The sequence below is a fragment of the Caenorhabditis remanei genome, chromosome IV (genome assembly GCF_010183535.1).
Source record: "Caenorhabditis remanei strain PX506 chromosome IV, whole genome shotgun sequence".
Classification (NCBI taxonomy): Eukaryota; Metazoa; Nematoda; class Chromadorea; order Rhabditida; family Rhabditidae; genus Caenorhabditis; species Caenorhabditis remanei.
The window spans coordinates 17,993,405-18,106,432 of record NC_071331.1 but is presented as its reverse complement, the minus strand read 5'-3'; the positions used below and the strand labels follow the sequence as shown (position 1 = coordinate 18,106,432).

Below are 113,028 nucleotides of genomic sequence, written 5' to 3'. Positions count from 1 at the left end.
TAGGGGCTGTCCCCGGGACCTCTTTTCCTAATGTGAGCATGTTATGTGAAGTAGGCAAAAATAGGGAAGAAGAAGAAGAAGAAGGAGGAGGAGAGGAGCAAGAAGAAGAAGAAGCTGAGGTTGTGGACCACGCCCACTTTGACCTTGTTTTGACATGATGTAAGAATAGGAGACAAGAGGAATGGAGGAGAAACGAACGGCTGGAGTTTCGGAATTTGATAGAATTGGGGATAAGTGGTGATGGGAAGGTAGCTCATATTCATGTTTCAGCTAGTGGTCTGAATTCACATCGGGAATTTTCGGTGCTAGATTTTTAAGCTGAGGCAAATAGATCAGGAAAAAAAGCAAAAAAATCAAGCCACCTAGGGGACTCGAACCCCTGACCTTAAGATTAAAAGTCTCACGCTCTACCAACTGAGCTAAGGAGGCCCTGCGATTCGGAAGAGACTTTAGGATTCTTAGAAGAATTTAATCTTGAGGAACTGTTCTTTGGAAAAGAATTTATTCATTCAAAACCAAGTTTCAGAATTTTCCGGTTAACGCAAGTCTGAAAAATCTTTGGAAATTTTGGAAATTTTGGTAACTACGAATTCCCACTCTCATGGTTTGACGAAAACGGAAGAGCGTCTCACATCAGGACCATGTTATCGTCGTTAAAATCATTGAAAAACTGCAATTTTTGGAATAAATAAGAAAAAGAACTGCGTGTTTAAACTTTTCTATTCTACTTTTAGAAACTTTTTATCAGAATTTCTTTTCCTGAATGCGTCACTTCCAACCACCGCTAGTCATTTCAACCTTCTCCGCTTGAGCGGTGAAAAAAGAGAACCTCATTTCTTTTTTGCTATTTTCCCTCAATTGTTTGTTTCCGATTTTGATTGGTTTTGCTCTCTTTTCCTCATTTTCGAACAACAAAAGGAATGTAGTCGTGATGAGAAAAGAAGAAGAAGTGACGAAGAAGGAGACGTCTTGGATCATTACTGATCCTGTCGTAAACAAGAAAAATAAAAAAGGAGGTGTTGTGTTCTATTTGTGACTCTTTTCTATTCATGAATTGAGCAAGAAAACTTACGGATTTCAGATTATACACATGTTTTCCATAAACAAAAACTTCTTTTTCTCTTTTTCTAACTTCGAAAAAGAAGACCGCCTCCGTCCTACAACGAGAATGTGTATGTCTTGCAAACCATCTGCCGCAGGGCCTCCTTAGCTCAGTTGGTAGAGCGTGAGACTTTTAATCTTAAGGTCAGGGGTTCGAGTCCCCTAGGTGGCTTGACTTTTTTGCTTTTTTCTTGATGTATTCTCAAGTTTACACTAACATTCTGTCTGACAAATTCTCATTACTATGAGAAAGAGAAATTCGATCGGAAATGGAGCAGCCGGGCGGGAAGAAAGATTAGTGTGTTTTTTTCTGTTGGGGGAACGGCGTAACGTCGTCTCCAGATGCTCGAGTACTTAAGTGAGGTGATAGACGTGGAGGGGTAAGCCGACTAAAGAGAACATATGCACTAGTCATTAGGCAACCAGAAGGGGGAGGGAATAAGACGTAACATTTGGCAACATTAAGATGGAAATAGAAAACTGAATGGTAGTAACACATCAACAGATTTTGTTGGTTTTTTGCATCTTCTTGAATACGAAAAATAAAAATCTACATATTTACAAACCCCCAGTCCCTTAATTCTCCCTCTCAAACCAGTTACAGTAATCCGGAGATTAGAAAAAAGAAGATTTGAAGAATAGATGAGAAGTGAGGGGAGGGATTGAAATAGAGACAAAAAAGAGGGATATAAAGAGAGTATAATGGAATGAGTAGAGGGAATGGTTAGCGGTAAAAAGGGGCGAATTGTTGAAAGAGAAGATGAAGAACAGTGTCATATCGAATTAAAAGGGGGGACACAGAGGAGGGGTGGAGAGCAGTCAGGCAATAACAGTGACTCTGGATGAACTTTGGAATGGTTGTAGAGAGTTGAAAGGGAGGGAGGAGTCTAATGGGAGGGGCTAGGGGAAATGTGAAATAGGGAGATTGTTATCAGAGATGATGATATGCAGCACCAACATGTATCGGAACAAATCTGGAGCTGCTTAGCAAAACTGAAGGTTCTAGGCTTACTGTAATGTCACAAAAACGAATCGCAGCATTATCTAAGCAGCTCTAGAAAGTTCGGTACCTCTACTGATAGATTTAACTGCTCCGAGACAATTTGAAACTAGCAATTGTGGTACAAGGAGAAGTGTATGATGGGATAACGTAAATGATCCGAATACCGGAATTAGAAATACCTCAAATAAACGAAAAACCCCAAGTTCCAGAACCCATACGTATCTAGAATTCTGAAAGAATAAATTGGCTACTTGAAGTCATTTTTACCATAAAATGTGAACTTAAAACCGATTCCAAGATTGAGAAATCCAAGAATTAAAAAAAAGATTGCAAAAAAATGGGCATTAAGTTTTCATGTTCTGGTATTCTGGAAGCACGCACTGTTACGACATTCATTTTTTAATCGACGCATTTTCAAATTGTTCTAACTCAAAACGACCTACCATTCCAGAATATTCTACCCCTCTTCTTCTAATCCACCCCCGTCCAAGTTTACTTTGGCATTCTAAAAGCCAACTGCCCTCGTCCCCCAACCTGTAATTAAAACCGCTACTCATCTTTCCTTCTATCCATATTATACATTAACGGATCCCCCCTCCGCACTGTCTCCTTTCATCTCTTTATTAGATGTAATGGAATCGGCTAGTCCGGTAAAGTGACCGCACACACTGGAATCAGCTGTCTCTATTTCTCTTTCTTTTGCTTCTGTATCAAAATAGAAGGTATTCGGAAACGAAAAGGGAAGGGGGCAGATGCAGAATTTGTCACGGTCAATTAGGGAAGACGGTGTGCGGAAAAGGGGAGAAGGAAATGAGGAGAAATAGGAAAAAAAAAGATGATTTGAATTATTATGGGAAGAACGATGAAAGGAAGGACGGCTGGAAAAAGGGAACGTGTGCAAACAGAATGAATCGCTTTGATATTTTTATTGGTGCCGACAGGAAGGGTCTACTATCATAACACACTTCGTACAATTGCGCTCAATCGAAACTTTGGGGAAACAGCGTGAAATTTTCAAATCACTAAATCATATCCTCATTAAACCGTACGGCTCAGAGAACAATAAAAGGTAGATTGGAAAGTTCAGTGACGGAGCAAAGACCAGCACAGATCGTAATAGTTAATGAGCTGGGGATGTTAATGGGTTTTGGAAGTGGACAAAAGCGATTAGAATTCAAAAAAAACGGAACATTCCAAAATGGAAAGTTTTGAAGGATCCAATTATTGGGAAGCCAAAAACTACAGCTAATGGAGACCAGCATCCATCCATTTTTGCTCAAAAAGTGTCATTTCCAGGAGATTCATGAAAAAAAGAGCAAAAGAACAAATTATTGTAATATTTAGCGCCCGGTCTGCTAAGTATCATAAGCAGCTCCCCCTATTCTTGAAAGCTGGGCGCTGCTAAGCAACACTGAGTTGGCTTAGCACCGCCGAGAGTCTAAGATTCCAACTGTCCAGAGGTATAGGCGCTGCTTAGCAACACCCACTAAATGTTCCGAATGTCCATTTCCACGTCATAAATTTATGACCCAGAAGGAAACAAAAAACGAAGAAAGGCGTTGAAACTTTTCACTTTGTTTTTTTTCTTAGCCTTGTCCATTTCATTCCTCATCCTTTTTTCTCCATTTCCATTTCTCCACCGATTTGTCAGAAAATGGCCGGTGGTCGGTTCCCCGGGGGATCCTGGGAAGATGCCTTAGAACAATTCAATGTTAGAAAAAAAAGAGAAGAAAAAAGGGAAAAACTCTCTATCTTTTTGGGGATGGAGATGGAGGACAATGAAATATGTGTTAGGAGAAGAGCAAAAGGAGGGCGAGATGAATTTTTAAGTGCTTCCACGCAGAGGCCCTTCATGTGTTAAATGGAAACTTTCTAGAGATTTGTACTAAAAAGGTCAGAAATGGGTCAAGAGACTTGTTTTGTTGGTATGCAGCTCCACCTTTAAAAACCCAACAAACAGACCGTGACCCATAATCATTGACAAACAGTTCAAAAATAGAAAAAAGAGGATGACATATTCTTACATAAATACTAAATCCTGAAAATGGGGGAGACTCAAAAAAGGGGGAATATATCAGAAATGCATGAAGCTGTGAAAGGGGGGATAGGGACCAGATGTTTCTTTGGGCGGGGCGGTGTTTGACTGTTTGATGATGAGAAGAGAAGGAAATAGGCAATAATTATTGGTTCAAATGGATACAAAACATGGGGAAGAAGATAGATGGGCGGTCTTTAATTAAATCTTCAAGATGAAAAAAAGGTGTCAAATAGGGGGAAGAGGAGAAGCTGGTTGGGATGCTAATCAGCTCCCAGGATGGTCAGAAGCTGCCAAAAAAGTCCAGGAGCTGCTTGCCAACGAGAAAACATTTAGAGTAGTTAAGCAGCGCTTATACAGTATCGGAGCTGCATAAAGTCGCTAGGCAACTCAACTAGTTTGAGAAATTGGAGCTTCTTGATAGAAAAGTTGACTCTGAGAATTTACTCTGGAATTATAAGCAGCTCCCGAAGTTCCACGGAGCTGCTTAACTATCAAAGAACTACTAAGCCGCTCCCTGATATTCACCAAAAGGAATCGAAAATGAAGAGTAAAGTGACAGAGAGAAATGAGAAATAGAAGCGAAATCATTGAAATCCGAGACCGCCTCTCCTTCCCCTTCATCATCTTCTTCTTCTCGCCGTTAAAGGAGATCTCTATGTTTTTGTCGCTTATTCAATTAACATTGAATCTCTTCTCATTCATTTCGAATCGAAATGTAATTCCAAAAAGACACAAAGCCAAAGAGAATACTGTTTATTTTAGGACCTTGTACAACCTGACGATGCTATTTGCTTTTCTGTATTCTTCTTTCCCCCTTCTTTCGACGATTAATTGGAATTTCGATGTCCATTTTATCCTTTACTTCTTTAGAAGGACACACACTTTCCGATTGCTTCAAATTTCGAATTGAAGATGCTCAATAAGGAAAAGATTAATGAAGATGGGTTGGATTGGGCGGGTTGATGCAAGATTTTTGAACGAGATTCGACCCAAATTGAGGGTTTTCGTCCGGGAAGGTTTAGAAAAGGCCTTGTGAAAATTGAGCCATAAGAGAAGACTTTTCAGATTCTGGTTAGGATGAGCTGTTGACAATGCCTGTAGGTCCAGTCGAAGACCAGGACACAGTCATAACCCAGGGAGACCCCCTGTATGCGCCGTATGAGACCCGGTTCCGCAGAACCTTCGGATAAGCTATGCAGACGACAAAACAGTACACATTTTCTCAATGACCCGTTTATTAAGAGAAAGATAGGGACAAGAGAAAGGGAAAAATCCGTTGACAGGAGTTGTGGAGCAAAATGCGTAGGAGTAAAACCTCGCTCCCAAGTGGGATGCGAGGAAACCTTTCGGTTCTCCTTCCTGTCAGGTAAAACCTGTTACGTAGAGTTTTCGTAGAGTTTTGTAGAGGTTTTGTAGATGGTTTATAGGGGAAAAACGAGGGGAAGGAGAACAGATAAAAGGGGATAAAATAAGGGAAAAAATGGGGGAAAAACCCGTCACCAACGGACCGCAACGTGGCGTAAAAAGTAGTAAAAAAGTGCGGTGGCGAGGCGAGTCGGCAGGCGGCGGGCGTTGGCCTAAAAAGGCTGGGCGCCGCCTGCACATCTAACTCCCGCGACGAACGGGATACTGTAGACAAAAGCGCGCGCCGTTTAAATAATGAGGCGCGGCAATAAATTAGTAGAATTAGGTAGAGTTGATCGTTTTGAGTAGAACAAAAAGGGAATATAAAGTAGAGGAACAGAGATAAATGACTAGAAGAGTTGGAACTATAATTTCGGGGGTTTTTGCGGGGAAAATCGGTGTGACCCGGAATTATGGGGCCGTTAAGTTGGCAGTTTGAATTCTAGAGGTGTCAAACTGACAACACTCCGGGGGCCCAGAGAAAGACAGATGATGAGTAGCCACATGATGCACGTAATTTACGTATGGGGCTTTAGCCTTCCGTGGAAGGTACTCTCGAGTTCGATATGGGTGCAGGATCGGTTGTTGAATGATATCAAGTCTGTGGGCTAGGGAAGCGTTTGGATCTTGATAACTGATCACTGAATCATCGTCTTCTTGTTCCAGATCTTGTAGATCGTAGTCAATTTCTTCCTCGTCTACGACTTTTTCACCAATAATTGGCAATTCAGCAGTGTGTGGGACTGCGTCTGGGTGGGATGCGTCATTGCTGTTTGTAAAGTAACTGGGTGAGTATCGTGCATTGGGAATGTCGAAAATTGCGGGTGATGGAGGTATTGGTTTTGATTTATACCGTGGGTCTGCCTCCGTATCTTTTTGATCTTTTGGGCAATTTTCGTTGTCAAGTGTCTCGATCTCGAGTGGGATCAATTGACAGACAGCACGTTTGTAAAGTTTTCCTTTACATTTCACGATAACAGATCTGATTTCTCCAGATTTACTTTCACAGATTTTGACTATGAGACCAAGTGGCCATTTCTGGCGACGGACAAGATTCGTGTTGATGATCACCACCTGACCAACTTTTGGTTGTATACTGGAGCACCTCTTGTTTTTATGTTTGGATTCTCTCAAATGGAGTAGATATCCGAGTGACCAACCTTTCCACAGTCTCTCCAATACATTTTCGTATTGATCGAGGTGGGCTCGAGTTCTCTGCTCAGTTTTAGACTGAGTGGGGTCGAACGGTTTAGTATTGAAGGGGAGGTCTATGAGGGCTGCCGGTAACTGGAAGTCAATGGGGCGTAGCGCCACCATATCATTCGGTCTTTTCGGATGTGGTGTCAGTGGGCGGCTATTGATCATCGCCTCTACACCTGCCAATACTCGCCGTAAGCCTTGGAAGTCCAGATTCAAGTCTCCAATCTCTTTCATCAATTGATGTTTCACCAATTTGACGATGCGTTCATAGACGCCCCCTTGCCATGGGGCAAGGGGTGTGATGTAGATGAAGTCGATCTCCTGATTTGCTAGAAAGCTCGTCAAGGATTCTGAGGCTTCATCTCCCGCGATATCTTCGTTGATAATCTTTTCACCAAGTTGGAATGTCTTGGCGTTATCAGAATAGATGGTTTTCGGGACACCCGAACGCGAGAATACGATGGACATTGCTTCGAGATATCTTTCGACTGTTCCGTCAGGGATAATCTCTAAGCGGGCTCCACGGGTAACTAGACATGTGTAGATAAGAATGAATGCTTTGCTCAAAGAGCCGTCGTCTCGAGTGTACATGATTGGTCCGAGATAATCGATTCCAGAATGTTCGAACGGTGTGGATGGTTCCGTTCGGAATTGTGGGAGTGCTTGAGAGTGTGGGTATGCAAATGGTAACCCATTTACTTTTTTACACTGGACACAATTTGCGATAACTTTACCCGCAACCTGACGGTCGTGTAGGACCCAGTATTTGGTGCGGGCTGCGCTGATAGTGTACGATTCTGGGAGATGACCATTTATTTCATGAGTCTCTCGGATTATCAGTTCGGCTAGTGGATGTTTGGAATGAATGAGAATTGGTTCTCGAGCTTCCAGTGGGAGTACGTTCGATCTGACTTGTCTTTTATAGCGGTATAGTCCGTCTTGGTCATGGTATTCGTTAAGGTCTCGTGGAAACGAGTATCCCAGACTTTTGCATTCCAGATAGTGTTGCTGAATCACGAATGTTCGAGCTAGATTTCGTCTAGCTGTAGATGGTACTCCTGTGCAGCGGACGTACTCTTTCATGATGTGACTTTGCCATTCACGATGTGGGTTGATCCGTACAAGAAATTTCATGACAGAGTGCATGGATGAGACAAGTTTTCGCATCGAGTTGGTCTTAGTATACGGTACAATCGACTGGAACTTGTCATCGTGGGATGCCGTCATAATAGTCTCAGTTTCAGAAGGTATAGTAGGAGTGGGAATAGGGAGCATGCTCTTTTTCTTCCTTTTAGTAGTTGGATCTACTACTTCTGAGAATACGAGATCTTGAAATTCTTTGATGTTTTGGCTGACGCCTTCAATCTTGGTTGGCCATTCACTTCTGTCTGTTTTCAAAAACGCTGGTCCATGGAACCATAGTGGGCTGCTCTGTAGTTCTGAAGTGCTCATTCCTCGTGTGGCGAGGTCTGCTGGATTATCTTTAGTGGGACAATGCCGTATGTTGACCTCCTCGATATTCTGTTTAGTCAGTATATCTTTATTCGTGTGAATTGCTTCAACGCGATTGGCTACGAATGGTCTCGTGAGCTTTTTAGTCAGAATCCAGAACAGAGCACAGGCAGAGTCAGTAAAGAAACAGACTTCTGTGATTGGTAGACGAATTTCATTGACGGTGGCTACGGCAAGATTTGTAGCGATTTCGATTGCCATGAGTTCCAACTTGGGAATGGTCCATTTCTCGTTCTTGGATGGTCGGATTTTGTTTTTGCTGCAGATGAGGGAGACAGTGGGATGCTTGTCTTCGAAAGTGTATAAAGCATATACTGAAGCGGCCATCATGTCTTTCGATGCGTCAGAGAATACCATCAGGCGTACACTGCTGTAGTTGTAAGCAGACGTTAGTTCTCGTGGGACTACTATCTCTTCATCTTTAAACTGTTCTTGGACTTTGCGCCATTCGGACAGTAGCTGTGGCGGTAGTGGCTCGTTCCACTTGACTCCGTCTAGCCAGCAATTTTGCATTAGTTTTTTGAACGCTACGAGAATGGGGGTTACCAGACCAAGAGGGTCGAATGTTTCCGCTAAGCGGGATGCTACTTGTCTCTTTGTGGGGTGGGATTCTTCAAGTTTAGCAATTTTGATAGTCCAGGTATCTTCCTTGGAACTCCAAAGGTATCCGAGGACTTTTACCGAGAGGGATGCCGCTCTATCTTTTTCTGGAATTTTCATCATTTCCATAGCCTCATTGACAATGAATTCTCTCAAATTCATGTCCATGTCATTGAAAATCTGTTTGGCAGCTTTGACTATTTCAGGGATTTCTCCCTTGTCGTTGGTATAGTACAGACAATTGTCGACATAGAGATTTTCTTTAGTCATTTCATTCAACTTGTTTGGATTTTTGTTCAAAAAGTGATGAATAACCGCTGCCAAGAGGAATGGGCTGCATGCAAGTCCGAATGGGATTTTATTGAAATGGTATGTTTCAATATTATCCGGAGTTGCGGGATTCTCGATGTTTTTTAGCCAGAGAAAGCGCGTTAGGCTCCGGAATTCTGGTTGCATCTGTACTTGGTGAAAAGCCTTCTCAATGTCGGCGATCACCAGATACTTGTACATACGAGCTCGGATGAGGATGCCAAAAATGGACTGGAGGATAGAGGGACCAGGGAAAACGCAGTCATTTAATGACAGCTGATCTCTTTTGTGGCTTGAAGCATCGTAGACAATACGGAGTTTCGTGGTCATTGATGATAGTTTTACAACTCCTCTGTGAGGGATGTTGTAGACCACTTGGCCTCGCTTTCTTTCCTCCTCCATCATTTGTGGGGTTACTTTGGAAATGATGCCTTTCACTAGTTGCTCTTGAATGATATCATTATATTGCTTTAGAAGATTGGTGCCCTTTTTGAGAGTCACAATTAGATGGATGAGCCGCTTGATGGCGATCTCATAGTTATTGGCTAGTCTGGCTTCGTTGCCGTTTAGTGGGAGTGCAACTTCAAACTCTCCTTTCTCGTTATATTTCGCGTTTCTATTGAATTCATCCATCAGATCACGCTGTTCCTTTTTGAATGTCTCATCTAGCTCTGGAGATTTTGCTCCAAGGTTTTGGATGTTCCACATTTGACACACTTCCGCAATTAATCTCGACAATGGATCTTCAGGATCTGAGTAATCCATGAGAGTCATAATGTAATTCTCATCGTCTTGATCAATATAGGTGTTGTTGAGTTTGTGGGTTGCTTGAATTAGCAGACCCAAGTCTGGAGTGGGGTGCACGATGAACCCGAACGGAGATGTTTCCATCAGCCTTCCAGAAGGTAGAATGTGTCTGGTTGTGGTAGTTAGAGAGTTGAACCAGGCGATGACGTCATTGCCTAAAATTAGGTCAATACGTTTGCCTGTTTGATTGCGGGCTGCGTTGAGTTCTGATTTTGGGATGTTGAGTTCTTGGATGTATTGCAGATCTTTTTGCTCAAGTGAGGAGCGCGAAAACGAGTAGGTGGGAGTTGAGGGGAGCCAGCGATTTTGATTGTTATGGGTGTAGATGAATATTTATCTTTGAGAGGGACTTTATAGGCATTAGAGGGGATGGTAACAGTAGAGTCGAAACCGGTGACAGTGATGTTTGTCGTTCCAAGAATTTCAAATCCCAGTCTATCTGCCGCAGTATGATCGATCATTGAGAGGGTTGCTCCAGTATCGACAAGAGCTCTGATGGGCTTGCCTTCGTGACTGTGTAAGCACAGAAATGGTAGTTTATAGTCTCTATCGGATTCGTCATATTTTGCTGTGGCAACATGATTGACATGATGAGTGGTTTGGGATAGAAAGTCGAGAAACTCTTGGTTTTCACACGGGGTCGGCTCAGTAGATATGAATGTTTTTGATGAAACAACAGTGGGATGAGTAGAAGCAGTAACATTAGACACAGGGTTGAGGGTAGAGTCGGAAAGTTGATTGGTATTAGTAGAACAGTGGTGTGGGTTAGTATAACAGGAGTCTGGTGGCAAGGCAGATTGTGGCACGCGAAGCAATGACTTCGCTTCCGCGCCTGCCCTGGAAAGAGAGTTATTGAGATGTGGTTCGTGGGTTGACACGAAAGAATTTCTTTCTCTGAGTCTCCTCTCTGACTATGGGTCCAGCCCCGGATGGGAAGTTGGCCAAATTTCTGTAGAATTCTTTCTGTGGGCATGCTCCCATGTGGTGGCATCCGCGGCAGTAGCCGCACATGAATCTTGAGTTGCAAGTTTCAATATTGTGGGACTTGCCGGTACATAACTCACACAGTCCTTTGGTTTTCAACATTTTCCTGAACTCTGTACTCGGCAGTGGGCACCGAATCGGGTGGTGTGGCATGTTGCACACGTTGCATTGAGATTGTTTTTCTGGCTTGTCGAATGGGAATGAGTATCTGATAATACTCAGATTCGGGCCAGAATACCCTGGCTTGTAGTATTCTTCCAGAGTTTCACCTGAGGTGTCTGTGAAGTTATTTGGTGATGGTCTTGGCTCTGGGTTTCTCGAATTGTTGTTGCTTTGGGAGTAGTTGTTTTGGTAGCTCCCGTTTGTGGGTTGCCGAGAATATCCTCTGTGAGCACTACCGCCCTGGTGGCCACCGTGTTGAGTGTTTCTGTTGAACTGCTGTGTGTTGTTGTTTCTGTAGAAATTTCCCGTGGGATGCGACTGATGGGCATCCGCCGCGTGGATAGCTGCTGGAATTTCATTGGCTCTTCTTTGCTCAGGCTCTACCTCTTCAAAGAAAGTCTCTCGGATTTGCAGTTGATCGATCTCGTCTTCTACTGCGTCATGTACCATCTCGAAAGTCAGATTATCTTTGTGAGCTGATACAAGTGGGACCAGTTTAGCTTTGATGTGTCTTGGGAGTTTGGTGCAGAACGATTTGATGATCATTTCGTCATCGACGTTCATTCCTCTCTCTTTCATCTCACTCAATAGCTTTCTGTGCGCACGTAGATCATCAGCCATCCGATTGAAATCGGTGGCATGGAATGGGAGTCGTGCGATTCTGTAATGCAGTGTCATTTTGTCGCATTTTTGTCCGTATTTCTTCTCAAGTTCTTTGAACGTGAGACGAACGGATTCTTCTGGATCTTCCAGGTGGTAGAGACACTGAAGTGCTGGTCCTTTCAGCTGACTTTCTAATAACACGAGCTTATGCTCTTTGGAGAAGTGTGGATTGTTGATAACATAATCGTAGAATGTAGTTCGGAAGAGGTAGAAGCTGGCTGTGCCGTTAAATGTGATAAGGTTCGACTTGATATTGTCAAAGGTGACGTTCTTCAGATGAGCGGGGACTGTTTTAGGCCGAGGAGTAGAGTGTGGGATGCGATGATTCGTGTGTGAATCGTCGTTTTGTGAGTCTCCCATTTCCATATATCTCCTGGCGTACTCATCCTCGTCTTCTGATGGCATAATTTCGCCATCGTGTTGACGTGTGTCCTTTGCTCTCTGATTAGCATTGTGCATGACCGTGAACATTCTTTCAACACTAGAAGCCAAAGAGGCGACCTGATCATTGTGATACTTTTGATCTCTCTCTCTTTGGCGTTCAAGTCTCTCAATGTGTTGAAGGATCAAGAGTTGGGTTTGGTCAGAAGCTAACGATACGTCGGGATGAGTTGATTTTTCTCTGTTGTTGTTATTTTGAGAGGGTTGAGATGATATGTTCGTCTCGGGAATGGTGGGATGCGTGTGAGTCGTGCTATGAGGAGTAGTTTCAATCGATTGGTTCTCGTTGATAGACACGTTGGGTGTTGGCGCTGCGACTCCTCTGTTCGCAAGCTGTCCATCAACCGCGGCAATCTTATCTCGGAGCCTCTGCTCTTCGGCAGCCTTGGCTTGGCGTTCTAACTCAACTTTCTCCGTATCGGTTTCCGAATCTATCAGCTTTCCTTCTGAGTTAGAGTCCGCCAGCAAGTCTACCGTCTCCTCATTTGGTTTATGCTGTTGCTCTATCTCGGTTCTTGCGAGTGGCGTCGGATGTTCAACATAATCCTTCTCATATTCACGAGCATCCTCCATATGTTTCTCGAGTAATTTCTCTTTCATCTCAAGCTCTCTAGTGAGCTGCTCAATGGCTCCCTCACCATCAGTGGGATGCTCGGGGTCAAACTCAACCAGCTCGCCGGTTGTTGGGTCAATGATAAGTTGTTCCATGCATTCGACTGCCGAGTTGGCGTCGTGAATGCTTTCGTCAAATTGGCTACACGTCTGACCGTGTTCGGACAGTACGTTCTCGAGTTGCTTGATCAATTCCTCGCCTGTGGCGATGGATGTCAAGTACTGCGAGATGTTGAGGTAATCATCTAATTCCTTATGGAATTTTTCTTTGTTAGCCGATTCGCTAACGAGCTGATGAGCCTTTTTTCCCGCAACGTATGTTGGGAGAGCTTTGAGGTTGGCAACTTGCTTGTGGGTTTCCATAAGCATACTATCGAGCTTTTTCAACTGATCCGTAGACGGAGTGATGTTGGAGCTATTGAGATTCGTGAGGAATCTTTTGCAAGTAGTTGCATGCTTATTAGCTGCGTAGACAGTGTTGTCGATGTTACGTTTCGCTGGTCCGGTGACAGTTCGGCCGAGCGAGGTGCCTGTCGTAGCGGTATTCTGTGGGATGCCAGTAGATTTTTCGGTCATGGTTGGAATAGTGGGGAGTTGTTCGATTGAACGATGATAACAGTACCCTAGAAAAATTTTAATTGAAACAAAATTGGGACATTATCTGAATGAAAGAAGTAAGGAAGTGTGGGACGTTCTGGGATGTTGCCCAAGTTGCACAGGAAAGGTTGAGTCGGGACTATGCCCTGATCTTGGGGTGTTGGATGTTGTGGATAACGTAGATGTTCTTTGTAGATATTATATGTGATGAATACTGTAGATGCATTTTGTAGTATAGCTGTGACTGATGGACAGCATAAATTTATAACTCCAGTGGTTCGATCTCATGATCTCGTACTAGTACTAGACCTGTCTTGCCACCGTGTTACACATGAGTAATATCGGATCCTTTTAGATCACTGAGCTCTCCCATCTCCCGCACAGGCCTGCATTTGCGCGATGTCAGGACCGTGTGGTACTTATAGCTCTGCCGCTCCGATAAACAACATGCTGACTTCGCGGATACTTTTAGGTCACTGGCCTTTTAGGACGGTGTCTAGCCATGGCCAGGATAGGTTGTACAATATTTCCTATCGGGTAGCTAGCCCCCTGTAACCTCTGACGCCGTCGGCCTGCCGCTCCGTCTGTCTGTGTAGATGTTTGTGGATGGACTACCACTATCTCTTTGAGACTGTTTGATGTGAGTTTGATATCTTTAGTCGATGAGCATCAGATGAAACTGCTAAATTCCATCTGACCCTTTCTTCGACGTCATGAAGATAGGTTTGCTCCTACCGTAGAGAACTCGCTTTTCTGGTCCGAACATGTCATCCGGCTCATGTCGTCCGGTTCTCAGACTCCAACATCTTTCTACACGAAGATGTGGTCGAATCTGGTATCTCGTTGACTATGCCACGTAGATCTCGTGGATACTGATTCACAGAAAAGAAGGACTAGTGATCGCGCTAAAAACGCTCACATCTTTCATCTTCTCGCAGAGGAGTGTCGAAAACTAATTCTTTCGGAGAGACTCTGAAACGATTTGTAAGAGTACATATAGTCATGTCTCTTTGAATGTAGATTTTGTCCAGTTCAACAACGTGTGTCAACATGAATTGTAGAAGTTGTTATCACATCGAACCGTCTCTTCAACGATGGAATTGTCAAATTGAATCAACGTTTGAAACTTTTCAGTATTACTATATTTGATTGTAGATGGGACTGCCTTCAGCTCTTTACTTCGCGGGTTGCACTATTGATTGAAATATGGTTGAAAACAACGAAACTGTACACATTTCAGTGATTCAGACATATTTAGATGTCATAGTAGTGCCAAGGAATTACAGGTGTTGATGTTAGTGGGCTGCCTGACATACTGCCACTATAATAGGTCAGCCTGGTGTAATCCTCTTTTAGTGTCTGTAACTGGCCGGAAACAGACACCCTCCGGTCCTTAGTAAGATACCGAAATTCGTAGAATCTAGTCTCGTAGATAGAATACGTCAAGTATCGCAGTCTTTTCAATTTTCATACTGACTCTTGTATGATTCAACACTATTGTGTTCTTCAAGTGAGGGCTTCCCTGCCCATAAGGGTTACCCGACTCTTCTACCGAGCCGTGGTTGGCGGATTTATTCCCTGCCTTATCTGTAGATGTTAAATAGAATTCCTCTAATGAATGTAGAATTTTTTACTCGTAGGTTTTTGTTTCTTTCCAGTCATCTTGGTCAACATTCCGGGGGGGCACAGTCGTACAAGAGTAGCAACAAAAAAGAGATCAAATATAAATTGAGTGTAATAACTCGTGAATGATCAATAAGTAGATAACAGTTGGATATATCCAGGATTTTACTTTATTTTCTGAGTACTGAATAGTGTGCAATAATGACAAAGGAGCCACAGTAGGAATACGTGGGATGCCGCAGATAACAAGAGAGAGCTTCTTCTTGAATTCCAGTAATTGCTTCCTGACATCTGCAACACATTGTGATTGTCTTCTTTCCAAATCATACTACTTTGGCTCTTTTATATGATGTTCTAACCCGAGGAGCCTATTGACTTTATTTACCTTGGCTTGTTATTCAAGGGACCGGAGTCAACAGTGCTGAAACTCCGTATGTTGCTCGAGGCGGACTGGCCTTTGATAGGTGGCACAAATAGCTGAGCCTGTGTATCTATTAGTCAATAGGTTTATTCAGTGGGTTGCCATGGGTCAACAATGATCATAACAATAACAAAAAATTAACAAGAGAAGGGTGAAGTGGGCTGCCGACCAAAGTGTGAGTTATGTCACGAGAGCGTTCGGAGGATGACGCCTTCGATAGGGATCCTTTGCCTGATGACACGACGACACCTGCATGAAGGATGCGGGTTGCGGCTTTATGTGTCCATAGTTGTGTGGATGCACTTGCGAAGTTCACCGATTTCTTCTGGAAGAAGAGACTTGTTATTTTAAGTTGATAGTTATTTTTTAGTTAAACTCACTGGCTTTCCCCAGGAATGCGAAGGGAGCAAGTGTCCTCATCTTTGAGTGGGGTTTCCCTCACTACAATCTTGTTTTGTGATCGACTTGGATCATTGGCCAGAGTGGGGCTGCTCTCTCCTTCTTTCCTTCTGGACTGTCTCCTTGTGGGATGCTCTCTCCTTTATTCTCTTTCTCTTCCTCTTCAGTTCTCCGCCTTCTTTGGCGAGTTGCTCGATGGTGGGATGTTGGGATGTCGAGGACATTCTGGAACAATCAGTAATGTTTGAGTGTTTTCGGAGAGATAAGAGTTTTTAGAGAGCGCATATGAATATACGGGGACAATTTCAGGGAATTATTAGAACATCAAGGCAAGAAGTGATATGAATTTAAAAAAGTACAATTTCAAGCCAAAATTCTGAATTCCGTGCTTCTAAAAAATCGTAAGCAATCGGATTTCTATTGCCGTTGTGGTCAATAGAAGGCTTTGGTCATCGGAAATTCTTTTTGGAATAACTAGATTGACAGGTTTTTATCGAAATTGTTAAATTCTGATCAATTACTCCGGTGTTTTTTCTTCGGAAGACTATTGGGTCTATTGGATTTGGTTTAGACTCACTTTGGAGTCATAACAGGCAAATCAGAATAACCTTTGGCTTATTACCAGTTGGCATGTTTCCAAAATTTCACAAATCTCAGTGAAAATTTCTTGAATTCAGATAAAGGTGGGCTGCGAGTGACCTTATGAAGGCTCTGATACTTCCTTAAGTAGGAAAGTACGATGTAGATCAGAAGCTCCACAAAAAATTTTCATCCGAATTTTTCAGATTGGAAAATTTTCTAAGTTTTCAGAAAAATGAAAATTTGGGCAGCACTTCCCCTAGCAAAACAGCTTTTTATTTTCATGCCTTTTTGGCTATGAATAGTGTTTGTGGGGTGCTATGAAAATATTTAAGTCGGATGTTATCAACTTTTTGGAATTTTTCCAGTATTTTCCACCAAATTTTCTACCAATCAACCGAATTTTTTCAGATTGGATGTTTTTCCTGAGTTTCCAGAAAAATGAAAATTTGGGCAGCACTTACCCTAGCAAAAATGCTTTTTGGCGTGCCTTGTTGGCTATGCTTAGTGTTTGTGGGGGTGCTATGAAAATATTCAAACCGAGTTTTATCGATTTTTGGAAAATTTCCAATATTTTCAGAAAAATATTTCCGACTTTCTGATGTGTGGGCTGCAAATCTTACTAGATTTTGCTTCGTCGGCCGCGGCATTCACTTTTTTATTGATTGCTGGGCTTTTGGATCTTCGGGATTACTCGCGCCAGAGATTTTTATCGATTTTAGAAAATTTTCAACTGACTTTTCAGTGAAATCTGGCTGATCTGTCACGAAATCGATCAGAATTTGGCCTAACTTTGGCGAATTGCTTAGGGAATCCATTATTTCAATGAATCAGAATCATTAGAGTTTTAAAAATATTCGAAAATTATTTTTAAAGACTTTCGAAATTTTTCGAAATTAATCTCTCAAGGAAATTTTGGATTCTGGCAGAAATCGGGCATAGGTTCCCCTCTAAAAGTGGGTTGCGCCAATTTATATAATTGAAATAATAAGTAAGAATCATTCTCAAATCGATTTTTCATCGGTTTGGATTTTTATTGATTTTCGAATTTTTTCGAAATCGTATTCCCATGGAAAATTTTCTGATTTTTGTCGAAATTCGGGCATAAATTCCCTTGAACAGTGGGCTGCTCCGTTGTATCCATTATTAAGTGGATTGAAATCAGTTTGAATCGATTTGTATCGATTTTTGAATTTTCGAAGTTTTTCGAAAATAATTTTCAGTGGGGATTTTATGATTCTTAGAATTTTGGGCAGCAATTCGCCTAGTAAAATCGATAATTTACTGTTCTGGGTATTCTCTTTTTAAGAATGCTCAGAATTTTTGGCATTTTTCAGCTCAAGTACATCAGAATAGTAAATTTCTAGCCATTTTTGGCTTTTAGTGGGCTGCTCCCTGGCTTTTCGGAAGTTTTTCCGGCCACGCGTTCACCTGGGAGGCATTTCTACGCCGATCGGTCCGATTTGCGGTACCAATGGGAATTTTTCAGCAAAAATGTCCGATTTTGGTCATTTTTTGCGATTTTTCGTATAAATTTTTGAATTTGAAACTTACGATGGTTCAGTTGATATTTTTAAGTAGAAGGGTGGGTTGCCACTCCGATTTGTAGATGTTTTCGCTGGAATTCGCGAATTTTCGCCATTTAGTGGCGATTTTTGCCGATTTTCGGCATCTCGTGGGCTATTATAAATTCACAACACTGTGCCGCATGGCTTTAAAGGCGCATCCCATTTATTAGAAATTTCGCGGAATGGTCTCGTAGTTGAAAAAGATCAAATACCCTATTTTCGAGCTTTGCAGGTCTAAAAATAAATGCAAATAATGTTTTTCGCTTCGAGACCATTTTGAACAAATTAGAGGCGCCAAAAGCCATGCGGCGTAGTGTCGTGAATTTATAATACTTGTAGACTTTTTTGCCTCCTCGGTGTGTGACAACTGGAATTGTGTAGAATGCGCCTGTTTGGCGACTTTATTTTCAGAAAATCCGTCGATTGGTGGGCTGCCGCTTCGAATTGTCGATTTTTTCGTGTAGAGTACGCATTTTATGCGATTTTCGTCGAATTTGGAGTATTTTTCAACTCAAACCTACCTTTTCCTGTATGGGATGCAACTTTCCATTCGATTTTCATCGAATTGTGTGGGGAAAAGGGAGAAAATCGATAAAACACGTGAATTTTTCGGAAAAATTTCGGAAATTTTTTAGAGTGAGCAAGAGTGCGTGCGGAGTGTATGGCATACACCTCGCGCACAATACGCTCATTTTTGAGCGTCGGCGCACACTTATCGTGGTGAGTACTGTACACAACCGAGTGCGCATTGTACGCAATCGGTGTCTGCGTACATTGACTCGCGCATTGTCGACCGTATACCTCCGAAAAAGAATTTGAATTAAATTCAAATAATTTCGATGTTTTTACATCGATTTTCGGGTAAACTGGACCGAATTTTTTCGAAAAAATGACAACCGAAGGCCGAAAGAGCCTGGGAACACCTGATTTCAGATTTTTTCAGGATTTTTTGTAGAGTTCGACCGGATTTGGTACTGATTTCGTCGCGAGGACAATTTATATCGATTTTTCGAATTTTCTCGATGGATTGTGGCAGTTTCTGGCGAAAATAGTAGAATTTCAGCGGGAATCAAAACTTTTCGTGTGTATTAAGTTATTTCATCACGATTTGAAGCTGTTTTATGTAGAATTATCGATATTTATGGGAGATTTATCGATTTTTTGTGGATTTTCTCGCCGATGATGCAATTTTCGCAAATAATTTGTAGAATATCGCCTCTGCGGGCTGCCAGATGTTGTCGATCGAGTATATTTTCGTGGAAATCGTAGAATTTCGTCGTTTTTCGTCGAGTTCGCGGTCGTGGAGTGCTCAGACGCCAGGGAGGCTAGCGGGTTCGACTTGGGTTCGAATTGTAACTTGTAGAGGGGAGAACTCGAAGTTCTACTACCTTAAACAGACCGTCCGTCGATGCACCATGTTGACAATGCCTGTAGGTCCAGTCGAAGACCAGGACACAGTCATAACCCAGGGAGACCCCCTGTATGCGCCGTATGAGACCCGGTTCCGCAGAACCTTCGGATAAGCTATGCAGACGACAAAACAGTACACATTTTCTCAATGACCCGTTTATTAAGAGAAAGATAGGGACAAGAGAAAGGGAAAAATCCGTTGACAGGAGTTGTGGAGCAAAATGCGTAGGAGTAAAACCTCGCTCCCAAGTGGGATGCGAGGAAACCTTTCGGTTCTCCTTCCTGTCAGGTAAAACCTGTTACGTAGAGTTTTCGTAGAGTTTTGTAGAGGTTTTGTAGATGGTTTATAGGGGAAAAACGAGGGGAAGGAGAACAGATAAAAGGGGATAAAATAAGGGAAAGAATGGGGGAAAAACCCGTCACCAACGGACCGCAACGTGGCATAAAAAGTAGTAAAAAAGTGCGGTGGCGAGGCGAGTCGGCAGGCGGCGGGCGTTGGCCTAAAAAGGCTGGGCGCCGCCTGCACATCTAACTCCCGCGACGAACGGGATACTGTAGACAAAAGCGCGCGCCGTTTAAATAATGAGGCGCGGCAATAAATTAGTAGAATTAGGTAGAGTTGATCGTTTTGAGTAGAACAAAAAGGGAATATAAAGTAGAGGAACAGAGATAAATGACTAGAAGAGTTGGAACTATAATTTCGGGGGATTTTGCGGGGAAAATCGGTGTGACCCGGAATTATGGGGCCGTTAAGTTGGCAGTTTGAATTCTAGAGGTGTCAAACTGACAACATGAGCTGTTTGGGTTTCAGAAACTGAACGATTGAATCCTGTTTCCCAGTTAATAATAGGCAAATCCTTTAAAAAATCCCTTTAAAAAATCCTGTCTATTTTAGAAATCCTAATTTCTCACCATTTTACCCGATAGAGCTGCGCAACACCTACGCAATCGGGAACTGTCGAGAGTGACAACCTGGGAACGTATTCCTCTAACTTTTTATAATTATATTCAATTTTTACATTATTAGGTGAGGTCTACGGTAATGAGCTCTCAGTTCTGAACATTTCATTATTGATAAGCGAAAATGTCGAAAAAAAGGCACACCATAGATTTGAAAGGTCGTAGATCAAAAAGAAAGCTAAAGACGCGAAGATTCGGATTCTTTTCAACAGGATCACTACAATGAGAGCCACGGTATCATATACTTAGCAGGATTCCAAATTTTGTGTAAAGTACGTATGCCAATGTTTGTAGTTCACAACTTTTTTTGTGTTGTGAAAACGGATTCTGACATTCTGTGTTTTGAGTTCAAGTTGAAGAAATTTCAAATTTCAAACGATAATGTTCAAAACAGCTGCTCCAAAAAAGGTCATCTGAATCTCCTAACCGGGTGGCTGCATCCCCTGCTTATCCTTTCAATCATATCACGTATCTCCTCACTGGATTAACAAACCGTTCAACTCCCCAAACAAACCCTCCCTCCTTCCCTTATTGTATTTCCAAATGAGGCACATGCTGCATGACGAAAAACAATACAGTAATTATAAGAAGATTAGCTAGGTCTCACCTGCTGCCCTTCTCGAAGAAAGTGTCCGAATGTTTTCTTTTGATTAGTACTAAATGGCAGTAATCCTCTTCTCTCCCCATTTCCTAATACCTTTCTCTTGCCATTTATGGAATAGCGAAAAAATGAATAAATCTCGAGGAGAGATGGAGGCAAAAGAAGAATTGTGTGCAAAAAAGTGAAGAGGAGAAGTCGAAACATGACGGATTTATGGGTTTTGAAAAGGAGAAGAAAAAAGAGAAAAGGAGAGGTTTTCTCGTTTTCAATCCCAACTCGATTAGTGAGATGAGAAGGGGGCGGGATGAAAAAGAAGTAGTACGATTTACAGGGATCACGGAGACGAAAAATATATAGATGAGGGGGATTATATTGGGGAAGAGATGAGGCTCAGAGCTCCTCAAGATTGACTGTTCATATTTAGGAGAGATCCCTTTCTAAGCAAATGGAGACGGTTTAAAGCTATAAGTACCAGGTTTCTTTCTACTCATAATGGGGATTTTACAGATCTAGTCCATGGTAGTAGAGACTTGTCCTTACGAGTTACAGAACAAAGCATGTGAAACTACAGTACACCCCAGTTTTTAATTTTAATTAATGTAGCTCTTAGAATCAACTAAAAGATGTGGAAGAGTACTCGAGAATAACCTTGTTTTGCAGATCACTTTAAAGCAATTCAAATCGTAGCGCTAAGATCTTTTTGAATAAAAGTTATCAGAGCTTCAAGTTTAGAGGTACAACTCTGACTCCCAGAATTCATGTCCTCGCTGATAGAATAAGACGGTCCGAAATAGGGTAGTAACCATTCCGACGACTGAAATTACGGTCAAATTGGGAAGCTCCGAATTCCAAAAAGGTGCTAATTACTTCCTACACAACAAAAGAAGAAAATTGAAATACAAAGCATAAAAAAAGAAAAAAGGTTTCGACGAAATCCACCTCTCCTTTCAATCCGTCATTTTCGTCACAATTCCAAGGACACTCATTCCACCAAAAAACGCGCGAAAAGTTCTCTCTAAAAAAGAAAACAAAAGAAAATGTTGCATGAAAAAGGGTAAATCCCGGAAGAAGACGAGATGAAAACAAGCGATAAAAAAGAGACTTCGAGTGACGAGGACCCAAAAATATGGGGTTTTTTGATGGTGGATAATGATTGTGGATGAAGAAGACTGCTCGCGGGACGTCTTTTCACAACAAACGAATATGTACTACAACTCCAAAAATCTCAGAAAACTTGAAAAATTCCAAAAGAAGGAAATGTTGCACTACAACTACTTCACTCAGTCTATTATGTCGAGCCGAGAAAGAGAAAAGTGGGCGGAGTTTCCCTTTTGAACAATGCTTCAAAAAGGGCAAACGTGTGTCCCTCCTCTCTGCTCTCCCATTAAAATGGACCCCTTATAGAGATGAAGAGGGGACACCAAAGTGCACAACTATACCGTCATGGGTGAGAATGTGTGAAGAGAGTGTCTCCACATTACTTTTTCGAAGAAAGTTTTGAAGGTTGAGAGTGACCACAGGTTAGAAGAAGAAGAATGGAGAAGTTCGAAAACAATAGAATCTGAGAATAGTTGAAAAGAAACCGAAAAAGTTTGACCACTGAGCGGATCGAACGCCCAACCTTTCGATCTGGAGTCGAACGATACGCCAAGCAGTCACGAAAACCAATAGTCTCGTATTGCTACCAAGAAACCGTTTTCAAATAGAAAAACTCGACGAATTGTTGCGTTTCCACCTCACCTGTGCACATTTGTCACAAATCTCTGCCGCCTCTTCGTCTTCTGCACTCTCTTCTCATTATGAAAGCGAAGGCTCATGAATTAGAAATCAGTGGGGTTACGTGAAAAGGTTGTAAGGGTGGTCTGTCAGAGAGAGAAAGAGAAGGGAGCTCATTTGCACCTACTTGTGCATAATTATAGAGGTAGAGAAGGAAAGAAAAGGTTTGAAAAGGACAATTTTATTTACGAATTCAAATATAATGATAACAATTATGTCAAATGCAATGGAACCCTGTAATCAGTACTTTTGTTCAATCTGGTCCATAAACCACGGGCGGTTTTGATCTCTCTTGTTAAAATATGAATTGCTGGAAATAAGGTAATGTACCGTAACGGCAGTCCAATCATATGGCCATTTGTCGTCGTGGAATGTGCCAGCATTGATCATCGGTTCGATGGTGAACGAGTTGCCGGCCTTCATGACTCCAGTCGCGTTATTCTCTGCAAAAATATGAAATATGGAAAAGGGAAAGAGAATTCAATTCACTCACTTGCATAATGTGGAAAAGTCGATGAATTCCGTGTCCACAGTATCCTTTGACCACTGAGAATCCGTTGGCATTCGCGTGTTTCTGGATGACGTTGCCGATTTCTCGGAATTTCACGCCAGGTTTCACTAGAAGAGAAGATTATTTTATTTCGGAAGAATAGGATTATAAGGGAACGAACCGATAGCGATTGCCTGTTGAAGACATTCCCCGTTTCTCGAGATTGAGGACACTGGATTCTGGATTTAGAATTGAAATAAATAAATAAGAATTCAGAATTCAAAAGACGTAATTTGAAATTCAAGAGAGGAACATGTTAAAAATAGTTTTATTTTGAATAAATTAACTATTTAGATAAGCAAATCGAATTAAATTCAGAACAGAAAAGCCGGAAGTCATATGTCACGTTCAAAAAATCCTGTGCTTCCTATGTTCTGAATAAGAAATAAAACCAATCATAAAAATTGACGTGACCTGGCCGACTCAATTCATTCGATCTTATCGGTAAAAACAAACTTCAATCAGTTTGAATTTTATATTTGGCCAGCGATGACGTCTCTCCTCCATCGTCTCTTGTCTGGTTAGTTTCTCTTCCAAAAACTTTGGCGTCGGAAAATTGAGTTTTACAGATTTCTTGAATGCCGTCTCGCTCTGTCCCTCTCCGCGCCACCTTCCGATTCATCATCGACGAGCAGCAGAGGATTGAGATGGGTGTAAGAATAGAACCGTATCTAGCTCAGCGCGGAGATCAGGGACTTGTCTTTTTCCGTCTGCAAACGAACCGTAACTATATCTAGTAAAAAGGAACTTGACCTTTGTACCACGCGTAATTTATTAAACCAGAACGTGAGTTGTTTTCTAACCGCGTGTTTCTCACTTTCTCGTTCATTTCTAACTACACTGCTCGTCACGGAATGTGAGTTTACACAAAAAAAACACCTAGCAGCTTGCTCTAGCCTAGCCTTTTGGCGCAATACCTTGGAAGCAGCAATACTTTTTGTTTTTGTTGGAATAGGCCCAAACTGTGAAGGTTAGCTTGTCAGTCTATAAACCAGCAAACCGTTAGATGGAGACCAATAGATTCGCATAGGATTGCAGGTGATTGACTTTGTTGTCAATGAACCAGTAATCCATTTTATGCAGGGTAAGTACCCATAGGTTTTAGTAAACCACAATATGGAGGCCAATAGATACCCATAGGCTTGCAGGGAATAGTCTATTCAGACTATAAGCCAGCAAGCCACAAAATGGAGACTAATATATATATAGTTACCCATAGGATTGCAGGGACTAGACTTCACAAAAGAACCTTCCTAGTTGGGGTTAATTCCAACGAAAACAAATAAAACAGCGAAATAGAAAACCTTTTAGTTCGTAATCAGTTTATAAACCAGCAAACCGTTAGATGGAGATCAATAGATTCGCATAGGATTGCAGGGGATTGACTTTGTTGTCAATGAACCAGCAAACCACAATATGCAGGGTAAGTTCCCATAGGATTGCATGGAATAGACAATTTAGTCTATAAACCAGCAAACCGCTATATGGAGACCAACAGATAGTTACCCATAGGATTGCAGGGACTAGTTTAGATACCAGCATTCCATATTATGGAGGGTAAGTACCCATAGGTTTGCAGGGAATAGACTGTTCACAAGGGGTCATCCAAATCGGGGTTCATTAAAAAAACAAATAGTACAGCGAAAAAAAGAATCCTTGTGTTCCTAACCATCCCTTCTCAAAATCTGATCAATTCTGATGTCGATGTTTCAGAGATTTCAGAGACAATAAATTTTTGCCGGAGAGTAGTCAAACTTTCACAAAGCCTGATGGCATAGCTGGGGTTTCCAAAGTTTCAAGAATATTGGTTCATATTTAGCTGTTTTATGACTATCTGGGGGCGCGCGGGACAGGGACGCGGGGCGTCACAACTCGTCCCATTAGGGCAGATTGGTCTGCAAACTTGAAACCGTACACATCGGATCCATTGTAATACAGCTAAAAAAATAAAACCTATGAAAACTACCGTAAGTACCGGAAATATCTCGTACCAGTCGGTTCACGTCGCCTGACGGCGACTAAACCTCCTTTTCAACAACACCTTTCTGGGTGTTACAGTGGAACATAATAAATCCAATGGTTCCAAAAATCTATTCCCCGCAAGCATTTGCCGACCGTCTCTCCCGCTATTTCACCTTTCGATTCCCACATCAGTGTTTCTGACTCAGATGGACGTCATTTTTATAATTAAAAAAACGAAAAAGACGGGCATCATTCAGAGAAAATTTCTGTTTTTTTTTTGGTCCAACTTCGAAGAAAATCGGTCCAGTAAGGAGGGCGGTAGGCATTTCAAAAACTTACAAAAATGTGAGAAATGAATTCGTTTGTAGAATAAGAGAGGTCTCTATCTATTTTTCCCGTGATTTCATATTTCCCTATTTCGGAAATGAAAGCCAACGAAAGGCTTGAAAATCATGTTTTTTCACATAGTGACCTAGTTTAGAACTCTTCTAACTAAAAAAATAAACGGACATCATCCGGGGAAAATTTCAGTACAGAGGGCGCTAGAGTCGGCGACAGACAGACAGACAAACGGATCTGCTGAATATTATTAGTAAAGATCATTTGACCTTTGTCTCACGCGTAATTTGTTAAACCAGATCATCGGTCATGAGTTGTTTTTTCATCGCGTGTTTCTCACTTTTTCGTTCATTTCTAACTATGCTCTTCACGGAATGTGAGTTTGCACAAAGAAAAATCTAGTAGCTTGCTCTCGCCTAGCCCTTTGGCGCAATACCTTGGAAGTAGAGATAATGTTTGTTATTGCTGGAATTGGCCCCTACTTGGAAGGTTGACTTGTCAGTCTATAAACTAGCAAACCACAATATGGAGACCAATAGATACCCATTGGCTCGCAAGGAATAGTCTATTCAGACAAGCAAGCCACAAAATGGAGACTAATTCATAGTTACCCATAGGATTGCAGGGACTAGTTTAGATACCAGCAATCCATATTATGGAGGGTAAGTACCCATAGGTTTGCAGGGAATAGACTTCACAAAGGAACCTTCCAAGTCGGCGTAATTTCCAACAAAAATGTAGTAATGTAAATAAAAATTATGACTTCTGATCAGAAATTGTAGTATTTTTCAATATTTTTTTCTTATTGCATCGAAAAAGAACTAAATTCGGCTCAATAAATTATGTTCATTTATGTATACAAAACATAAAATACAAATAAAATTTCAACAAATTGTTCACAATCTGAATATAGATACCGTACATAACTTACTGTAATTTCCTCTTACAAATATATGTCATGTATCATCATGTGAGAATGAATATGTGCGTTGTTCGATGTTTCTTACATTTTAACCAATTTGAACCAATTCAAGGATCCTAACTAAAACAGCTGAAACTGTCCAACTTGTTCTTGATTTTTACATTCGGAATTCAGTGTCATTGGGATACAGGACTCTGGATACAAAGTGTTTAAAATTAAATAAGAGTATAGAATTAAAAAGAAAAAATTCAAAATTCAAGAGAGAAACATGATAAAAAAGTCGGTTTATTTAGAATAAAACTATTGAGATGAGCAAATCAAATTGAATTTAGAACAGGAAACAAATATTTTCTAGTTTAATTTCAATCTTGCAGACAAACACACAAATGATGAGAGTAACTTATTGTTTTTCCATAGTTATCGTCTGCTTTTATTCCCACACAATCATAGTAAAAGTTTTAAAATCGCCACGTCCTTCTTCTATTCTGAATGTTCCCAATCTTTCATTACAGTTTCGAATGTCTGTTCCGCCTCTCATTTGAAGTGGGCAATGCATGTGATCGCTGAAACAAGAAGATTTGAGTTTCATTATCTTTCAGTTGGACAAGACTGATAACCTAACTTGCTTTAGTGAAATTTCACTGTTAAAGAAAGTAACTCACTTCTCGTAGGTTCTCACCACAGATGCATCTCTCCCTTCAACAGACAAACCATCAGTTAACGCCTCTCGATTTACTTGTTTCGTTCCAACTGAGAAACATTTCATCCTGCTGTTTGATCCATTCACCCATTCTTTTAAAAACCGATTCAACTCAAAATCTGTGAATTCCGAACAACCAAGATAGAAGTGTACGCAATTAGAAGCAAGTATACTGTCTAAGGTAACCCATTTCAGTGGAGGAAGATATCCTTCGATAGCGACGAAGTTCATGTTGAACTTGAATTCATCCGGTCTGACTTCGTACTTTTGTAGCAATGATAAATCCAATGAGTTTGTGATCTCAAGCTCACTAAAAACTAAAGAAAGATCCTCACTACTGATATTGGAACCCTCCAAAGACAGTTCGGGTATTGACAATTGGCGATTCTTTAGCCATTCTACAACAGCTGGAAAGGACCCGGGGCTTAAAGTCAAGAAATTCAATGTCACAGTTTAGAGTATTACAAATATAGTCTGTCCATACTTGAGCCCAAGTAACATTCACTAATTCGTATTTCTCGAAATACTTTTCAAGTGTTATGGCGGAGTCAAGATATTGGAAGGTCCTATTCAAATACGGTTCCACCAAATCATAGTGTTCTTCATCCGTGGATATCTCTACTCGTGGGACTTTCAAAAAGCGAACCCATAGTTCGAATGAATCACGTCGAACTGCAGATTTGACAACAAGACGACACCGGTTTGAAAGCAACGAAAAGTCAATTCTGGAATATGCAAACATTAGTAAAATACACATTATTTGTTATCTTTTTCGACTTCATATGACTTACAATTCAACGGGAGTTAAGTTTAGCATTATTTTGTATAGAATAATTATGGGTAAATGCAATATTCTCATAGGTCGACAATCACGAACAGGTTTCATGATAAAGTTTTTAGTAATAACAATAGGTAGCAATACTCAAATCTTTTCAAAAAGTCGATTACTCATGAATGGAGTAGAAGTCAGAGCGCGTTGTGGACGCGTTGCGTACAGATATCGGTATCTGTATCGTTTATCTGATCTATTTCCTCGTGCCGGACCACTCATGTCTAGTCGGCCGAAGTAAACTGAATGTCTGACCTATTGGGGGGCAATTATGTTTCCTCGAGCATAGGAAAGTTGCTTCGGATCTTCTCCTTCGGAAAAAGCGGACATTTTCAGATTTTCAGTATAACTTCAGATACAAAACCAAACATGACTTCACCAACTACGGAATCACCAAGAAGTGTCTCGATCTCAAAGAACGTTCTATTCTCATGGAGGCAATATTTCAGGAATAATACGAGGAAGTATTTTTTTTCAAAATTTTTAAAATCCTACGATTGGTTGGAAAATTTATCTTAAAATTTTGCTTTCTTTTAAAATTTATGACTGAAAAGTCGGTTTTTGAGAATATTTCCAATTGATGGCGTCGTAAGTTTACGATAGTGTTTTTTTGTGAAACGGGAGATTTTTTGTCATTGTGCACAGGTCTCAAGGAAAAATCCACCTCTTACAGGTAGTTCCTCTTCAGTTTCTCTGTGTCCACCCTGTCCTACATATTCATCAAAAAGCGTTTGGACCGTATGCATTGTCCCCAACCAGAACAGAAGCTGACCTCTCCAGAACAAACAATGATCTCACAGCAAACATACTCTCATTAGAGTTTTATTTGATCTTGGTTGACCTACATGGCTTTTTGCTGCTACTGGAGTTACCACCTTGCCTTTTTTCCAATCAATACGCTAATTTTAACTTTGTATTTCCAGAAAAAAATGTTAGAAACATTCAAAAAAGGTCTACATGGAATGGTAAAATGGATGGGAGAAAGTATCAAAAGGTATTTCGTTTTTGAAAATGTTAGCCTTTTTTTAATTTTTTTTTTAAATCGAGTTCCAGAATTGTTCATCCGAGTGATAATAGTGATCGGAAGATGCTGGAAGGAGACATTCTATTGATAGAAGAAGGAAATCTGAAAGTGGACAAATACGGAACAAACCCGAAACCCGAGCTAACTGATGAAGAAAAATTAGGTCTATTGGCTGCTCAATGCGTTTCGAATTATTTTGAGAAAGCTGGTGAATTGAGAAGATGTTCGAATAAGAAAGAAACTCAAATAAATGGAAGGTTAGTTAGTTGAAACTTAATGGAACTCTGTTTAATTTAATTTTTTAAAGAATTGATATAAAACCACTCACGGATGGCTCTTCACCGGAAGCTACTCTACTCGAGCAAAGATCGGAATTCTTGAAAAATGAGAATACTTTTGAAATTGAGCCTACGATAATACAGGTTGTGCAATTAATGGACAAGGATAAAGAATTATTTATGGAGTTATTCGAACAAGAGATGCAACGAGTTGATAAAGAAATTCTGGAGGAAAAGGAGAGAAAAGAGATATTGTATTACAGTAAGATATTGGAAGAACTAGAGAAAGCTCACAAAATTTCAGTAAGTTCCTTAAAAAATTATGTTTATATAATAACAAAAAAACCATTTTCAGAGATCATTCCCAAAATATGTTATTATGTCTCAACTCATCTACATTTTTTCAATTGGATTTTCAATATACTCTACATATTGGAATAACTGGAATGAAATAATGTCATGCGTAGTTATTTGCATGGTTTTCACGGCTTGTTCTATGCCAAACATACACATTGAACATAACACATGTTTTATAGACATGAAATACTATCTAGAAAAGCTACAGTGAGTTTTGCCCGCCGGTTATAACATATGTACAAACCATAATTATTTCCAGACCACTACTCAGAAAAACAGAGTTTTCAGTTCAAAACCTGATCACATTTGCAGATTTCAGAGCAAGAATTTTTGCAGTTGTCAACAAGCCCTGTGGATTTGTAAGTTCAGCTTCCCATAGTTTCTTCAATCAGGTTTTTTCAGAGTTACGTCAATGTATACATTCTAATTTATTATGTTATAGCCGCAGTCACACTGATCAAGAATTTATTGATGTTTCCTAAGATTGGTGTTTCACTGGCGGTTCAACTTTATATTGATCTTCATATAATTTTTTATCCCTTGATCAATGTTTTATTTATTAAAAGAGCACTTCCCAGAATTGATGACAGCAATTCGTTTATGAAACGTTACAAGAACAAATTTTTCAGTAATTCTTCTCCAACTTTCACTACAACTATCTGTTAAATTCTTATCTTCCAAGTTTTAATAAAAGATTCTTTCAATCAAATTTTGTAAGATCCAACCTATATATGCCTTAAACAATTCAGAAACTCGATGTTTTATCGGCAATTTTTCCCGGGTAATGCAAAAATTCAATTGTTCGGGTTTCTTTTATTTCCAAAAAATACACAATTTCACCGGGTGGAAAAGAAGAAAATCAGAATTATTCGTTAGGATCACTCACTAAAAACAGGAGGACTAGACTGTTTTTATCTGGAAACAAAGAAAAAACAAATATTTATAGAGAATTATCAGCACGCAGTGCCTGGAAATGCAAAAACTCAACGTTTCGGGTTTTACTGTAAGGAGCTCATTTTCGCCTGATAGAGGTAGAGAAGGAAAGAAAATGTTTGAAAAGGACAAGCAATCTTTATTTACGAATTCAAATATAATGATAACAATTATGTCTAATGCAATGGCGCCCTCAGTACTTTTGTGCAATTTGGTCCATAAACCACGGGCGGTTTTGATCTCTCTTCGTCAGAATCTCGCACCCAGTGTCAGTAACCAAAAGGGTTTGTTCGAATTGGGCAGAGCGTCGTCCGTCTCTCTGAAAGGAATGTTAAAATATGAATTGCTGGAAATAAGGTAATGTACCGTAACGGCAGTCCAATCATCTGGCCATTTGTCGTCGTGGAATGTGCCAGCATTGATCATCGGTTCGATGGTGAACGAGTTGCCGGCCTTCATGACGCCAGTCGCGTTATTCTCTGAAAATATGAAATATGGAAAAGGAAAAAAGTAGACAATTCACTCACTTGCATAATGTGGAACATTCGGAGCCGTGTGGAAAAGTCGATGAATTCCGTGTCCACAGTATCCTTTGACTACCGAGAATCCGTTGGCATTCGCGTGTTTCTGGATGACGTTGCCGATTTCTCGGAATTTCACGCCAGGTTTCACTAGAAGAGTAGATTATTTTATTTCGGATGAATAGGATTATAAGGGAACAAACCGATAGCGATTGCCTGTTGAAGACATTCCCATGTCGTTTGAACAAGCTTCCGGGATTCTTCATCAACTTTGTCTCCAACGAGGAATGTTTCGTTGAGATCTCCATGGAATCCACGGTGATAGACAGTCACATCCACTGAAAATGAGGGATCATTGATAAGGAATTTCATCTCGAACCAAGCAACTAACCATTACAAAGATCTCCATTTTCCAATACTCTCATATCCGGAATTCCGTGACAAATGACTTCATTGACAGAAGTACAACAACTCTTCGGGAACTTATAGTATCCCAGGGGACTCGGATAACAGTCTCTTTCGATTGCAGCCTCATGAACAACTCGATCCAATTCGTCAGTAGTCACACCTGGTTCACATGCTCGTCCAGCCTCGTTCAGGCACTCTCTTCCGAGTTTACAAGCTACTTTCAAGCCTTCTTTCTCCTCATCAGTTAGAACTTTAATAATTCTTTCACTCTTCGATTGGCGTTCTTCGAGTGATACTCCTTGTGGATGTAGAGCATAATCTGGACGAGGAATATGATCAGGAACTGTTCGACGATCAGTGACACGTGCTGGGCGGAGTGCACCGGTGAACTAAAATAATGGAATACGTTTTCGTCCTGTTTGTCGTGATGTCCAACTTACCGAATAACAAGGCCACGGATTATAAGCTCCAGAAACATCGGTGTGCGAGATTTTGTGAATCGGCCAGAACGCTTTGAAGCATGTCTGGAATTTCTCGATTCGTTTACAACTTTTGTAGGTTTTCAATGTACCTGATCACAAAAATACGCGTCGGGAAGAGACATTTTAATGCATGTCGGACACCGAAGCTTCGCCGGCTTCTGACATCCAATGCATTTTTTCCCTTCCAAGCTTTCCATCTGAATGTCTCAAAAACTTGGGAAAGAAGTTTAGAAATAAGCCAAAAAAGATAAGACTGTAAAAGTCCAGCTAGATAACAAAAAAGAACAAAATATCACGAAAATTAGAAAATATAATCATAAAAATGCCAAAATATTTATCACATCTCTTTTAAACCATAATGCTTTTGGTGTTAATTGGATTCTTTTTTCCATGGTAATGATAATAATAAACAACGATTATAAGACGTAAAATCGGGAATACGGGGGCTAAAATGGCATATGGGGAGGAAAGAGATCGATGTATTAAAGAAATCTGGAAATGATCATAGGGTAAAAAGGGAGGGTAAATAACAATAGAGTGATGAGTTTGGTGCCTAGAAATATAAAAACGAAGAAGAAGAAAAAAGAGAGAACGATCTGGAGGTGAGTTTAAATAAAGGAATGACCTAACTTTATGAAAAACTAGTCCACTGCCAGGATTAAAAATATGAATGTTCAGAGGAGTTTTGGGGCATTACATCTAGAGAAATAGACTATTTTTATTTCCAGATTTTTCCCTCTTTTTACCTCCAAATATTTCAAACATTATCGAGTCTATCTGCACGATGCAAAAAGCGCCCTCGTCTCATTTCATCCACCGTGACAGCAGATGGATTTGCGGCTACAGAATTCCGAAGTCGAACCGATGACAGTTGAGATGCCGCCTGCGCAATCTCATCATCTATAGTGGATCTCCCTTGCGGTGTCATCAACATCTTTCTCCCATAAATGATTGCACCGGATTGCTCGTCACTTCTGGCCACAAATCTTCTGAGGATTTCATCGGATTCTTTCGAAACGACAACTGAATCAGATGCTCTCGATGCGTAGATTGACTGTCCAATGATACTTTCTCTTGGAGCTGTTTCATTGGGAGCGGCGTCTGCAGATCCTCTTCGATGACTTCTCGTAGAGGGAAGACTCGGCATATAACCATATTCTAATGGTCTAATGAAGGAAGCAACTAGTTTTCCATCTTGATCTTTCTCTTTCCTTACTAGAAACAGTTTTGGTTTCCGAAGGAAAGTATCTTTGTCTTGAGAATTCCACGTATTCTGTTCTGTTTCTTCTACTTGGGCTGCTGCTCTTGCCCATGGTCGATTTGAATCATCCAGCAAATTATCCAGCAGATCATCGTCCGCCATCATAGCAAGGTTTCGCTGCTGATGGTGAGGATGATGAGCTGGCACTGTCCTTCTCCCTCTTCTGAATTTCTCCAACTCGATTCGAAAATCTTTTCGCTGTAGGAGCAGTGAGGGTCGATTTACTTTCAAGTGTCCCGTGTTTTCATTGATCATTCCTGTATTTAAAGCGTAGCTGAAAGTAAGAAAATGGATAGATTATTGCACTAAATTTGATGACTCACTCATAGAATAGTGCGCCAAATTCAGCATACAAAGCGACATAGGCGTCTCGATCGGCGAGCTTTCGCTCATTGAAAATCTCATTTTCAAAGATGATTTTCTGCAGGAAAAACGTGGATTTTCAGCTGATTTTTTATTCAGTCAAAAACCAACCATAATCAGCTCGATCGTTTTATTCTGTATAACTTCCATCCTCTCTATTTCAGTTTCTACTAACAGCTTCCTCAGCTTAGTCATTGTCGCTTTCACAGTTGGGATATCATTGCGAGAAGCTTGGAGGGAGCAGAAAATATCGTGCATTCTTGGAAGAACTACTGTGTTTATCGTCTGAAAATTAGAAAAAAAAGATGAAATACATAGTGCGATAAACTCACAAGACTTCCAAAAGCGAAAAATGTACAAAGAACTCCATAAATCGCCACAGGATCTTTGTTTCCCGTGAGAACTTTTCGAAGCATTTGAATAATTCGAACTCTTAAATTCTGATCTTTGTATATTGAGGCGAGCTCAGCGAGCAATTTTCCGGTCGATTCTCTCAACTTGAACTCGAATTCCAAATCTCGAATGATACGCTCACGATCTTCTGAAGTTAATTCTGGAGTTCCGACGTTGACTGTGCTGGTTTTCGTTTTGAGACCAGCGCGGGCGGGATCCACTATAGGAACCATGCTTTTACTCACAACGCATGATATAAGTGAGGGAACGAGAACATAGAGCTGAAAATAGAAATGAGATTTCTTCTGAATTACTTGTTGAATTAATCCTTACATATTTCTCTAACCAAATATGTGGATTCTTCATCAAACTCCACGCCAATTTCAGCAGATTCGCCAATCCACGTATATTCTTTGTTCCAATGTGTAATCGCACACCTTCTGCTATTAAAATCACAAATCGACCAGCTAAAAACTGAAATCCCGTGTCCGTTTCAATAGTCTCCAGTACTTTTTGTCGTTCCAACGCACTTCCGTTCGTCAGAATCTTCGTCATTTCTGCATAGAGCACTTGATGTTCCTGGAGCTCAATGAAAACATGTACTGGTATGTTCAGCAAAATTCAGCTTACCATTAAAACCGTCTGTGTCGTCGGCCTTTTCTCCGGTATCTGTTTTCTAACGCCTGAAACACCGTAGCCAAAAACTCTCTGTGTTTCTTGTTGTTGTTCTTGGTATTTCTGTTTTACTTCTGTTGGAATCACATTCTCAGGAACACATGGCTGAACTCCGTCTACAACTAACCAATGATCTTTGATCATTATTGAATCACAAAACCGTTCATGAGACACGATTTCTGACGAGTTGGCGTCTGAAATTCAACCAATCATTTATATAAAAAACTAAGCATTTCAAAGCCTCACCAATAGTCTTTTTGGGTTTTGTCATTTTCCTTCCCCAATACATTCTATCTGTTGCAGGAGTAGGTTTCAGAAGGGGGCACGTAAAATCACTGTTAATTTCAGCGGAACAAATTGCAAGATCTACATCAGATGGCACTATTCTTTGTCGATTTTCTCGAAGAGCATTTGTCTTTGCATTTTCAATAATGGTTCGAAGAATTAATCGAGTACATCCACCAATTGCATTCGCTGCTTCTCGTGTCAACTGTTTTGATATATTTGTAAAATCTGCGGACGTTGAAGAAATAAATGAGATGATGTCATCGAGAGTTGGAGATGGCTTTGGTTCAGATACTGGAATTTCAGACGGTGCTCGCGTCTCGGGGCATTTTCGCTTCGATTTTGATATATCTTCTGTTTGGGATCCTTCTTCTTTCATTTCTGTAACTAATTTGAGATAAAATCGATATTTTTTTAAATTGAGCATATTCCCGCTGTTCGCCATACTTTTTCTTCGTGTAAACTATTTTAAATAGAAAAATTCAAATTACCTCGTTTCAGCACTGGAATAAATTGTTTCGGCACACATTTCTCTCCTATTTGTTTAATCAATCCATTTTTTTCCTCTTCACTTTTCGACGGAGTTTCTTTAATTTTTACGAGTCTGAAATAAATAAAAAATGACAAAATTGATTAAAAATCGCTGAATACCTGGAATTTAAGACCATAAAATTTCCGATATGACCCTCATCGACCCTCATTTCCATTTCAGCCTGAAGATTGAGGAAACTCCTGAATAAGCTCAGCTTTTATTCGTTTTGAAAAAAAACGGGAAGAAAATTGACAAAAAGTCAACAATATTAGTGACAAATGCATTTTTATGATACTGACAGTTCAATTTTAAGATTTTTTCGTATTTTTGTACTTCAATCATATTAATAAGCATTGCTTTTAATGCGGTATAACTGCGGGAAAGTCGTAGAATGGCGTTTTGAGGGGGTATGCAAGCTTGCCCTATAGAACAGACGAGAGAGTGGGCGGATTGGAGAGACGCAGACATAATGTTCGTCAGTGACGACGGCGGTTCTCTCAATTTTACAAGATTTCTAGCCCGTTTTTTGTATTAAAAATGGGTAGAAAGAAGAAAGAAACCCCAAAAGAAAACAAAGGAAAGAAAAATGTAAAGAACAAGCCGGGATACGCACGTGCTGAACATCTTCATCGATGTGCAATTTTCCTCTCAAAACTCGGTGAGTTAATTGATTTTTGAATGCATAAAACATCAATACTCCAGTTTGCAGGTGTCAAAAACAATGACGGATTCTCCAAAACAAGTCGACACGTTTCAAGATTATGTCGACAAGTTATGGACACAGAAATGGTTCATTTAGATAGACAACAGAAGCAAAAATTTTGTAAAAATTGTCGAGAGGTTCTCGTTGGAAATGTAAGTATTTTATTTAATATGGAATAAAATATACAATTTTTCAGTATGAAAAGACCGAAATATCTGTGAAACAGAGAGGATCAATCACCGAAAAATGCGGGAATTGTCACAAAGAACGGAATTATATGACAAAAGACGGGTACGGAAAGCAGCTCAAAGAGAAAATGGATTCTAAATGTTGATATTAAAATTTTAATAAATTATTTGCATTTAATCTCATCGTTTTTGTCCGATATCGAATGGTGTCTGCCACTTTTAGTCTCTCATTGCTCATTTCTACTGCAAAACTTCGAATGTAATCAATTAGGGAGGTTTAAAATGAAGGAAACTCCTGAGGAGCTGGTTCAAGATTCACGGGATATCAATGTGGCACCAATTAAAGAGGAATTTGTTCTTCCAGTAAGTAAACTTTGAAATTAAACCGAAATGCGAAAGTTGATTGATGAATTTATAAATTAAATATTTAGAAAGAAGACCACGAGCTGCCCGCTGAAGTTCAAGCCCTACCAAAACGAGAGAGACGAGGAATGAATAAGACGAGAAGGTAATAAAATCTGAAAAGATAAAAATCTAATGAGAATTATTTCAGAAAGGATATGAAGCACGCGGAGACTCGAATTCGTGCATCTGCTGTTCGTCTCTGTCCATCTGTTATTCAACCAGTGGCTTGCAAGTAAGTTTTCAATAAGAATACCACTATCAATTTCTATTTTTCTTCAGATTCGGTGAGAAATGCAACTGCGAGCACGATATTTCAGCGTTTCTCGAAAAGAAACCGGCTGATATCGATACGGAGTGTCCTCTTTTCGATGCACGTGGCACCTGTCCATTCAGCTACGCTTGTCGTTTCGGATCAGCTCATCTGGATGAAAATGGAAAACAGACCGAGAAATCACCATCGAAACCATATGAAGCAACAACAAATTGTCACTCAATGAAGATTCAAGTGGCTCTTCGAAAACATGATTATCCATTCGAAAAGTCTGAAAATGCGTTGGAATCTATCAAAAATGAGACAATCGGATCAATGTGGCAAGAAAAAGAACGGAAGTTAGATATGAAGAAACTGGATGGTTTGAAGTATTTAGCTCCTCTTACCACTGTTGGAAATCTGCCATTCCGTAGAATTTGTGTAGATTACGGAGCAGATATCACTTGTGGAGAAATGGCATTGGCTACTAGTATTCTATCGGGTGCAGCTTCTGAATATTCGCTTCTGAAACGTCATCCGTCCGAAAAGATTTTCGGAGTTCAGCTTGCTGGTGGGTTCGCTGACACAATGGCGAAAGCAGCGCAGATTGTCGTTGAGAATTTCGATGTGGATTTCGTGGATATCAATATGGGATGTCCGATTGATGTTGTAAATCAAAAGGGAGGTGGATGCGCTCTTCCGAGTCGCCCGAACAAGCTTTATGAAGTATTGGCAGCAACGAAAAGTGTATTAGGAGACTGTCCGATGACAGTTAAGGTTTGTTTCAAGAACTTTTTAAGACTTCATTCTCAATTTTCCGTCGTTTTCAGATCCGAACCGGTCAAAAAGAAGGAGTTCTAAAAGCTCCGGAAACCGTTGAATTTATGAAAAAGAGTCCGTGGCATTGTCCGGATCTTATCACATTCCATCCACGTAGCAAAGAGCAACGATACACGAAACTGGCGAATTGGGATTACACTCATGCAGTCGCTGAAGCTTCGAAACCGGTTCCTCTCTGGGTTTGTGGAGATGTGTTAAGTTGGGAGGATTACTATGAGAGATTGGAGAATCATCCGGTGAATGGAATCATGATTGGAAGAGGTGCACTCATCAAACCATGGATTTTCACAGAGATTGATGAGCGACGGACGTGGGATATTAGTGCCACTGAGAGATTTGATCTACTCAAAAAGTTCACCAACTACGGCCTCGACCACTGGGGATCCGATGATGCAGGTGTTGAACGGACTCGTCGTTTCCTTCTCGAATTTCTCTCATTCCAATGTCGATACATTCCTGTTGGAATTCTCGAGCGTCTTCCTCAAAGAATCAACGATCGTCCCCCAAGATACCAAGGGAGAAACGAGTTGGAGACACTCCTCTCTTCTCAAAAAGCAGACGATTGGATTGAAATTTCAAAGAGGCTTTTAGGTCCAACTCCAGAAGGATTTCAGTTCATTCCGAAGCACAAGGCTAGCTCTTATTAGTTTTCTTAGTTCTTATTGTTTATTGTTCTGTTTTCTCTCATTGTTGCTTTCAATAAATTTTTAAATTTTATTTTGTCTTTCCTTTTCAAAGGTTCCCCATCCTTTCAAATCTCTCTCTTTTTCTCTTTTTACATCCGAACCCCAGTTCTCTATTTCCAGATATAGTATGGATGGTGATGATGGAAGCGGAACACGAGTCAACGGTTTCGCTAAACCGTTTCCCCCAAAACCACGTGATGCGTCTACGGTAGCGACGCCGTCGAATTCAACGCCCAATGTTCAAGCTCCGCCTCCTGTTGTAGATGCTCCCGATAAATATTATGTGCCCGGAGTTCGAGATAAATCAAAGTTTCGAGTGCTTTCACAGCAGGTTTGTTATAAATAGGCATGGTTTTCAAACTTGATTTATTTTCAGGTAGAAATCTCGAATCTCTCGATAGAAAGGAGAAGTTTCAATGTTCGATCTGAAATGGTCATACTTCCTCTAGAAAAATCGCTTCATCACTTGGATCTTCATATTGGAGAATCGTCGCTTCTTCCAAATGAGATTCCAGGATCCACGAGTAAAATCACAATAAATGGAATAGAATGTGAATATACAAGAAGGCGACATTTGAAAGATGTGACGGAGGCTATTGAAGGCCAATTAGATACGAAGAATATTCCAAGTTTAGAGACGAAACTGAATGAGAAACTACAGGAAAATGACTATGAATTACAAATTACTGTTCCGAAAGATCTCAAGAAACGAATGAAACACAGGAAAGCAGTTCGATTACGAGTGGATACTGTAGTTCAACAACCGACACGTGGAATTCAATTCGTTGATTTTACGGGCGGTCGGAAAGATGATGTTCACGTGTTCACCTACCATACACCATATCTATCCGGTGCCAGAGAATGGACAGTTTGTCTAGATGAACCTGAACAACTGTCTCTTTGGGAATTAACATTTGAGTTGGATCCAGAATTAGTTCCAGTGTTTTCTGGAGAGCTGACAGAGAAACGACTAAAAAATGGAAAGATTCGATATAGATTTCATCAGACAGTACCAACGGATGCATGTAATATAGGATGGGCAATTGGAAAGTTCAGAATGGAACCTCATCCGGAATCACCTACGGTATGGCACAAATCTTTCATTTTCCATGCTAATTCCCTCCCAGTATTTTCAGATTTATACCTTCTCACTTCCTGGTCTCGAACCATTCGTCAATCACACGACGATGTATCTGGATAAAATGGTTGAATTTCTCGAGGAGAAACTCTCCTGCCGATTTCCATTTCCCACTATGAAAGTGGTGTTCGTCGATCAATCCACAGAAGAAATTCAAGTGTACAGTTCGCTTCTCATCGTTCCAACATCTCTTCTCTATCATAAAAAGATTATCGATGTCGTACAGGAGACGAGACAAAAGCTGATTCAAGCGATCGCTCAGCAGTTTTTTGGTTGCTTGATTTCACCGGGACACTGGTGGCACTGGTGGATTCCTCAATCTCTTGCTAGATTCTTGACAAGTCTTTATGTGGAGACAAAACTTGGAACAGCTGAAGCGAGATGGCAATTGAAGAGAGCAATGGATGATGTGTGTGATTATGAGCATCAGTGGGGAAAGATTATTCTGTCGCCGGATCAAATGGAGAATAAGAAGTTGTCACTTCACGTGGATCCACGGAATGAATACACGGCATCTCCACTCTACGTCGACGCAATGCTGAAAAAGGGATTCCTGACGATGAGGATGCTTCAGAAGAGAATAGGACTGGAACCGTTCATGAGAGTTCTTCATCGTCTATTAACTGTTGGATTGGATATGAGTGAGAAGAAGACAACGCCTGCTGCATGGAGACACCTTTTGATCTCTACTGAAGCATTCTTTCGAAGTGTCAGCTCAGTGACTGGAAGAGAGATTCCTACTTTTCTAGAACAATTTGTACGGACAGGTGGACATGCTGCATTTTCTGTCAAATTCGATTTCAATCGAAAACGGAATATAGTGGAGATTGAAGTGAAACAGGATGATACGGAAGGAAATGGACGAACACAGTATACTGGACCATTGTCTGTAGTTGTGCAGGAAGTTGATGGTGCTTTCAGTCATACGATACAAATTGATGGAGCCATTTCTCATGCTGAAATATCTTGTCATTCGAAGGGAAGAAAACAGAAAAAGAAGAAAGTTCCGATATTAACTGGAGAGGAAATCGAAATCGATCTGACTAATATGGACGCAGAATCCCCTATTCTTTGGCTTCGAATTGATAATGATTATCTGCTTATACGCGAAATTTCAATTAGTCAACCAATGTTCCACTGGGAATACATGCTGAAATATGAACGAGATGTGATCGCACAAATGGAGGCGTTGGAGAGAATTCAGGCACTTCCGTCAGCTCATAGTCGAAGTGTTATAGTGGATGCGGTGTCAAATGAGAGATTCTTTTATAGGTATGTCTGGAAATCTTTACGATTTTAATGTAGTTAACGTTCCTTTTTCAGAATTCGATGTCGAGCTGCTTTCGTTCTCACCTCGGTTCAAAATCGAAAATCCGAAGCGATAGCTGTTGGGACACCGGTTCTCATCAACATGTTTCGGTGAGTCATGACGTCTCCCATTGACTTAAAAAACAATTTTTTCAGAGAAAGTTTCGGTTGTAAATCTTCAACCAACATTCCGAAACCCAATAATTTTGTGGTGACAGCTCAAAACCTTCAACAATATTTCGTTATGCAATCTCTTCCACAAGCCATTTCACGTCTTCGAAAACAAACAGGAGAATGTCATGAAGATGTTCAATCATTCCTTCTGGATCTTATCAAATTTAACGATAACTCAACGAATCGATATTCGGATGATTTCTATCGTGCTTCGCTGTTCAACTCGCTTGCTGCGAGTATCCATCCATCAGAATTCCTTCCATTTCGAGTCGATCTTCCCGAGAATTTGAGCAGCGAATTCCGAGTTCTAATCAAAGAATTCACGTATGCACTCAATATGGATACAGTCAATCCATCATATGGCCGTGTTGTTGGAATCGCAGCACTATCTGGATTGTATCAACTACAAAAGTGTGGATATCTTCCACTGGATTCAAAGTTGTTATGGGCATTCGCTCATAGGAATTCGTGTGTTCAAATGAGAAGATGTGCAGTCACTCTGATTATTGATCGAATTGTAAATGATATTCATGCAGTCGACACGAAGATGTATGATCTTTCGATGCTTCTGAATCTCGTTTTGACTGAAAAGGATCCCTCGATTCGAATGTTAATTCCAAAGTTGTTAGCTCAAACCCCTCCATTTGGAACTTATAATAAGTGAGTATTTTTTCAATTGATAGATTTTGATGTTTCGTCTTTTTCAGCACAGTATTCGGTTCCGATAACCCTTGCAATACGCCTGAAATCGCTGAAAAACTATGGTCACTTTGTACGAATCCACAATTAGACGGTTGTATTCGAAGTGGTTTCCTTGATGTCTACTACTCTCTGTATGCTCTCGGAACCCCACCAGCAATCGGAGGACCGGATGAATCTATTGGAATACATCGTGCATATGTCACTGTTCCGAATGCTGCTTCCACTTTTGCAACGTCACAATGGCATAACAGTGGGTATGAGGCAGCGAGGAGATCACCGCCACGAAGAGATTTCGGAGATGAAATGATGAATTTAATGCATTAGAATCGTTCTGTTCTTTTTTGTTGATTTTTATTTATGTTTTATCTTTCCGGGTATCAATGCATTTCTCTTTGCTTTTTTATACTGCTCCCATCCCTTTCTCGATTCCTCTTTCCTATACAAGTATACTTTGTCATCAACCACTTCCTTTCCATTTTAATTACGGTTTTTAATTTTTCAATGAATAAATTACAGAGCGTTATTATTTTCAGATGTTCGGTAGTCTCCTTTTGAAACCGTTTGTATCGGTTCTCGGTATTTTTAAATTAAAAATATTAATTTTAATTGTTTTTTTCCGAATCTTCTGATTTTGCCAACCCAGTTACCGTACCCCCGTGCACTCAGAAAGTCAAGAATTTTAAGTTTTCCAATGCAAAAGTTATCTTCTTCATCGTATCAGATATCATTACTTGACAGATTTACAAATCCTCAGCTACCGTTCTTATTCAGCTCTTCCCCAAAAATTCTTCCACTTCATTTTTGAATCTTTCAGAATGTCAACGTCAACTGAAAGCCCTGATACACCTACAACTTCTCAACCTCTTCTACCCAAACAGACGTCATTCGTCGTAAATGATCTTGAAGAACGGATAAGAGAAAGTGCACGAATTGGGAGCCCAAAAAGAGCTCCTAGTCTACCGGATCCTCGAATTCTGTCGGATCTCGAAACGCATACGAAGGAAATTGTGGGAAACATCGATACAATGCTTCGAGACATGCGTGGATCTCTTCACGGAATGTCCGATTTAACACTAGAATCTCTACAATGCTACAATTCTGGAGTGGAAAAGGCATGCGATGCTGCCGATTCGAATGTGAAGTCGACGTACGCGATGCTGGCAAAAGTGGAAGAAGTTAACCAATCGATGGGAAATGTGCAGAAGTTGGCTGGTCAGATGTAAGAGCAAATAAATAGAAAATCAATAAAACAGTTCAATATCTTTCAGAAAGGAAATGCGACGACTCGTGGAACTATTCGAAACACTCTTCCATGGAAGTCTGAAGTGAGCAATGAGATATTCAGATTGTAAACAATTTGCTGAAATTTTATTTGTATTGTATGTTTTGTATACATAAATGAACATAATTTATTGAGCCGAATTCAGTTCTTTTTCTATGCGATAAAAAAGAAAGTGAAGGCAAACAAGGAATGTAAAGATGAGATGATCCGAAGCAACTAGATATGAGTGGTCCTGCATGAGCAAATAAATAATACAGAAACGGACTTCTGTACGCAACGCGTCCGCAACGCGCTCCCATTCTGCCCATGAATAATCGACTTTTTGAGATGATTTGAGTATTGCTACCTATTATTATTATTACTAAAAACTTTATCATGAAACCTGTTCGTGATTGTCGACCTATGAGAATATTGCATTTACCCATAATCATTCTACACAAAATAATTCTAAACTTAACTCCTGCTGACATGTAAGTCATGTGAAATCGATCTAAATCTTAAATGTTTCTGGAAAGAATTTGAAATAGTTTTAGTTTTAGCAACAGAAAAATACCCGAACAAAAGTTTAAAATTATGAGAATTTTTTAAAATCATTCCAGAGTTGACTTCGCGTTGATTTCAAAACGGTGTCGTTATGTTGTAAAGTCTGCAGTTCCTCGAGACTATTTCAAAATTTATGTCTGGTTTTCCAAATCATCCAGCATATTTCTGCGAAAAGATAAATGTGATTACGATTTGATGAGACCGCCTTTGTATGGAATTGACACTAAGCCAGATCCAACTATTAGACTTCGAATGCGTTTTATCGGAAACGAGTTGTCCTCAGCAAACTGGACAAAGAAATGGGTTGATAATATATCATTTCTTTTTAACTGCAAAGTTCATTCCCTTCAAATCGAATATAGCGAATGTAGCAAATCATTCTTGTCTATTGTCGAATGGTTACAAAACAAACAGAAGTCAATCGAGATGTTCTCTGTGAAAGGACCCGAGGTTGCCAGTCAAAATCTTTCACTCATATTTGAACGACTCGAAATCAAACATATGTTGTCTTTGAATTTGAATCATAAAGCTGAAGTCAGACCGAATCTTATCAAATTCAACATGGATATCGTCGAACTGTATGGATCTCCTCTTTCAATGATGTGGATCACTTTAGAGAGCATTTTGTCATCTAACTGCGTCTTTTTCAATCTGGACAATTCGAATTTAACAGATTTGGATTTGAATCGGTTTATGAAAGAATGGGTGAGGGGGTCGAATCCTAGATTAAAGTTGTTGCGGTTGAAAATCAAAAAAGTAAATCTGGAAACTTTACTGGATGGATTGGAGATGGAGGAACCAGATGGTACTGTGGACCGAGTTATTAATCTGTGAGTTGCTTTAAAGAATTGAAAAAGATACAGATAGTTTTAGAAGATCTCTATGTTTCTACTACATTTTCATTTTCAGTCCGGATATCTTATTGCGCCCGATTGATATGACGAGTGGAACTGACATCAACACTTTGGACGGAAGATTGGGGACGTTCAAGTTAGAAGATGATGAATTCTCTGATGAATTACAACTTTTCACAATGGTTTTTGGAGTTGAAAAATACTAAAAAAAAATTTATCTGACGTCATAACTTTTTACATTATTAAGAATCGACAACGTTTTGTGTTGTACTTCTTTTTTATCATAATAAAATTTTCTTAGTTATTTTCTCTGTTTAATTTAAAACTGTTAGCATTTTGCTTTTTATTTTTGTGATTAGTTACTGTTTCTAGTAATACAACAGCCGCGTCTGCTTGAGAGTCGAAAGTATGAACCAGCAAAAAGCGACTGAAGTGGAACCTGAAATGATAAATAGTTATTTTCAAACTTGATCAAATTCTCCCTCCCGGAATCCTGATCCCCTATCTAAAATCTATACGGTTTTTTGTTTATGAAACACTCCAAGATAGATCAGGGGTACGTAGAAAATTAAGGGGGATACATATGACATCACAGGAGAGAACTAAAACAATACTAGCAGCATAGAAACAGCTAAAAGCATACAAGTTTATGATTCTTATCGAAGATCAGTCATGTGTTCCTAGATTTGAGAATTTGAAAAGGAATGTCACAAAATACAAAGGGATAGGGGAAATAGAATGTTTCGAATCGAACCGTCAAGATCAAAAGATTTGAGTCGGTTTCGATGAAAGCATTACATGATATTCTTTGGAATTGGTGATATTGAATTTAGGATAAAGTAGATGGATCGATGGGTTTGAAGAGAGATCTATCATTTGTGGAGAGTCTAGTCCGAGTCCTCGTTCTTCTTCTTGTTGGCGGCAAGACGAGCCGATGGTGGAGCTCCCGACATGCCAGCGCGTTGAGGTGCCTTACGAGCTGGAGCCTCGTCATCTGAAGAGTCTCCGTTGCTTTCAGCGTGAGCTTTCTGGAAAATGACAATGTTTGAGTTATGTCTCATGGTCTTATTTCAGATCTCAACTCACTTTTCCTGCTCCCTTATTGTTCTTCTCCTCCTTCTCTTCCTCCTCCTCATCTTCTTCTTCTTCCTCCTCAGACTCGGATGGAACGTTCTTGCGAGCCGTAGTTTTATTGGATGGCTTGGATCCACTTTTCTTGACATCAGTCTTTCTACCAAACTTCTTCGCCTTTCCATAGTCGACGTCTTCGTCGTAGCTTCGTTTTCCACGAGCCTTCTTCGTTGGAACCGCCTCAAAGTTGACCTCTTCATCGTCCTTATCACCTTGATACTCGTCGTCCTCCTTCTCCTGGTTCGACTCGACGGCTGGTGTCGGCAACGGCTTCTTTGCGGCACGGACTGCCCGACCGGATTCGGTGACAGTGGCAACCTGCTTTTTGTCGGCAGGCTTCGCGGCAGACGGCTCTCTGGAAAGAATGGGATTAGATGATGTGGAACGGTAGATTTGGGACTCACTCTGCCTTTGGTGGCTCCTCGACTGGAGCAGCTGGCTCAGCTGGAGCTGGCTCCTCGGCAGCAGGAGCAACGGAGGGAAGTTCAGTACACAAATGCATCGAAGAGAACCGGGGTTCAAGGCAACGGAAGCATACATGGTGGTCATGATAGAAGTGAGTAGAGAGCTTTCTGCTGAAATTTATCATATTTAGGCGGTTGTTACAATGTGCGTATTCTAACATTAGTTTCATATCACTTGGTCCTCTTGTTTCTGGACACATCGGACATTGCACAAGCTCTTCGGGGAGCAAGAAACTGTTTCGCCAAACATCCATGAAATCCTTCCATGTTTTCTTGTCAGCGAGTACGGGAGGTTGCGAAACTGAAATTACTAAAAAGTATTTTCAAGAGAAAATAAGTCTTACATTTGGTAAATGACATAATTGTCTGCCAAAACTTAGTCCAGAATACCTTCAACTGTGGAATTGTCAATTCTTTAAGTTGTTCATTAAAAATAGCGAGTTGATGTTTGAATAATTGCATCTCCTCATCGGTTGCTGGTCGTAACAAGTCAGCGATAGCTGCTTTCTTAGCTACCGTTTTTTTTCCGGCACCACGGACTGCCCGACCGGATTTGGTGACAACCTGCTTTTTGTCGGCAGGCTTCGCGGCAGATGGCTCTCTGGAAACAATAGGATTAGATGGTGTGGAACGGTAGATTTGGGACTCACTCTGCCTTTGGTGGCTCCTCGACTGGAGCAGCTGGCTCAGCTGGAGCTGGCTCCTCGGCAGCAGGAGCAGCGACGGCAGCGGTGGTCTCGGCCTTCTTCGACTTTGGAGGCATCTGAAAAATAATATATTGCTCGATGATAAATTGAGAGGTATGTACGTAAGAATAAAGAAAAATGAACGCGTCATTATGAACAGAAGAACATATTACATGTTTACTTTCGAGAATAATGATGTAGATGTCGATGCAAATTCAAAGAACACATGGCATATAGTTTGGACTTTGCGCCAATTAGGATAAACGTTTTTAGAACTTCATGTGTTACAAAATCCAAAAAAAACTCGTTGAGCAAAGATTTCTCGAGAACTGACCACAGAGAACAGCCTGAGAGTCGGCACGATGAGATACTACAAATTAGTTTTCAATTTAACAGTGACATGAATAGATTAATTCAGAAAATGAAGAAGAAACCGGCAAGTTGAGATAATTTTAGATATCCAGTAGTCAGAAATGAAAACTGAGTAGGAATGAGATGAGAAAGTAGAGAAGTGATTAAATAGAGTTATTCTGAAAAGATGGACAACAGTAGAGTACGAAAAGAAAATTCAAAACGAGAACAAAGAGGAGACTGATGAGAAACAATCTTGCGTAGCTGAGAAAAACAATAATAAAAGAACCGTTCGGAACACTTGAATAGAAACGAGACTGAGAGTTTCAAGAAGTTGTCCGTATTTCAGAATTTCGATTTCGAGTAATAAAAAGACGGAGAAAGAAAATTAAAAATGATAGAAAAACTTAGGTTTTGAGCTATTTTCTTCGTTCCGTAGATTATAGAACGGTTTTTCTGTATATTTTACACGTGAAATCTCAATCTCATTTCAGATTCTAAAAAAAAACGTGGCTTCAGATAAAAAGAATGTTTTTATTCATTCGAAGAGCTGATAAACGCTCATCCATATCAAATTTGCAGGAAGAATTTCGCAGCTTGATTCACTGTAGTTTTCGCGCCCGGATATCGTCATGGTAGAATTCGATGCGCCTTTGAACCATTTATTTTCGAAATACGAAATTAATATATTTTTTTATATTTTTTTCATTATTTTCAAACAGTTTACCATTTCAAGACACAGAAAAATAGGAAATGGAAACGATGATAGTCAGAGAAATATGACTGCTTTGAAAATCTGTAGAGAAATGTATTTGGATGAGAACAATTTGGAAAATATAAAAACTGAAGTTGTAAAAACCATGTTTCGCTTTTGTTTGAAATACTTTCATACTCATTTTGACTGAAGAAGACTGTTCCCTATTTTAGGTAATCATCCGGAATTCTCCACTCTCAACCTTCCGGAGTTCCTTTATGGACAATCAATGTATCGAGAGATAACAACAAGTTCAGAAAGTGAGTTTAGCTCCAGTATATCTATAAAATCCACATGTTTACAGTTGAATCGAGTACCAACGTTGTGACAGGAGTTCATTTTTTGTGTCTGGATCACTTGACAAACGGGAGCTCCTCAAAGTCATCAAGTAGTAGCGAATTTGTTGGAAAGGTGATATTGACACTTGACGACGATAAGGAGGAGTCAGACTACGTTCACTACATTAAACTCATCGCGCGCATTTCGGAAGATGGCTCTGAATCGGTCGTCTATAATAGCTGGGTGGGTGGAAAACATTTCAGTCTAAACATATCATTGTATTGTTTCAGTGCTATAATTCGAACTGTAATATCAGTTTCAACGAGTTCACCTGTTCAGAAGTCCGTCTCCAAGTATCCTCCTTCAACAAGGATGGACTCGTCGGTCGGCATGCATTTTCAAAATGGTACAATACCGAGAAGCATCTTTCGAATACACCAATCAACATGTCACTAAAAAATGTAGAATGGAATGAGGATAAAGCTGCTGCACGGTTCGAATATAAGCCAGCAACAAGTCATGAAGTACCAGTATGCGCATTTTATGTGAAATACAAAAATGCATTGAGCTCCGAATACAAAGAAGTGAACTTCTATTTGGTTTGTACGAAAAATGTCTAATATTTGAACTATGCTTAATTTTCAGGACCACACGGAGGAGGTTCTCGTTGAAAACTTGGATTTCAATCAAAACTATTCGATGCATTTTGTTAGCAGCCCAAACGATGCAGAAGGCAATGTTAATGTAGCGGTTCCTGCGTGTAATAAAATGGTAGATGATGTGACGATGTGTGGTGAGACAATACATGCTGAATTCATAAACCAAGTTCTATTTTAGCTCCACCACCTGTTTCAGTCGTATCTTCAACCTGGAATACATCTTCATTATCCGAGAATGTGTTGATTATTGTATGGAAGTATTATTCAGGTAACGAATTAAACAAAGGCTTCATGAACAATTTTTTTCAGCTGTAGATGAGAAAAACAATCAGATTGACAGTGTCGTACGGACATCTCATTTTCAGTTGACTGTGCATCCGCTCATAACTGGTAACAACGAAAAATGCGAGAAATATGAACCGATTCGGCGAGAAGTCTTCTATACCCATCGAAGAGTTGTCTTTCATGTTCCTGACTCAAAGTGTAATTATGAAGTGGAAGTATCAGTGTTTGATACCAAACGGAGGAGAAGTGAGACGAAAAAGATCAAGGTGAGCTTTATGAAATACACTTTTTCTAAATCTTTTCTCTTTCAGATTGCCCGTGTCAACGAACCATCGTACATGGCTCTCCTTTCCCCGACTGACTATCCTACAACTGTTGGATACTGAACAAGACGGTAAAACTTGGAGACTTCTCGTAGGCTTCTGGTTCGAATGACGCCATTGTTGCCGATCCAAATCTTCAACCGCCAGAGATTATTATGGGAAAGAAATACGAATCGAAAGGTGACATCTGGCAGTTTGGAATGTGCCTTGTGGATATGTGCACTCTCGGAGTTCCATATCAGATTCAGAAGAATATTCCAGTCTCTGGAATCACCGAGTTGTACGTTCTTTCATCGTGTTGTGAACTTATACATTCTTGTTTTTTAGTGACAAACTTCCATCGACTCGATTCCTTCGCGACACGGCTAAAAAATGTCTGAAATCGCGCAATCGTCCGACTGCAACGGAACTTCGCTCACTTTTCGTGAATAGGGCGAATCTCGAACGCTTCTGATTCGCATCTCACGTCTTCCTGTTTAGGTTTTTGTGTTTACTTCTTCCCCAACTCGCACTTGCCCCCGTTTCAGATTTTTTCGGATTCAGATTTTTTATAATAACATGATATGATAACTAATCAGTTTCCTCAATTTTCCCCCGTTTCATGCCTTATAATAAACCCCCGCGTGTTAATGATTCGCCCTTCCCCGCTTTGATTTACCATAGTATTCCCCATCATCTTCTAGTCATATGTCTCAAATCATTACATTCTCATCCCCATTCTTGAATATATGTAGCTATATTTTGTTTGCTGGCCCTATCCATTTTTATCATCTTATCCAATTTTAAAAACTTTTGTTTGTTCTTCAACAGTATGATTAGGAATTCCTCATAATTTCTATATGTTTTCTCACTTTTTCTCAAACTATCCTGTAGGTATATATGTTTTAAAAACAGTGTCTACTCTCCCTTAACCACATTCATTCCATTTCTCATTGTTACCTCCCAAAAACTCATGTCAAATAAAACGACTCCAGTTTTTGAAGAAGAAGAAAGAGGAAATCTTCAGGAGTCTTCAAAACGAACAATTTATTCCTATCTAAAAAATTAATTTCATTGTTTCAGACATTTTTAGGTACAAATGGCTGATTGCTAATGTATTTTGCCCAACAATACGGTTAAATTCACTCAAAGCTGAAAGATTGAAAATTGATGAAAAAAGCACATTACCAAGTCACGCCTTGCTGGAACGATCTCTCAGAAGAGTTTTCAACTATGCAAGAGGATATGCGTGTTTTAGACATTTGACATACCAAATTCAATACACTTTCCTACTTCTCGACACCCTCTGAAAATTGATTGTTTTACTGGGGCACAGAATCTTGTTCTCGTACCAGTATCTGAATTTGATTTTTTTATTGATGTTTCACTAGGCTTGTCTTTTTCAGCACAGTATTCGGTTCCGATAACCCGTGCAATACTCCTGAAATCGCTGAAAAACTATGGTCACTTTGTACGAATCCACAATTAGACGGTTGTATTCGAAGTGGTTTCCTTGATGTCTACTACTCTCTATATGCTCTCGGAACACCACCAGCAGTCGGAGGACCGGATGAATCAATTGGAATACATCGTGCATATGTCACTGTTCCGAATGCTGCTTCCACTTTTGCAACGTCACAATGGCATAACAGTGGGTATGAGGCAGCGAGGAGATCACCGCCACGAAGAGATTTCGGAGATGAAATGATGAATTTAATGCATTAGGATTCTTCTGTTCTTTTTTGTTGATTTTTATTTATGTTTTATCTTTTCGGGCGTTTCTATTCGCTTTTTTATACTGCTCCCATCCCTTTCTCGATTCCTCTTTCCTATACAAGTATACTTTGTCATCAACCACTTCCTTTCCATTTTAATTACGGTTTTTAATTTTTCAATAAATAAATTACAGAGCGTTATTATTTTCAGATGTTCGGTAGTCTCCTTTTGAAACCGTTTGTATCGGTTCTCGGTATTTTTAATTGCTTTTTTCCGAATCTTCTGATTTTGCCAACCCAGTTACCGTACCCCCTTGCACTCAGAAAGTCAAGAATTTAAGTTTTCCAATGCAAAAGTTATCTTCTTCATCGTATCAGATATTATTACTTGACAGATTTACAAATCCTCAGCTACCGTTCTTATTCAGCTCTTCTCCAAACATCTTCCACTTCATTTTTGAATCTTTCAGAATGTCGACGTCAACTGAAAGCCCTGATACACCTACAACTTCTCAACCTCTTCTACCCAAACAGACGTCATTCGTCGTAAATGATCTTGAAGAACGGATAAGAGAAAGTGCACGAATTGCGAGTCCAAAAAGAGCTCCTAGTCTACCGGATCCTCGAATTCTGTCGGATCTCGAAACGCATACGAAGGAAATTGTGGGAAACATCGATACAATGCTTTGAGACATGCGTGGATCTCTTCACGGAATGTCCGATTTAACACTAGAATCTCTACAATGCTACAATTCTGGAGTGGAAAAAGCATGTGATGCTGCTGATTCGAATGTGAAGTCGACGTACGCGATTCTGGCAAAAGTGGAAGAAGTCAATCAATCGATGGGAAGTGTGCAGAAGTTGGCTGGTCAGATGTAAGAGAAGATAACATAAAAAATCAATAAAACAATTCAATCTGTTTCAGAAAGGAAATGCGACGACTCGTGGAACTATTCGAAACACTCTTCCATGGAAGTTTGAAGTGAGAAGTGTGATGGAAATTCAGATTGTGAACAAGTTGCTAAAATTTCATTTGTATTGAATTTTTTGTATACATAAATGAACATTGTAAATTTAGCGGAATTGATCAAAAAGAACGATAAGTGAAGAGAAAGCTGAATATCGTGGAAATACAGTTTCACTCATTGTGCCGCATATTGAGGTCGTCTCATCCAAATTGAAAATATGAGTGACCTTACCAGAGAAATTAGATCAGATGGAGTATACAAAAGAGGATTTATAACTGCAACGCGTCCGCAACGCACCAGACCATCTATTAGTAACCGACTTCTCGGGAAGTCTTTACTGCTATATATTCTTATTGACAAACCTTATCATGGAACTTGTTCAAGTTATTCGACCTATAAGAATACTGTATTTCCCTATAATTGTTTTATACCAAATAATTAGAGAGTTGAATCCTATTGAATTGTAAGTTATATTTAAAAAAATTATTTTTGCATTATTCGAATAACTACTAGCAACCAACATGAGTCTTATGAGTCTTTCCATTGGTTTTCCAGAATTGATTTCGCCTCGCTCTCTAATCGATGTCGTATTGTTGTTAAATCTGCAGTTCGTAAGAATTCTTTTGAATTAAGTGTTCGATTCCATAAAATCCCGCAAGTAGAAATATGCGAGGAGGAATGCTACGATTTGGTGGAGCCTTATTTGGATAGAAGATATCATCATCTGGATTCAGTTATAACACTTCGGACATACTTCCAAAGTTACGAGATGGTATCTGTCATCTGGACACAATTATGGACTGATTATATATGTAGTATTTTTAATTGCAAAGTTCACTATCTTCACATTCAATCTGATGAATGCAGTGGAGCCCTTCTCTCTATTGTGGAATGGTTAAAAAATCGTCAAGAATCAATACCCGAATTCTCTTTGACTGATCCGAATTCCATTAGCGAGAATCTTTCTTCAGTATTCAGGAATCTCGATATCACAAACTCTTTGTGTTTATCTATGTTTCAGAGTAATTTGATCAATCCGGTTGATTTCAAGTTCAATATGAATTTTGTGTTTATCGAAGGGCATTTGCCTTCAGTCAAGTGGATTACCATAGATAATCTACTTGCTTCCAATTGTATGCATTTCTGCCTCTATTGTTCTCCATTCACAGACGTTGACCTGAATAGGTTTTTGAAGGAATGGGTTAACGGGTCGAATCCCAGATTGAATGCTTTAACAATGTTCGTGAAAGAAATAGATAATACCATTTTAATTGGGGAATTGGATGTTGAAGAGCGAGATGGTTCTGTGGAACGAATCTATCATCAGTGAGTTGTTTCTCAGTTTTTCAACAAAAGATTATCAGATGGGTTTGTCAAACACAGAACGCTCATTTTTATAATTAAGAGTTTTTCAAATATATGTTTCAGTCCGCAACTTCATTGTGGTTCGATTAAGATGAGAGGAGGGACCGATGTTAGAAACTGTAACGGGATATTGGCAACGTTCAAAACTGGAAGAATGCAAGCTGGGGGATGGTGGCCTTTCACGATGATTGTATGGAATCGAAACTAGGTAATAACAATAGAATACTCGTTTTTGATCGTTATAAATATTCTTGTGTATTCGATTATCATTTCCCACATAACTTTGTTATTCATTGCGTTGGAAAAATAATATTCATTTTTTCAGTCAAATTACTTGCAATGTGCTCCTTCCAGTCCTGATCTGTCTGTTTCTGGATATGACGCTGGTCCAATAATTCCGTTTCTCCTATAAACATATCGACTCCAAAAGTGAACTCCGGTCGCCGTTCGACTTTTAGCAAGAATGCAGAAAAAAGTTGTTGGTTTTCTCTACAATGCTACAATTCTGGAGTGGAAAAAGCATGCGATGCTGCCGATTCGAATGTGAAGTCGACGTACGCGATGCTGGCAAAAGTGGAAGAAGTCAATCAATCGATGGGAAATGTGCAGAAGTTGGCTGGTCAGATGTAAGAGCAAATAAATAGAAAATCAATAAAACAATTCAATCTGTTTCAGAAAGGAAATGCGACGACTCGTGGAACTATTCGAAACACTCTTCCATGGAAGTTTGAAGTGAGCAATGAGATATTCAGATTGTAAACAATTTGCTGAAATTTTATTTGTATTGTATGTTTTGTATACATAAATGAACATAATTTATTGAGCCGAATTCAGTTCTTTTTCTATGCGATAAAAAAGAAAGTGAAGGCAAACAAGGAATGTAAAGATGAGATGATCCGAAGCAACTAGATACGAGTGGTCCTGCATGGGCAAACAAATAATACAGAAACGGACTTCTGTACGCAACGCGTCCGCAACGCGCTTCCATTCTGCCCATGAGTAATCGACTTTTTGAAAAGATTTGAGTATTGCTACCTATTTTTATTATTACTAAAAACTTTATCATGAAACCTGTTCGTGATTGTCGACCTATGAGAATATTGCATTTACCCATAATCATTCTACACAAAATAATTCTAAACTTAACTCCTGCTGACATGAAAGTCAAGTAAAATCGATCTAAATCTTAAATGTTTCTGTAAAGAATTTGAAATGGTTTTAGTTTTAGCAACAGAAAAATACCCGAACAAAAGTTTAAAATTATGAGAATTTTTTAAAATCATTCCAGAGTTGACTTCGCGTTGATTTCAAAACGGTGTCGTTATGTTGTAAAGTCTGCAGTTCCTCGAGACTATTTCAAAATTAATGTCTGTTTTTCCAACACATCCCGCATATTTCTGCAAACAGATAAATATCGTTACGATTTGATGAGACCGCCTTTGTATGGAATTGGCACTAAGCCAGATCCAACTATTAGACTTCGGATGCGTTTCATCAGAAACGAGTTGTCATCAGCAAACTGGACAAAGAGATGGGTTGATAACGTATCATTTCTTTTTAACTGCAAAGTTCATTCCCTTCAAATCGAATCTGGCGAATGTAGCAAATCTTTCTTGTCCATTGTCGAATGGTTACAAAACAAACAAAAGTCAATCGAGATGTTCTCTGTGAAAGGACCCGAGGTTGCCAGTCAAAATCTTTCACTCATATTTGAACGACTCGAAATCAAACATATGTTGTCTTTGAATTTGAATCATAAAGCTGAAGTCAGACCGAGTCTTATCAAATTCAACATGGATATCGTCGAACTGTATGGATCTCCTCTTTCAATGATGTGGATCACTTTAGAGAGCATTCTGTCATCTAACTGCGTCTGTTTCAATCTGGACAATTCGAATTTAACAGATTTGAATTTGAATCGGTTCATGAAAGAATGGGTGAGGGGGTCGAATCCTAGATTAAAGTCGTTGCGGTTGAAAATCAAAAAAGTAAATCTGGAAAATTTACTGGATGAATTGGAGTTAGAGGAACCGGATGGAACTGTGGATCGAGTTTTTAATCTGTGAGTTGCTTTAAGAATTGAAATAGATACATACAGTTCTTGAAGATGTTTCTAGTACATTCTCTTTTTCAGTCCGGGTATCTTAGTGCGGCCGATTGATATGACGAGTGGAACTGACATCAACACTTTGGACGGAAGATTGGGAACGTTCAAAGTAGAAGATGATGAATTCTCTGATGAATTACAACTTTTCACAATGGTTTTTTGGAGTTGAAAAGTAAAATTTTAGTTGTATTGTATGTTCTGTATACATAAATGAACATAATTTATTGAGCCGAATTCAGTTCTTTTTCTATGCGATAAGAAAGAAAATGTTGAAAAATACTACAATTTCTGATCTGAAGTCATATTTGTTTACATTATTACGTTTTTGTTGAAATTAACCACGACTTGGAAGGTTCTTTTGAAAAGTCTATTCCCTGCAAGCCTATGGATACTTACCCTCCATAATATGGAATGCTGGTATCTAAACTAGTCCCTGCAATCCTATGGGTAACTATGTATTAGTCTCCATTTTGTGGCTTGCTGGTTTATAGGCTGAATAGAATATTCTCTGCAAGCCTATGGGTTGGTCTCCATATTGTAAGCCTATGGGTATCTATTGGCCTCCATATTATGGTTTACTAAAACCTATGGGTACTTACCCTGCATAAAATGGATTACTGGTTCATTGACAACAAAGTCAATCGCCTGCAATCCTATGCGAATCTATTGGTCTCCATCTAACAGTTTGCTGGTTTAAAGACTGACAAGGGAACCTTCCAAGTTTGGGTCAATTCCAACAAAAACAAAAAGTATTGCTGCTTCCAAAGTATTCTAAAGCGCGATGCGAGAGAAAGCTTTTAGGCGTCCCTTCGTGCAAACTCACTTACCGTGGCAAGCAGAATAGTTGGAAATGACCAAGAAAGTGAGAAACACGCGGTGAAAAAACAACTAATGACCGGTGTTCTGGTTTAATAAATTACGCGTGGGACAACGGTCAACTTCCCTCTTACAAGATAATCACGGCAGCCCTCCCTGCAATTCTAAATGTTCATATGGTTTATTTTTTGCTATACTACAATGGATCCGTTATGTGCAGTTTCAAGTTTTCGAATCAATCTGTCCAAAACGGATCGCACGCGTGAAAAGTGGAAAGTAGGAATTTCTTGCGATTTTGAAATCTCTGAATTTCGACATCAGGTTTTGAAAAGAGATGACTACGAACTCAAAAGACTTCTATTTCGTTGAACTGTTTGTTTTGTTGGAATTCACCCCGACTTGGAAGGTTCCTTTGTGAAGTCTATTCTCCGCAAACAGATGGGTACTTACCCTCCATAATATGGAATGCTGGTATCTGAACTAGTCCCTGCAATCCTATGGGTATCTATTGGCCTCCATATTTTAAGCCTATGGGGTGGCATATTATGGTTTACTAAAACCTATGGGTACTTACCCTGCATAAAATGGATTACTGGTTCATTGACAACAAAGTCAATCGCCTGCAATCCTATGCGAATCTATTGGTCTCCATCTAACGGTTTGCTGGTTTAAAGACTGACAAGGGAACCTTCCAAGTTTGGGTCAATTCCAACAAAAACAAATAGCATTGTTAGTTTCAGGGTACTACACAAAGGGCGGGACGAGAGCAGGCTTCTGGGTGTCCCTTGGTGCAAACTCACATTCCGTGACGAGCAGAGTAGTTAGAAATAAACAAGAGAGTGAGAAACACGCGGTGAAAAAACAAATGATAAGCGGTGTTCTGGTTTAATAAATTTCGCGTGGGACGAATGTCAAGTTCCCTCTTACAAAATAATCACGGTAGCTCTCCCTGCAATTCTAAATGTTCTTTGGTTTTCTTTTCGCTATACTTCAATGGATCCGTTGTGTACGGTCTCAAGTTTGCAAACAACTTTATCCGAAACGAATCGCACGCGTGAAAAGTTGAAAATAGGAATCTCCCGTGTCGCTGAAAACTCTGAAACTTCGGCATAAAATATAATACGATTTAGAAAAGGGATGATTATGAACTCAAAGGTTTTCTAATTGGCTGTACTATTTGTTTTCGTTGGAATTAACCACGACTTGGAAGGTTCGTTTGTGAAGTCTATTCTCCGCAAACAGATGGGTACTTACCCTCCATAATATGGAATACTGGTATCTGAACTAGTCCCTGCAATCCTATGGGTAACTATGTATTAGTCTCCATTTTGTGGCTTGCTGGGTTATAGTCTGAATAGACTATTTCCTGCGAGCCAATGGGTATCTATTGGTCTCCATATTTTAAGCCTATGGGTATCTATTGGCCTCCATATTGTGGTTAACTAGAACCTATTGGTACTTACCCTGCATAAAATGGATTACTGGTTCATTGACAACAAAGTCAATCGCCTGCAATCCTATGCGAATCTATTGGTCTCCATCTAACAGTTTGCTGGTTTAAAGACTGACAAGGGAACCTTCCAAGTTTGGGTCAATTCCAACAAAAACAAAAAGTATTGCTGCTTCCAAAGTATTCTACAGCGCGATGCGAGAGAAATCTTCTAGGCGTCTCTTCGTGCAAACTCACTTACCGTGGCGAGCAGAGTAGTTGGAAATGAACAAGAAAGTGAGAAACACGCGGTGAAAAAACAACTAATGACCGGTGTTCTGGTTTAATAAATTACGCGTGGTACAAAGGTCAAGTTCCTTTTTACTAGATACATTTACGGTTCGTTTTCAGACGAAATAAGACAACTCTTTGATCTCCGCGCTGAGCTACATACGGTTCTATTCTTACTCCCATCTCAATCCTTTGCTGATCGTCGACGATAGATCGGAAGGTGGCGCGGAGAATGACAGAGTGAGACGTCATTTGAGGAAAGCTGTAAAACTCATATTTTCCAACTCCAAAGTTTTTGAAAGAGAAACTAACCAGACAAGAGACGATGGAGGAGAGACGACATCGCGGGTCAAATATAAAATTCAAACTGATTGAAGTTTGTTTTTACCGATAAGGTCGGATGAATTGAGTCGGCCAGGTCACGCCAATTTTTATGATTGGTTTTATTTCTTATTCAGAACAAAGGAAACGCAGGATTTGAACGTGACATACCCACCACAAAGTCACACTTTTCAGTTTATAGTCAGTATAAGCTGATCCCCTTCCTTTAGAATAATTTGGCCTTACATTTTATGTTTCATTTTCACCTGTTTTCCTCAGAATCATCTGTTTCATTGTCTGTAAAAGTTGGGGAATATTAAGAATCAAAAACCGTTATAATGTGTTGTACTTCCTCTTTATCATAATAATCTTTTCTTAATAATTTTCTTTTTTTAAATTTAAAATTGTTAGCATTTTGCTTCTTATTTTTGTAATTAGTTGGTATTTCTAGTAATACAACAGACGCGTCTGCTTGACTGTCGAAAGTGTGTGAATCAGCAAAAAGGGAACAAGTGAAGTAGAACTTGAAATGATTGTTATTTTCAAACATAAACAAATGTAAAGACCAAATAAACGTAAAAACATCAAATATATCCAAGCTACATTTTGAAAAATTCGAAATGAATGACTTTTGATATTTCTCAAAAATCATAAAACTTCGCAGGGTTGGAAACATGAAAATTCAGTTTGTATGTGAGGACCACTTATGAAAATTGTAAGATCTAACCTTAATTTATATTAAATAATTCAAAAACTCTATGCTTTATCGCTAATTTTTTTTTCCGAGAAACGTAAAAAATAATTTGTTTGGATTTCTCTTATTTCCGAAAATTACACAATTTCACCGGGGTGGAAAACAAGAAAACCAGAGTTATACATTAGGATCACCTACAAAAACATGGGATCTAGACTGTTTTTATCTGGAAACATAGAAAAAAGCAAATGTTTATCGCTGATTTTCAGCACGCAGTGACAGGAAAAGCAAAAACTTCCCATTTCGGGTCTCCCTTATTATCGAAAATCACAGTAGCTTAGCAATATTTTAAACTATGACACCCTATTACAACCAAGTATTTATGTGTTAAGATGGGATCCCAATCAATAATAGTGCCGATGTCATTCACCAATCCGTTCAGATCATCTGGATAAATGGGTGAGGGCACTAGTAACGGCAGTAGTGCAAACAATACACTCTTCTATTACCCACTAAGATCATCTAGATTAACGAGTGCAGCAACGCAGTTGCAACGTATTCTGCTAGTCGACTCTATTCTCTGTTCATTTTTTTTCGGTAGACATGAGAAGAGAACGCCTCGGTTCCCGATTTCCTCTTCTGCAACTCCCAATGGTTCCTTTGAAACAAGTTATGAGTAATTGGGATCTTTATAAATTGTAAGTTGTAACTTTTTTTTTAGAACATTCCGTTTATTTGTAATTGTATTATAGATTCGACTTCTCATTGATTTCTAAACGGAGCCGTATGGCAGTAAAGGTGCATAGTATGTCATCTTCAATTGAATTGAGTGTGACATTCAATCAACATTTCGGAATATGTGCTAAAAAAGGAGAAACAGATTATCACTTTCAATTTTCAATGTTAAATCCTAGAAATCAATACTTGAACAGAATCACTCCCTTTGAGCATGAGTCAGATGACTGGTATAACTCATTAAACCTGAACAAACTATGGATCGATTATTTATGCACTATCTATAAATCACGGCCTCCAGCGGAGGCCCTCTCAATGAACTGCGCGCAGTACTTTGAGAGGGCCTCTGTGGGAGGCCGTGATAAATGTGATGTGGCTTCTATTACATTAGGAAGAGATATCTGTAATGGGAAGTTTGCTTCTCTTTCGAACTGGTTGAATGGTCGTCAGAAGGCTCTGAAAAATTGCGTTATTCTTGGTCCGGTGGTAGATTCAAAAGAGATTTCCATATTTCTAGATAACTGTAAAATCACTCGTTATCTTCTCATCGATCGAGATCAAAGCTTAAAAATTGAACCTATCCACTGCAATTTTCAAATGGATCTTCTGGAAATTCATAGTGTAACCTCCACTGACTGGTTAAGTATTGACACTATTCTGACTTCTGATTGTATTCAAATTATACTGGGAAATTTCAAATTTGATGAGACAGATTTGAACCGTTTTCTGAAAGAGTGGATTAACGGGTCTAACCAACGACTGAAGCGTTTCCGAGTGATAGTGAAGGATTTGAATTTAGAAGTTCTGACAAGTGGAATTGAAGTTGAGGAGATACCGGTTACCGTAGAGAGAATTTTTGAAAAGTAAGTTGATTCCTATCTAATCTAATGTCTTCCAACTCTTTTCAGCAAAGAATGTGGATCAAAAAAGTTGAAGTTGAAAGGTGGATACGATATTCGAAACAACAAAGGAATGCTAGCTACCTTCCTTAAGACTCCCAATCCTAAGTACCCAATTGGAACTGTCCAATTCGACATGTTTGTATGGGAATGACCTCAACGGTTGCCGTATTTTTCTTGTTCTTTCATGGTGTACTTATTTGGAATTCAATCTACTCTGCTACTTAAAACTATTGTTTTCTTATTTTATTGCACGGTATTTTAATAAAGTAACCAACTCTTGAGTTTCTTTTCGATAGCGGATGTGTCTTTATGTTCGATTCTTGAGAAAATTTGAACGAATTATTCTTAATGATTAGTTGAAACATGAAATGCTATTGAACTCAGAAAAGAATAGTACAAAACAGAATCTTATTGACCACCCTCCGGCCACACCACCATTTCGAACGAGAATTTTCGATCTGAATCGAGATAATCTCTATCTATTATTTGTTGGAATGTTGCTCGTCTTCCATCTTTACTAAGTATGTCCGTTCCACCTTCAAACACGCAAGGTCCCCGGAGAACTCTGAAAAATATATGAATAATATTAAACAACTTAAATCTAGACTTAAACTCACGGTATACGATAACTTCTCACAATCGAAGCATTCACTTCCTCCACCTCAATTCCATCGGTAAGTATCTTGTGATCTAAAGGTCTGAGATCTAATGAAAGATACTTCATTCGAAAATTGCATCCATTTATCCATGCTTTCAAATATCTATTCATATCAGATGACGTGAATGAGAATGATGTCAAATCGATATGAATGCAATTGAAATTCATTATATTATCCAATGTAATCCACTGGTCTAAATTGTAGGCGTGCAGCCACAAGTTATCCATTTCAAATTTTGGATTTAACCTTTTCCCCATGTGAGATTTTGAAAAATTTGCTATATCGAGGCGTTCTTTAATATTCATATTTTTACAAAGAGAAATAATATCAGCAATATCTTCTTTCGTATTAAAATCGATCTCTACATCATCTATTGATTTTTGACGGTGATTCAACCAGGACAGTATTTTCAATACATTTCCAGAGCACTGGTCAGCACACATGCTTAAGCGATGAATTTCTGTGTTTAAGACATAAGACACATAGTCGAACATCCATATAATATTACGAATGCTAATGTCTTCGAATATGAAATTCAAATAATACATTTCATCCTCCCAGTCAGTTCGATTTCTCTGCTCAAATGGAATTTCGATCACATGCTCCTCCGTTCCATCGAGTACGAAAGCTCGTGAATTCATCCAAAACAATAATTTCAGTTTGAATCGTTTCCTGGGAATTACTGAATGAAGTCTCATCATTGTTCGCTTTGAAACATTTGATAATACAAGTCTAAAACATGTTTATGAGCTCTGAATATATATTTTAAAATCTTACAAATCGATTGGAATCCAATTGGCGCATATTCGTCTCAGTACGACAAGTGGAAGTTTAAGAAGGGGAAAGGATGGATTCGGTAGCATGAAAAACTTTGAAGACCACAGTAGATTTTAATTGAGGGTGGATATGAGTTAAATATGTGATGTCGATCAGAAAACGTTTCAAACGATGATGACTCGCCTCTCCACTGCAATTTCCAAATGGTATTTAATATTGATTTTAAATCAATGGTCCATGTGGCGCGTCGCGGTTGCGTCACGGATTGTTTGAGACGTTTTCTGATCGACCGCACAGTTTTAATATCCACACATCTGATTTTTTCGAAGTATTCCATGCTACCGAATTCATCCTTTCCCCTCCTTAAACTTCCACTTGTCGTGCTCAGACGAATATACGCCAATTGGGCTCCAATCGATTTGTAAGATTTTAAAATACATATTCTGAGCTCATAAAAATGTTTCAAACTTTTATTATCAAATGTTTCAAAACGAACAATGATGAGACTTCATTCAGTAATTCCCAGGAAACGTTTCAAACTGAAAGTGTTGTTTTGGATGAATTCACGAGCTATCGTACTTGATGGAACGAAGGTGCATGCGATCGATATTCCATTTGAGCAGAGAAATCGAATTAACTGGAAGGATGAAATGTATTCTTTGAATTTCATTTTCGAAGACATTAGCATTCTTAATATTATTCGGAAGTTCGACCAGATGTCTTACGTCTTCAACACAGAAATTCATCGCTTAAGCGTGAATGCTGACCAGTGCTTTGGAAGTGTATCGAGAATACTGCGCTGGTTTAATCACCGTCAAAAATCAATTGATGATGTGCGAATTGATTTTAATACGCTAGAAGATATTGCTGATATTATTTCACTTTGTCAAACTTTAAATATTAAAAAAAAGCCTCGACATAGCTAATTTTTCGAAATCTCACATAGGGGGAAAAGCTAAATCCAAAATTTGAAATGGATAACTTGTGGTTGCATGCCTACAATTTAAACAAGTGGATTACATTGGATAATATAATGGATTTCGATTGCATTCATATCGATTTGACATCATTCTCATTCACGTCATCTGATATGAATAGATATTTGAAAGCATGGATAAATGGATGCAATTATCGAATGAAGTACCTCTAATTGGGAGTCAGACTTTTAGATCTCAAGATACTTACTGATGGAATTGAGGTGGAGGAAGCGAATGCTTCGATTGTGAGAAGTTACAATAGCAAGTGGGTTTCGGTCTAGACTCCAGTTGCGTAATATTACTCATTTAACTTTCAGACTTCTCATAGGACCTGCCGTGTTTGAAGATGGAACGAACATACGTAGTAAAGATGGAAGACGAGCAACATTCAAACAAATAATAGATAGAGATTATCTCGATTCAGAACGACACTTCCCGTTCAAAATGGTGGTGTGGCCGGCGGATGATCAATAAGATTCTGTTTTGTACTATTATTTTCTGAGTTTATAGCATTTCATGTTTCAACTTATAATTAAAAATAATTTGCTTAATTTTTCTCACGAATCGAACATAAACACACGCTCGCAGCAATAAGATGAAGAGTACTGTACTAATTCATTTATCAAAAAAAAAACTCAAGAGCTGGTTATTTCATTTTATAAATATAAAAAAAGGTAAAATTTACATTAATAAAGTTATCAAACTTATTATGAAATGTTCAAAAGTTCATCGTGAATCCAGTCGTAGCTACAAAATCCGGTGCGATGAATTGAATCGTATTTGTAGAAACAAATGACTGTTCCAACTGTTATAACAGCTGTACCAACAGATATTAATATTATCGGATCATATCCATAATCGACAAAAATTGCCATGAGCGATATTATTATATAGCATAAAGAGTTCGAAAAATAGAATGTTAATGTCTGAAATGAAGCAGTGCTTGGCAAAGGAGCACATTTAGAAGCTTTAAACCAAAAGCAGAAACTCACAGGTCTTGGATTCAGAAAAATTAATTTTCTGGCTTCGTTTCTCAACACTAACAGCTTCTCCCCGTTTCGAATTTCTTTTTGGCATTTTGAGAATAATGGTCTGGAAGAATATAATGGTCCCTTATTGTTAATTCCATTATTTTTAGTTTAGTTAATTCACAACTTTTTATCAAAGGGTAACTGGAAGAAGGAATGCCCCGAATTGCGCAGTTCTTACATGAAACTTGAAATTTTTGAAAAAAAAACACAGAAATAGTAAAAGAAAGCTCGGCCTTGACAATTGATTTATTCCCCATCGCATAAGTGCACAAATAACTAATGCGGACGGATCCAAATGTGGGCAGAATGTTCTGCTCTTTTTTATTTGGTCTCGTTATTCACATAAGTAGAGCAAGTCCTATGTACTGTTCTGTTCATGGTTACGTTACTGGTCAGTCAGTTTTACAAATGGTTCAAAAAATACCGATTCTCACTGTTACGGAATCACAGATTGGCTCAACTAGTACATAGTGTAAGTACAGTACCGTGCAGTAACATATACAATTTGGCCTTTTTCAGTGGTAAATGACCAACTTTGAGTGGGTGTTACGGTATCACTGATTGTCTCACAAAGTAAATCATGTAAAAACCATACAGAAAAAAGGTAGAGCTTTATTTTTGTAGTTGACAACTTTTTTGTACGAGCACTCCCTAGCAAGTTACACATCGACAAAGTAATTTCGTCCTCAAATCGACCAATTTCAGTGTAAAATAGTGCAATTTCTGAAATATTGTCTTAAAATTACTATAACTCTAGGGAGTGTTAGTACAAACAATTTCAACTGAAACCTTCCAAATTTTACAACCTTTCGGCCGGTTCTGTGCCTGTTATGGTATCACAGATTGTCTCAATTACTAGTAGTATAAGTAGATCAAACCAAGATCTGCATTTTTGTAGTTAACAGCTTTTTTCCTGATTCCATCCCCAGAGAATTGTACCACGGCAAAGAAATTATACTTTTTAATTTCCTCCGTTCCAGTACTACAACTGTTCTTCAAACTGCTACAAAGAGCCCAAACTAATAACTGCTTCATTGTTTCCATACCCGTAATCACCACAAAATATACAAATGAAATCTTAAATAAACACGACTCTTTTTGATACTCTAAATATTAATCGGAGTCGCTGTAGACGTGGCTGTATTATGCACCGGATGAGTTTTCGCAGCGTAGACATTCTTCCAGATCTCCGCAAAACAAACTGAACTATGAAACCGATAGAATATTGTCAACGGGGAGAAACTTCGAACAAGAAACACCCATGATCGTTTTCCATAGTATTCTGAAAAGATGGATCAGATGATAATCCTGGAATCAAGTGGATACCTATAATAACCTCCGAGACTCCAGCTTTTTCACTTTCAAACAAATTCATGAAGAATATCGCGAGATTCGCTGTCAAAAGGAAAGTGATCGCCTGTTTTCCTGGTTGTGCCTCCCTATCCTCTCCACCCATTCGAACACTTCTTGCCACGTGTAACAGGAATGTTTGGGTACCGACCTACAAAATATGTCTCATATTCAATCCGTCTGCATATCCAAATATCCAGAGACTCACCTGAATCAATCTAAAAATATGCACGAATAATAAAATGAACGAGAAGGAGTTCCACGCCTTGTCTCCGGTTAGTCCAACTAAACCAGCCACAGAATATATGAGCTCACCGACTAGACCAATCGATAATAGAATCTGATCTAGAAGTTCTTGATCAGAATTCTGAATATGCGTCTTCTTGTTAAAATATTTCAAAGCACGCATTTGATATATTGCAGTGAGAACTCCAATCGTGGACAGGACATACTGAAAATATATTTATGAAAAAAATCTGAATCTGAATCTCTCACCTGAAACATATCCGTAAACGCATAGACATACGCGGCCTTCTCTGACCTATGCATCATTGTGAATCCATAATAAACCACCATCGAAGTGAATGTAACCGCTAGAAAAGCTAGTCCCAGAAACAGTCCAGTCGTGGTTTTTGAGCAGTCCACACGGATTTGATGCTTTCTTTTAACGTAGGTGGAGCCATGGTCTTGTCGACCTAAAAATCAGAAAATGAGTTTTGTTTCAGGCGTCAAAAAACAATACCTATATTCCTCCATACAATATACATTACAGCAGCTGCAATCAGAGAGTACTCGACAATAGAAGTGAACATAATTTCAGAAAGACTTCCTAAGAAACACTCCACAGCTTGACAGCTCCCTTGACCCATTTTCATGTCGTGATCATCTTCTCTCGAACTTTCCGAAAACAGGTCCTTGGAATTCTCAGCAGAAAGTTCCGATGAGTGGCTCTGGTTTTGAACGACAGGACGATGTTTAAACACTTCTCTGAATACAAAATTAGTTAGTTTAATCCAATTCAAAAAACGAAAACCAACCTGATCTCCTTCTCCATAACTCCCTCTTCCATCAATACATATCGAATCCATGTCCACAAATTAGCCGCCACCAAATGCATTGTCCCAATTCTCGCCACCATATGAGACCCAGTGATCGACAGTTTCCAGTTGCAAAATATGAAATGCATTTGGATAAAAATGAATAAAATTGCACAGATATCGAGGGAGATCGACAGACCAGAACAGGTGGGATCAAGGTCACACAGGAAGACAAGGAAAGCGTAGTAGACAACACCAGTTACACCGAATACTGGAAGAAAAGTTGTAATTGTTCCTAGTTATTGCAAGCTCACTTACCAACAGATCCTAATCTCAAAAAGAGACTTCCAGCTGATGGACTACTATGTGTCACTTTTCTTACTGTAGCCGCTGCAGAACTTAGTGAGTCCGAAGATGGGCTCACTTTAGGCCTGGTTAAGCAGACTCCGAACATTTTCTGAAATTGAAAACAATACTTTTTAAAATTGAAACTCCAAACTCATTCATCAACTCACCCTCAAGTAGTCCATAGTCGAATACCACCTCGGATTAAGAAGTAGAACAATATACATGTAGAAAAAGAAAACAAGTGAGCCACCGTACATGTACAATCCGAAAATCTGGAATTAAATGAATTTTGAGCTTTCTTAATAGATACTCACAATATCTTTCTTATTCAGTTTTCTTGATTCTTCATCATTCAGTAAGTGTGCCAACTCCAAAACTAATGAGAATATTGTCAAGAATAATGCATAGAATACGGTACATGCTGTGAGTAGAGATGTTCTGAAAATTTATCATTGTAAAAAAGAAAAAAGCAATTTTTGACTCTCTCAATCCATCCCAAACGTTACCTGGCACTAGGACCGAGAGAGTTCTCATCAACCGACAATAATCTCAACATGATCGTCTGAATAAGTGAACAGATTCTCCCATTCCGACGACGGGAAGGAGAAGCTTTCACTGGATTGCGTCTAGTTTCGACGACGATTGAGAATAAACTGTCGAGGTGTGGCATTTTGGTAAACACTGTACTATTCGGAAGAAGCAGAAAAAAGAAGAAGACGGGATGGGGGGAATGATCAAAGTGACATTGGAACACACACATTTCTGCATGTTCTTCGCTCTCTCTCTCCCTGACTAATTATAGTATTTGGAAGGGGATTATTCTTGTAAGAAAACGAACAGAGAGACACTTTCCGATCAAGACGATTGAAAAGTTATTTGATCAGATCTAAGATGTTTGGACCCGGAAATAAAACTGGAGAGTACAGTTTTTACTAGGCAGTACAGTACCGAGCAGTAAGATATACAATTTGGCATTTTTCAGTTGAAAATGACCAACTTTGAGAGAGTGTTACGGTATCACTGATTGTCCCACAAAGTAAATTATGTATAAACCATACAGAACAAATGTAGAGCTTCATTTTTGTTGTTGACAACTTTTTTGTACGATAACTCCTTAGAGAGTTATGGTCATTTTAAGAGGACAGCTCAAAAATCGTTCAATTTTGCACTGAAATTGGTCGATTTGAAAGAGTAATTACTTTGTCGCTACGTAACTTGCTAGGAAGTGCCCGTAAAAAAGTTGTCAACTACAAAAATGAAGCTCTACTTTTGATCTGTATGATCTATTAAAAACCTGCAGGATGTGACACTTAAAACTACTTAGATTCATTGTCAAAGCTGGACAATTTCGACTGAAACAGCCAAACTTCATAACCGATTGACCGGTACTGTATATTTTGATCCGATGTACGAAAAAATTAGGCCATGAAACTCAACGTTCGGTCTGCAAATCTTACAAAAGCTGAAATTCTCGGGCAACCGGCTATTCCGTGACAAAGTTAAACTGAAAACGGTCAAAGTTCATAACCTATTGACTGGCACTGTAGGCCTAAATCCAGACTAGACCAACTCTGAAAATATTGGTTTCCGGTGTTGTCCCAACTTAAATCCATTAATCTAGATCATGATTTAGATATACTTTTACCAAGACACAGACAAAGGCCTGGGCATAGACCGATCCCCTACGTCATCTACTATTTTCTTTTGGAACTTATATTTTTGTCAAACACAGTCACCTCCCACACCTTAAACGCCCGCTATTCTCCCCTCCCCTCCCATGTATGCTTGTTCCATTGAACTCACTTTGCTATTTTGTCCCTCATCCAGGTGGTCTCCGCCGATTCGGGCGTCTTGTCAATATCTGTCGTCGATCCGTTCTCACTGTCGTTTTCGCTAATCGAATAGTTCGAATCGATTCGTGTTAGCTGCAAATAAATGAACAAACAAATCCATAAATGAAATGTCTAGACTCACTTGTACCGGTCGTTCGATGTGTTCGGAGAATCGTACGTGGTCCAGTGCCTCATTTTGCTGAAATACAAGTTATTGTGGAATGTTTTTCAGAAAGTGTTGGTATACCGTTGGTATTCCCATTGTTTCTTGTTCTTCGACCGGTTGATTGTCTGATTCTTGTTGTCCTCCAGCTTCTCGTAGACTGAAATTATTAAAGACGTAACTTATTTAAAATCATCAAAGACTCACTCAAAATTTGAAGTCTTCAGCCAGGCAGATGTGAAATCACACGATGCCCTGCGATCCACAGTGCTTCGTGAAGAAGGACGTCGAAATAGTGAGAAACGACGGGTTGGATGATGTTGAGGATTCGGCGGAGGAGCCGGACGAATCTCCGAAAGACACCGGCTTAGTGGACGGTCTGGTTCGGTGCCTGACATTTTTGGAGGAATGAATGATTTGGGAATTGAAGGGAAGAGAGAAGTTATAATGGGAAATGTTTCATGTTTTAAGTAAAAACTATCTATTGTTTTGGTTATGGTATCAATTGTTTGGAAGCGTTGTTTTTATTAAATTGAAGTTTTTCCAGAAAGAAACGTTGAGTTGAATCATAGAAAAAATTTCAGAAACAATTGAATGAGAATGTTTGAACAGTTGCTTTTTGGACAGCTGTTCATCTGACCTTTTGTCGAATTTCAGTAAAACAAACGTTCGTTTTTTCAGAACTAACTTTTTTGCTGAGGCTAACTTTTTGCTGAGGCTAACTTTTTGCTGAGGCTAACATTTTGCTGAGGCTAAAATAATTGTTTTCCTAAAAAATACTATTTTTCCTCAAGTTTTCACCAAATGTTCTGCTGTAATTCTCTCCCGTAGATTCGAACTAATGTAATGCACGAAAATTAAAGAAAACATTTGACCGATTGTAACTTTTGCAAAAAAAGCTTTTGAAGATTATCTCGTTAAAAATGGATATCCAGATTTGATCTACAAACTCTACAAAAATGTATTTCAGGGGAGATTCTGTGACTCCGTAAAACTATTTGAAAAGTTGAGGATTTTTCAGATTTTTCAACTGAAAATTGTCAATAGGCTCAAAATATACCAAGCAAAACCTACACCGATTGTTGAGATTATCAAAATCTGAATGTGAGAAAACTCAAGCGAGAAAGTAACTGATAACCGGTAAAACCGAACCTCCTAACCTCCCCAAAAAACCGGGGGAATGAACAAAAACTGTCATTTCACATTTTGACAGGACTCGATTGTTTCTCTCTCTCTTCCATTTCTTTTTCGGAAGGTGCACCCTCTCTCCGGTTTGAACTCACAGGGCGGCTCAAACGATCTCATGCTCTGTGAGCCAAGAAGAAGAAGCACTCGTTTCGATTGTTCATCGAAAAGAAAACAAGCCGTGAAATGGGAATTACCACGGAGGGAGGGAGGGTCAGTCTGTTTGTTGGTCAAACCCAGGCAGACTGTCCAGCTCTTTCTCTCTCTCTCTCTAACTAATACGAAGATGAAAAAGAGAAGAGAAAAAGGACAAAAGGAACTATGACACATACATATACTGTACTAAGATGCACTTTTATGAAAGTTCCAAAACCAGCGAGTCCAAAAAAAGGTGACGTATCAGACAGGTAAGTGAGCATATTGTGTAACCATCTTTTGATGGCAAAAGCCGAAAGATCGGCACGAAAGAAGCAAGGGGCAAAAACCTGTTCCACGGTCAACAACACAACAAATATCATGTACAACATATATCGGTGAGCTCATGAGAAATTATTCCCCGTCCTCCTCCTCCCTTACAATTGACGACATGAAACACGGATGCTCTGGTTGATGAACTATCCAGTTGAACATTGGTGGCCTAGAAAAAGCTAGTCCACGGCTACACACACTTACCGTATCTATCGCTTGATTCTTCTGCAATAATAGGGCATGTCATTTGACTTGCCATTCGCTCGAATCTTGTTGGCAACCCAGGCCTAGTGGGAGTTGAGGCTTGAGAAGGGAATGGAGTTGTTTCAGTGTGAGCCAGTATTTCCTGTAATTCGGTACATAGATTTGAGAATTGTTACTGAGTGGCCAAAGAGGTGTTTTTCCCGTAATTTGGAAGTTTGGTAAATATTCGGAAAGCCAAATATGGCAGGAAAGTCAACAAACAATCGAACAGGTGTACGGTTGAAGACTACAAAATTGAAAGGACTGTTACGTTGACACGGGTAATTGAAAGATTTCAATTTTTTTCCAACAATATCAGAATACATCTCTGAAAGTTAGTAATTTTCAGGAAAATTGACTTTCCAAATACTGATATTTATCTTTCACGACTTTATCCCAAATTTCATAACCCGTACATAAATACAAATTTTACCCTCAAATCAGAAATCGAATCCTCACTCTCATGAATACTTGCCAACTCGATTGTGCTCTGTCGTTTCATCTGGAAATTAATTTTAATTAAAAAAAGAACGCTGCAAATGAAAAATGAATGAGAAAAGTAAATGAGTTGAGAGAATCTTTTTATTTTCACCCCCGATCAAAGTGCCAATAAGTAACAATATTGACTCGATTGTTTGCTCATTTATTGCCAGTTGAGATGGCATACCTAAAAATGAAATAAAAATGATTTTCAGCTGGACATCAGAAAAAAAGAATCATATCACATTATTGAAAAAGTTGAGATTCAATTGAGATGCTGCTTTTGCTACCATCAAATTAATTAATTTTACCTATTTTCATTGGTTTCCAAAAAGTTAGTTTGGTACCAGCAATCCAGTTTCCATTACTCGAAAATTCGATATTTTTTCTGAATATGTATCAGCAATGAAACCGTTCTGAAAATCATAAAGATCCATCCGATGTCACCACTCAAAGTTCTCTTTTTTCCTCTGATTAATCAGTGAGTAATCCGTTCAATATTTGCTCTTATCAGCCACTATTTATAAAATGAAGCTTCTCACTTTGCAACTGGTTTATTCATGAAATGAGGAACTTTGGATTGTGGTGTTGGATAACAAACAGAAACAAAGGCATATCCCGAGGGAGTTAGGCCGGTCAGAATTTTCGACCCAAATTTCCTACTGGCCCCAAATAGGCTGGTTGCACCAGACCCAATCTAAGTGTTTTTTCATAAGTTCCATATTGTGTGTTAAATTCAAATTAATTATAAGCCTGAGACCTTCTGTTTCAAAATTTTGAAGAAAGAAATTTTTGATTTTTCAGCAGACATCGTTCCTGTAATATCGACACTTTCCAACAGAAATAGGCTTGTTTCCGTGAATCAGGAAAAGAACAAGACACCAACAAACGGAACGAAAAATTACTTATGAAATTGTATTCAGATTCTCAATAAATTGTTTCAGTTTAAAAACGCGCCGAAGACACCCCAACCCCGATAGATATCTCTTCTTCTATTTAAATTCGACCAGAACATTGAACCCGGCCGCCTGTCCCCTCCTGCCAACATCATTTCTCTTTACGTAGGTACGGATTATCTTTCGAAAAAAAGAGAGAATGGAAAGAGAGACAAAGATATATTCTTTTTTGAAAAGTTGTCTATTTTACCTTTTTCAACCTTTTTCCTGGTTACGAGTATAACAATCCCATATCAAAATATCCCGACAAGACGAGAATCGGATGAGGGGAATCTCGAGAGCACTCGTTCATTTCATTGTATTAGTTCAGATAATGTGTTGTGTTTATTATGCAACTAATATGGTTAGTTTCATCTCTTCAAATCATTCGGAAAACCTTTAAATTCTCAGTTGCAGATCCGCCGTCATCAAGGTTTTTCTCTTCAACATTCGACATCAGATGCTCCAAATCGAAAATATGAAGGAGAGTATATAAAGTATGAGACTAAAAAGTATGGATCCGATTTCTGTGTCGCTTATAATGTGACCAGAGCGACTGGAGATTTTCGAGACGATGGGTTGGAACCGATCTCACTTGTACTTCATGCCACGTCGCATTATATGAGAGAGATTGAGGGACAGGTAAGGGAACTTTTGAACTTTTTTCGGTGAAAAGGAATGAGGAGGGATACATTTTCTGATTACCAAGTAACACTATTATGTGCTTTATTTCTCTGAAAAGAAAAATTTGGAAATTTAATATGATGATAGAGATGATCGTGACTTTACTGCCGCACATTCAGATGTTCAACTGTTTAGAATAGGATCTCGACACCTCATAATTTATTTTTTCAATTTCATACCCGAGACAAATTGGAACCGGTGAGAATCTGGCCAGAAATATCTTTTATTTAAAAATGTTTAGTTCCAAATTGACCCATTCAAAACGCCAACTTTCGATATGTCTTGGTTTCAAAACTGATGATTTCATCATATCCCAAAGCCTTCGAACCTATGATTTCCGATTTTTGCCTCCATTTCCTATTTCCAGCCAAGCAGGTGCTTCGAAATCTGACATTCTGTTTTGTAGTTTGACTAGTTCCGTGTTCAAAAATATCGGATGATGTCACTGAAAATTGAATAGATCAAACTAAATACTAGAGTAATCCTAATAAAAAGGCAAACTTTGACCATTCGTTAGTCTCTATGCAAAAAAGGGGAAAAATTGACAACTTTGAAAAAAAAACGTTTCAGTGTTCCTCTCGTAACTGGAATGGCCCAATCTCCGTTTCCCTTTTCGTTGATCGTACTTCAAGTGAAGCAGTCGATTATCTTCATGAAGTGCATCGGTGTTCCACGAAAGTTAATCAGAAGGTATCGCAATCTGAATGTGAAAGTTGGAATTAAGAGTTTTCAGCTAAGCCTCCACATTGTCTACCGAATGTCTCCATTCCAAAAAGTGTGTGATCCCATTATAGTGAAACGATCGTTGAGAAAATGCAGCACGTTCAATGCAACTATAAGTGAGTTCTCAAACCTACCATATCCTAACTGATATTTTCTAGGATCACGAGAGCGTGGTCGTGTGATCCCTCCGTTTCAAATCTATCCAATTAATGTTATGAGAAATGTTGCAAGAAAAGGAGCTTTGTCGTATATTCATATGACTGCTGACGTAGAAATGGTATTCAGTGAGGGATTCGCAGTAAAAATGAAAGCGTTGGCAAATAAATATATTACTGAGAAGGATAAGAAGTTATTAGTGATACGGTATGTTTTCTCGGCCTCGTGATTTTCAGAAAATTTTTATTTTTAAAGAAGATTCGAAGTGGATAACAAGGCACATGTGCCTGTAGATCATAAGGAGTTGTTTGTGATGATCAAAGCTTTCCGTGCATTCGAGTTCCATCACAAATATTTCCCAGCGGGGCACACGATCGAGTCTTTATGGCAATGGTTCCGGATGAGTAAGAATCAAACGGAAGCCTATGCGTGGCAGATTGATTATAAGTAAGTCTCCATTTCATTGTTCTCGCTCCCTGATACAGGAACATTTTCAGAAGCAGTTCCTGGGAAGCACAATTAATTCTCCATCGAAAAGATCCCTACAACCCGGAATACATTCCAACTAGAATTCGTGACCAGCAGAGTCTGGTCTACGAGTTGTGTCGTGCGAATTATACATTTCACCTGGCATCGCACGTATTCAATGTTCATCGAGGAGTCAAAACTCAAGAAACTAATCTGTCATCAGCGGTGCTCACACATCAGAAACGGTTAAGGACTCGGTAAGGAGACTACTGTAGGAATTTTGGAAGCTTCTCATCTCGGCTTCATTTAAAACGTGTTACGGGTGGAATAAGGGCTTCAATTTTCATGAAGTAGGTAGATCAAACCTAGAGCTATATTTTTGTAGTTGACAACTTTTTGTGAGGACACTCCCTAGCAAGTTACAAGTCGGAAGTGAAAACCCGAAAACGGAAGTCGGAATTCCGCACGATACAAATCAGTTGCTCATTACAAACCTATACTCCTAGGTTTGATCTACATTTCCGGTACAAAATTGAAAGTATCAGACAATTTGTGTCACCACAATACGCTCTCCAAGTACATACGTTCAATCTGAAAACAGTAAACAAGTGCGTCTATTTTGAACCCAGAAAGAACCTGAACTTGGAAATAATCGTTCCGTTTATTCCAGATCATACAAAAGATTCATGCACTATATCAACAGTACGTATCCGGACACTTTCGACCAATGCGGAAAATTCGTCATGTGAAAAATAAGAAGATCTCATTTTAATTGTTTTTGGTTTTTGTTTTCTGTCATTTCGGGTACTAGTTCAAGAAATTTATTGTCTTTTTGAAAGTTTTATGTATGAATTTTAGAAAAAACAGGCAGTTTTATGACTTTCAGTCAGCGATTTTTTCACTCTGGTCTCGCAAAATAACAGACAGAAATTGTTACTCACGAACTTTAAATATCGTTTGATGCCAAGAACTAAGCGTCCACTACAAAAGTTTAGATCTAGGTTTGATCTACAAACATTTTACTCGTGACTTCCTGCTAGAACCCTAAAGTTAGCCATGTGCTAGAACCTTAAGTTTAGCCCTATCTAGACACAAAAAAACCATTTTTCTGATCTTATAAATCTGAAAATTTATAACGATTAACAACGCGAATAACATGTAAATCGATTTATTTTGCCTCAAATCAATTTGTGCCAAAATGCAATATACAATTAGATGTTTCAGAGATGGTGATGATTCGAACCGGGCGGGGGGAAATAATATAAATTAAAGAGAATTGTTTGCTGTTTCAAAAAAAGAAATGAGATGCGTGGGGTGTGTGGGGTGGGGGGCGATGATGTTGACTCGTGGTAGATGTTGGTGAAATAAGTGTTGAGGGTTGAATTAACGACGACGGGTGATCTCATTGACGAGCTCGGCGATTTGCTCTTGTTCACTCTCCGATGGTTCTTCGGCGGATGGGGAGAGGGCGAAGTTGACAACAAGAGCACTGTCACGGACCTTATTCTCAATTGTCACATTCTTGGCGGCAATCTCGTATCCTTCAGCGGCAACGATCACTTCGTACTTTCCTGCTGGAAGAAGACGGTAGTAATCTCCCTCGGACCATGTGGTGACTGGATGCTTGATTGGGGTGGATTCAGTTCCATTACGGATCCAGACGACGGCACGATTGATTGGTTCACCGGTGAGAGCATCAACAACCATTCCCTTGATTCCTGAGTGAGACTTCCAGACGTACTCGAAGATTGACTTCTTGTTGTCCTCCCAGAATTGTGGAAGTTGGGATCCGGCTGGCATCTGGAAAACATGGTTGAAAAATATAAAATTTGATTAAGATATTAAGAATTTGCTCACCTTTTCACAGCTCAACTCCAAAGTGATCTCCATAGCATTGGTGGCCAAATAGTTGAAGTCTTGCATTCCTCCGGCGACAGAGTACCACTTGGCTCCATTGGTGATTCCTCCTTGACGAGCGAACGCGTCTTGACTAGTTCCGTCGCATGGAGCATGATCGTTCTTCGACATATGAGCATGATTGTCAGCATATGACTTGGCCAACCAACGGAAGGTTCCATCATCTGGAGATGCGGAGTAGGCGGTCTTCTGAGAGTTCTCTTCGGTGGCAGCATCGAATGGATAGTTGGCAACAAGATCTCCCTCGTGGAAGTTAGCAGAGAGAACGAATGGAAGTGAAAGAGTCCATTGTCCAACTGCAATTGTCTCTGGTTGTCGATCGACATTATCCTCGAACAAGGAGAGAAGATGGTCGAACTTCGGGACCTTGATCTTCTCAAGCTCGTAGAAGATGCTGTCAAGATCTGGGAAATCTCTGTTGAGATCGACTCCATTGATGTTGGAACGTCCAGTGAGCCATTGTCGTTGAGCTGGTTCAGTGGAGAGAGCAAGCTCGAAACCGTCTGGATTCATTGATGGAAGGATGTGGATGGAGGTGGAGTTGAGGAGTTGAATGATTTCCTGAAATTGAAATGAGATTAAAAAATAATTTGGTATAATCTTGAGGTGTCAATTTTCAGCTCCCTCACCAACCTTATCATTGTTAACGGCTCCATCACAAAGGTTCTCAGCGAAACGAAGCAAAAGTTCTCTTCCGATTGGCTCGTTTCCATGCATATTTCCGATCAACTTGACTTCCGGTTTGGTTGGAATGTGCTCTCCGGGGGTGGTTGAGAAATGAATAACAACCAATGGGCGTCCTTCAACAGATTGTCCGATTTCATAGAGTGTCGAGATCTGGAAATTGTTTTTTAGAGGTCATCTCGATTGGATTCGATGCTTTGTGCCTGTTTCGCTTGGATGAACAAGAAAAAAACAGAGGAGTGTGTGTCCGCTAATGAGCTCCTCGGCTCAAGAGGTCTCAGAAGGAAGTAGGCGGAAAACGAAACAAGGGAAGAGAGAGGGATTATTCATCAAAACAACAAAAAAATGTGTGAAAAAAAAACGTCATAAACTTCAAAATTAGGGGGTCTTCCATTCACTTTCCTTTTTCAAACTAGAATTAGATCTTTTCGCTGACGGTAATTTCTGGCTTACTATTAGGATTGTACTCGGAATTTGAACTCCTTTTTGAGTAGAAGACGTCATGCTTTGGACTCAAAAACATGGATGAATAGAGGATTAGGTTGACCTAGATGTGTTTACTTCTTATAGCTGACTCATTCTACAGTAATCCTGCTTCATGAACGCCAAAACTAAGCTAATCGTGAAATTGGAGCCCACGCTCTATTTTCAGAATCAAAAGATAGATTCTCACAGTTTTGACGTCAATCACTTTGAAGCTCTTCACTTCGAAATGCAAAAGTTCAACACGATTTTCGAAAGACCAGATTACGGTAGGTGGTGGCTTCTTCCATAATTAGAAATCAGAATGAACATGTAATTTGATAGATGGATGGAAGAAGAAGAAGAAGAAATTGACACCAGGGATTTTCGGAAAAGGCCATTCAAGCCGCCCCGTTCTTTCGGAGAAAAGTGCTAGCTCTCGTGGTCTGATGACGTGAGAAAAGGACTGAAGGCGTTCTGATTTATTAGTCAGAGTGATGTCTATCCTGGGAGAAAAGAAGCTAATAAGCAAATGGATTCTGGGAGGACATGTGACTATGAATCATGTCTGGAACTGTCTAGCCGTGGCAATGGGGAGCTGACGAAACCAGGGTTCTGAATTTGTCTTCAAACTTTAGCTCCATGTGTGAAGAAGCGTTATATTTCCTTCAACACTAACCAAAACTTGTTCAGAATCCTCATGACATGCAGCTTTCCAGCTATACAAGTTTCGCCGAAAATTTATTATGTGTCTAGTCGGTGAAAAAACATGTCTGAAGAGTTGTTTCCAAGAGAAACCCGAAAAAAAACGCCATAAGTACACGTCACTTTTTCTAGGGATCTCAATTTTTAAAACGAATTTCAGATACCTAGAACCATACTTAAGAAAATGACTTCATGTTCTCATAAACCAGGAACTCAAGAAAGAAAAACGAAAACAAAAAACTGAAAAACAAGGAAAAAAACCACAAACCTCTGGACACTTCTCATTGATCTCCGTCAACTTTGTCTCCAATTGTTCCTGATTGTGATAGTGTGACCATTTGGCGTCTTCAGCTTTGCGTGCCGCTCCATTTCCGAATCCCAAGAAGGCGTGGGCGGTGACGGCGAAAAGAGCCGTCGCCAGAAGCACCGGCCGCATCGCGTGCAGCATGTTAGAATGAGAAAGAATTGGGGCGAGGAGTGACGGCGCCTGGATGAAGCCGTGGAGGAGGGTCTTTCTCTCTGTTTCTCTAGAAAAAGTGAGAGCACATACGCCTTCAATCGATACGAAGAAGAAGTAGAGAAGAACTAGAAAGAAGAGAGAAAAAGAGAAAAGAGCACGAGCGCCCGGAGCCCCTTCTTTTCAGATGACGTCGTCCCCCCTCTCTTCTACTTTTTCCTTCTATTCAAGAGCCCTTTTCTCCGTTTCTCTCTCCTCTTAAATCCTCTGGAAAAGAAGAAAAAGTAAATGAAAGAAAAGAAAAAGAGTGGAGCGAGGGGGTATTGGATATTGGCCTATGTTAATTTCCTGTCGCCTCGTTTCCAGAGAATGATGACGTGGCGTTTTTCATTCGAATAAAAAGGAGAAGAAGAATAGATGTTTGGCGCATCGGTTTCAATGAATAGGGGTGCAATGAGTTGACATCTGGATGCTTAGATTCAATGATCAGAGATTTCAGAATTACAAAATTCGCCTGAGGCAATATAAAAGGTTCTATTTAAATGCGTTTCCAGCGAAGTCTTCAATTTTTATAATTTGAGTTTTGACTAATTTGAGCTTCCCAATCTTATATCGGTTTCAATTAAAAACTGTCAAAACCAAAATAAAACCGGCGGATTTTATTATACATCATACAGAAACTGCAATAAACACAGGGGTGAAAATCGAGAAATAAAGCGGATGAAACGATGTGAAAGTTGAAAAATTATATAATGCAAATATAAAAAGAAACTGAAAAAACAACAAGTGTCAATTTGATGAGAATCGATTTTTCAGGAATTGCACATCAGTGTGTGCTCGTCGAGTTTGTAGCCTGAAAAAAACTGATAAGAAGCGAGAAAATTTCTATTAAAAAAGTGTCGGGAGGTCACATACTTTTGTTTAGGGCGCACGGATAATGAACGAAGGTATTTTTCTTATTTTGCACTGCGATGGACGCTCCGTTTTTCCGACAAATTGCACAATTCTGAGACCAGAAGATGTCCATTTGATGCTCCAAGTTGGTTAGTTGACTGCCGTGAAGATGGACGTTTGGAGCCCAGAGAGCACACGACCCATGGAACCATAATTCAATTTTCACTGGCTTTTTGGCTGTCTGTAACTGAAAAATTCATGAAATCCCGGTTTCTAGTGGATTCTTGCCGGTTTTTTAGCCAGAAACGTTGGCCAATGCTTGATGGGATTATGTGTAGTGTAATATGGTCCGAAGAGTTCTCGTTTCCTGCCAGATTCGTGGCACAGTGCACAAATGTAAGCGGATTCGATGGCATCTGGCTCTTCTTCCCACTGAAAATTCATAGTAAGAAATACAATTTCAGATGTCAGTTACTGTACCTGAAACAGTTTGTTCATGTGAAAATCCAAAGTTCGGCTAACTGTCAATCGATGATTTCCTGAATTTTTGATAGTAGCTTTACCGCCTTTTACTTCGAACATTGGCGTTTCATCTTTATGTTTGAATCCTTTTGATGAACCGAACTTTTGGTTTATTTGGTTCGCGTATAACTTGTTCTCCTCGTCTGAAAATCAACGAAGTTGTTGGAAACGGTGAATTTTTCACTTACACTCTTCTTGATCTTCATTCTTATTCTTTCTTCGGCGCTTTCTCTTCTTCGCTTGGACTTTTACAGGAGCGCTTGATGTGGATTCCTCGTCTTCTACGTCCATCCTGAAAAGGATTATTTGGAATCGTGTGATTTTATTGTTGAAAACATGGAGAACATTAAAATTTATGATGAAGACTCGTTTATTAACCATCAGATTCCAATTTTTCATAGGAAAACTAATCTGAAACCGTTAGAAATTACGGTTTTGAACGAATCCAAAGCTTTCAAATTTGACTTTTTCTTTAAATGGCCGAGCTTTCGTCAGTAGAGGAACATAGGCCGCCGGCCGTGTACTCCTCTCGGACATACCATTACTCACCAAAAATAAACAAGACTCGTGATTTTTTCTATGATTTTTCACATTTAATGTTGATTTTTTGTGTTGGTTTTGTTCTCAAGAACTCATTGAGTCGTTTTATGCATGAAAAGTATTTATATTTTGCCTTTGTACACTATAAATACTACTTTTAATCTTAGTTTGATTGTTAAAACCTGGGATGACTTGATTTTTACAGATAGATGCGTTAATAATGTCAGAGACGGGTCTACGTTACGCGATAGGTGAGTTTTCGTAGCGAAAAATGCAACTTTTGATTACTGATTTTATATTTTCAGCACAATACACATTCGACGATCCACTCCCATCAAATGATAATCTTCCTCGATTGGAATTATTCATCGGTGATCGAATTTGTGTTTACGGGCAACACGGAGAATGGGGTTTCGGCCGGAAGTTCGACGAGAAGAACGGAAAATGTGGAATTTTCCCACTTTCCTATGTACAAATTGTTCAAAAATCCATGTTTGTGTCGACAAGCGACGGATACCTCGTAGTGGATGAGATTTCGAGAATAATAAATGAATGGTGGACAAAGATTAAAGAGCTGATGCAGGAGGGTACGACTATCGGGTCGTTCGAGGATTTGATGGAATCGTTCAATGAATTATTAATTGTTAAAACAAAAATTGAGAGTGGAGGGATTCCAATAGAAGAGTTGAGTAAATTGAGACTTCGAGTGTCGAAATTAGTTGATCGAGGCAACACGATACTTCATTTGGATGTGGTGATTCGAGACGATGAAGGCGTTCCATTGGATGTTGAATCATTATCACTTTTAAGAACTTATGAAGCACATATATCATCTCAGAAGCGAGTTGGAAGTTTATTGGTTGGTTTTTCTAGAGAAAAAAGTTATCTTGAAGAGAAAAAAATATTTTTTACAGCGCAGCAAACCTGAAAACGTAACTCTCAACGACAGTTTCTCCTTACTTCTTTCCATCAAATCCGTCGAACTTCACTGTAAATATTCGTGTGAAATCAGTATTACCTTATATGATTTGGAGAAGAAAATGTTTACTACGTATGCATACACTTTTGATTCGTACGGTTTCAAATTTTCAAATTTTCCAGTGACTGCTACACATTTCTTTGGAATGCTGGAAGCGGGAAGCACGCTGATTTGAATTTGAAGGCGTTGTTCACAGATTTCGCCAAGGAAGACATTCGAAAGAAGTATTTGATGGTGACACGTGTTGTACATGTGGCGCCTATTGAATCATCAAATGCGACAATGAGAAAACATGGACATGAAACTGTGGTACCGAAAAATTTCTATTGTCGGCAGTGTAAGAATTCTAGAAAATGCTTTAATTAAATATTACCAGATGATTTTCAGCGTACGCATCTGATATTATGGAAATGTCAAGCATTTTTCTCGCCGGATTCATTCACGAAGCAAAAGAACGTGTAATCTTTTTGAATCGCGAGACCGAACTCCCAATAGCTCTGAAATCATACCACGCAACACATCGAATACCAAAGAATTTAAGCAATGATATGGAGACAAAACTGTTGATCAGTACACAATTAGTACCTGGGAATGTGTCACAAATCAAGGCTCGTCATCCACATTTATTCAGTCGATCTCCTGCTGTTATTCTTCGAAGAGCGGATAGAACTGCTGTTTCTATTGAGGACACTCGAAATGAAATGTATATTACCTTAATGCAAGCAGAATTGTCTGGAAAATCATCTGATAGAAATATCGAGGCACGTCTTCATGTAGTTGAATCGAATGGAAATGTAATGGACAATGTGTTCGAGACGATTTCAGTGACAGGCTCACAACTATCCACAGTTTACAAGAGTATTGTAGTCTATCATACTGATAAGCCGATGTGGGCGGAACCAATCAAAATAGTTCTCCCAGCGAGTGCATCTCATGATGTTTATCTTCGAATTCTATTCTATTCAAAGAAATCATATGATAAACCAAAGCCAGAGAAAGGACCATTCGCAATTGCTCATCTTCAATTAATTCGATCAGCCGGACTGGTTTGTGATGGGGAACACGATTTGGCCGTGTACAAAATAGATAACCCCGGTTCACATTTCGATGACTCAAATGTCTCCTATATGAGTCTTCCGGCTACGAGAAGAACAGTCAAAGAATCGATTGGTAGCTCGAAACCACATGCACATGGATTCTCGTTGAGTGAAAAGAGTTTCGCATTGATTTCCACTCATTCTTGTTCATCGATGTTGACTCAAAACGAACATCTTCTGAATGTGCTCAGATGGAGAATGAATTGTGTCAATTTGACGCCTTCTCTGATTGCATTGGCTCAGCCGATTGGTGATACGGAACATGAAATGATACGATTCCTCAGTCATCTTTTGGATGCACTTTTTGAAATTTGGCACGATCGAGAAACGTCAGAGAAGATTGTGTTTGATGTAATTGTAGCAGTTTTGAAGTTGTGTGAAGAGCCACGTCACTATCCACAGGCAGCGAAAATCTTCGAAGCTTATCTGAAACGGTTCTCGTTTACTTCAGCAGCATTGTAAGTTTCAAAGTTTCACAAAGAATATCTCATTTTCAAATGCCTTATTTCAGAAAAATCTTGAACTGCCTCAATCATTACGTCATCTCAGACTCAGAAGATTCCAACGAGAAAGCCCGAAACGCCTTTAAAGTGATGGGACCTCTATTCAAAGTGGTCGTTGTCTCCAAGAAATGTGGCATTCGATTCCAGGAGTTCGAGGATTTTGAGAAGACATACAAGCAGTATCTCCGAGAATTCATGAAGTCTCTTGTGATGTTAATGTCGGAGAAAAAGCAGAAAATGACTGTTCAGAATACTGCACTAAAGAATATTCCAACAATAATTGATCTTCTCTATGAGAGTGATTCAGTTTCAGCAGAGAATCTTTGTGGATTCATCGTGGATTTGATGAACAATTTTGGATGTAATATTGTGACGAGAGAACGATTGAATTTCATTGCACAGATTGTGGAGACCAAGTTTTTCTCGGTATCTTTTTATCGGGTTCTAAAAATTGTTCCGTTATAAAATTCCACTTTCAGCTCGCAATTTGTCGTGAACAACTTCTCTCGCCGTGCCTTCAAAATGCTCTTCACATTATACAACTCGACAACATGGCGATCGAAAAAGGCGAATTCGCTGATCGTGCTGCCGAATGCGCCAGTATCATTGCTGCGATTCTAGAGAGACTTTTCTATGATGCGGTACGAAATTTCCATATATTACTATCTGTTTCACACCTGTTTTTCAGAAGAGTGGAGAGAGTGGCGATCGAGAACTAACATCATTCATTCTGATGGTTTATCGTCCACTGGTTCAAGCGATGATTCGAGTGATTCATGACGATAAACATACGGATGATGATGCTCGTGGACACTTTTTCTCTGTAATTCTGGCACTTTTGGATAAAATGTCTGCGCAGATGTTCAGTGAATATGTTGAAGAACGGCCATCGGATATAGACAAAAGAGATTTTCTTATGGAAATGGTCCAAATGATTCGTGATTTGTTGAATCGAAACGCGTTCCCGTCGACTTGGAAAGATATGGTCATGTTGCAGAATAAGTTAGTAATTCGGTGGAAAGAATTCCTACTAATCTAATCTTCTCTCCAAAAATGGCAATATCAAAAATATTTAGTTTTGTTATTAAAAGTCAATAACATCCTTTACTTTTTTCTTCCTTTCCCCCCTGTTCACAGTGCAAACACTTCTCCTTTTCCCTCTCATTCCTTTTCATTCCTTTCCATTTTTTGTTCACCGCCGCTTTATCCTCCATCCATTTACTGTGTTCTGTGAAAGAGAGAGGTTTAGATAGGGAGAGGAAATAACTTTTTAAGAGATACGCGAAACGAATCAAGACACCAAACGAAATGAATTTTCAGAGTGATCCACAAATCGCTGCGATTCGTCATGTCGGCCGTGCAGACATTCTTTTCGAATGACAAGTTTTGTGCGGAGATGTGGAGAGAGTATATGGTAACAGTCGTCTCGTTTGTCACTCAAGAAGGGTTGAATTCGAAGCATGAATGGATGAAAAATGAGGATGAAGACGTCAGAATTCAGCTACGAAAAGCAGCGGCGAAGGATTTGAGAAGCATGTGGTTCAGATTGAGTCGTGAGTCTAGTATTTCTGAGAGTTCATATAATTTATTTGATTTTTCAGCATCTCAAAAGCTAAATTACATTCCAAGTATGGTTGGATCTTTCCTGAAAGTCTCTCTAGTCGATGACGATGAAACTCGTGAAGCCACAATTCCAATTTTCTTTGATATGATGCAGACAGAATACAATACAAGTGCTAGTCGATCATTCAAAGAGTTCGCTTCTGAATTAGTCTCTCAACTGGATACAAATGTTGATCAACAAAGTGCGACGAAAGGATTCAAAGAACATTTCCGTCAACTATCGATAACTTTATGTCAATCGGATAAAGAATTAATGGGAAATGGTGGAGAAGAGTTGATTGAACGCATCGATCGTCTTCTAACCGCTTTGATTGAATATCATGAAGTGGCATCAAAGAGTTTGGTTGAATGCGCGGATAGTTTAATGAGTAGGACGGTTCAGTTGATGGTAAGATATTTTGAATATTGGAAAATTAAGAAAATTTATTTTTTCAGAGATACTATAATCAATACAACCATGAAGAGCTCTACGTCAAGTACATCTACAAATTGTATGATCTTCATATCTCCTATGGAAATAAAATTGAAGCAGCGAAGACGTTACTCCGGCATGCAACGATGCTTAATGTGAGAAGCTCATCTATAACTGTATTCCTAACTTTTCAAACATTTGCAGTTCGAAGATGAAGCTCTTCCTCCATGGCTGATATCTCGAGTACTCAATAGACACTGTCAAACTAATCGTCAGCTAAAAGAAGATTTGATGCAAGAAGCTGGAGCGTTATTCACGAAAGGAGAAGACTGGGAAGACGCGTTGATTGTATATAATCAATTGATTCCAGTCTATCAAAGTATTCTCATTGATTATCACAAGTTGTCAGAATTGTTGGTAAGTTTCTGAAATTCAGAATCTGAATCGAGCTGTAATATCTGAATGTTTTATTTTTTTCAGAAAAAGATTGCCCAACTCTACACATCGATTGATCGTACCGAACGTGCCTACTTCTATTACTATCTTGTCGCTTTCTATGGTCAAGGATTTCCTGCGTATTTGAATGGACACAAATTTGTATTCCGTAGTGAACAACTCGAAATGCACGGAGAATTCATGCAACGAATCATGAAGATGTACGATAACCCCGAGAAAATTATGAAGACGGATCCGTGTCCCCATTTGGTCAGCTCACCGGGACGATACATTCAAGTATTCAATATTGATCCAATTCCGACTGGATGCTCTTTTGATGATAACCCAGCAGTGAATCCGGCGATTAAGAAGTATTACAGACATTATAATGTAGGTTATTGAATTGAGATGATAATCCTTCAATTGTATTCTTTTAGATTCAAACTTTCGAATATTCAAAAGTCGAAGATCGCAAAGAAACGAAATGGACATCAATCGATCCGTCTTCTGAATTCATGAGAAATTGGCTAGTTCGATGGAGAATCAAGACAGCTGACAGTCTACCAACTGATCTACGATTCACTGAAGTCGTTGAATCAGCCGAACCGATTTATGTCAGTCCGCTTCAAAATGCTGTTGAACAGATGAGAAAGAAGAATAAGGAACTCAATGAAACTGCGTCGAATGCCGTTTATAACCCAAAGTTCGATCTGAAACTACTCTCTCGTGATATTCTCGGAGTGGTTAGTGCAGCTGTAATGGGCGGAGTCAAGAATTATGAAGTTTTCTTTACGGAAGCGTGTCGAAACATTTGCGAGTGCGGAGAACAGTCAATAATAATGGAATTGAGTTCTCTTATAATTGAACAAGTGGAAATTCTGGAGTACTGTTGCTACGTGCATGCGAGTCGATGTGAAGGAGAAGCGAGAGCAATCAATGATACGTTGGCAGATGCTTTCGAGAGTCATCGGAGATATGTGGAAGAGAATTTCGGGAAAACGAGATCTCGTCTTCCGTCGAATGCAACTATTCGATTGTCGACGTATGAATCAGCAGATGGATCATTCTCTGATATGAGTGGAATGACTACATTGAAATCGACGAAAGCTGCAGCTCTCGGAAGTGCTGTAGCGAATTTATTGTCTTCGAATAAGAGAACAAGTGGACCTGCTACTCCTGTTAATTTGGCGTAGGTTTTCTTTTTTCCTAATTCAATCTTCAGATTTCCCAATCCAATTTTTTCCAGAAGTCGCTCCGCCCCTTCATTTGACAACCTTTCCTCAAAACTTCGTTCTTCTCTGGCTATTTCTTCGAGAATGACTCCACCTCCAAGACCACCCAACCCAATTTCCCCTGCGAATCGTGGACCCTCTCCAGTCTACGAAGGAATCAGAATGCGAGCGCATTATCCACACCAACAATCTACAGTATCCCTAAATCAATCACTCAATGCCCCGCCCCTCCCACCCCGGCCCGATCTTGACCCAAATCGGACATTGAAACGAAAAAATTAATTAGTAATTAATCAGATTTTTTGAATAATATAGAAATGTCATAATTAACCCAGATATACGTTGTATTGCATTTTTCATCATCTCCACCCTCACCTCATCTGGTTTTATATGTGCTCTGTACTAGTCAGAACTCACACCTTTAATATAAGGACTTTACGGCAAATTTCATTTTATTCAGTACTTTTTTTCTGTTGTCTATTTTTAAATCTTTTCTGCTTCTAAAATTCCCCTCCCAGTAATTCCTGTGAATATCATTAATAAGTCATTACTTTCAGAGCTTCATTTTCCATATAAAGAAGAAAAAATCTCCAAAAAGAATATTTTCCAAACGAAGAAAAGAGATGGATGGAAGGGGGAAGAAAGTGGAGAGATATAAAAATAGAAAGTTTGAAATATATCGGGATTTTCAGCAAAAAAAGGATGGAAACGGAGGGAAAAATGAGAAAAATTGGGGGAAGAGGAGAACAAAAAACATTGGAAATGAGGGGAAACATAGTTTAAATTAAAATCTTATAGACACAAAACATATTTATATTATTTATGTATAGAAAAAAGAGGGAAGAAACGGATAATAAAATGAAAAAAAACGAGATGATGGATCTGGAAATTTTAAAGAAAAATCGGATATTTTAGAAAGAGAAAACGTACAAAACGAATGGCAAAGAAACGAGGAAAGAAAGATTTTTGTAGAAGAAGGAGAAGATGGGTCTCAAGTGGAAAATGGGGTTACTGTAGTTAAAGGGACAGGGAGGGGGCACACATTTGACAGGAAGAAGAGGGAGGGGCGGGGCGACTAAAAACACGCAACGAGACTGAGAACGGATCCAATCACAAATCGATAATTTATAGAGTGGTATTTAGTGTGCTTTCGAGAGAAAAAAAAGAAGAGAAAATGTAAGTGCGCTCCATCGGACTTGTACAGTGGAGCATGAAAAGGACCGGGGAGAATATGGACTAGATAACTATGTGATTGGGGAGGGATGGGGATTGCGCAAAATGCACAAAAAGAGGAGAAATTAGCATCTAGCTTAAGAAGATAGGAGGGTAGTACGCTCTAATGAGAAATCTATCAAACTGTCAATAGGGCGCACTTGCATACAAAGGAAAAACTATCAGTGTAAGAAGTACGAATAATAATAGTTAGTGTGTAGAGCAAAGCTTAAAGGGTTTTTTGTGTGTCAAATCGCAAAAGTGCCGTTCGGTTTCTTCTCTCTTCTTTTTGATATGTCGGCGTTGTGTCTCTGATTGCGAAATGACAAGAGATATCGATTTGATCTACTATGAAGATGAACTATTCGATGGACCATTTTGAGGTGGTTGAGGAGTCGTTTGTCGTGATGGAATCGGTGATTGAGATGGCGATTGAGCTGGTGGCGTCGCCATTGTTGGTGGCATTCTCTCGTTGATTTTATCGAGACGACGAGCTTCTTCGAATGTTTGAATCGTGTGTCCCATATCGACTCCGGATACTGCGGCGACTGGAAATTGAGAAGGATGTGGATTGGGAATGGGTTAAAGTAGAAGGGATGGGGTTTACGGTTTTAGTGATTTCGATCAAATTTGAAAACGGTTTAAAGTAATTCTAGAAAAGAATCTGGCCTCTAAATGTGGCTTCTAATTTAGTCTGAGATAATAAAATGCTATTTTTCTGTTCTAAAATCATAAAGAGTGGTTAAAAACCGACAGATTTAGAGCGCTTTGAAATGTTGCTGAGGCTAACTGTATTTTGTAGTTTGTAGTCAGTTAGCCTCAGCGAAACTTAAAATGCGTGTAACTCAGTGAGTTTTCGACGGATTCTCTTGGTTTTCACATAAAAATGCTCACAATTTCACTAGCTTTCAGAAAATATGAAATATGCTCAGTTTTCTAAAAAAAAATCTGGATTCTAATTTAGTCTGAGATCAATTTGAACCAAAATGAGCCTGGAAAGTACATCCAATGAACGGAATGTTTTTATTTCTTTGATTATTCTATGTTTTATTGAAAAATACTTTAAAAAAAGCTATTTTTCTGTGCTAAAATCATAAAAAGTGGTTAAAAACCGACTGATTTAGAGCGTTTTGAAATCTTGCTGATAGTGAGGCTAACTGTATTTTGTAGTTTGTAGTCAGTTAGCCTCAGCAAAACTTAAAATGCGTGTAACTCAGTGAGTCTTTGAAGGTTTTTATGGTTTTTGCACAAAAATGTTCACAATATTACTAGCTTTCAGAAAATATGAAATATGCTTTCAGAAAATATGAAAAATTTTCCAAAACCCTCATTCTGATAAATCTGAAATCCTCTGAAAACCTAATCATCATTTCTCCCCATTTTTCATTAATTTTTCAGACCTGACTGTTCCAATCTGTATGCATCAAGTCGTCCATCACCAAGAGCCCCTTGAGGCAGCTTTCCGCCGGGATTCAATCCCTTCAACTGCACCACCGACTCGCTCTCATGTCTGCCAAAATGTGGATTCTCTTTTTTCTCATTTCTCATTTAATTTCATTCCGAACTGAGTTAACCGATTCGTTTTGTCAGTTGTCAAAAGTAAGTACAAGTTAGAGAAAAATCCACACTTTGACCGACAGAGACGATTGAAGAGAGATGGTGGCAGATGAAGGAGGAGGACAGACTGATTGGCGAGTAGATCAAAAACAAACCTTCTCTAATTCCACGTGATCCACCTTGAAGTGTTCCAGCTGGAAGAGCACCAGTCGGTGTGAGACCTTTCAAAGCAAGAACACTTTCGGATTCCTCTCTGAAATAAGAAGACACATAGAGATGAGATAACATATATGCATTCTAATTAGTTTTACATGCTTTTAAGATTCAGAATTCTGTTTTTTCTCTTTTCAGAATCCATTTCTCTTACCTGAGAACCGAGAAAGCTCTGGCCATCTTTCCAATCGCACGAATCTTGTGTCGAATGACTTCTTTTCTTGCCGACGGTACTCCACCTGAAAATTCGAAATTGATTCTCGAATCCTCTCTTCTCAAGGAAAGGAGGGGGGAATTCCACTGGCAACCACATTATACCAATCAAAAAAAGAGTAGGCACCCCAAAGGAGAGACAGGTGGTGTCAAAAAATAAATGAAATTAAAAATGAAATGAGACAAAGCCAAGTCAGTATACTTGCTTAATGAGGTGGGCTAAAAGGTGTGAGAAAGAGTGAAAAAGTTACTTTTTAGTCGTTCTATTTTAAGGGGGAATTTCAACACTGTCACCGAAATTAAGGATAGAAAAAGTAAGGGAAAGAAGTTGTTGGACAAGAGAGAAAAGTGTGTGAAGACTTTGGTAGAGAGGGTTTGTGGCCTAGAAAGGTTCTTTTGGAATTCCAGGTCATCAATATGAAAAAGTTCGAATACCATCTTACGGAAGTGGATTAAGTGATGGCCACTGACTTGGTGACCTAGAAATCAGTTTTGTGAATTCTAGGTCACGAAAGGTTGCCGTTAAACTTCTATATTTTAATCAGCTCGGCACTGTTCTTACAACCGCGCTCCACCGAAATGCCTTTGAAAATGCCGCTTTTTCTCTGAGTCTCTCAATTTTGCACACAATTTCCTTCGGTTTCAGTAGAGCGCGGCTGTAGGAAGCGTGGCGAGCTAATAAATTAATTTCACACCGAAAGTTCCGAAACCATCATGACCTAAAAAACCACCGATTTGGATTTCTAGGCCACCATTCCTAGTCCCTCTATTTCCTTCTTTTCACACACCTTTCTCTCCATCGATTCTAACTTTTTGGGGTGTCAACTAGTCCTCAAATTTACTATTTTTTCGAAAATTTCCATTATTTTCCAACAAAGGAGAAGCTCTCTTGGGAAAGAGAAGGACATAAAATAGCATGCAAAACACAAAAAGCGTTAAAAGAATTCCAAGAAAACAGCCAAATAAGTGAAAGCAGGTTAGATATAGACAAAGAATTCTCTAATTAAAGCATCAAACCAAAAACTCAAAAAATAGAACAGCAGCCACATAGATATATTTGTTTCTTCGTTTTTTGCTCGAAAAACAACTGATAAAAGCGATTGAAACTAAGATTGTTTGTAATACGTGGTGGTGTAAAAAGCGCTGGAATCGTACGAATGTACGAAATTCCAAATTTAAAGGGACAGGGTGTCTCATTTTATATAAAAATAAAATGAATGAAAAATAAAAAAGAGATGAAAACTAAGAGATTCCAAACATACGTCACCAAATAACTTTGGGAAGTTCAATCCACTTACCATCGGCTCCTTAAAATAGATTTTTGGATTAGAGAGAGAGATAAAACACTTTCAAATTTCATCTTTTTGATTTCTAAAGGCGCGTGCTGTTAAGTTGAAAACGGACGGCTCGATCAGAGAAAATAAAAAAACACTTTTTTGTTTAGATTGGACACACAGGTTTTCTTCTCAAAAATTTTGGATTTTAGTCTAGTTTTGGGCGTGCTTTAGGCCTGCAGACAGTTGGGAAATTGTACGAAGACAAGAATGAATTCCAAAGGGGAATATAAGAATACGAGAGACAAAATATATAAATATTGGGGGGTCTATGGCTCTTCTTACACTCAAATTTGGTCAAATACATGCGTTTTTCTCTCTTTCGATTTAGGTTTGGAATTTGAATATTTGGAGGTATGAATGGTTTTTGGATATCTAAGAATTAAGGGTTATCAGAAAGGGATTCAGGGCTTTTTGAATTCAAATAGAGCGTTGTTGCATCGTTTTTGGCGCCGCGTAGAAGGCTGTTCCAATCAAAAATAGAACTCAAAATGAACATTTTTCATTCCTCATATCAAATAATTTCAGTCTCATACCATACACACACTCACACACACATCCATGCCACTCTTCTTCATCTTCTTTTTTCTTTTTTTTTCTTCTTTTTTTCTCTTTCTCAAATATTCAAGGGGGTAAGAAGGGCTCAATCAATAATATTTAAACACAACATTCAGAAAACATGGACCATTGAAAAGATATGAAAAATAGGGAGAGAAAGAGGAAAAAAATAGAAAAAAATAAAGAAAAAAGTGAGAGAAGAGAGAAATAGAGAAGGAGAGAGAGCGGTAATGGACACACAACATCGAGAGAGAGAGACTCGCATACTGTAGAAAATTTTTAATGGATTACGGTATTTTTGGAAAGAAATTCAGATTTTCAGATTCAGAGTGTCGAGAGCTTTCAGAAAAATATAATCATGAATATATCTGAAGAGAATTGGGTCCCGCCACGAAAATTACAGTAACCCGTTTCGTGGCGGGACCCAATTGACAAGCTGAATATGAATACCGTAACCTTTTTCTTCCTAAAAAATGTAATCCATAATATTTCTCTCTAGTTCTCCATCCGTATCACCTCGAGCTACATCTCGCTATACCTCCGGAGAAAAAAGAGATAATGTCCGAAAGAAAACTATGTTCACATATCATATTCATATATCGAGCAAAGAAAAAAACACATGTATTCTCTTTTTGAGGGAAAATAGGTCACCTAGGAGCCGAGCACAAGACAAAATCATTGAAAGTACACATAGTTGACAGAAGAAGAACTTTTTTCTTGAAAATCTTTGTTTTTTTTTTGTTGAAAGTTAGGAAAATAATTAAAGGGGTCTAAACGTCTAAAGGTGTGTTCTAGAACGCAGCAACGGGTTCCCATTCGGGGAGCCAGTGTGCCGAAAAAAGAAAGGACGTACCTTCGAAAGTGTCATCGCATTCAGCCATCAGCTCGTCGTCCGAACAAATGTTGAGAATATGAACCAGCATCTCCGTTACTGTAATTCACTCCGTAAATCTACACCACCGTAAATCCACATACCCTTCTCTCCAACGAATGGCAGAGACCAAGTGAAGACATCCATGAAGTTTGGCAACCAATATGGATGTGGACTACAATTGAACTGGCGAATGTTCATCACATTATTCTCGTATTTCAGAATAGCCGCTGAAAAAGAAAAAATGAAAAAATGAAATAATTTCTTCCCCCAATCCCCCTACCTTTGTTATTATAGACATCCAAATAATTTGGCGCACTGAAGATGGTGATAAGCGACGGGAAGCCGGTGGCTTGAGATTTGCGATACATGCGGTATCTGGAAAATGGAAAAGGATTAGAGGGGGGCTAGATGTATACAAAATCTCTCCTACCCAGCATCTTGAGCCTCGTGAGCACGAATGATCGAGAGCAGGTTGTTGTGCTGCAGGAAGTCACAGCAAGCGGCGTAGCTGTAGAAGTAAGAGCATCCTCTAACCGAATTATGACTAAATTGTTCGGAATTCCTTTCGTTTCCGAAATCCTCAAGTGGATCCGACCAGAGAAGGTCACACATTGGACCGAATGCTGGTGGCTCCTTGAATCTGTCTATCTGGAAAAGAAAACAGTTTTGAGAGGTCTTTTTTGGAGTAACAGAATACTAACCCTCCTGATATCCTCCAAAGTATGAATTTCGGGTGAGAGGCCACCATGCACACAAAGGAACTGTTGATTCATGAGAGCAGCCAATGGAAGTGCATCGAACGATTCCATGCATACATCGTAAACCCGTTCGGAATACTTGATCTTGCACTCCTGTTTGAAAGTGAAATACTCTGTCAAATGACGGCACTCGTGATTTCCTCTCAAAAGGAACAGTGTGCTCGGATAACAGATCTTCAACGCCCACAGATAGAGGACACATTCGATCGAGAAGTATCCTCGATCGACGTAATCTCCCAAGAATAGATATTTGGTGGTGGCTGGCGAGCCGCCGACTTCGAAAAGTTTCATGAGATCATAGAATTGTCCGTGAATATCTCCGCATACGGTCACCGGCGCCTCGATTTCCAGCATGGTTTTCTCATTTCGGAAGAGACTTGTACACTCTTGAATAACACGAATCGCCGCCTCTTCTTCTATCCGTCCCTCCTGCAAACATTAGATTTCAGAATTCAGAATTCGTTGACGAAGGAGGAAGGAAAGAAGCATACATTTTTGATGAGTCAAGAATTTATGTGTGTTTTAATTTCATTGTTTCGCTCTCGAGACTGAATAGAAAATAACATGTCGTCTGACTCGTCATCTGAGCTAATAGAAATAGAATCAGATTTTGAATAAGTTGACGTTTGTATGTTGTAGGATTTTCATTCGAAGAGGGTGCTCATCTAGGCGGTTGGGAGACCCCCGATTTACAAAAGTCTATCCAATTTCAGAATTTCTACATATTTTTTTCTCACGAACATGTTCTTCCATTTCAGATTTTCCAACTTTTGTCAAAAAATGCTCACCTTAATGAAGTGATCGCGAAGCACTTCATGCCTTGGTTTCCCGGTCCGCCGATCGTAGACTTGGTCGACGGTGAGCCGCTCGGACACCGGAAATTGGACGGCTGAAACAATTTGAACTTTTTGTTTTTTGCTTCCCTCTCTCATTTTTTGCATTGTTCTTTCATTTCCTTTCCCCTCCCTCTCATTTTTTGTGCCACCAAATTCCTTCCTTTTTTGAGAAGCATCCTCCCAAAAAGCTCATCTTCTTCTTCTTCTCTTTCCGATTGGCGCCCGCCCAAATTACTATGGGAACCCTCTCAAGCGTTTCGAGCTCTCCGAAAAAAAGAGAAAAAAGAAGGAGAGATGGAGGATTAATTTTCGATTTCAAAGCTACACAGCAGCTCTTTTGCCTTCTCTTTCGTTTCTCCCTTCCAACCATTTCTCTTCTTCTACACGACGCCAATGACGACGACGTCGTCAGAATCCGATGTGTGAGATAGAGAGAGAGAGAGAGAAACAGACAAGTCTCTCTCATTCCACACTGAGCTCTTTCGGAGCCGCTCTGAGTGAGCCCGTGAGTCAGTGTCAGAGTGAGCATAGAGAGAGAGTAGATGAGTGAGAGACGGGAAAGAGCACAAAAAATGCTCGTATAATTTCTGGCTTCTTCTTTTTCTTTTTCTCCTTCTCAAATGTGTGTGTGTTGTCGATGTGAGGGTGGATGTGAGGGTGGAAATGTGGGGTGTGGCTGCGTGGAGCAGCGACAAAAAAGAGCAAGAAGGAGGCGATGGATGTGGGGAGGGAAACGAGATATTGGAGCTGCGAAAAAAGGAAAAGAAGAAGCGGTGAGAAGAACTAGGTCATAGATCCAAATGAAGCCATAGTTTTCAGACGACTCGGTGTGATGGGGATAGGGGATTTGGATACTGACTACCTTCTACTTGCAAAAATTTTCAGATTCAAAGTAGATCATAGCTCTCTGGTCTTCTTATCCAACCCGAACCACCCAACCCTCGGGATCCCTTTCATCCATTAATTAGTCTCTGACTCAATTTCATGTTTTTCTCCAAACAACTCACTCTTGACAAATCTCTCGGTGAACTGCTTCAAGTCACGCTCGCGTTCCCGACTGTTGTTCGTGGCGACTGTGGTGTCGGCTGAAAAGAAATGATGATGATGATGGAAATCCTTTTTTCTTTTCTCTCCCCGTCCTATTCTTTTCATGCATCCCAGATGAGACAGATTCTGAAGGGAGCGAAGGAGACACCTTCAATAGAAGGAAAGCGAAAGAAAGATGTTGACGCTCACAACAAAAACACTACAAATTCGATTTGTCTCTTTCTGTCTATGGACCATTTTTGTTGTTTTTTCATCCGAGATAGGGAAAACGAGAAATGATTAACATTTAAAGGTAGATATAAATTGAGGGGGGGACCGTATATAAAAATGCCCGCAAATTGTCGTCAAAGTGTTGATAAATAACTCACGTTTTGCAGTGGAATTCTGTCCAGCCGATGTTGAGGCCATTGTCTGTTTTCCTGTTTCGATGTGTGTGTACAACAACTACCAACTCCTGGCCAACTACCGCTTTTCCTTTAGATTCGATTTCACCTGCAACAACGTCTTCAGTTGGAATTGGCACCTGCTAAGAAGTCGAGAGACCGGGGGGCTCTTTAGTTGGAAGGTGTGCGCGAAAAGAGCAGCTGACTTCTTGTATATTTCTTTGGGTCTCCAAAGACTTTTCTCATTTGAATATAAAAGTTTTTTTATAGCAGAATAATTTTCCATTTTCAGAGATCAATTTCATAGTTGATTTTTAAGAAACAAAGAGAAAACGAACCGTTTTGATTCCCAAAAACGAGGAAAACGAAGAATGAAGAAACCCGTAGATGAATCGGGAGTTATTGGAGGTTAATTTGGGAACGAAACGATCTCTTCGAATGGAAATCGTTTCGGCTCTTCAAACCCTCCGTCTCCAAACTAATCTTCCACGTCTCTCTTCACACACCGAAGATCTTGCGCGGCCTGAAATTAAAGACTCATTTTAGTAAGCATAACATTTGGCTTGAAAGAAAATCAAAAATAATACAAATCATGAAGCAGTTGGGGGAAAAAGAAAACGAGGAAGAACCAGTTTGTGCTGGTGCCAGAAGGCGACAACAATGGGCGGGGTCCCTCTTTAAGACGAATGAAAGAGGAGGGGGAGTGGAGGAAGAATTGAAGACAAAAATCAAATTCTGATATTTTATAGTTGAGATGATGGAGAGGGGGAGAAGGAGAGGGTTTGTTTTTGGAAATATTGAAATATAGACAACAAAAAAGTTGGGAAAGGAAAAAGATGGAAGAGCTGAAATTGCAAAGAAAGTTTTCAAATATCTAATTGAATTAGGATCGAGGAATACCAAATGAACGATTTTTGTCAAAAAGAACTCTAAGGGGGAAAACTATGAAAAATGTTGAAACTGGACTATTTTGAGATAAAAATTCTCTAAAAACTCTGCACTTCAGATCTAAAATATCTCAAAAAACACGTTCCATCAATATTTCGATTCGAAAACTTGTAACACTCATATGACATCCACCTGCTGATCATCTCACTTGCTCCACATCAATTATGATTATTGATTCAAAAGAATTGAAACCCTCTAGGAGTGTCCATTCTCTCTATCTCACATGATCGAGAGAGAGAAAAACGAAGAGAGAAAGATCAAAAGTAATGATGGGCGGTGTGTGTTATCGATAAAAAAGTTTTTCCTCCTCCCGGAGTCTATGTGTGTGTGTGTGTGCTGCCTGTGTGTTTGGTGCATCCACAATAGAACAAAATGCGAGAGAGAGTAAGAGAAAGAGGGAGAGAGAGGAAAATGAGCAGAAACGAAGAATGGAAAATTGGGTAAACATATGTACGGGTGGAAAATGGAAACATAGAGATGTAGAGTGAAATGGTTATCATATTCCTTTAGAAAGAAACAGCCTTTTGTGCATGTTTTGGGAAACATTTTGGGAAATATGGAGTCATGGAAAACATAGATCAGTTAATATCAAAAAACAGAGGATAAATTGCTCTGTTGATATCGATGTCCTCTAGTGAATTAGTATCTATTAGCACGGCACGCTTCCTACAACCGCGCTCTACCGAAACCAAAGAAAATGGTGTGCGAAATTGAGAGACTCAGAGAAAAAGATACATGCCGCTAGGGGACGTCGATGGAGCGCAGTTGTAAGAACTGTGCCGTGCAAATAACAGTCCGAAGTCGGCGGTGAAATTAATATAATTGAGGGAGCTCGAGCGACCAAGGTGGTGATAAGCTTGATCTCATTCAGATGTTTCTAGAAAATGCGAAAAAATATTAAAAGATGTAAAAACTTTTTTTTTAAAGACAGAACAACTGATCAATGAGATTAGAAATTAGAAATCAGTTTATATATAATATTAGGTTTGCTCATTTCGGTTAGCAAGCTATCATTAACTTTTTGAAGTTACTAAAGTTTGCAAAAAAATGCGATAAATTTAGAGCAAAAATAAAAATAAAAACAAAAATGAAATAAAAGTTTTTGCGATGACGTGGATTTTATTCAGAAGGCAGAAGAGCTGCGAACAAGAAAGAAGGCGAAGACACCAGGAGTAGAAGAGAGAGAGAGGACGTTGTGGGTGGGATCAGCCTCGCTCTGAGAAGCTTAGCCAGCCACGAGAAAACGAGAGAAACCGAGAGCCCCCCGTCCCCGTCCCCGCCGCCGCCGTTTCTGCTCTCGATCGACGACACCAAAAAGAAGCTGCTTCTTCTTCTTCTTCTAGGCTACTGGAGAGAGAAGAAGGCCTCTGTCTTCTTCTTCTTCTTCGTGTTGCTCTCCGTTGCTTACTGCTCTCTCTTGCCTATCGGTGTCTGTTGCTCTGTGCAGCGGAGGGAGCTGTTGTGGGACCCGAGAGCCCCGTAGAGTGTGGAATAGTACACTCCGGAGAGAAGGAGCAGGATGGAAGAGTAAGGAGGAAAAGAGTTGAAAGAGTTGGAAGAGACGGAGAGAGAGTGGAAAATAGAGATAGAGAGAGAGAGAGAGAATCGATTCGAGGCTCTTTCTCTCAGGCAAAAAGAGGAAGAAATGTCTTTGACTCTCTTTCTCTCTCTCTGATACACGAGGACAACATATACACCGAGAGTCAAATGAATATATATATACGAGAGTGAGAGTGAGAGACGTGTATATGTGTCGTTGCTGATAAAAAATATCAAGGATTTGATCGAAAAGAGGAGAGAAAGAAATTGGGTGGAAAAGAGAAGCGGGGTGTCTTAGAAGGGGGTCACTCAGACTGGAAAAGAGAGAAAAAACATGACGTAACGATGTGAGAGTGTGTGTCACAAAACGATTCATTGTTGTCGTTTTTCACTGTGTTGAGGCTTTTGGTGTCTCCACGTGGTGGGTTTTGAAATGAAAAAATAGAAACGGATATTTATAAATAGATGAATGAAAATATGATAGGGAAAGTGCGCTCTACCGCACATCTTGATTGATGGGAATTATTAAATCCAAAGCCTAATGCTTTATAGAAACTTTGTTTTTTTTTAATTCTTTAAAAAATTTCACTACCAATGATTCCCAAAAGACATTTATGACCCTATTTGAAGATCCGTTATTTTATGATGTTTGCTTTTCGGGTGTCTGGCAAGAATTTCTTGGAAATAAGGGTTTTGAATTTTCCCAAAAATTTGATCTCAATATGATTTCTTTGAACTTTTCTATTTTTGAAAGTGAACATGTTGATTTTGTTCTTTGACAGCAACTTTGCTCTAACGAAATGCTCCAAAAAAGTGTTCTTGATCTATCATAGAGCGCCCTTGCCCTCTTCTCCCCCGTAGACATACATAAATATCAAGATTGTCACAACATCACAACAACCCTTTGCTGCATTCGAAATAAGCACAACACGCAAGCTAAGCTTATTTCTAATTGAGTATAGATCAAACCGGTGTGACTCTAAATCTCAAAGTGCATCATCATCATCAACATCAGAAAAAGAAGAAGATGGGAAAGCAATAGGGAAGAAGAAGAAGACTCCGAGACGACGATGACATCGTCACTCAAGAAGAGAGAGAGAAAAGAGCTTGAGCCCCCCATTCAGAAGACTCATCTCCCTCTCTGCCGGTCTCCCGCCCGTGTCCCTTTCTCCATAGATGGCTATACCCTTTAGAAAATAATTAAATGTGAAAAGAGGTCTGATGAGATAGTATGAATTTCGAGGAGTCTCACCAGACACCTATAGAAGGGACTCGAACAAAAAAGTCGTTTGCTTGGGTGTGTGTGTGTGTTGCTCCACATCGGTCGTCGTCCTTCTTTCGGATCCGGAGGAAATAGAAGGCAGTGGAAGGGAAAAGGGAGGAAAGGAAGGGAGCTCTGATAAGAAAAGGTGTATGAGGGATTTCTCCGGAGAGAAGCCGTGAGTTCTTTCCAGCTCATGGTGAGAATTAAAAGTCGATTTGAAGGTGGTGTGGCAGTGGCCAACGACAACGACGACGACGACGACCGCAACGCTGGCACGCAGCGCGACTGATAATGTGATAAATGTGGAAAAACGGGGAAAAGGGGGCATTTTGGATAGAGAAGGAGAAGAAGACACTAATCCGATTATTGTTCGGGAAGAAGAAGAAGAAGTGGAGATGGCAAAAGAGACATAGTTGGCATGGGAATATATATGGATATCAGGATGAAATAAGAATAGCGATCTTTATGTTGTGATGAGGTCTATAAATTTTAGAAATCTGGAATGAGAGAAATGTGCGAAACTTGTTGAGAATTAGAGTCTACGTCTGATTCAAACGATGTATAGCTTATCGGTGCTGCAATTGAGTGGAGGATACCAAAGCCAGGTTACATCTATAACTTCCAGCTGAAAACTCAGTCCAGGTTTCTGGGATCATATATTTTCTCAACATTTCAAATTTTTGAGAGTTCTCCGTTGTTCAGATCGCGGCTTAAGAAAACAGTACCTCGTTGTAAACCTTGATCCCGACTTTCCAAAACTTGACATTCTCAAAATTTTGGATTCATTTCTCCCGGATTCTTGACCAAAAGTACACACACCTAGACCTCAAAATACGATTGACCGGAAATGACACTTTCCGCTCCAGAAATAACTTTTATTTTCTTGAAAAACTCAATAATAAAACCCATAAAACTGAACTTTCATGGTTTTAAAACTCGTTGATTCCAAAAATTGATAATTTCTGAACTAGGAAATTGGTTTTTTCTTGAGAAAAACGATTCCTATGATCTTGAAATAAGAAACTCTGGAAACTGGTAAGAATCACATTTTCCCCCAATCAGTATAGATTAAAAATCAACAGCAAATAAGGTTTGACATGAAATGGCAAAACGAAGAAATTGAACACACAGACACATACATTTCAACAAGAAAAGCGACGTCTTCTTCTCTTTCAAAAAGAGAAAAAGACGATTAAGGAAACGAATGAAAAATAGAGAGAACGAGAAGGAGAAATGTATGATAAACAGTATGAAACGACGATGAATGGAATAGTTTGGAGATGGAGACGTAGACTGTCAAACAGAATTTCGAAGAATTCAATGAATACTAGAAATTGGAGAATCAGAAAGAGAGAAAAAGAGAAAAAGAGGAAGAATAGACAACAGTGAAAATGTAAATGAATGTGGACGGTTGGGGTGCTGGCAGAACTGACCGAAAAGTATTATGAATACTTCTAGTAACAAACAAAAAACTGGGAATTTCAGAGAAGAGTTTTCAGGAAGTAATCCAAATTTGAAACTGTCCATCAGATACAAAAAGAACGAAGGTTTTTCCATTAAAAAATAAAGGTCTCGGCGGAAAAATCAGGAAAAATCATCTATGATTCATCAGAATTGAACGTTTTGCCACTGTATAGAAAATTCGGGAAAACCCCGAAAATAATATGAGTCACGGAATAGATCATTTCAAAAAAAAGAAACTTACGAATTCAAAAAAAGAAAGAGATTCGAAAATACTAGGGATGGTTAGGATGAGATGGGCTAGTACGATATTGGCAAACGGAGTCGAGATCTGACAGGGTAAGTTTTTGGAGACGAGACTTTCAAACGATCTATAATTTTTATAGGTCCTATCGACTACGTGGAGTTCATTGCTGCAGTTAAAACCAGCTGAATGTCTCTGCGAGCCGAGTTACGGGCTCTCAAACTTTTCGAATGATTAAGCTTTTCTGAGAGAAAAGGGATTTTCAGTTAAATTTGCATGGGAGGTTGAGACCGTTCTGGAACAAGTTTTTTCAAGAACCGGTAAGACAATAAAAAAGTAAAGTTGAAGTATGCAACTCACTTTTAGTTTGATTCGGACCAAAGCAGTATAAAATGAGTTTCTTTGAAGCAAAACTCTTTCTCTCGTATGGAAATTTTTAAAGAAATAATTATATTCAAAAACCGCCCCTCATGATTTTCAGATTATCAAAATGTAGGTGTGCCAAAAAACACACGCCTTCCTGCTCCCCCTAGGACCCCGAAATCTGGCCAAACCTGCTTCCGGGCCCCCTGATCAATCGGAAACTGGATAATTCACACATTGAAAAGAGAGCGAAAAATGGGAATTTCCGTTTGGCAGGAGGTAGAAAAATTGAGAAAAAGGCGGAAATATATGAAGGGAGGAAACGAAAAAAGGGGGAGAGAGAGACTTTGGGAAAAAATGAAGAGAGTGCTCCGTTTGGAGCTCGAAAAGAAGAAGAAGAGAGGAGGAGAATACTAAATTAACTTTGGACACCTCATGCTTCACATCATGCGGCATAGTCCTTCTTCGAAATTGGAGAAAAATGGAAAAGAAGGAGGAGATGAGAAGAAGCAACACAGGAGGAGAGAGGGAGGAAAATTGTGTGCTTTCGTTCGACGACAGGAGAAGAAAAAGAAGAAGAATACGTTGAAAATGTAGTCGTCGTCACGAAATGAAGACTCCAGAAGATATTGATACCTGAATAGGAGAGAACGACGTCACTGGTTTTCTATAAATAAGGTTAGTTGCTAAGGACAACTTTTTACAGAAAACCGTAATCCTCTGATCTCAAAAAGTTCAAAAATTCACTACGAAAAACATTTGAATTATTCAAGATTGTACTGAGTTGAGAAAACAAAAAAGAGATTTGGTGACGTTGCATTATAAGAAAAAAGAATGGATTCGGATTAGAAAAAGAGAATCAAAATGAGAAAGATGAGGCAAACTTTTAAGGGAAAGGAAATTCTAAATAAGTGGTGTTAAGATGAGGTCACATCCGGAAAACAGACGTGATGGATCTTCGGATTATTCTGGATTCTGGATTCTGAATTAAGCTCAGAATACGTCAAATCAGGAATGCCAATTTGATAATATTATTCTTGATCTAGGTCACAAGTTATCTGGAACCCTAGAAGACGTCAAAATCCTTTTGAACTCCAACTATACGATTTGCGGGGATATTTTCGAAATTTCCTATCTTAAAACTAAAATCCAAACGCCACAGATTTTAGAAGAGGGTGATATCATGTGGTCTAGAAATTTTCGGATTTGGTTCTCTAGTCTCAAAGCTTTTTACACCACATTACGACACTCAATCTTCACGAAAATGACAAATCGATCAATTTCCAAAATCGTGAAAAGCTAATTTCGAATGCAAAGACTGAAACCTAATCTCGCACGATACCTCGATTGCCTTTTCAATCTTTCCCCCCCTTTTCCAAGAAAATTTTTTCGCCGAAAAAGCAATCTAAGAAAGAGAAAAAGGGGGCTATGTGCAGGTGATAAGCCTCAGTGGATATAGAGAGAGAGAGATCTATTTATATTCACACGCACACATTCATATGTTTTGAGATGAGGAAGGACTGCTTTTTATGCTCCAAATAGGGGCGAGAAGTCTCTCAGATTTATAATTCTATGAAAAGGAGAAGATATAGAAATGAATGAGGAGAAAAGATATATCTGCAATGGAGCAGAAGAAAAAAAGTAGAACTTTTCATTATGGTGGCAGAATTGACAATAGGGAATATACATAATGAAGGAGTGGAGAGTATCACAGGGAGAGTGGGCACATACGGTTAGAGCGTCTTGTTTCTCTGCACTCTCTCATGAGTGTTGAACGTACTATTAGCACGGAACGCTTCTTCCAACCGCGCTCTACCGAAACCGAAGAAAATTGTGTGCGAAATTGAGAGACTTAGAGAAAAAGATAATTTCTTCAAGGGCATTTCGGTGAAGCGCAGTTAAAAACTGTACCGAGCTAATAGAACATTCAAACTAATGCAATCACGCTCTACTTTACGAATTGATTCATCAGAGCGCAATTGCTCTACGTCGGTTCTATTTCACTATAAATTTGATCTACTAGCTCATTTTCAAGTCATCAAATCAGTAATTTTAAACACTCGACCGAAAAAGGAAAGAAACTTGAATAATTGGGCGAAAAACTGATAAAAAATGCCACAAATTTTTCTCCAATTCCACATGTTATCAGTTGAAAATAGAAAAAAGAAGAAGCTAAATAAATATTTACCAAATTTTAAGAAACACATTTCATTCCTATGGGGGAATTGTATGGAAAAACGAAAACGTGATAAATTCGAACTTTCGATTTCATTTTTCCATTTTTTCCAGCCAGGTCACAAGATTTTTCAGTTTTTTCCAGAAATATAGGGGTGTTAACTGTATATTGATAACACCAATGAACCGGTTAGTGACGGAGTGGTCAATTCAAAAAGAGGTATGAATGACGTCATCTCTCTACGTCGTCCTCTCAGTTGCAATCGTCTCCGCCCCTTCTTTTTGGAGCAATCAAGAGCCAGAAAATTGGCGACGAAAAGGCGAAAAAAGGAGTTGTTGAGAAGAAGAAAAAGAAGGAGTAGAAGGGGCATACACATACACAAAAGTAGAAGACGTTGTGTGTGTTTGGTTGGGCAGGAAACAAAATGAGACGACGAAGCTGCTCTCGGAGCGGACGGAGCAGCACCGCACCGCAGCAGTTCATGAATTTTAAACAGGCTTCTCAACTACAACTACTACGGAACATTTTCTCTCCTCTACGTTTTTTGTTTTGTTTTTCGGAGCACAAAGCTCATAATTCATGGAGAAACGGGGCTTCGCAACAAGTCTATAATTGAGAGAGCTGCTTAGCATTGGGAAAACGGCGGGAAGAAAAGAAATGGTCCCCATGGGAATTGAGGGAGGAAACATGGAAAACAGACTGGGTCGGAGGACCGGACCCTCTCAATGATCTTTTTGGTCGGATGGATGGGAAAAGAGTAAATGAGAGGAGATGGGTTACAACTTTTTGAGGAAAAGAAGAAGATGAGTAGTCGTTTAAATTTTTGAAAGGATTGGGTTGGGTCAATTGGGAAAAGAAAGGGGGTAGTGGGTAGGGGTCGGGATCGTTTTCAGCTGGGTACAGGCTGGAAATTTTTGTAAAAAGCTCTATAGGTTATCAGTAAACCTGCGAACCGGCCGACGCGTGTAACTTGGTTAAATCTGAATATTATGAGCTGAAAAATATACCAAAATGTAGATCTCGGGGAGATCTATGCCCGTGACCTTCTACGGGTCGATTGGCTATCCGTTAATGTCCCGCGGGCCTAGAAAGTTTTTTTTGACTATTTTCGCGTTTTTTTTTTGGAACTTTATCCCGGCCTGCGAGACTTTAAGGAATAGTCAATCGACCCGTAGTAGGTCACGGCCATAGAGCTCGCTGAGATCTACATTTCGGTATATTTTTCAGCTCATAAAATTGAGTTTTAAGCGAGTTACATGCCCTCCCGTGCCCGCCCGGTTCGCGTTACTGTAGTACTTTAGGTGTTATGAGACACAAAAAGCGAGACATAGTTATTTTCTAGTAGAGTCTTATAAAATGCTTTGAAAAACTAAAACGCGAAGAACTGTATTTTTATGAGAGAATCTCACCTACAATAATTTCGTTCAGAAAATTCCAGAAAGTAATTCCAATGAATTTCATCAGAACATGGAAACCAAATCATCATCATCTTGTTGATCTCTCTCTTTCTCATTCTCAGGAAGAAAAGTGTGCAATATATGTTACACACAGACACACGTAGTTCTTGCTCCGGCTCTCTCTCTCATTTCTGCCATTGAAAATCTTGTCGTTTGGAAGTGTCCACTTCTCTCGTTTTCTTTTTTTCCTGAGATCAGTCATCAATGAAAAACGAGAGAGAATTTGCTGAATGAGATGCGTGACTTGTCGCTTGAATTCAGATGATTCCATGCTACGTGCTACAGTAAGACAAATAATAGACATGCAACGTGGCGAGCAATGAAAATCACATGGTTTGGATGTAAGATACGAAAGAAACGAATGACAAAGAAATTGCTAGTTATCCGAAGAAAACAGACATCTGCTCATCGGATAACGATAAATTGTGTGTTCGAGACGAATACCAGATGTTGAAAAGAGGAAGAAGAAGACGGGGGACCATGGGAAAATAATCAGGGAATGGGAAGATGATGATGAGAAAAGGAGGCGGAAGGGGACTTGGATGAAAAGTATCAAATTGCATTCGGAAAGGTCAGGTGAAGAAAAAGAATACGAATTGATAAGAGGAGGCAAATGATAGGGGTCAAGATGAAGAGGCCATTACGCACATTGTTCGTATATTGACGTAATTTGGAGAGGGCTTATCAAAGTTTCAGTAGGAATCAACTGAACAGTCTCAATGAAAGACGTAGATCAAACGTGTTGGGGTAGGCCATGTGCACTATATTATTGTCCTGAAAGAATTTTACTTTCTAAATTTCTGACACGCGAGAATATTTTTGAAATCAGTTTTTTGCAATGTTCTCGTGCTAAAAGGTAAGGATTCTCAATTCGTCCGAACTTTGACTATGTTTTTCTCGAATACCAGACCTGGAGGGCAAAAACTGAATATATATTTGGAATCAGTGTTTTCTCAGCTTACCAATGATATAGGTCACGAGCCATAACTCCAAACTGACTCTATGACCTTCCCTAGTAAAAAATTTTGAATGAAAGTCAATTATTTACATATTCTAACCGATAGCTTGTTACAAAGTGTTCCGAAGCTCAAAAATATGTTCGAAGCTCCGCTGAGAGCCAATTAATGTAAGCTTAAAGTTCACAAACTATTAACTTACAGTATACTTTCAGCTCCGCATCTTTCTCTTCTTCCTTCATTTTCTCGAATCACTTCTCAGAAAGTAATAAAACTACTTCTTCACTAGTACACTCTACTCAACATTATCTCATTTTCTTCCCAAGATTTCAGTACCCATAAAATATTTTATTACTTATTCGTATATTATTATGTTTTTCGTCAAAAAATGAATAGAAAAGATTAGAAAAGCCACAAAGGTAGGGAAGATCGGAATGAGACGTTCACATTCTTCTCAGTTTCAACGACGGCCGAGCTGGATGTCGCGTTTTTAGAGTTCTTTCTGGAATCAGATGAGACTTTTTCAGAGAGAAGAGAGGCGTAGCTTACGGAATGGAATTTATGTGACCGTCTGACACACGAATCGGAACAGATACTACATCTCGGACAACATTTCCATTGGCATCCACAAAGTTTGTCTTGAGAACTGGACGAACCTTCAGATTCACTTTTTCATCTCCAACACTTGAGAACTTCTGGAACGGAGATTTTATGCAAATTAACTCTTGGTTGAAACAAACCTTTCTGATATCTTCTGGAGACAAAGAAGTCGTTGGTGGACGAGTAACTTCTCCGACATTCTTGAGTGGATCTTCAGTTGATGCAGTGATTGATTGAGTGATGATTGCTTTGGCTGCTGGTTTTGCAACTTTCTTGTTCTTGGTCAAGATAAGCGGTTGATTGAATATGTTGGCTTTCGTCGCGGCAATTGGTTGGGTCTGAAGGATAGTAACAATAATCACAAACACGGGAAGAGAGAAAAACAATATTTGGGGAATTTTTTTTTAGCTTCAGAGGCACTGTGGTGACAGGGAAAGCTAACATAAAACGACTGGAATCGCTGAAAATATAGAAAATACTCATACCAGACTCCGGTTTCAAAACGGGACTGTTCTTAAACGACAAAGTTCTGGAATGACACAGTTATCAACAATGACTTTGGATCATCTCACTTTAATCATTTTCAATATTCAATCGATGTCAAAACGTTCATTTTAGAAGGTAAAAAATAAATTCAGAAGAAAATTGGAAACTAAAGAATTTCGAGGTGTGAAAAATTAAGAAGTAGAATCAGAAAAACACTGAAAAAAACTCACATGATGAGAGTTCATTGCAGCCATCATCCTGGATCTCAATTGTAGATTCGGTGGTGGTTCTACCCCGGCAACATCTCCATTTCCATCATTTCCCACTTGTTTTGCTCTTTTCAATCCTTCTGGCGGTGGAAGACAATTGACGACAAAAACTAGAGAAAGTAGAAGAAAATATTTCATGATGAAACCGAAAACGCAATCGAAGGATAATGATTGGGTTGGCAGAAGCCGTCGGGAGAGGAGGATAGGAGAGGAGTCGTTTATGAGGAAACCAGTCCTCCGGGACGGTTCTCGAGACTGACGATAAAACAAGGAAAACCAGGATGATAGGCATATTAAAATATAAGAGTGCGTTATGTCATAAACCCCTCGGACTAATGGGAACGGTCAGGCTAAGTAAGGGGATTGTTGCATCGTTGTGCGGATTCTCTTTGGAAAAATGATGTGACTATTTCAATTTGAAAATAACTTTTATTCAATCAAGGTCTTCCAATTAATGATCAAATTTTCCAAAGTTTTGCAAAAAAGGATTCAATTTTTGTTAAGTGACATCATACATTTTGGAATCTAGTAAGTTCCAAGAAAAAGTTGTTTAGGATTTTGTAAGGCTTCCTAGAATCAGGATCTCTATGAACTTTTGTAATCCGGCTGAAATGTTACTGATGTTGGTTGGGGCTTCCTGATTGTTTGTAGAGAAAAGGTCGCTGGAATGAGAAGGAATTTTACAACAAAAAAAAAACGGACTACGCAGATGCTCTATGGTGATCAAAATACTGTAAATACTGTATTATAAAGGCACCTGTAGTAGAACGGAACCTGTATTATAGCGGTACCCCATCTGTACTCTGAATTCATAAATATGATTATCTGAATGATGATTATTTTTTCTTGGTTCTGATTAGAAGGAGTGTGAGTAGTAACATCTTGATCAGCGAATAGAACGTCCAAAAAAGTTTTTCCGTTAAATTTTAATGAGTTTCTGGAAGCACAAAACTTCTCTGGGAGGCAGTTGAAAAATATAACGACATATAATACAGTATTTACGGTACTAGTTAAAACTTTCTGATCAATCGCAAGTGAAGGTTCAATTCTCCCACTGGAAACCGATTTTCTATCGTTCAGTTCTTTGCTGTCTCGAGTTACTTTTTTTCTGGATTATAACAATTAGCACCACCATAACCGTCAAGTCTGTATGTATCCACCAGGAACCGCTAAGGGGAATGTATTAGTTCGAGTATGGACAGATCTGATTCCTGGGATACTTCCATATTGTGACTCTCAGGTTCCAGGAGCAATCTCCATTGTTGATCAAGTTCTCAAAACTCTCGTAACATCATCTGACCTTCCCTATCTCTCCTGACATCATCCCCTTTAGTCCCCCCCCCTCCCATATCCCACTTCTCCCCCTCTATAATCTTTTATCTCCTTCCTCCATCCCCCTTTCATCTGTAATAACTTTCCCTCTCCTTTTCCAGATTATCCACCGGATTTGACCTCATCCTTCATGATTCTCATTCAAACTTCTTGTTCTTTTCTCTCTTCTTTCCGAACGACATCTTCTCATCATAAACTGGTCTTCTCGCCCATCCATTCCCTTTTTTCTCGAAACGACGACGGCTGTTTTTGTTTAAAGAAAGGGAAGATGGAAAATGAGAAGACAAAAACTATCATGTTGCGACAAATGAAAAAGAGGAAAGAAAAAAAACAAAAAGAAGGTGGCAAATATGGAATAATGTTTCTGTTTGTCAGTGGTATGTCTGATTTTTGAGCTCAACGGACACCCATTTTTGAAAAAAAAACATGCACATTATCAAAAACTTCCGGATGTTCAATTTTGCTGGTTCAATATCTGAGAATCCTTTTCCTCCTGTCAGCTTGAATTAACATGAATTTTCATTTCAAACTACCGTATTCTTGTCTCGGAAAAAGCGGAAGTTACTTTTCTGTGAAGCAGAAAAGACTCAGTCATGCTTTATGGGATTTTTGAAACAAAAATGACTAGGTAGATGTGTCGAGAATCCAGAAGTTTATTTCGGAAGTAAAAACCCCGCCCATTTTGAGGAGCTCGAGTCTGAAGTGGCAGTAGGATCTGATTCCAGATGCGTCAAATCGGAGTATCTTGAAAATGGACCAAGGCGATTCAAAAGCTGTCCGAATCAGGTCTCAAGTAGCTCGGGAATGTCGAAATTGAGACTGAAACGAAGGAGTGCTGATCTTATTCTGGACATCCAAGATTACATTTCCCAGATATTTTCCAGATATTTCCTTTTTTCTTTTTCTGAACCGCTTGATCTTCTGAATCCGTGACATAGATACCCACTGCCCCTTAATTTCCCACGATCCCGTGTTTCTCCAGAATCCCTTCTCTCCTCTTTTTTCATCATTCTTCCAGTCATCAAACACTGTCTGCGTCTCTCTTTAATTCAACAAACCCACTAATTTCTTCTCAATTTTTCCAACCATTTTTGTTCTAGTTGTTAGTTACAAAAAGGCTCAAAAACGTGCCTCCTCCCAGTCATCAGAAATTGTTTGGAAGGCCTTTCCCTCCCTTTTTTCCTCCCGATGACTCTAAAAATAGTGTTGTGAAAAGAGGAGAAGTCAGTAGTCTGGGAGCAAGAGACCCATGTCTCTTTTCTCTTTTTTCTCTTTTTTTGCTAGTTGCCATTTTACTTTTTATTCGATTCACTTATTCGCTGAGAGCTGCATTTCCTGCCTCCCCCTCTGCTTTTTTCTCAATAATTACTTGGGTCTTTTGTGTCACCACAATCTGCGGCATGTCTTCTTTTCTCTTCTTTTTCTATTCCAGTTTTCTGACAATATCCTTTTTTCATATTTTTCCGTTTTTATGACTCATTACTCAAAAACTTGTTCTGGATTAAAACTAGTCTCTATAGCTCCCAAAAGGAAACAAATAATCCGAATAGAAGGTTCAGTTACAAATATATGTACAAATTAATTATATGTTTCTGGAAATTAAGGGGTTATGGGAAGTCCAACTGGGAAAACCTAGAATTAAAACTGAACGAATCTGGGTTAGACGCCATCAGGAGATATGAAAGTCAGACCAGAAATTCTGGAATTTCGAATTTTACAGTTTGATAAAATCTGGAAAAAGCAGAATTTTCTTGATTTCCAAAGTCATTTGTGTTCTGTTCTACATTGTAAAATAATTTCGGACTTTCCAATTTTTGAGAGTTGGTTTGTTTGAAACAGTTCGACGCCCCATTTGTGTTATTTGGTCGTTCCAAAAATCAAGCCGCTAGATAAATCTGAAATTTACATTCTTCCGATCTCCATTTCTCTTTCTCGTTTTCAAAGATCCAATTGTCTCCATTCTGACTATACAAATTTGAGAACTCTCAGTTTCCCGAAGTCTCGAATCCATGTTCTTCCATTTAAAAGTTCTCTTAGAATTCCAATAAATTCCCAGAGCCCCCTCCCCATCTAATTATTTATTTTCAAAAACATCTTCTTCTTCTTCTTCATTTTCCATCTTCATCTCATTATTCCATTTCTTCTCCTTCTTCTTTGATTACTGCGTCACTTTTCTTTTCTTCTGGGGCTTTGTCTATTGACGTAAATCACACATCCATCTTCTCTCCTATTCTTCCCTCCATTTTTCCAGAATAAAATAGACAAGACCTGTGGATTTTTCATTCGATCACTCTATTATTGTATCCGTTACGAATACATTCCTCTCTTCTGATTCATATTCTCTTCGGGATCTTTCCGTTACAATTTTTGATCAGAGCGACTATAAATTGAACTAAAAACAGATTAAGGTATGCTCTCGTTCTGACTGATCCTGAGTCATGCCTAATCAAATCTTTGATTTTCTGGAAAAGCTGGATAAGCTGGGTGGTCTCGTTTTTAGGTCAATCCCTCCTGAGTCTATAGAACTTACTTCCAATTCGAAGTATTGTATTTTTTAGTATGTTTTGTTTATTGGGGGGATGAAAAAGAACTTAAGAGACAATCTCTGACTGGCTCGAGCATAGGCCACCAGGCCATGTTACACATGTACCAAGTTGATCCGTTTTGGCTGATTTTTTGATATGTTAGTACCCTAAAAATTCTAAGATTTTTATACCATACCAGATTAGGCTCCGCCCCCTTTGACCTACCGAAACGATCGATTGAAGTTGAAAAATGAAAATTTTTCTTTTGAAAGATAGGATCAAAATCGCTTCTGAAATGAATTACCAGCCTTATTTTGTGCATTTTATAAGATAAACTATTTTTCCTAGCTCCCCTGCATCACATAGAAAAAATCACTTTTTTGAAAAAATTGTCAATTTTTTAATGTTTTTTGGATTTTTCGGCAGGTCGAAGTACTGTGGTCCGAAGCAAATTTATGATGATTAGATACATATTTGTGTTGGCTATTTGAAAATATAAACACTTTCCCCAGATTTTAGTGGCTAGCCGAGTTATGATCAAAAAAGTGGCGAAATTTGATGCATTTCAATGTACCCCCCTCCATGGTATAAAATGGCTGGATGACGAAAATCAAAAATATTTTGGATTTGAGTTATTTAAAGTTAGAATAGTACTCACACAAATTTGCAGACAATTCTGACCATGTTTCAGTGAGTTACAGACACCTCCTCCATTTTTTCGAGTCAAAAAGTTTGAGCTCTCGTAACTTTTCAGATTATTACTCAAAGTTTATGAAACTTTGAGAAAATAGTGGAATATACTTTAAAAACATAGATAAATAGTTAAGAGTCAGTTTTTGTCGCTTTGTTCAACTTTCGCTTCAGTTCATATCTGATAGCTTCATGGATCTATGAGAGTAAGATATTCTGAGACATGAAATACCAGCATTCTATCTTAAAATTAATTTTTATTCATCTATTTCTGTTTTTAAAGTATATTCCACTATTTTCTCAAAGTTTCATAAACTTTGAGTAATAATCTGAAAAGTTACGAGAGCTCAAACTTTTTGACTCGAAAAAATGGAGGAGGTGTCTGTAACTCACTGAAACATGGTCAGAATTGTCTGCAAATTTGTGTGAGTACTATTCTAACTTTAAATAACTCAAATCCAAAATATTTTTGATTTTCGTCATCCAGCCATTTTATACCATGGAGGGGGGTACATTGAAATGCATCAAATTTCGCCACTTTTTTGATCATAACTCGGCTAGCCACTAAAATCTGGGGAAAGTGTTTATATTTTCAAATAGCCAACACAAATATGTATCTAATCATCATAAATTTGCTTCGGACCACAGTACTTCGACCTGCCGAAAAATCCAAAAAACATTAAAAAATTGACAATTTTTTCAAAAAAGTGATTTTTTCTATGTGATGCAGGGGAGCTAGGAAAAATAGTTTATCTCATAAAATGCACAAAATAAGGCTGGTAATTCATTTCTGAAGCGATTTTGATCCTATCTTTCAAAAGAAAAATTTTCATTTTTCAACTTC

The 113,028-nt window shown here is 39.2% G+C and overlaps 23 protein-coding genes across 23 annotated transcripts; 12 read left to right on the top strand and 11 right to left on the bottom strand.

Annotated features, from left to right (window-relative positions):
• Nucleotides 1-26,973: 26,973 nt before the first annotated feature.
• Nucleotides 26,974-28,060, bottom strand: GCK72_015025 (uncharacterized protein; the record flags this gene model as incomplete). Its single annotated transcript, XM_053730581.1, has 4 exons — nucleotides 26,974-27,106; nucleotides 27,206-27,650; nucleotides 27,709-27,968; nucleotides 28,035-28,060. 4 exons carry the CDS (start codon nucleotides 28,058-28,060, stop codon nucleotides 26,974-26,976), a joined length of 864 nt encoding a protein of 287 aa, XP_053585353.1.
• Nucleotides 28,061-29,001: 941 nt separating this feature from the next.
• On the top strand, nucleotides 29,002-30,094 carry GCK72_015024 (uncharacterized protein; the record flags this gene model as incomplete). The annotated part of the gene is made up of 4 exons (XM_053730580.1): nucleotides 29,002-29,066; nucleotides 29,126-29,353; nucleotides 29,404-29,677; nucleotides 30,044-30,094. The coding sequence occupies 4 exons, from the start codon at nucleotides 29,002-29,004 to the stop codon at nucleotides 30,092-30,094; spliced, it is 618 nt and encodes a 205-aa protein (XP_053585352.1).
• Nucleotides 30,095-30,857: 763 nt separating this feature from the next.
• Nucleotides 30,858-32,272, bottom strand: GCK72_015023 (uncharacterized protein; the record flags this gene model as incomplete). Its single annotated transcript, XM_003108616.2, has 7 exons — nucleotides 30,858-30,983; nucleotides 31,031-31,143; nucleotides 31,192-31,335; nucleotides 31,389-31,523; nucleotides 31,577-31,982; nucleotides 32,034-32,117; nucleotides 32,165-32,272. 7 exons carry the CDS (start codon nucleotides 32,270-32,272, stop codon nucleotides 30,858-30,860), a joined length of 1,116 nt encoding a protein of 371 aa, XP_003108664.1.
• Nucleotides 32,273-32,832: 560 nt separating this feature from the next.
• On the bottom strand, nucleotides 32,833-35,759 carry GCK72_015022 (uncharacterized protein; the record flags this gene model as incomplete). The annotated part of the gene is made up of 9 exons (XM_053730579.1): nucleotides 32,833-33,610; nucleotides 33,660-33,757; nucleotides 33,811-33,984; nucleotides 34,032-34,373; nucleotides 34,426-34,671; nucleotides 34,723-34,961; nucleotides 35,014-35,433; nucleotides 35,544-35,656; nucleotides 35,704-35,759. The coding sequence occupies 9 exons, from the start codon at nucleotides 35,757-35,759 to the stop codon at nucleotides 32,833-32,835; spliced, it is 2,466 nt and encodes an 821-aa protein (XP_053585351.1).
• Nucleotides 35,760-36,121: 362 nt separating this feature from the next.
• GCK72_015021 (uncharacterized protein) lies at nucleotides 36,122-36,621 on the top strand (the record flags this gene model as incomplete). The annotated part of the gene is made up of 3 exons (XM_003108462.2): nucleotides 36,122-36,242; nucleotides 36,294-36,439; nucleotides 36,484-36,621. 3 exons carry the CDS (start codon nucleotides 36,122-36,124, stop codon nucleotides 36,619-36,621), a joined length of 405 nt encoding a protein of 134 aa, XP_003108510.2.
• Nucleotides 36,622-36,757: 136 nt separating this feature from the next.
• On the top strand, nucleotides 36,758-38,617 carry GCK72_015020 (uncharacterized protein; the record flags this gene model as incomplete). The annotated part of the gene is made up of 5 exons (XM_003089253.2): nucleotides 36,758-36,838; nucleotides 36,907-36,983; nucleotides 37,029-37,112; nucleotides 37,160-37,907; nucleotides 37,961-38,617. The coding sequence occupies 5 exons, from the start codon at nucleotides 36,758-36,760 to the stop codon at nucleotides 38,615-38,617; spliced, it is 1,647 nt and encodes a 548-aa protein (XP_003089301.2).
• Nucleotides 38,618-38,783: 166 nt separating this feature from the next.
• GCK72_015019 (uncharacterized protein) lies at nucleotides 38,784-42,302 on the top strand (the record flags this gene model as incomplete). The annotated part of the gene is made up of 6 exons (XM_003108398.2): nucleotides 38,784-38,987; nucleotides 39,033-39,740; nucleotides 39,793-41,066; nucleotides 41,118-41,213; nucleotides 41,259-41,936; nucleotides 41,984-42,302. 6 exons carry the CDS (start codon nucleotides 38,784-38,786, stop codon nucleotides 42,300-42,302), a joined length of 3,279 nt encoding a protein of 1,092 aa, XP_003108446.2.
• A 491-nt stretch (nucleotides 42,303-42,793) lies between these two features.
• On the top strand, nucleotides 42,794-44,863 carry GCK72_015018 (uncharacterized protein; the record flags this gene model as incomplete). Its single annotated transcript, XM_053730578.1, has 4 exons — nucleotides 42,794-43,197; nucleotides 43,247-43,303; nucleotides 43,860-44,633; nucleotides 44,713-44,863. The coding sequence occupies 4 exons, from the start codon at nucleotides 42,794-42,796 to the stop codon at nucleotides 44,861-44,863; spliced, it is 1,386 nt and encodes a 461-aa protein (XP_053585350.1).
• A 681-nt stretch (nucleotides 44,864-45,544) lies between these two features.
• Nucleotides 45,545-48,770, bottom strand: GCK72_015017 (uncharacterized protein; the record flags this gene model as incomplete). Its single annotated transcript, XM_003088145.2, has 7 exons — nucleotides 45,545-45,685; nucleotides 45,744-46,143; nucleotides 46,193-46,363; nucleotides 46,412-46,553; nucleotides 46,597-46,853; nucleotides 46,903-47,015; nucleotides 48,654-48,770. 7 exons carry the CDS (start codon nucleotides 48,768-48,770, stop codon nucleotides 45,545-45,547), a joined length of 1,341 nt encoding a protein of 446 aa, XP_003088193.2.
• GCK72_015016 (uncharacterized protein) lies at nucleotides 48,273-51,293 on the top strand (the record flags this gene model as incomplete). The annotated part of the gene is made up of 9 exons (XM_053730577.1): nucleotides 48,273-48,303; nucleotides 48,348-48,565; nucleotides 48,613-48,921; nucleotides 48,968-49,115; nucleotides 49,160-49,249; nucleotides 49,297-49,532; nucleotides 49,578-49,640; nucleotides 49,685-49,869; nucleotides 50,975-51,293. The coding sequence occupies 9 exons, from the start codon at nucleotides 48,273-48,275 to the stop codon at nucleotides 51,291-51,293; spliced, it is 1,599 nt and encodes a 532-aa protein (XP_053585349.1).
• A 461-nt stretch (nucleotides 51,294-51,754) lies between these two features.
• On the top strand, nucleotides 51,755-51,973 carry GCK72_015015 (uncharacterized protein; the record flags this gene model as incomplete). Its single annotated transcript, XM_053730576.1, has 1 exon — nucleotides 51,755-51,973. One exon carries the CDS (start codon nucleotides 51,755-51,757, stop codon nucleotides 51,971-51,973), a length of 219 nt encoding a protein of 72 aa, XP_053585348.1.
• A 24-nt stretch (nucleotides 51,974-51,997) lies between these two features.
• GCK72_015014 (uncharacterized protein) lies at nucleotides 51,998-55,892 on the top strand (the record flags this gene model as incomplete). Its single annotated transcript, XM_003108674.2, has 7 exons — nucleotides 51,998-52,158; nucleotides 52,209-52,265; nucleotides 52,807-53,577; nucleotides 54,075-54,242; nucleotides 54,292-54,348; nucleotides 54,905-55,678; nucleotides 55,751-55,892. The coding sequence occupies 7 exons, from the start codon at nucleotides 51,998-52,000 to the stop codon at nucleotides 55,890-55,892; spliced, it is 2,130 nt and encodes a 709-aa protein (XP_003108722.2).
• Nucleotides 55,893-60,606: 4,714 nt separating this feature from the next.
• On the top strand, nucleotides 60,607-61,062 carry GCK72_015013 (uncharacterized protein; the record flags this gene model as incomplete). Its single annotated transcript, XM_003108418.2, has 2 exons — nucleotides 60,607-60,872; nucleotides 60,918-61,062. 2 exons carry the CDS (start codon nucleotides 60,607-60,609, stop codon nucleotides 61,060-61,062), a joined length of 411 nt encoding a protein of 136 aa, XP_003108466.2.
• Nucleotides 61,063-61,319: 257 nt separating this feature from the next.
• On the bottom strand, nucleotides 61,320-61,797 carry GCK72_015012 (uncharacterized protein; the record flags this gene model as incomplete). Its single annotated transcript, XM_003108717.2, has 2 exons — nucleotides 61,320-61,476; nucleotides 61,529-61,797. 2 exons carry the CDS (start codon nucleotides 61,795-61,797, stop codon nucleotides 61,320-61,322), a joined length of 426 nt encoding a protein of 141 aa, XP_003108765.2.
• Nucleotides 61,798-63,320: 1,523 nt separating this feature from the next.
• Nucleotides 63,321-63,798, top strand: GCK72_015011 (uncharacterized protein; the record flags this gene model as incomplete). The annotated part of the gene is made up of 2 exons (XM_053730575.1): nucleotides 63,321-63,487; nucleotides 63,642-63,798. The coding sequence occupies 2 exons, from the start codon at nucleotides 63,321-63,323 to the stop codon at nucleotides 63,796-63,798; spliced, it is 324 nt and encodes a 107-aa protein (XP_053585347.1).
• Nucleotides 63,799-65,461: 1,663 nt separating this feature from the next.
• On the bottom strand, nucleotides 65,462-72,853 carry GCK72_015010 (uncharacterized protein; the record flags this gene model as incomplete). Its single annotated transcript, XM_053730574.1, has 16 exons — nucleotides 65,462-65,637; nucleotides 65,682-65,856; nucleotides 65,914-66,156; nucleotides 66,201-66,400; nucleotides 66,448-66,692; nucleotides 66,743-67,013; nucleotides 67,061-67,199; nucleotides 67,258-67,362; nucleotides 67,405-67,528; nucleotides 68,894-69,015; nucleotides 69,065-69,121; nucleotides 69,170-69,245; nucleotides 69,293-69,476; nucleotides 70,943-71,084; nucleotides 71,415-71,483; nucleotides 72,794-72,853. 16 exons carry the CDS (start codon nucleotides 72,851-72,853, stop codon nucleotides 65,462-65,464), a joined length of 2,388 nt encoding a protein of 795 aa, XP_053585346.1.
• On the top strand, nucleotides 72,731-75,176 carry GCK72_015009 (uncharacterized protein; the record flags this gene model as incomplete). Its single annotated transcript, XM_053730573.1, has 8 exons — nucleotides 72,731-72,760; nucleotides 72,814-73,038; nucleotides 73,651-73,770; nucleotides 73,814-73,919; nucleotides 73,962-74,166; nucleotides 74,215-74,406; nucleotides 74,457-74,684; nucleotides 75,098-75,176. 8 exons carry the CDS (start codon nucleotides 72,731-72,733, stop codon nucleotides 75,174-75,176), a joined length of 1,185 nt encoding a protein of 394 aa, XP_053585345.1.
• Nucleotides 75,177-75,810: 634 nt separating this feature from the next.
• GCK72_015008 (uncharacterized protein) lies at nucleotides 75,811-78,643 on the bottom strand (the record flags this gene model as incomplete). The annotated part of the gene is made up of 4 exons (XM_003108393.2): nucleotides 75,811-76,227; nucleotides 76,285-76,905; nucleotides 76,978-77,181; nucleotides 78,464-78,643. The coding sequence occupies 4 exons, from the start codon at nucleotides 78,641-78,643 to the stop codon at nucleotides 75,811-75,813; spliced, it is 1,422 nt and encodes a 473-aa protein (XP_003108441.2).
• A 1,176-nt stretch (nucleotides 78,644-79,819) lies between these two features.
• GCK72_015007 (uncharacterized protein) lies at nucleotides 79,820-80,467 on the bottom strand (the record flags this gene model as incomplete). The annotated part of the gene is made up of 3 exons (XM_003108589.2): nucleotides 79,820-79,978; nucleotides 80,027-80,211; nucleotides 80,257-80,467. The coding sequence occupies 3 exons, from the start codon at nucleotides 80,465-80,467 to the stop codon at nucleotides 79,820-79,822; spliced, it is 555 nt and encodes a 184-aa protein (XP_003108637.2).
• Nucleotides 80,468-80,828: 361 nt separating this feature from the next.
• On the top strand, nucleotides 80,829-87,171 carry GCK72_015006 (uncharacterized protein; the record flags this gene model as incomplete). The annotated part of the gene is made up of 15 exons (XM_053730572.1): nucleotides 80,829-80,859; nucleotides 80,914-81,467; nucleotides 81,523-81,659; nucleotides 81,710-81,924; nucleotides 81,975-83,142; nucleotides 83,196-83,613; nucleotides 83,667-83,828; nucleotides 83,876-84,189; nucleotides 84,508-84,740; nucleotides 84,789-85,198; nucleotides 85,246-85,377; nucleotides 85,427-85,639; nucleotides 85,703-86,047; nucleotides 86,095-86,846; nucleotides 86,904-87,171. The coding sequence occupies 15 exons, from the start codon at nucleotides 80,829-80,831 to the stop codon at nucleotides 87,169-87,171; spliced, it is 5,352 nt and encodes a 1,783-aa protein (XP_053585344.1).
• On the bottom strand, nucleotides 86,622-87,242 carry GCK72_015005 (uncharacterized protein; the record flags this gene model as incomplete). The annotated part of the gene is made up of 2 exons (XM_053730571.1): nucleotides 86,622-87,010; nucleotides 87,221-87,242. 2 exons carry the CDS (start codon nucleotides 87,240-87,242, stop codon nucleotides 86,622-86,624), a joined length of 411 nt encoding a protein of 136 aa, XP_053585343.1.
• A 1,207-nt stretch (nucleotides 87,243-88,449) lies between these two features.
• Nucleotides 88,450-95,899, bottom strand: GCK72_015004 (uncharacterized protein; the record flags this gene model as incomplete). The annotated part of the gene is made up of 11 exons (XM_003108443.2): nucleotides 88,450-88,649; nucleotides 89,814-89,911; nucleotides 90,026-90,110; nucleotides 92,830-92,907; nucleotides 92,952-93,077; nucleotides 93,131-93,225; nucleotides 93,281-93,498; nucleotides 93,552-94,037; nucleotides 94,397-94,497; nucleotides 95,452-95,529; nucleotides 95,860-95,899. The coding sequence occupies 11 exons, from the start codon at nucleotides 95,897-95,899 to the stop codon at nucleotides 88,450-88,452; spliced, it is 1,605 nt and encodes a 534-aa protein (XP_003108491.1).
• A 10,785-nt stretch (nucleotides 95,900-106,684) lies between these two features.
• On the bottom strand, nucleotides 106,685-107,775 carry GCK72_015003 (uncharacterized protein; the record flags this gene model as incomplete). Its single annotated transcript, XM_053730570.1, has 4 exons — nucleotides 106,685-106,784; nucleotides 106,832-106,977; nucleotides 107,023-107,220; nucleotides 107,599-107,775. 4 exons carry the CDS (start codon nucleotides 107,773-107,775, stop codon nucleotides 106,685-106,687), a joined length of 621 nt encoding a protein of 206 aa, XP_053585342.1.
• Nucleotides 107,776-113,028: the final 5,253 nt, after the last annotated feature.